Source organism: Mobula birostris, chromosome 22 (genome assembly GCF_030028105.1).
Source record: "Mobula birostris isolate sMobBir1 chromosome 22, sMobBir1.hap1, whole genome shotgun sequence".
Classification (NCBI taxonomy): domain Eukaryota; kingdom Metazoa; phylum Chordata; class Chondrichthyes; order Myliobatiformes; family Myliobatidae; genus Mobula; species Mobula birostris.
Window position 1 is genome coordinate 50,078,510 of NC_092391.1, and position 120,575 is coordinate 50,199,084.

At 42.4% G+C, this 120,575-nt stretch overlaps 1 protein-coding gene and 1 long non-coding RNA gene across 5 annotated transcripts in view; both read right to left on the reverse strand.

Annotated features, from left to right (window-relative positions):
- Positions 1–2,405, reverse strand: part of LOC140186425 (uncharacterized) — a 19,107-nt gene extending 16,702 nt beyond the window's left edge. Inside the window, exons 1-2 of one of the 2 annotated variants that reach the window (XR_011882864.1) lie at positions 2,245–2,402; positions 122–907 (exon numbers count right to left, since the gene is read on the reverse strand). This is a non-coding gene — a long non-coding RNA (uncharacterized lncRNA). Of the gene's footprint in view, positions 1–121; positions 908–2,244 lie in introns of both variants that reach the window. The other variant, XR_011882863.1, reaches the window with a different exon arrangement.
- A 3,368-nt stretch (positions 2,406–5,773) lies between these two features.
- On the reverse strand, positions 5,774–82,596 carry LOC140186426 (arrestin domain-containing protein 1-like). 3 transcript variants are annotated; one of them, XR_011882866.1, is made up of 9 exons: positions 82,435–82,596; positions 56,526–56,636; positions 37,684–37,734; positions 33,788–33,942; positions 22,355–22,537; positions 16,595–16,771; positions 12,715–13,117; positions 12,243–12,473; positions 5,780–6,682 (listed from the first exon to the last, which is right to left on the reverse strand). XR_011882866.1 is itself a non-coding variant. In XM_072240697.1 (8 exons), the coding sequence occupies exons 1-8, from the start codon at positions 82,550–82,552 to the stop codon at positions 12,409–12,411; spliced, it is 1,263 nt and encodes a 420-aa protein (XP_072096798.1). In that variant the 5' UTR covers positions 82,553–82,596; the 3' UTR covers positions 5,774–12,408. The 3 variants fall into 3 exon arrangements, 1 of the variants encoding a protein (XP_072096798.1); XR_011882865.1 differs by having other exon boundaries at positions 5,780–6,685; XM_072240697.1 differs by having other exon boundaries at positions 5,774–12,473.
- Positions 82,597–120,575: the final 37,979 nt, after the last annotated feature.

The window sequence follows — 120,575 nt, forward strand, 5'->3', positions numbered from 1 at the left end:
ACACAGCCTCAGGATACATAGGTACTTTATTAATCGCAAAGGAAATTACAGTCTCACAGTAGCATTACAAGTGCAGATATACAAATATTAGGAGAAGCAAGAAAGAACAAAAAAAAGTTACCTCAAACAGTCTAACAGGAGGGGATCATCACTTCCCCAGCTATAGGTTGACTCATTGTAGAGCCTAACGGCTGAGGATCTCTCATAGTGCTCTTTGGAGCAGCGCAGTTGTCTTAGCCTATGTCTAAAAGTGCTCCTCTGTTCAGCCAAGGCGTCATGCAGGGGGTGCCAGGATTTTCTGTAGGGTCCTTTGTTCCAGTGCGTCCAGTTTCATTCCAATATCAGAGCAAGCCTTTCTAATTGGTTTATTGAGCCCTTTGGCATCACCCATGTTGATGCCATTGCCCCAGCACACCACCGCATAGAAAATTGCACTGGCAACAGCAGGCAGGAAGAACGTGTGAAGGAGAGGCCTGCATACTCCAAAGGACCTCTGTCTCCTCAGGCAGTAGAGGCGACTTGGCCCTTCTCATACACAGCCTCCGTGTTAGTGCTCCACTCAAGTCTGTCATCTGGATGCAACCCGAGGTACTTGTAGGCTGTCAACACATCCATGTCCTCACCTTCAATAGTCATAGGGAGCAGTCAGGCTCAGTCTTCCTAAAGACCATCACCAACTCCTTTGTCTTACTAATCTTGAGCTTCCTTTATACACCCAACAACTGCTGAGTCATCAGAGTGTTTCTGCAGATGACATGACTCAGTTTTGTATCTGAAGTCAGAGGTATACAGGATAAACAAAAATGAAGCCAATACAGTCCCCTGTGGGGTGTTCTTTTAGAATGGAGGCAAGGAGGAATTTCTTTAGCTCGAGTGGTGAATCTTTGTAATATTTTGCCACTGGCAGCTGTGAAATTGAATTGAATTAACTTTATTACTTACATCTTTCATATACATGAGTAAAAATCTTTACGTCTAAACATGCAATGTGCAACTTGTAATAAATAGGATGTACAACAGGACAGTCACTATAACATAGAAACACAACTGTATCAGTGTGAATTAATCAGCCTGATGGCCTGGTGGAAGAAGCTGTCCTGGAGCCTGTTGGTCCTGGCTTTCATGCTGCAGTACTGTTTCCCGGATGGTAGCAGCTGGAGTAGTTTGTGGCTGGGGTGACTCGGGTCCCCAATGATCCTTCAGGCCTATTTTACACACCTGTCTTTGTAAATGTCCTGAATAGTGGGAAGTTCACATCTACAGATGCGCTGGGTTGTCTGCGCCACTCTGTGCAGAGTCCTGCGATAGAGGTAAGTACAGTTCCCATAGCAGGCAGTGTTGCAGCCAGTCAGGATACTCTCAATTGTGCCCCTATATAAAGTTCTTAGGATTTGGGGGCCCATACTAAATTTCAACCCTCTGAGGTGAAAGAGGTGCCGTTGTACTTTTTTCACCACACAACCGGTATGTACAGACCATGTGAGATCCTCAGTGATATGTATGCTGAGGAACTTAAAGCTGTTCACCCTCTCAACCCCAGATCCATTGATTTTAATAGAGGTTATCTTATCTTCATTCCTCCTGTAGTCCACAACCAGCTCCTTTGTTTTGACAACACTGAGGGAGAGGTTGTTTTCTTGACACCACTGTGTTAGGGTGATGACTTCTTCTCTGTAGGCTGCCTTGTTATTATTTGAGATTAGGCCAAATCTTTATGTATTTTTAAGGCAGAAGTAGACTCCTGATTGGCTAGGGCATGAAGGGTTATGGGAAGAAGGCAGGAGACTGGGGCTGAGGGGTAAATTGGATCAGCCATGATGAAATGGCAGAGCAGACTCGACAGGCCAAATGACATAATTCTCCTAATTTTTGGTCTATATTTGATGGAAACTCCCTTTCAGCTGTAATCTGATCCAGCCTTCTGCCAAAACATCCTAACTACAGAGGCCAACCCCCCATCAAGGCTATTATAATGAGACAGTCCAGTTCAGGTACAACTCAACCTACTAGCTCAGGCTCCACCTAGCCAAGAGATGGTCCCAGTGATCCAAAAACTGGAAGCACTTCCCCTGAACACCATCCACCCACCCCACCATGCCATCCCTTTAGCCACACATTCATCTGTCCTTCCTTCCAGTTCCTACACTCAGGTGTATGAAACTGGAAGTAATCCGGGGATTTCAAGCTTAAGACTGCCACCAAACTCCACAAATTTGCATTGCAGCACCTTGGTCCTTTGCCTACCTGGGGTTGCTGGTAGCAAAGTGTTTTCTTCAGAGCAGCACGTTAGGACTTTCTCTAGTGGATTCTCCTATTTTATCTTCTGTTTGCATGCAGGCTGTAAGAGAGAGAGTGAGTGAGTGTGCACGAGAGTATGTGAGAGGGCTGGCTCAGTAAGCACCCCGATGGTTGTGTAACAATGGTTGAGATTGTTTGGGCTCTCACTGGGACAGGAGATGTGGTGGTTGCATTTTACTAACACACTCTTGGAATTGGCCTGGTTATAGTTACAAGCAATGACGAAGAGGACTTCAATATTCAAAGATTCAAAGTACTTTTATTATCAAAGTATGTATGCAGCATACAACCCTGAGACTTGTCTTCCCCACAGACAGCCATGAAACAAAGAAAACCCGGGATCCCGTTCAAAGAAAATTCAAAATCCCCCAACAGGCAGGAAAAAAAATCATGCAAATGGCACCAAAAAAATACAAGCAAAAATCACAATATAAAACACAAAATCAAAAGCATCGAGGCATATTCAATTCAGCGCACTGTTCGTTATCTGCTAGCTGCCCAATTCAAAAATCACCCAAAAAAAATCAGACACATATCATAATGTGAACTAGAGTCTAATCTACAAACTGCATCCATCAAACTTTGCATAAAACTCAGAACTTCTGCACCATCCTCCAACAGCATTGAAAGATATCCCGTTTCATAGCTGTTGACCAGAGTATAGCTTATTGACTAACCAGCTTCACGTGCCTTTGAGGTGAGATGCAGTCTGCCATCAGGGCAGCTGAAGTGACACTTTAACTTTAGATATTCCATACTGGGTGAGCAGGAGCTTGCCAGAACTGTCACATCCAAGCACCACAAGGAGTGACTACCTCTTGCTTTGCCCAAGTATCCAGTGGTGAGAAACCATCAGGTTTAATGGTGTAGGCAGGTGAAGCAGGTGTTAGTCATGCTTCAGTGAGACAGAGCACATAACAATCCCTCAGTTCTCTATGGTACGTCAGCCTCACTCATAGTTCATCAGCATTGTTCTCAGTGGCCTGGAGGTTAGGTAGCAGTATGCTAGGGAGGGAGGGTCATTTGCAGATATTGGACTGACTGCTCTGTAGTTCCCAGGTTTTTCTTTGCCGTCCTTCTTAAATAAGGGTACAACAATACTCATCCTTCAGTCTTCTATCATCTCACCCATGATTAGTGATGATGCATATACAGTATCTCAGCCAGGACTCCTGCAGCTTCTTTGCATACCTTCCACAGTGTCCTTGAACGTACTTACTGAGGCCCCAAAGATTTGTCTACTTTCATTCATTTGAAGGCGTATTGAAAAGATCCTCTATTGAAAAGAGCACTATTCCGAATGCATCCCCATTAACTTTGGTTCCAAGGTCTTCACGTCTTTCTCAATGGTAAAATAAGAGATACATTCATTGAAGACCTTGCCCATCTCCTGCAGTTCCACACAAAGGTTTCCACTTTAGTCTTCATGGGCCCTATTCTTTCCCTTGTTACTCTTCAATATTCTTACATCCCTTTTTATACTCAATCTTCTCCACCATGGATATCTCATGCTCCCTTTTTGCCCTCCTGAATTGGGGGGGAATCTCAATGAAACCTATTAAATACTGAATGGACTAGATCGAGTGGTTATGGAGGTGAGGGTTCCTATACTGGGCCCAGAGGACACAGTCGCAGAATAGAAGGACATCCCTTTCGAACAGAGATGAGGAGGAATTTCTTTAGCTGTAAGATGAATCAGCCGAATTCATTGTCACAGATGGTTGTGGGTGCCAAGATATTGGCTATATTTAAAGTAGAGGTTGACAGGCTCTTGATTTGTAAGGGTGTCAAAGGTAACGGAGAGAAGGTGGGAGAATGAGGTTGAAAGGGGTAAAATATAATGGAATGGCAGAGGAGACTCAATGGGCCGAATAGCCTGTATCTGCTACTCAGTCTTATGGTTTCCCTGCTCTGAAGTCCTGTCAGCCTTGCCCTTCTTTCTAACAGGCATATGTGGCCCCTGAACTCCTCCTATATCACCTTTAATAGCCTCTCAGCTGTCTCTTTGCCCACAAGTAACCCCCTCCAACCAAATTTTGCACTATCTTGTCTCACACTGTCAAAATTCACCTTGTCCCTATTTAGAACTTGAACCAGTGGACTAGCTCTGTCTCTTTCCACAACTGCTTTATAACTAATAGAACAGTGGTCACCGCTCGCATAGTGCTCCCCCACTGACACCCCAGAAACCTGCCCACCCTATTAACCAAGAAAAAGCCAAACTTTGCCTACTATTTAATAGTAGGGCCCTCTAAATATTGCCTGAAGAAACCTTCCTGAAAACACAAAAATTCCATCCCATGTACGCCCTAAATGAAAACTTTGATGATCTCCCTGTTGCTCCAACTCCTGTTGATGACTAGGGGGCCTTTAGTACAATCCCCTTTTTATTGCTCCGTTTCACACACAGCCTCACACAACAACTCATCAGTAATTTCTTCTCAAGACTGCTGTGACATTCCCCTTACTCAGAAATGCAACTCCCTCTCCTCCTTTTCCTTCCCCTCTTTCCAGTCTTTAGTACCTATACGGTGCAACATTTGGCTGTCACTCTCAGGGTGTTGGCCTGGGAAAGAGAATTAATGTTGCTGTGCTGTCTTCCAGTGAATTTTGAACATTCTGATACCTTTTCAGTGCTCTGCGATGCCTGCAGGAGGTAATTCAGGTCATAGAAACATACAGGAAAGCAGGGATCATTGCCATCTGTAAGATAATAAATTTTACTCTATGTCTGAGGCCTTGGTCTTCAGATTCATTCTTCTTCCACCAACTAGGGCTATGCTGGTACATTGAGGAAGACAGGAATTTCATCACCGTCTGCCTTTACTGACAGGTGGATCCTGAAATATGGGAGGGTTTGTTTATGAGAAGACAATGAAAACAAATTGTGTGGCACCTGCAAATGTGCACCTACATGTGAGCATTAATCACCAGGTAGCAGAGCCTGGACCTCCAGTCACCTTGGTTTCCCCAACACTGGATCAAGTTCTCGCTTGGCGAAACCATTTGGTAAATGGTTTACAAAGGTTATCTATGTTGACAGGGACTGTACCTGAGCAACTTCCACTCTTAGCATGAAGATGGACAATGACAGATCTGAACACCACTCACCAGTTCTCACTCAGGACTGACATCACCTCCGGAGGGATGAACTAGAAGGGCACTGTTTTCATGAAGTGAAAGCATTACAGAATGAGTTCATCTCAGTAAGATCAGAGCACACAGAAACCTGGTGTAAGCCACAGAAGAGTGCCAACTTGCAAGCTACCAGATGCTTGCCTCATCGGCAGAAGGGACCCACATTGGCTACTTGGAATCTATCCTCGATCCTGTGGCACTGCTTTTGTTTGAGATAGTGATAAAAAACAGGTAATCTTCAACAAGTTGACTTATTAACCCCTAAACCTCATTCTCTAAAAAGGCATTTTCAGGATTAGATCACTTTCTACATTCAGCTACATTTCATCAAAGAGAGACAGCATAATTACTTTGAAAAAATTTATTAGTATGGTGTTTGATTACTCAATTTACATTTCCAAACAGTTACATGAAATTCTAAAACACTAAAGTGCATCAATATATCAGTTTATTACAAAATCATTGCAGAGGAAAATATGACGTCAATGCATTCTATGAAGAGTTCAAACTGAGAATAATTAACACAGGAGAGGAAGAAAGGCAAGTTCATAAAGCTACGAGCCCAAAGTGTGCTTCAGCACTGATTAAAGCCATTTCCCTTCTCAACATCATATAAAAACTCTGGTACTGGAACGAGTCCTATTCAAATTCAGACCAGTTTCCAAGAAAAATAATATACATGAGTTGGGGCTTTGTGGGAGGGGTGGTTATTGAATACATTTAAACTTCAGAGTTTTGAAACTTTAAGCTACCCAAATTGACATTGCAAGAACTGAACATTCTGGATTCTGCAGGGTGGGAAAGAAGATTAAGAAAAAAATCCAGAGAGTTCATTGGGACAAACAGATGTACTGGAACTTGTGCTGTTATCAATTAGAACAAATAATTCTATTATTGGGAAACAACAAACCATGTCCCAGCATTCTGTGAAAACTGCCTGTGCTTCGGAAAATACAAATTAAAACCAGTTTTTAAAAAAAATTATAACGTTTGATTCTGAAAATAGAAAATACATGCTAAAAGTTTTAAAAAATGTAGTAGTTACTGACAAAAAATTAAGCTAATAACAGAAATAAATTTCACATAAATAATCTGAGGATTTGTACCTGTTAGTAATTTTACAGTTGAGGAATTAGTCTGAACAATTTTTTGCTTTATATTTACCTCGTTCTATTTCCAACACAATTCAGAGTTCTGTGAATTGCATCCGAGTTAAAAATGTGGTTGGCTTGCTTCAGAATCGTATCTACTTTAAGTGAAACAAAATTAAAAAAAAAAAACTTGCATGTTCTTATTAATTATTCCCCTGGATGGATCAAATTACAATATGTTGCTAAGGCAATAATTCACTCCAGTGCACAAGACAAAGTTGATAAAGCATGATTAAGATTCAATAACGTTAATATTATAACAGGAATGAAGATAGGGAGAGAATATCTTTCCCAAGTTGTAACAATGAAAAAAGTACTGTACTTAGATAAAATACACATTTCTAGAATTTTCACTGGATCCTAATGAGGCTATATAAACACAAGAGAAAATACTTCTAATGCCATTCTAAATAGTACAAAAAGGCACACAACACTGAAAAACATATTATAAACTATAATCCCTTTGATAGATGCTGGAGTGCAGTAAACAACGTGGGGGTCGAATTTCTGCTTTGAATGACGAGTGTACTGTATTTTACCAACCCAAGCTTTCTGACTGGAAATCATTGACTTAACTCCCTCTTCTGCCATTTAAATGCTTCAATTTTCAGACATGAAGAGGCGCAACCTCAAGTTATACTGCTCATGGGTTTCTGCCCAAGGGGAAAATATTTGCAGAGAGATTTTCCCTGGTACAGCACACAAAATCTTGACAAGGTGGAACACAAATTATGCACACAGTTTCCTTGTTTTTAACATAATGACTGCAACTGTAGTAAGAAGCTATTAATCAATTGTTTGGCAAACAGGATTCTGCTTGGATTAGAGAACATGCTTTATGAGAAAAGGCTGAGCGAGCTAGGATTTTTCCCTTTGGAGTGACTGAGAATAAGAGATGACTTGATAGAGGTGTATAAGATTATAAGTATAGACAGAGTGGACAGACAGTGCCCTTGAACCAGGGCGGCAACAGCCAATGCCAGAAGACATCTGTTTAAGGTGAGTGGAGAAAGGTTTAGGGGAGATGTTAGAGGTAGTTCTTTTTTTTTAAAAAAAACACAGTTGTAGGTGCTTGGAATGCACTGCAGCGGGTGGTGGTACAGGCTGATATGATAGGGACATTTAAGAGACTCCTAGTGCACGGATGCAAGAAAAATAGAGGATAAAGGGCTCTGTTGGAGGGAAGGGTTAGCTTGACTGTGGAGCCGGTTTAAACAGGCTGGCACAGCTTCATGGGCTGAAGGACCAAACTGTGCTGTACTGATCTGTGCTCCATGTCTCTACCTTGCCAAGTTCTTCCATCTGGCACTGGATGAGGAAAACCTAAAAGTTGCTTATATCCTTGCTAAGTTAACCAAGTATTGAGTAACGCTTTAAATTGCAGCTAGACATACTCTCTTAAATTGGAGAATTTTCAGAAAATGTTATTTTCTGTTCTGTTCTGTGGATCCCGGAGTGGCATAGTCTCAGTGTAGGCTAAAGTGAGTGAGGAGGTTTCAGTAAGCTGAGCAACAGATGGGCAATTCTACTTTTAACTATTTCATTCATTGAAGTAAAAGTGAAGATACTAATTAATGTTATTTCCTCCCTCTCTTTAGGGATTTTCAATTGCAATAGCTCCCACTTAATGTGCCCCACTAGCAAAAACGGTGACCGTATCTTGAAAGGACCCAGTACCAACACCTGTTTGTTATACACATCAATTTATGTGAATGTAGGAGGTATAATTGATAAGTTTGCAGATGACACAACAATTGGTGCTGTTGATTATGAGTGTAGTATTCAAACACAGCAGAACATTGATAAACTGGGCACAGAAATGGCAGATGGAATTTAATCCTGATGAACTTGAGGTGATACAATTCTGGGGGGAGTCTGATAAGGGTAAGACATATAACCAGGACTGTTAGGGCCCCAGAGAGAACTGAGAAATAGACCAACCTTAGTGTGCAAGTTCAAGGCTCTCTGAAGCTCTAGGTGCAATGTTATAAAAGATTGGTTAAGCCACAGCTGGAGTACTGTGCCTGTTCTGCTCGCCACACCATAGGAGGGATGTGGTTGCTCTGGAGAGAATGCAGAGGAGATTCACCAGGATGCTGCTTGAAATGAGATTTTAGAGTTATGGAGGGGTTGGGTTTGTTTTCCCTGGAGCACAGGATGGGGCCAGGGGGAGGAACCGTACAGATATCTTTCCCATAATGTGGCAAGCAGAACCATGCACAGTTCTCCAGCTATGGCTTAGCCAATCTTTTATAACATTGTACCTAGATCTTCAAAGAACCTTGGTCCTGCACACCAAGGTTTCTTAATTCTCTCCAGAGCCCTAACAGAGCTGGTATATGCCTCATCCTTATCACAATTATGTGAGGCACAGATAAGGGAGATGGCAAGAAACTTTTCCTAAAGGAAGAGGTGTCTAAGATAGGAGGGCACTTGAATTATCAAGTCCTGACACAGACATGATGGGCTGAAGGGGGGTTGTTTGAAATGCTGTATGACCTTATGAACAGATTGTTGGGCACATTTCTAGCCACCACACTACAGGATGCGTTTGCATCGGAGCAAGTGTAGAGGAGATTCATCGGGATTTTGCCTGGACTGTAGGACTTTAGTGATGGTAAGAGATTGGATAGGCTAGGCCTGTTTTCCCAAGTAAAGGAGGTTGTAGGGTGACTTGATCAAGGAATATAAAATGATAACAGACATTAATAAGGTAGCTGGTTATTCTTTTCCCATGCTGAGGGTCAACAAAAACACAAGGGGCAGAGGTTGGGAGAAGCAGTTTTAAAGGAGATCTGACAGGAAAGTCTTTCTTTTTAAATAAAGGGGTGGTTGATGCCTGAAGCTCACTGCCAGAAGTGGTTTGTTGGACATAATCACTACATTTAAGAGACATTCAGACAGGCACTTTAATTGGCAAGGTATTGACAGAGACAGTACTAATGGGAATAGAGTAGATGCGCAAAAGAGTGGGCTGCACAACTAGACTGCAGCTATAGATCAGTTCACATCTTCCTCTCATTTGTGGAGGCTAGAGACCGTGAGAGACTTCAATGGTTGACTGTTATAAGCACTTTGGACACCTTTGGTCTTCTTTAAGAAATACATTGTTACAATTTAAAGTAAGAGAGTCTTCCCCAAAGTTATTTACATTTCCATCTATGACCTTTCCTGTCAACCCTTCAGGTCAAGTATTCAAGTCAGGAAAAGTTTACACACAGTTCACAGCAAGCACATGACAGGTCACCTCCTTTGGACGAGAAAGGGCAAGCCACTGGAATTATGCAGTATTTTATTTTCTACAGTATATGACGAGATCTGGATGTCCTGAGTTGTTCCTAATATAATCAGCTTCAAAATGTAAACATTTTCCAGTAATCCTATATCAGATGAGCTAGAAGCAGCTACCAAATGACTTTCAATTTTGCAAAGCGGATTTAACAAAGCTGCTTGGCAACTTGGTGCTGGAAAGAGTACACTCACTCATTACTGTAGCCCTATCCCTCAATCTGCTTTCCTTCCTCATCGACTACACACCAGTGACTTGGTGCCATTTAACAACCTGTGCATCCAGTTACTCCATGGAACACTGCACAGGAACACCCTTCCCTCCTTCCCCAAATTCCCAAAGTACATTTGTTAATCAGGCTGTAGTGCCCACATTAGTGCAATCTGCAAGATAAAAGGGATAATTTAGCAGTAAATCAGATTTGTGAGTGTCCCTTTTCCATAACCTGGACAAATTCCTAAGATATTGCATAAGTATGAGAGCTTTGCTTATTATTATACTAATTAGATATGGTGCTTGTGATTCATAGTGGGATAGGGAAAAAAAAAAATCAGAGGAGCAATGCGTTTGACTGATTTCTATTGTCATCCTTGGAATTCAGCAAAATATTTCACGAATTCTCAGCTGATGCACGTACTGAAACGACTGCAAAATTAGCTAAACTATTTATAATTTGTGCCTATAGATGGGAGAAGACTTGTATACAAAAAAGAAAAGAAACAAGGTCATGAGAATTGGAAATTCCAGGCCAATGGTAACAAATAGTTGATAAAAAGTTATTGTTCCCCTCATCATTTTTTCTTACAAAATGTAAGGAAAGTTAAAAACACTTAATTATAATAGTGAGATTAAAATTAGTTCCAGCCTCATTTTTCAGTCTTGCAAAGGAAAATACTCTTCAGTGAACAAAATTGTGACTAGAATAAATTCAGATCCCATCTGTTACACATGGGTAGCAGCAAAATGAGAGTGATCTTGACCACTACTATCACCAGTTTCAAGACAAAATATTTTACTTCACTCTATAAATCTAGCAATGAGTGCATCTTGAATTGTATTCAATAACAGGACACTTGGTACTAGCAAATGAAAGTAATTACTTTCAGATTCACCAATGTCCCTACGCTACTCATTGTATACTCTTCAAGAGTGATTCCTCTTAATTTCTGCCCAAGTCAAGCTTCCTCCCAATCCATCCCTTTCATAAATCTACATCCTTCTGTAGATGTTCCCTAAGGAACTGATGGAAGTCCCGCCCTACAGGAAAAGCTGGCAGCCAGTACTCATGGTGGTATTGCACCAAACAGCTAATTGAGAGCTTGCATAGGAATTTATTCAAAACAGCAATGTTACGTTAATTCAAACTCTAAGCATCAAAGTGAAAAATTAAATCAACACGCTTCTAGGTTCCTTGCATCTAAATGCACACTCTCAATTTTTTTTAAAGCCATTAATAAAATGGGAACTCCAGATAAACCATTTATCTACAAGTTACTTTCAACAGACTGCAGATTCCTTGGTTCAACCATTAAAATATATTTCAGTACTGCACTTAAGAATTTAAATGTCATATAGTACTTCAAACTGTGCACGTAAAATTCCAAAAGGTTACAAATACAGCAGTTAAAAAGATGCACTAAGTAAACATTCCAGTAAGTGGTTTGGCTTTCAACTGACTTCAGTAAGGCTTAAGTTATAATAATGTGCCGAAGTTTGAACTTGCCTTTTTTTATGTGCTAGTTTAAAGATGATGATATGACTCCGCAAACATACACTATATAAATACAGTATATATGGATCTCTCTTTTGGAAAATATTCTATCAAAAGGTGCAAAATAACACTTCAAGGTGAAAGGATTGTTAATGCATTTTGGCTGGTATTGGTCCTTCCAAAAGGCCAGTATAACATTAGCTCAGTTGTTACAGCATATGGTGTAAATAACCCACTACATTGATAAGTAAAAAAGAAGGCTCAAACTTGATCAGAATTGGAAATTAATTCCTATTGCATACAGTCCACCTATAATCACAGATATTTCTTTGCCCAAACAAGCAAATACAAGGAGCAAGCATCATCACTTATTTATGGTTCTTAAGGCTCAGAGTTGTCTATAATTTTCAGCTTCCTCTACAGAACTAGACTGATTAGTTAAACAGTCTATTATAAGGTGGAGCTATTCAGCAAGAGTAAAATTATATTTATTTATATACATGAAATGAAAGGCTTTAAATATTTATATTATAACCCTTCAGTGCTTTGCATTCCAAAAATACTCAGAAGGAAAGAACTCAGATTAATATACCAAAATAGTTATGCTTCCAGCAGGGAAGCAGAAGGCAGACATTCCACAAAGCTGGAGAAATACCTGTGAGTGTTGATAATGCATCTTGAGAATAAAATATCAACTTCTTCAAACTCAGAATGCATTTGCAGTGGTGAATCATAAAGTCAGGCTGTGCTTTTCAGTAAAATGTCACTAAGAGGCATTTCTGTACACAATCTGCAGTGCACCTTTTGAAGTCTATTGTAGATTAGTTTCCTGCACTCATGCTGGAATTAGCACTGCTGCAACTCTCTTCGTATGTTGGGGGAGGATCTGTTAAAAGACAACAATCAAATTACACATCCTTCAAACCTGCAAGCAGCTTGGCGTTTTCCCTTACTGATGTTTCTAAATATTCAAAGACCTTTAAAACACAAGAATAATCATATCTGAAGCAGGAAATCCTTGGCCAGTATTTATTAAGGCACTATTTATTTAGCAAAATTACATGAAAATAGATAACTATTCATAGTTCTATGCATTTCAGGTTTGTAGTAAGAGGGAGACAACTTACCAAATGGCTGGGCCCACGTACTATATTCAGGAGGTAAGATCAGGGGATTTTCTGTGAAATCTGCAACAACAGGTCCGTCTGCATAGTATGGGACTGTAGCACCAGTTGAAATACAAAGTCTAGGAACAGGAATCTGCGTGCCGGCATCGTTTTCAAAGCCAGATGAGTAGCTGAAAGCTTGAGGTGATGAAGTCTGCTGCTGAGAATGGCTTTTGGTTGGAAGAACGACGCTATCCATGGGCTGGTAACCTATTGCCCCAACCTCCTCAGCTGGAGGAGCTGTAGGTATCACTGCCTCTGGAAGCTGGGACTGCCTAGAAGGTGTCAGTGGTGGACTGTTGATTGCAATATTTCCAATATAAATTGGCAAGCTGACTAAAACCTCTGGTGATCGGACGGAAACCTGCAAAACACAAGATCAGTCCCATTTTATTCCTGTTTCTCCCATAGTTCTTTAAGCAATAATCAATAGAAATCTACAGGAGTAATGATGAGAAATAGTACCTTTATTGCTAGGTTAGTGGTGAACTGATCCTTTTAGCTCACACATCAGATGGGGCTCAGAGGTAATGGGCGGAGGGGCGCAGGGGAAACATGATGACACAAATGTCAGCCATTTCACTTTTGGTCATCAACTATAGTAAAAGGCCAATAATCTGTTCAGAAGTCAGGATATCTCAATCATCTGGCCCTGTCTCTTTTACTCCTTTTAAGCTCACTGGAAAATTTAACGTATGGCAATAGTCTAAAAAGTGAATGAAAAGGGTATTTGGGGTATCAACAACACCCAATAATCTGGAAAATTTGTGATTGGCATCAAAGTTCTGAGTGTGCTGCACGCTTGGGGCTTTACTGGAGTGATTTGTGCCAGAGAGTCAAAGTCGAGTTTATTGTCATAGACACAAGAACATGTGCAATGAAAAACTTACTTGCAGTATCACACATGCACATAGTATTACAGATGCAAGTTTCACATAGAAAACAAGTTATTCAGAGTTATGCCAGAACAATTAGAAACAAAAAATGTCACTTGTAGTGCTAAGTGGTCATAGTGTTGCTACACTGACTAGTGATTAGGGTTGTGCAGATTCAAGAACTGAAAGGTTGAAAGGAAGTAGCTGTTCTTATAACTAGCAGTGTGGGACTTCAGGCTTCTGAACCTCCTGGCCTGATAGCACAGGAACAGGCCATTCGGTCCACAATGTTGTGCTGAACCAGCTAAAAAGCAAAAACACCTGAACACTCATCCCTCCAACCTATACAATGTCCATATCTTTCTATTTTCCTTACACCCATGTGCCTATCCAAACATCTCTGAAAAGTCTCTGAAGTATTTGCCTCCCCCACCATACCAGGCAGCACATTCCAGGTATCCACCACTCTCTGAGTAAAGAACTTACCCCTTACATCCCCTTTGAACCTACCCCTTTTACCTTCAATGCATGCCCTCTGGTATTAGACATTTCAACCCTGGGGAAACAGATACTCTTTGTCTACTCTGTTTTATGCCTCTCAATCTTGTAAATCTCTAACAGATATTCTCTCAGCCTCCAGTGCTCCAGAAATAATCCAAGGTTATCCAGCCTCTCATGATAGCTCTAAGCCAGGCAGCATCCTGGTGAACCTCTTCTGCACTCTCTCCAAAACCTCATCATCCTTCCTGTAGTGGGGCGACCAGATGTGGCCTAACCAGAGTCTTATAAAATTGCAACATAACCTCCTGTCATTTGACTGCACCTACAGCTTACAAAAGATACATATATAGCTAGGGTGTTGAAGACTTTTGCACAGTACTGTAGTAATTTTATCTATTGCACCGTACTGCTACCGTAAAAAGAAAACAAATTTCATGACATGAGTGATGCTAAGCCTGATTCCGATATGGGTCTCTATTGTGGACTGAGTGTGGGAAGGGGGCAGGGAGAAGGGAATCATGGTTGGAAAAGGGGAAGGGAGTGGGAAGCGCCAGAGAAACATTCTGTAATGATCAATAAACCAATTGTTTGGAATCAAATGTCCTTGCCTAGTGTCTCAGGGCTGGGTGTGTCTGCACCCACCCACCAGCACTCCTTTCTCTGCCACCTGTGCTATATCCCTCCAGCGGCACTCCACCCTTGCCACTCCTAGTATCCATTACTCCCATCAGATCAATATCCACTCCACATTGACAAATACAGCATTGTGCAAAAGTCTTAAAAGTCTTAGGTGCCTTGGGGGGGGGGGGTGGGTACATATGCATACATACACATATAACACACACATGTTCAAGCATTTTGCACAGTACTGTACAACCTTCAGTACTTTGTTTCTGTGATCCAGCTCAGTGGAAAGCCCTCAAATGGTTCTTACCTATCTCGTCATTACCAGAGCATTTCAAGCAACAATTCATCTATTGCTATTATTACAAAAAACCCCTGCAATACCTTGCAAAACCATGTCAGATTCCACATTTATGTTAATAGTACCTATCTTATCACCATCTCTCTCTCACTCACTTCACTGACCTGATGTACAACCTTGAATAAGACAATGTTTCTTGTAGTTTAGCACCAAGAACAGCAAAACCACCTCACCTCCCCCTGCAAACTTGTTCCTTACCAACCAACCATATACCCTTCCCAGGTTTGAATGGCAGTTTACAACAATGACTTCCTTTCTAATCCAGAGTTGCGCTGCCAGCACTAATTGTTCAGTAACTGCCTCTGCTGCATTGCCTGTAACTCAGTAAACGAGGTTGATTGAGTCAAAAGTCCATTTTATCATACCACTCAATCGTCTTATAATAGCGAGGTAGAAGTTATCCATGAGCCTGTGACATGCTTTCAAGATTTTGTACCTTCTGTCCAATGGAAGAGGGAACATCTGGGGTAGGTGGGATCTTTGATTACTGCTGGCTGCTTTACTGAGGAAGCTAAAAGTAAAGACAGAGTCCATGGACTCTGGTTTCTGTGATGTGCTGAGCTGCATCCATAACTATGTACAGTTTCTTGTGGTCAATGCCAAGCTATGATGCATCCAGTAGTTGCCGTACCAGGCCATAATACATTCAGATAGGATGCTTCCTATGATGCATCAAAAAAATTGGTAAGGATTGATGGGATAATGCCAAATTTCTTCATCTTCGTGAGGAAGCAATATGAGGCTGTGTCATCAATATAGTTGGGCCAGGAAAGGCTATTGGTGGTGTTCACTCCAAGGAACTTGAAGCTCTCAACCTCAGCACCATTCCACCACTCCCCTTCCTGATGTCAATGACCAGCTCTTTTGTTTTGCTGACACTGAGATAAAGTTTGATGTCTTGGATTATGTTATTAAGCTATCATCTCCTTCCTGCTACAAATCATCATTATTTGAGACATAGCCCACTATGGCAGCATCATCTGCAAACTCGTACAAGATTAACGTTTCATTTAACCCAATTTACTACAAAGCCTCAATGTTAAGATCCCATCACTGTGTTCAGAGCCTGGCTTGCTCATTTCCTCCTCACACTCTATACTCTACCAAAACCTCAACATCTCTCCAACACATCTTCAGCCATTTAAGTCTTGAACATTGGAATTCCGTACAGAAACCATTTGCGTTCACTGCCTTTGTACTCCTCCTTGGCACTTGAAAAGCCTACGTCTTTAATCAAGCACTTATCCTAATATCTTCTATCTGGCTCCTATTTGCTGCTTTATTGACTTAAGTGTATTCTGTAACTCCCAGTCACTCTTGCAAGATGTTAAATGACTGACTATGCTACAAAGTTTTGTATTTGCATAATTAGTACCAAGGTCAGCAAACATTTAATAATTAGTTTTAGTTTCAGTGATGAGGGCCAGAGGTAAAGTGGTCCTTAAGTGGATTAGATTGTAAGCAATAACATTGTCCTCACTTGAATGAAATAATCCACTTGTATTAAATTACAACCATGCAGAGATGACTGAGGTAATGGTGGCACAATGATCTGCTCCCTCCATTCTGCTTGTTTCCAAGACTTTACTCCAGACCCTTCAACTTCTGCAATTGTCCGCAGGTCATAGATTATTCGCTTTGATTTATAGGTAACTTTCTGAAACAAAATGATAAGACATTTAATGAGGAAAACTTCATTAAAATTAAACAGTATAATGCAATGCACTCATCAAAAACTGGTGTGCTATGAGAGAGTCCAATTTAAGCAAAACATTGGTTTTAATCGTGTTCTGCAGTAAAGCTGCCTTAGGCAAAAAAACACTCAGCAACTCTGATCTAGATGAAAAGTGATAAAGACTGGAGTGCAAAATAGTCTGTCTGCTTCTGGTTACGTGTCAAAATTCCGAGAATTCTATCTCTAAGAATACAGAAATCTAAGGAGGCAAAAACAAACCTTTCATATGAAGATTTACAGGGAAATAAATGGCTGAGAGAAAGTAGCAAATATTACAAATGCTTGGTCATATGGAAGAACTTTTAAATAGAATCATTCAATTGATTTATTGATCACTAATTGTTTAAAGTTTAAATGATAAAAAGCTTTCAGTTATTTATACACAGAACAGTATCAGAAAAGGCTGTTTGGTCCAAGACGCCCTTTTCAAAATGATGCTGCATTAAACTAATCTCTCCATTCCCTGCATATTCAGGTGCTTGTCTAAAAGTCTCTTTAATGCCACGATCGTATCTGCTTCCATCACCCCACCAGCAGTATATTCTAGTTCCAACTTTTGTAAAAAAAAACCCTTTACATCTTTAGAATTTCTCCTTTTCACCCTAATTCTATGTCTTAAGGGTATTTGACATCTATACTCTGAGAAACAGATTCTGTCCAACCTATTCATGCCTCTCTTGATTTTATAAACTTCTATCAAGTTACCCCTGTGTTATCATGTATGTACATAATAAAGAACTGCAGTTCCCAGTGGGCAATGTCAGCTGTTTACCCCAGAACTGGAAGTGACATTTGTGAGCTGGTTGCACACGCTCGTGTTAGGCTGAAGCCATTTACTGCAAATAAATATGTGCTAGCATTTCTACCCATGCTGTTTGCCTTTATTAAGAACAAACATAACAACCCTGTCAGTCTATGTTCAACTTTTAAATTTCTGAATTTAAAAAATAAGTTTAAACTCTAAGCATTAAGGCCAAGTCTGAGGTTATAGCCTCTCAGCCCGTTTCTGATTTTGTGGATAGATCTTGACCCAACTGCTCCATATTATAACACTTACAGCAAACATATGCAAAGCTTACGGAAAGATATGCCTGCATTTTGCCCCAAGGTGACACTGGACAACAGTGAAGACATGTCTGCACTTCTTAATTGAAAAAGTGTATGTTGATGACTCACCACTAATCACAAAAAGCCAGTAGATCAAAGATAAAAACTAAAAAAAAAAAATTAATTAAATACTAAGTAATTATATTTAAGCTTGGCAACTTCATTCATCACACATGGTTCATCAGAAGTATTGCAGTCTCATGGATTTAATGTAATTAAATAAAATTTACTTTTCAAAGTTCAAGACGCAAAGCAAATTTATTATCGAAGTACATATATGTCACCATATACAGCCCTGAAAATTCATTTTCTTGCGGGCATACTCAGTAAGTCCAAGAAACATAATGAAAGACGGTACCCAATAGGATGGACAAACGACCAATGTGCAAAAAACAGATTGTGAAAATACAAAAAGAAAAAAATACATAAATAAATATTGTGAACATGTAAAAAGTCCTTTGAAAGTCTATAGGTTATGAGAACAGTTCAGTGGTGGGCTACTGAAGTTAATCCCACTGATTCAAGAGCCTGATGGCTGTGGGGTATTAACTATTCCTGAACCTGGTGGTGTGGGTCCTAAGGCTCCTGTACCTTCTTTCTGATGGCAACAGTGAGAAGAAAGTATGGCCTGGGATGTGGGGATCCTTGATGATGGATACAGCTTTCCTGCAAGAGCACTCCTTGTAGGTGTGTTCAGTCATGAGAAGGCTTTACCCATGATGGACTGGCCATCTTCACTACTTTTTGTAGGATTTTCCATTCAAGGACATTGGAGTTTCCATACCAGGCAGTGATGCAACCAGTCAATATACCCTCTACTACACACCTATAGAAGTTTGCCAGTTTCTATGTCATGCTGAATCTTTGCAAACTTCTAAGGAAGTAAAGGTGCTGCCGTGTATTCTTCCTAGGACAGATTGTCTGAAATGATAACACTGAGGAATTTGAAGCTGTTGACTCTCTCCACCTCTAATCACCCAATGACGACAGGTTCATGTACCACTAGTTTTCTCCTCCTGAATTCAATACTCAGCTCCTTGGTCTTGCTGACATTGAGTGAGTTTGATGTGGTACCAGCCAGCTAAATTTTCAACCTCCCTCCTACATGCTGATTTGTTACCATCTTTGATTTGGCCAACAACAAACTTAAATATGGCATTGGTGCTGTGCCTAGCCTTACATTCATAACTGTATAGCAAGTAGAGCAGTGGGCTAAGCACATAGCCTTGATAGAAATTGTGGAGATGTTTTCAACAGAACTTATGCCACATATCTGAAAACTCTCTTCAAATTGCCTACTCACTCCCTAGACAGAGCTCTTTTCATGAATTAGCATCAAGAGCTAAATCTGCATGTGTTTGCTAGATGATTTATTTCCACTGCTGACAGCTTTTTCATTTTTCAGTTAGTTCCTGCCACTACATATTTATACCTTAAGAGGAAAAGCATTGTTCCTGTACAAAATAAAATAATCAGTCTAAAATTTAACATTGAAATGTAGGTCTCATTTCTACTCTACATTCAAATTTCTCAGCAATATTTAAAAAAACATAGCAGCATTGATTATGCCCACATTCCACCTCACAGTGCACCTCAACTCGCCTCTCTTTTTAATATTGTGAGGCTGTTTGGCTGAAACCCAACATAAAGAGAACACGAAATATCCCCCAGTAAAAATAGTGAAAAATGAGAATTACTGTCAGTATCCACTACAAACTCCATTCTCTTTATAACTCCAGTTAATGAAAGAAAGTCACCCAATGTTTTTGATGTTTTAGCATCAATATGATTTCTACTTTGTTCCTCACACTGTGCTAGTTTCAAGGTCACCCACGATAGCAGCAGACACCGGCTGTCTCAGCTCACTTGCTGCTGGCAGACACATCATCTGCGGACTTAATTACTCCCTGCTGGCCTTCCACATTCTATTCCTTGTAAACATTAATTCACCCAAAGCTCTGCTGAAATACTTGTTCACCTTTGCACCACTGATGTTCGGCCAGCACTTGCTCCAGACTAAATTACAATTCTCATCCCTGCATGGTTCTGCCTTCTCTGCAGTGTTATCTAACCTTGCTTAGCAACTACCAAAGGTTCTAGCTGAGCCGTGCAGTTGGGAAGGACTGAAAGCTACATATTGGCTAAAAGCAGAGAATTAAAGTGATCGGGTTTTCATCATACATGAAGTACAAAGTATGGTAAATAATTGGGGTGGAATATCATCTGATGGCCTTATTCCAAGGGAGTGTGGAAGTTGGACAGACTTTGCTATAACTGTGCTAGATACGGAAGTCACAGAACAGAAACAGGCTCTTTGGCCCATCTAGTCTGCACCAGCCTTAGTGGTTTGGTCCACTTATGTAACAAATGTTACACTTGCCATGGGTGCTGTTCAGAGAAGACTCTTTCAGTTGATTCCTGGGATAAAGGTGCTGTCTCACACAGTTGAACAGGTTGGGACTTTACTCGCTGATGCTTAAGAATGAGAGGTGATCTTATCGGCTGAATCTCCCTATGAATGCATTTGCTGAGCTCACTGGTCACATTGCCATGGTGAGTAGGCAGTTTCCTCCACCAAAGCACTGCTGACGGCAATCTCACAACAGCAGGTAGCAGCCCCTTCCATGATGCACAAGGCCCTTTACTGGATGGATCTCTACAACTACAAATAGTTGAATCAACCAGTTAGTGACTTTCAATAGCCCATGCCATCCTGTCCAATCAGAAAGTTCACAGCATAATTTTATACTGCAAACGTGCTTGATCAATTTTACTGTCAACATTTCAGATTAAGTTCTTAGACAGGGTAGATACTCGTAGGGAAGTTTGAGCTGTGAGCTACAGATTTAGAATAAATGGTAATCTATTTCAAAAGAATGAGGTATTTGTGTTAAAGGTCCTGGAAACAGGACTGTGCTCTGCCCTACTGAGTTGTGGAGGTTCAATCTATAAATAACACTGAAGGCTGACAGACACAATTCTTTGGTCTGTATAGGAGTTATGATTTAAGTGGAGCTGAAGGCAAGATCATGATTCTTTTGAATGAAGAAAAGGCACAAAGGGTTGTACGGTCCACACGTCTGTACAGTGGGGCTGTACGGTCTACACATGTTCCTGGCAGACTATAGTTTGCGCAGCTTCAGAACTGTGCATCAGACATGGCAAAAGCAGCACTGGGGTGCCAGAAGGGACTGTACTGGCTCCCTTCTTGTTTACCCTGTATACCTTGGACTTTGGATATAACGCTGAGTCATGTTATCTGCATAAATTCTCTGATGACCCAGCAATAGTTGGGAGGATGAATATAGGGTCCTGGGTAGAGGACTTTAGGAAGACTAAGCCTGCACTGCTCCCTGTTACTATTGATGGTGAGGATGTGGATATCGTGATGACCTAGAAGTACCTGGGGGTGCATTTGGATGACAGACTTGGGTGCAGCATCAAAAGAGAGGCTGTGTACAAGAAGGGCCAGATTCACCTCTACTTCCCAAGGAGACTGAGATCCTTTGGACTATGCAGGCCTCTCCTTCACATGTTCTACCAGTCCGTTATCACCAGCATAATCTTCTATGTGGTGGTGTGCTGGGCAATGGCATCAACACGAGTGATGCCAACAGGCTCAATAAACCAATTAGAAAGGCTGGCTCTGTTATAGGAGTCAAACTGGACACACTGGAGGCTGTTGTAGAACAAAGGACCCTACAGAAAACCCTGGCAGTTCTGGACAACGTTTCTCACTCTCTGCATGCCACCTTGGCTGAACAGAGGAACACTTTTTAGTACTAGACTAAGACAACTGAGCTGCTCCAGACAGCACTTAGCAATTAGGCTCTATAATGAGTCAACCAATAGCCGGGGAAGCGATGACCACCTCCTGTTGACTGTTTGGAGATAACTTATTTTTTCTTTCTTACTTCTCTTCTAATATTTGTATACCTGTATTTGTATATCTCTGTACTTGTAATGTTACTGTGCCACAGTAATTTTCTGTGGGATCAATAAAATATCTATCTCTCGATTTTATTCTAATATTTTCTCTTTGGAGGTCCTTTAGCCTGAGCCAGCTCTTAGAGCATTCCCATCAGACTGATTACTCACTTTAGTTCCCTATACTCTATTCTTTCTCACAGATCCATCAATGACCCTCTGATGTGCAAAAGGACGTTGGTCTATAACAGGCATGCCTCAGCTTCGAAGGCCTAAAGCTTGAATCCTCTCCCAAAATTTCTCCATCTGACGAAGCATCTCCTGACACAGCTAAATATTCTTTTGTCTGAAAATGCTCCCATAAATGGAAGTTGCTTTTGTTAACATTTTTCAGTAATTATGGAGGCACTGCAATCATGTCAGTAAAGAGTGACTTAAAATTCAAGGGTGTTAGAATTCAATGCAGATTACCTGGATGAGACCGGCGATAATATTACCTATATCCTTCCCAGATTTGTTCTGGATGTCCATTGTAAGATGAATGATTTGACCCGAAGTGTATCCTTTAAGATCAGTGCTCAATGTTAAAGTGATAATCCCACTTTTCACGATCAGGTAGCTAAACTTCTTGGTCACAGTTGCAATATTTGGTTGCTGTGAAGAAATAAATGCTTCAAAAGTTATTTTCAAAAATATGACAATGTGATGATAAATTATTCCACGGCAAAGGGTCTCTTGATTTCCTTTAATGACATAGCATCTGTTCACATACAGATATTTGATTAAGTCTTTCAGGTCACTTGGAAAGAGAACTACCTGCTACACAACCCCGATTGAGGTGAGAACTAAATCTTCCCACCCAAATGCTTCCAGTTTCAAGGACCCCAAGTAAAGCTTCTGCAGTTAGCTTCCAGCTCAAACCAGAAGCTGTCCTCCACTGCAGGCAATAGAGTTAACACATGATTAATTCTTAACATGTCATGGAGAGAACTGAGTTGAAGGTTGGAGGAATAATTGAAGGGAGGGTAAAGAACAAAGATAATTGAAATGCATCAGATGGTGAAAGATCTTAACAGAGTCTATGTGGAGAGGATGTTTCCTATGGTGGGGGAGTCCAAGACCAGTGGACATAGCCTCAGAATAGAGGAGCTTCCTCTTAGAATGGAGATGAGGATCTCTTCAACCAGAGTGATGAATCTGTGGAATTCATTACCACAGGCAGCTGTTGAGGTCAAGTCTTTACAAATATTTAAGGCAGAGATTGATAGATTCTTGAATGGTCAAGGCATGAAGGGTTATGGGGAGAAGGCAGGAAATCGAGGCGGAGAGGAATAATGGATCAGCCATGATGAAATGCCGGAACAGACTCGATGGGCCAAATGGCTTAATTCTGCTCCTATATCTTAGGTCTTATTATAGGCATATTCCTGCTCAGAAATGGAGATGTCAAGAAGGCCCATCAAATATCCCCTCTGTACAGGTCATAAATAAACAGTAAGACAGAATTTCAGTTCATGTTGGGCTCATTACTCAGCCATGTTTATCAAATTGCAATGGCCTAATGGTGTTACCGTTTAATGAATCACAACAGGCTGCACTTGTGGATTACTATGTGCATTTCAGTTGTCACATTATGAAGTTGCACTGAAGGGGAGAGTGCAGAGAAGGTTCACAAGGAGGTTGCCCGATTAGAAGACCTTAGTTATGGGAAGTGCAAGTTACAGGTAAGCAACTGCTCATTTTGGCAGAGTTGATTAATAAGAGGGAAGCACGTTCATTTGGAATGGTCATTTCAGAACAGCATTTTGAGAAGCGCTAGTTTGAGGTTGAAGCGTGGGCTTTGGTGGGGAAGGCAAGATAAAGTTTTATTTCCCTTCTTTGTAGTTCACTGTTTATTAAAGGGGCAGTAACAACATTAAGTAGTGTGCCTGTGAGATTTGTTTGTTCATTGACATAGTGCAGAATAGGCCCTTCTGACCCCTCAAGCTGCGCAGCCCAGCAACCTGAAAATTAACCCTAGCCTAATCAGAGGACCATTTACAATAACAAATTAACCTACTGATCAGTACGTCTTTGGACTGTGGGAGGAAATCAGAGCACCTAGGGGAAACACATGTGGTCACAGGGAGAATATACAAACTCCTTACAGACAGCGGCAGGAAATGAACCCAGGTTGCCAGTACTGTAAAGCGCTGCGCTAAGCTATCTGCTACAGTGCTGCACGAGAGAGATCAGGGAGAAGCCAAGTGCCCCTGATGACTATATCTGCAGAAAGTGTGTCTGGCTGCAGCTCTTTTCAGATCTCGTAGATTGGTTGGTGCAGCAGGAACGTTCACTGAGCTGCATAAATGATGCAGCGCATTAGAGGTAGGAATTCTGAGAGGTGGTCATAGCATAGGTTCAGCTAAACAGATGGGTAACCACCAGGAAGGGCAGGTAGATAGTGCAGGAGTATCTTGTGGCTGCCCCTTCTGAAACACTTTGGACAGGCAAACTAAAGTGAGTTGGGACTCTTTAGTCAAGGCACTGGACCCAAAAAAGCTGGCCAGTACAAAGGATGAGTTTCCCAACATGGGAATGCTTGGCACTGTATGAAGGTCGAATAGCCCTTGGGCTTCAACTCTCTAGATGGTCCTTCAGACTGATGGCGGTTGCCATCCATCCGACGACTACCACCGCCACAGCCCGATCACTACCCCGGTCCCTCATTTTCAAGACTTTTCAGCGCATTTAGTGTCAGAAAGAGTTTTTTTCTACAGTACACTTAGTCAGGGGCTACCAGCAGGTTCTTGTGTGCACTGAGGACGTTCCCAAAACTTCATTTGGCCTATTTGGGTTCCTGTGCACACTGCTGGGGCTGAAAATGCCGCACAGACTTTCTAGTGACTACTAAGACTCTGTGATAAAAGAGCCGGATTTTTTTTTTGTTTACCTGGATGACATACTTGCCGCCAGCATATCTAAAACCGAACACTTATCACATCTCCGCACACTTTTCAAGTGCTTAAGCCAATCTAGGCTGATTATTAACCCCACTGAATGCCAGTTCAGGATCTCTACTATTGACTTTCTGCTGATTCGCACTACAAAGCCCTTGAAGAATTTTTAGGTCTGGTGAATTTTTTATCAGTTTCATTCCATGAGCTGCTAAACTTATACTCTCCTTGTATAGTACCTTTAAAGGCAGTGCCCCTAACTGCATGCTTGAGTGGTCCGCAGACATGACTAGAACATTTGAATGTCCTACTGGCATACCCATTTCCCAATGCACCTACGGTCATCACCAATGACTATCCTGTGGGTGCTGTGCATGAACAGTTGTTTGGAGGCATATGGTAACTGGTTGTCTTCTTCAGCTGGCAGCTCTGTCACCCTCCCCCCAACCCAAAAAAAAAGAGGAAGTATGGCACTTTTGACTGCAAACTTCTTGGTCTCGACCTGGCCGCCTACCATTTTAATTTTCTACTGGAGGGTTGGTATTTCACAACATTCATTGAACCACAAACCCCTCATGTACGCAATAGCAAAAGGGTCAGACCTCTAGTCTGCAGGGCAATGATACTACCTGGTCTACATTTCAGAATTCATGACGATATACAGCACATTGGAAGGAAAAATAATGCTACGGCTGATTGCCTCTCACAGTTCGCATCTGTGCCATACACATCAGGGTTGACTAAGCTACCTAACTACTGATGTAGAGGTCCAGGCTTACAGGACAGCGGTCACAGGCCTGCGCTCGGCTGATGTCAAGTTCAGGGACACAGGAGTTTCCCTCCTGTGTGATGTTACAACTGGTTGCCCTCGCCCCATAGCGCCTGCGAACTGGAGGCGTACCGTTTTTAACTCCACTCATGGCCTTTCACATCTGAGTAGGAAAGCTTCCAAGAAACTAGTTGTTTTAAAGCCTTAAAGGATGTGCAAGACTGGAGTGCAGCGTGTGTTGTGTGTGTCAGCAGGTGAAAATTAACCGTCCCGTTCAGGCACCGTCAGCACCTTCCAATTTCCCTGAGTGACAGTTCGACCATGTCAATGTGGACCTGGTTGGTCTTCTCCCCCACCCCACAGTTTCACACTTCTCCTTACCATTGTGAACCGTACCACCAGGTGGCCTGAGTTTGTCCCTCTAGCATTGACGATAGCTGCGGACATGGCTTGGGCGTTCACCAACACCCAGGTTGCTCACTTCAGTACGCCATCTGATATTTCTTTCAACCGTGGCCCCCAATTCACATCAGACCTCTGGGTCGCAGTAGCTTAAGAGCCTCGGCGTTAAACTGCATCACACCACCGAGTATGACCCGCAGTCCAATGGCCTGTACGAGTAGTTTCACCGTTCCTTAAAGGCTGCTCTGAGAACCTCCCTGGCGGGCAAGTGTTGGTACAATTGTCTCCCGTGGGTCCTGCTGGGGCTCAGAATGACTCAAGACCTACAGTCCTTCGCAGCTGAGTTGGTGTTTGTGAAGCAGCTACTGGGGCCGGGCGATTTTATTTCTGACAGGACAACCGTCTGGTCAACAAGTTAGCAGCGTTCTGCCCTCGTCAGTAAACTCAATTCTTTCACACACATTCCTACACATCATGGCATACAGCACTCGTGTTCTGGTTGACCTATGTTCTAGCCTGCTCATTTTTTGTCAGCTTGATGCACATCAACGCCCTGCTTAAGCCCCTTCACGATGGCCCATTCCGCGTTTTGGAACAGTGTGATAAGATTTTTATTGTAGATAGGAAGGCTAAACCTGAATGTATTTCTGTAGGTCACCTTAAACCAGCCCACAAAGATTGGATCGTTCCACTAGCATATCCCCTGCATCATGACATGACCACGAACGTGTCAGCACACCCCGGTCGAGCCAAGAGCCTGCTGTTACTCCAAACACGCACATGGGACCCCAGCCTGGTGGCTCAAACGAGTTCCAGACAGACTCTCAGTGTCAGTTTTGCTGAATTCTGTGTGGGGGGGGGGGGGTGCTGTGTAGGATATAATAGGTAACAGATGACACCTAAAATGTTCATAATAGAAATTGTTCCATATAATTTATACACACAGTCATTGAGTTGTTGTATTCATTTTAAGAGACGGTGTCTGACATAATGACGTCAGCATAAGGTAACTCCTTTGGGTTTGTTCGTGATGGAAGTAAGGGCTGTGGCTTTTGCTCAGCACATAAAATGACTCTCGCATGTCTTATTCACAAAATCCAATATGATGTTGAGTAGTGATGAGGGTTATGCAAGTTGGTTCAAATAGTTGAAGCAGCTACTCTTGAGATTGATGGTTTGGGACCTCAACCTCCTGTACCTCCTGCCAATGGTAGCTGTGACAGATGGCGTGGTCTGTACGGTGGGGATGTTTGTTGATAGTGCCTTCTTGATACCTCTAGTTTTGGGCAGGGATGTGCCCATAATAAGACTATATGATATAGGAGCAGAATTAAGCCATTTGGCCCATTGAGTCTGTTCTGCCATTTCATCACGGCTGAACCACTATTCCTCTCAGCCTCGATCTCCTGCCTTCTCCCCATAACCCTTCAAGCCTTGACCAATCAAGAATCTATCAATCTCTGCCTTAAATATTCGTAAAGACTTGACCTCCACAGCTGCCTGTGGCAATGAATTCCACAGATTCACCACTCTCTGGATGAAGGAGATTCTCATCTCCATTCTATTTTGAGGCTGTGTCCTCTGGTCTTAACTCCCCCACCATAGGAAACATCCTCTCCACATCCACTCTATCAAGATCTTTCACCATCCGATACATTTCAATTCAGCCCCCCCCACCCATTCTTCTGAATTCCAGTGAATAAAGCCCCAGAGCCATAGAACTCTCTTTATATGACAACCCATTCAATCTGGAATCTTTTTTTTTCAAAACAGCATTCGATGTATTGCACCAAGTCCTCCACACCCTGAAGCTCCTTATGTTCCTGTGCATTTGAAGTGCCATACCAGACCATTATACAACCAGTCAGAATAGTTTAAAAGTATATTTGTGGAGGTTTGTTTGAGCATTCAGTAACACGCCAATTCTCCTTAGCCCTCTAAGAAAGACACTAGCGCACCTTAATCGCGATTGCATCTATGTACTCAGCCAGGAATTTAATGTTGCTGACTCCACCACTGAGCCACCAATATAGACCAGAACATATTGACCCTCCTTCCCCTCCCTGAAGTCAATAATCAGCTCTTTAGTTTTTCTGACATGCAGCACCACTCACCAGGTGACCTCTCTCGCTCGAGTTACCTGACACATCACCTTCCGTAATTCTGCCAACAGCGCCATTGTCAGCAAACTCGTATATGGCATTGGAGCTGGACTTATGTGTGTATAGATTGGAGAGCACGGGACTAAGCATGTAGACTCCAGGTACACCTGTACCGATGGTCTTCAAGGAGATGTTACCATTCATCCATTCCGATTGAGGTCTGCCAATGAGGAAGTTGAGGATCCAGTTACAGAGTTGAGGTACAGAGGCCCAGGTCTTGAAGCATGTTGAGTTTGAATGGGATGACTATGTTGAATGCTCAGCTGCAATTGACGAGTTGTTGTTGCCCAGATGGTCCACAGCAAAGTGAAAAGCCAGAGAAATGATATCTGCTGTTAACCTGTTGTGGCAGGAGGCAAATTGGAACAGATCCAGGTAATCCGAGACAGGAACTGACTCACACCACAACCAACCTCTCGAAGCACTTGATCATTGTTGACATGATAGTTGCCGGATGGTAGTCGATGTTCACCACATTCTTCTTGGGCACTGGTACAAGATACCTTTTTGAAGCAGATGAGAACCGTAGACAGTAAAAGCTAGAGGTCAACTTTATGTACAAATACTGCAGTCAGTTGGTCTGCACAGATCTTTAAGTCGTCAGCCCGGTAAACTGTCTTGTCCAGACGCCTTTCGTGGATTCCCCCTCCTGAAGGATGCTAAACATAAGCCACAAATACTGAGATATAGGGTCATCTGGAGATGTGGGGACTCATGTGTGGGTGTGTCACAGCGCTTATCAAAGGAGGCACTGAGCTCATCCGGGAGAGATGGGTTATCTCCACTTATGCTAACCAATCTCAGAAGTAATATTGGGCAAGCCCTATCAGAGCCGTTGAGTGTCTGAGATTCCAACTTTGTTCGAAATTGCCTCTTTGCATTTGCAATGACCATCCAGAGGTGATACCTGGAGTTCTTATATGACCAGCCCTAAATGCCACATATCCAGCCCTTAGCCAATTATGAATCTCCTCATTCATCCAGAGCTTTTGATTCATGGACTCTAAATTTTTGTGTTGGTACACACTTGTTAATGCATGACCTTACGAAGTCGATGACAAATGTGGATAGTTCATTTAAGTCAGGTGTCAAATCCTTCCTTGAACATGGTCCAGTCCACTGACTTGAAGTCCCAAGTTCACTCTTCCACCTCTGTATCCAACTCTCTGCAGTCCTCCTCATCGGCGCTGTGCTCTTCAGTCTCTGTCTGTATGCAGGCAGGAGGGGCACAGCAAGGTAAGCAAGATAGGCACCACTGATGCAGCGGTCAAGTGTGTTGGATCCTTCAATGTTGTAGGTGTTGTGTTGATAGCAGTTAGGCAGAAACTTCAGGTTAGCCTGATTAAAGTCTCCCACAACAATGTGATAAGCATCAGGGTATGCCGTTTGTTCTTGTTGATAACAGCACTCCATTTTTCACGTGCTGGCTTGAGGTGAGATATAGACTGCAGTCAGGATGATGGTGAGGAATTCTTGCAGAAGGTAGAATGGACAGTATTTCACTGCCAGGTGTTCCTAGTTTGGGATGAGCAAAATGAGACAGGACCACCATGTCCATTCACCATGACAAGTTTATTATAAAGCAGAAACTGCAGCTTTGTCCCTTACATGATGTCACCATCATGTGGAGGTTTTCTAATGACTACACATTAGTCAGGAGGATGCTGGGGGTGGGGGTGGGGGTGGGGAGAGGGTCATAAGACCCTGGGCTTCAGTCTGACCTGAAGCCCTACCTGGCAACCACGTTTTCTGGCACAGTGGAGGTCTCCCCAATGTTTCCAACTTCTGTGCTCACCTTCTAAAAGGTCTGTTCTGCTCAAGTCTGCTGGCTCTGTCCAAAGGTTCACACAATTGCTGAAAAGCGCATTACTTACTGGAAGTTTTCACAGCAATTTTCAGGTTTAAAAGGTCAGATCTCAAGTATGCAATTGCATTGTCGTTAGCTGCCAGCAAAATGTTGCCTCTCTCCTGCCACACCTTGTGATGTTAAGGACAAAGGAGGAGAGATATGCCTGCAGTCAGAGGAAATGCTAGAGCAACAAAACATGCACTTCATATCAATATTCACTAAAGAGAAGGACATGGAGAATAGTGAGGTAGTACAGGGTAGAAGGAGAGAATTGTAATTTAGCAATACAGCATGTTAACAGGCCCTTCTGGCCCAACAAGTCCATGCCACCCAACTGCACCCATGTGACCAATTAACCGACTAACCTATACATCTTCGGAATGTTGGAGGATACCAGAGCACCTGGAATAAACTCAAGTGGTCATGGGCAGAACATACAGACAGCAACGGGAACTGAAAGCAGGTCGCAGGCACCGTAATAGCATTATGCTAATCACTATGCTACTGTACATTGGGTCTCTATGAATATTAAGGTGGCCAAGTTCTCAGAGCCTGATGGCATTTATCCCAGGTTCAGGCAGGCTCTCTGAGGCCTTCTTGCCACAGACACGGTCCCAGAGAGTTGAAGAGAATAACCATCACTGTTTCGTCTAAGAAAGGTAACAGGGACAACACAGGAAATTAGAGATACAAGAGATTTTGCAGATGCAGGAAGTCTTGAGCAACACAAAATGCTTGGAGGAATAAACAGTTGACTGATCCTCTCCATATTCTGCTTGACCTGCTGAGCTCTAGCATTTTGTGTGTTGTCCAGGTATTTATAGGCCAGTATATCTTACATCAGCAGTAGGGAAATTATTTAAGATTTTTAGGGATCGGATTGACAAACTTATTAGGGTTTGTCATCACGCCTTTATTCAGGGTAAATCACGTCTCACAAACTTGACTGAGCCTTTTTTGACAAATGAGCCTTTTTTTAAGGTGACAGATAATTGAATAAGGCAAGGCAGTAGGTGTAGTTTCCATGGTAAATCATGGACTTCAGTAAAGCATTTGAAAAAGTCCTTCATGGTAAGCCGACCTGCAAGATTAAGTTTCATGGTATCTACAGAGACTTGATAGATTGGATTCAAAATTGTCTTGTCATTGTAGAGAGGGTAGTGGTGGGGAGGTGCTATTCTGATTGGAAGTCAGCTACCAGTGGTGTTCTGTAAGGTTCAGTGCTGGGATCTCTGTTGAAACACAGGTAGACTAGTTAGTAAGTTAGCAGATGAAAAATTGGCAGTGCTGTGGAAAGACAGAACAGGATATTGATCAGATGGAGATAGGTGTGCAGAAGTGGCAGACGGAGTTTAATCCAGACAGGTGTGAGGAGTACTTGGTTAGAATGCAACAATCTTCTTACATTTGACTTGGGGAAGTCAAATACAAGAGCAAAGTAAATGGGAAGTCCCTGAAGAGCACTGATATACAGCAGGATCTTGGGGAGTAACTCCCTGAAAGTGTCAACACAAATGGATTGGGTGGTTAAGAAGGCATACGTATACTTGCTTTCATTGGTCCGAACATTTAAACTAAAGGTTGGCAAGTTATGTTGCAGCTCTATAAACCTGGTGAGGACACATATGGAGTATTATGTACAGTTCTGGTCACCGCATTATACAAAGAAACGTGTAGGCATCAATAGGTTGGATAGTTAATCTTTTTTCAATGGTATCAAGAACAAAAGTGTGTAGGTTTAAGGTGTGAGGAAGGAGTTTTAAAGTAAATTTGGAGGCAAAGCTTTCTACACACGGTGTGGTTGCTATCTGGATCTGACTGGCAGAGTTGGTACAGCAGTACAATTCAATCACTTCATAGAATTATAGAAACATACAGTGCAGAAATAAGTCCCTATAGCTCCTCCTACAGTGACCTTGTGCACATCAACTAATATGCCTAGCTATGCTAATCCAATTTGCTCAATTATGCCTGTATCCCTCTACACCTTTCCAATTCAAGTACCTGTCCACTACTACTACGTCGACTCAGGCCAAAGGGGCCGGCGTCAGGTACGCCGACTACCTGTCTAACTGCCTTTTAAATATTGTAGTAGCATTTGCCTCTGCTACCTCTTCAATCTTTTGGTCCAGATAACCATCATCCTCTGTGTCAAAGAACGTTCCCCTCAGATCTCCTTAAAAAAAATTTCCTCTCTTAAACCTGTGCCTTGTATTTCTATCCTCGATTCAGTATCTCCTTGTAACCACAGCCTTCCATTCCAGGCAGATTCTGGTTAACCTCGAATGCTACTACCTCCTGTCATGTGTGATTGGAACCGCTACTACTCCAATTATACTGCTCCAAGTGCAGCCCAAACAGCATTTTGTACAACTGCAACATAGCATCCTGACTCTTACACTCAATGTTTTGGCCTACAGAGGCACACATATAAAAATGTCTTACGCCACTCTAACATCCCCTCAATTTACACCATGTGTCCAACCATAAGTTGACCATCCAAAACGTATTAACTTTACATTTAACTGAATTCAATTGTCACTATTTCATCCAGCTTTCCAGCAGATCTATGTACATCCCACTACATCCTTAGAAAACCTCGTTATTTATGATTCCACCAATTATTAATGTATTTGCATACTTACTAACCATACCCCAGACATTCTCATTCAAGTTCATTGTACATATTATGAGCAGCAACCGCTATAGTAAATATCACTTGCTATGGATTACAGTGCAGAAAAGCATTCATCCACCAGCTCTCTCTATAACCTATCATTTAGACAGGTACAGTACTGGATAGGCAACGGATAGAAGGACATGGATGTACTCCAGGCAAATGGGATTATTCTAGGTGAGCAAAGAAGGTTAACACGGACATAATGGGTCGGAGGACTGGGCAAGTCTCACGTCTGCTACTTATGAAGCTCTACTACTCTATGACTCTCCAACTCTAATAACTGGAGCAATGATTAGCACTTCAAACAGCAATTCTCCGAAGACTACACCAAAAGCTTTGCTTGATTTTACGATACACAATTCCCCAGACCAAATTGAACAAGCCAGTGGTTACAGCTTTCACAGTTTCTACAGAGACTAAAGCCAAACCCTTTAGCTTTAAATCAGGTTGCTGCTCACAGTCAACCTGCTCTAGATTCCTTTTTACAGTAGCAATATTACTTTGCACAATGAAAAACTTGAATCAAATTAACTCCTTACAGGTACATTATAATTGTCATAACAAAGGTTAAAAAAAAAACAGAAAGGCTGGTATTCCATGAGATGTTAAGATACATACTGAGCTCAACCCTTACACACTCCAATAACTGCCCAGCATAATCTTCACCGTCCAGTCATAGACTGATAAGGTAAATAAGATCTAGATGTTGCTGCTGTGATATGTGGCCCAATCAGCTCCATCAAAACATTAAAATATTCCAGGCGTGGGTGGGGCAAAGAGTAGAAAATCAGAGGTGACATTGGGAAAACTTTAAATATGTAATTTTAATCTAACACCCACTAAGCCTTAAGGACATGGTGCAGAATCAATGCCTTTTGTAATTGGAACAATTCTTTCTTATAGTTAGGATGGTTATCAGAGTCTTTGTTTCACTTTAGTTTACATTAAAAAGTTATTATGCCCTGCCCATATGTGTACGGTTTATAGACCTTCCAGGCAGAAAACTTGCACTCCATGGAACAATAATGACTACAGGAATACATTTTCACTTAGCAGTATACAAATTAAATGCAATATATGCAAGTATGTTCAAACCATCAAATTACCTCAATATCATTGATCTCATTCAGATTGAGCAGATTAAGAACGTAAAACACCTTCTCAGTTCTATAATCTTTAGAGAATCGTGCAGTTTCTATTGTAGCCCTGATGCGATAGCTTATCTTCCCAAAGGGACCTTCAAATGAAGTAGGTATCGTAGCTTTGGAAGAAAACATACACAAATTAAGTGGTTGTAATTCCGTCATAGTCAACGACCATAGTTACTACAATCCTTTTTAAATGTATTTTAAGGTCATAAAAAAAAACAAATAAATAATTTTATTAACTTTGCTACACAAACTGCCATGCAAATGCAGTATAGCAAGAATTTATATCCCCTGTTGGAATCCTCAACTGGCTTACTTTCTACTCAGTTGGGTATTTCTGGAAATGTGCTTCAACTAAGGTAGAGCAGAGGTAACTTCACCCAGTGAAGATGTACCTGAAGCTGTATAACATTTGGGTCTTGGTCATCAAGTCTACGCCAGCTCTTGGAGTAATACATCAATTCCAGTCCACACTTATACCATAGTAACCTGTTCCCCTTCAAATGCCATTAAGTCCACAACACATCTGCAATGGAGGTAATTTTCAGTAGTCGATTCACCATCCAATCATCCTGACTTCAGGATGTGGGAGTAAGGGGCAGAGAACCACGAAAAACCCATGCTACCACAGGGAGAATGCACAAACTCCACCCAATAGTTCCAGACGTCAGGACTGAGAGTGGGGCAGTTGGAGATTTGAGGGAGCAGCATTCTCTGCTGTCTAACTTCATTATCTATCCTGGGGTGCAGGATGCACACAGGTCTACAGGAGGCAATTTTTGCCTTTTCCTTCTCTATTCTATGCTTGACTTGGAACATCAATTACAAACCCAGGTTCATTCTTGGTGTATTGCTTTTGAAGAGATTGTGTTTGTAACTGTGGTGTCAGACTTTCATAGAGGGTAGAGTGCTCACTGTTTGATTGGGAATGCCAATCACATTTTACAGAAACCCTAAAATATCCTCTGTGCACCATGTGATTGTAGCAACCAGACACTATTAGACTGCTCGGATACTTTTACAAGACTGTTCAAAACTGTTGGGTTGACCATTAGATTTTAATTCTGGGTAATAATAATTACACACTTTCCTCCAAAATGCTGCAATGTTGCACCCTGCAATGCCTAGAATGAATTCTGGGAGAACAAGGAGTAGGCTGGGAGATTCGTAGTATCTCTGTGGATAGTGAATGCTGAGTGACTACACACATGGACAACCTCTAAGTAGTTCAGTCACATCTGGAACATTAATTGGCCAGAATTTACAGAACACTAATCTTTGGTGAGGGAAAGAAAAACACATGATCCAATCCCAACCTAACTTGGTCTAACTGTCAATCATTCCTTGACATTTTGTGATCATCTTCAAAAAAAAATTAGACTGCTCTGCTAACACAATTTCCAAAGCATGGATGATCAGCAACACTTCCCAAAGCATGCTGTTATTAGAACCCTAAATTCTGCAATTTAATATCATACCTCAAGATCTTAAATGATCTCTGCTTTAATTCTATCTGCCCAACTCGTCCTGTAAACAATGCTGATGTATCTGGACATTTGCATAACAGTGTACTTCATCTCAGCAGTCTTTCAGAATCACCAAGGTTACCACACAAGAGACCATTCAGTCAACTGAATCCATGCTGGCTCTCTGCAAGAATTGCTTTTGGTTCTTTTTCCAATCACCTTCATTCTAGGTTGTCTAGTTTTTGGCTCTTCCATCAATGGAGAAAAATATTTCTTTATCCACTGTCTAGACATTCTATGACTGCAAATACATTTAAACAGATGCCTTTTCATTTGTTCTGAGGAGGACAACAAAACTTCTTTGGTTTATGCAACATAACTTAAACCTTCATCACTGGAATCATTCTCTCTTCATAATTTTGCAAATATTGTTGAGCTTTCAGGCAGATGTTGGATATTGTAACGAACACTAAAATTTCAACAGTGTACGATAATAAAGGTTTTTGATGTGCTGACACTATTAATTTTTGGGAAATGAACAATATTTTGTTAAAAGTTCAAATAGTGAATGCCCAAGTCAATATTTTCAAGGAGATACCACATACTTAAAAATGTGGTAACTATTGCTCTAGATTAGTAATTATCTGCAGAACCTAACTCTAGATTGGAAAGATGAAGGAACAGAAAAAGGAATGAAATAAATTTCCTATTTTAAGACACTTGCAGAGGTCAAAAAACAGCTTTGGTTAATTCACATTTTTGTTAATTGGCTAAATATGGAAGAGCAATGATGGGATGCTTCTATTAGTATTATCAAAATCACATGTATCAGCTACCCATAAATGGTGAGACAGCTGATACCCAACCTTTCCCAATATCAGCTGGGAAGAAAATAAATGAGAATTGCATGCAACTTCAAATTTATAAATCGGCAAAAGGTTAATGATTCTTAAAGACTATTTACAAACTTCATTGCCTTAGTATAAATTATTGTATAATACAAATTATTGTACTACAGCAGGATTTGCAACTTAAAATTATTTCATCAGATTAGTAAATTTTGCCTGACTAACAAGTTTGCAGATTGATGGAGTTGTGGATAGTGACCACAAAAGATGGTTATCGAAAGATACAGCAAGGTAGAGTTCAGTTGGAAATTTGGGTGGAGAAATGGGAGATGAAGTTTAATCTGGATAAACTATGAGGAGCTGCATTTGGAGAGATAAATTGCAAGAGGAGAGTATACAGTAAATGGCAAGATCCTTAACTGCACTGATGTACAGAAGGATCCTGGAGTGCAATTCTACAACTCCCTGAAAGTGCCAACAGAAGTAGATAGAATGGTAAAGGAGGAACACAGCATGCTTGCTTTCATCAGTTGTGGCATTGAGTACAAAAGTACTGCATGAAACTTTTGTTAGGGTACATTTGCCGTATTATGTGCAATTCTAGTCATCACAATACAGGGAGGAAGCGGAGGCTTTGGAGAGCCTCCAAGACACGATCACCAGGATAGTGCCATGATTGGACAGTAACTAGCTACATGGAGAAGTTTGGCAAGCCTGAACAGCCAGAAGCAGTCTGACAGATATATATAAAATTATAACATATGGATGGGGTAGATGGTCAATCCTTTTCCCCAGGGTAGAAAGGTCCAATACAAGGGAGCAGAGATAAAGATATGAGAGGCAAGTTTTGCTTCAAATATGTGCATATTTAAATGTGTAGAACACACACTGCTAGGGGAGGAAGAGACGTTTAGACAGACTCATGAACAGGCAGGGAATAGAGAGGAAAATGGGACATGTGCAGGAAAATGAGATTGCTTAGAGGGGTATCACGGTTGGTGCATGTTCCAGTGCTACATTGTCCTGTTCTATGCAGCTCTCTTTTCTCTCCTTTCAAGGCATTATAAAATAAAATCTGAGTTAGCATATGATTAGATAGTCTTGTTCATAAATGGGATGAGTGCAGATTGAGGTAATCAAGATGGCTGTATGAAGTTAAGACAATCAGCTTTATTTAAGTACAAAGTTATTTTACAGTAAGTTCCCACAAGCAATATCCAAAAGTGGATTCCCAGTATATGAAGTGCATATATAGAAAGACATAGAAAGAAAAAATCCACAGAAAATGCAGCTAGGGTTTTATACAATCAAAATAACAACCTGCATCAAACACAAGAAAAACTACAGAAGCAACAGGGTTGGGAACAAATGCTTATCCCAGGAATAGGACAATAAGATTTAAGCAGTCTCCTCTAAAAACAAATTATGATAAAAGGCAAAGGCTCCGTCATTGACATTCTATGACAAAAATATCACTCCAATCAATAATGTTAATCTATGCAATTTTAACATCTCTTAGAATACACAAATATATGCTTACCTGATAGAAGAAACTGGAATGGGTAAGTATATTCTCCAGCTGACAGTGATCCTGTAGAGATAGGAATTTTATTAATTGACTTCCTCACTGAGAGACCACAGTCTGTGCAGATCAGAAATAACATCTCCTCCTCGCTGACAATCAACACCGATGCACTTCAAGGATACCTGCTTAGCCCACTACTCTACTCTCTCTACACCATCAATTGTGTGTCTAGGCACAGCTCAAACACCATCTATAAATTTGCTGACAACACAACTTTTGTTGGCAGAATTTCAGATGGTGACGAGAGGCGTACAGGAGCAAGACAGATCAGCTGGTTGAGTGGTGTTGCAGCAACAACCCTGTACTCAATGTCAGTAAGACCAAAGAATTGATGTAGACTTTATAAGTGGAAGTTAAAGGAACACATACCAGTCCACATTGAGGGATCAGAAGTGGAAAGGGGGAGCATTTTCAGGATCCTGGATGTCAACATCTCTGAGGATCTATCCTGGGCCCCAATATATTGATGCAATTACAAGCAAGGCACAAAATCAGCTATATTTCATTAGGAGTTTGAGAAGAACTGGTATGTCATCAAAAACACTTGCAAAATTCTACAGATGTACCATGGAGAGCATTCTAACTTGTAGTTCACTGTCTGGTATGGAGGGGCCACTGCATAGGATTGGAAAAAGCTGAAGAAAGTTACAAACTCAGCAATCTCTATCATGGGCACTAGCCTCCACAGCATTCAGAACATCTTCAAAAGGCAGTACCTCAAAAAGGTGGTATCCATCAACCCCCATCACCCAGGACATGCCCTCTTCTCATTGTTACCATCAAGGTGGTGGTACAGGAGACTGTAGACACACACTCAATATTTCAGGAGGACGTCTTCTCCTCCACTATCAGATTTCTGAATGGACAATGAACCCATGAGTCCCACCTCAGTATTTTCCCCTCTTTTTGCAGTACTTACTTTTCTTTTTTATTATATATACTTGCAGTTTATAGTTTTTATTATGTATTACAATATACTGCTGCTGCAAAACAATACATCTTCACAACATATGAAAGTGATATTAAATCTGATTCTGATTCTTTTTTCATGGTAGCTTTTCATATGTCCAAAACACTTGTTTTGTAGTCTACAGTCAATCATCTTGGAGCATTTTGTCATGTTAAAGACATAAAGGCAGGTTTCTGTTGTAATATCTACCCCATCCACCCTACCTTTACGCCGAAACCTCACTCATGCTCTTTTTACCTAGAGTCTCCATTATTCTAATAGTACTCCTGACGAAGGGTCCTGACGAATAGTCCTGACGAAGGGTCTCGGCCTGAAGCGTCGACTGCACCTCTTCCTACAGATGCTGCCTGGCCTGCTGCGTTCACCAGCAACTTTGATGTGTGTTGCTTGAATTTCCAGCATCTGCAGAATTCCTGCTGTTTGCTAATAGTACTCCTAGCGACTTTCCTTGAAATCCCAAATGCCAAATAGTATCAATCAAATCTCAGGTATGATCCTATCTGGGTGACCAACACCAACATCTGGCTTAACTGCTCCACATTTGAAATTCTTTCCTACTTGTAAATTGCCCCCTTTTAAGATCTCAACCCTCTCACTGGTGTAACTGCTTCCTGTACTAAGACTATGCTTTCTTATAACATTTTACAGCCATGTACAATCGATAAAGTTTTAGTAACTTTTTGTATAAAATTTAATCATAGAAGTACAGAAACTTGGAAACACAGGTACAATATACCAGGATACCGAGTTTTAATCATGTTTCTGCTACCAGAACTTAAAAAGGCAGTGTGAGATGTAACCTTGCACCTAACCCCTCTAAGATTTAAATAATTGAAAATGAATCTAAAAACTTTAATACACTGCTAATGAGTAATCAGTTCTTCAAATATAAACAGTTGCAATTTTACAGACAAATACAAGCAGAGCCAATGAAATCAACCTTTGAATAAAACCAACTTTACAGTTTACGCTTTCCACAGATTCCAAGCTTGCAGAGCACACAACAAAATTTATCTCAGTGATTTTCTTGAAACAATTCCGTCATGACAAAGTGCCAAAACTGACAGGAGCTAAATGCATTGACTTGTCATGCGTGACAGAGGAAAATACAAAGGACTTGTGCCCTTTGGATTGTGTGCTTATTTATCAAACTCATATCCTTCAGACAGGAAGTTCATTCTGCTTTTGGGAGATTGTGCACGATTTCAGTATGCAAGGGGCTCCTTCTGTAACCTAGACAGAATCAATTCCCTGAAATGCATCACTAGTTCAGATTATGTAATCAAGACCTTGTCGCTGTTTGTCATATCTTGCTGACCACAAATTAATAGGTTCTTTTAAAGTTTGATAGCTAATTTCAACCAGATGGAGAACAGCATTTTAAAAAATGCAAATCTTCCTAATCTCATGTTGCGTCAGCTTGTAATACTTGATTGGCATTGACTTAACTTTAAAACAATATTTTAAACAAAAAAAATGAAATACTCAGCACCATAATATCAGAACAATGCTGGCCTTCTGCTGGGAAGTTGCAATGAACTTGTTTCAAATGTATAAGGCAATAATGAAAATATTTCTTGGCTAATGTGTAGTTTCAGTCTTGTGTTAGGAGGATATACTTGTATCAGTAAGAGTTTTGAGAAGGGCCACGGATTAATTCCTTGCATGAGATGGTCGGGCTGTGCATATAGTGGAGTTTAGGAGGAGGAGGGGATTTTATTGAATAACTAGCTTCTGAGAGGCAAATGCCAAAATGCTTTCCCTTGGGAACCAAGTACAGGTGAGAGTGTCAGAATGGTGCTTTGCCAAATTAAGCGGCACTGAGGGCTATGAATTTTTGGAATTCTCTCTTTTACAGAGAGCTATGGTGACTGGACAGGTGAATTGATTCAGGAGCATTATCATTTTGACTTTAGGAGAGTCACAGATTATAGGAAACAGACTAAGTGTGGCCAAGATCAGACATGCCATGATATTACAGAACAGCAAAACATGCTGAGGGTCCGTGTAGCTCACTCCTACCCGAATACTCTGACAAATGGCATAGCTTACACACTTACATAAATTCCAATATTGCTCAATTAATGAGAAGCCTTGCACTGGATAGCATTTTCTTTGTGATACCATCAAGAATTAATCCAGAGTAGTCCAATATCATTCTCATTTTCAAAACTCATTAATATTGAAATGAGGTGTTTCAGCCTTTCTGATTCTTCATGTAGTGAGGAGAGTAGTGACAGCATGTACTTCCTACATTAATGGTACTTTGGTGGGGAAGGTTCTTCTCCTACTGGAGAGGGAGGGAGCCCCTCAATTATTGTAGTCATTAGTACACGACCCCAGAATGTCAGAAGTAGCACCAGTGTTATTAATGTGTAGTAGAACAGTATCAAAAGCCTTGGCCATGTAGGTAAAAATGAAAAGACACTGAATGGTTTATTCTTAAAAATTTTTTTTATTATGAATAAAATTTATTTTGTTATAAAAATGAGTACCAAAAGACCATGAGAAAGACAGACACCGGGTGAGCACTGAAAACAGAATCAGTTTAAGACAGGCAGTTGATGGCTGGTACAGATAATGATGGGCTGAAGGGGCTCTTTTCAAGCCCTTTGACACTAATGGAATTGATCCTCCTGAGGATATTTCACATTCATAATTGGTTTATCACCAAAATGTTTACTGTGAGCTGTCTAAACAAAGATGGTGATATCGCTCTATATTCTGCCCACATTCAAGGTGGAATAGTATTTGCAACAGATTTGCCAATATAATTTTGACAAATCTACAAAGTGAGAGTCGAAAGAATTCTTTAAGTATACAGCTCTGTGAAGCTGAGAGGTAAATGTTGTCCAGCTCTGATAATCTGGTTCTATAAGAACAGAGGATCAGATCCTGAGGTTAACTGTTCTTCAGTTTACTATTCAAATCATGCTCCTTCTCCTTGGACAGGAGGATACTTATCTATTCCAGTCCAGATGAAGAGTCTTGACCCAAAACACTGACTATCCATTTTCCTCTACAGATGCTACCTGACCCACCGAGTTCCTCTACCAACTTGTTTTTGTTCCAGGTTCCAACAACTGCTTTCTCTTATGTCTCCAGAAGATTTATCTTGACAATCTGTGAAAATTCCTTGAACTCAGGGAAGCTAGGCACTCACACTCTTAGTTAGGACCAGTACAAAGTTTAATCTTTACACACTGAAGCAGTCTTGAAACTTATCACTTCAATGTCTCTGATGTGGTCTTGTGCCCTTCTCCAGATTTATGCTTCTCTATTACCATTTTCCTGACTTGCATTGATTGCTCTGTTGTCTTAATTTTGGTTTGGTCTTTTGAAAAGCTACCACACTATTGGACCTTATAGAGAGCGGTGGTATTTATTCTTCTGAATTCATTGAGAACAAGTGATGCTCCAATTTTCTACATTAACAAATTGGGTGAGTTGGTAATGTTGTTCATTGCACCTGAGGAAAGTTAGTGTAGTAATTACAAAAGGGATGAATATTTTTTCAGCCTCAATTTTGTTTCTTAATTTTTAGTAATTTGTTGACAGGTTTTGGAATTCTTCTTTTGATTTGACACAATGCATAATGATTTGTAGATTAGCTTCGAAATATCTTACTTTGATATAATATAAATTTAGAAAATGAGATAGCAAAATGTGAAAATAGTTGTGGCAGCTGAATACTCTTTCAAGGCACTGTAAATAAACTACATTTGCTCAACAGCCTCAGTTGTAATGACAAATTGCCAAGACTTAAGCAAATAAACAGCACTAAGACAACACTCAGCATCTTACAGAACTGTGAACCTGAATATCCCAATAAAGCTTTAGCAAAAACTGCCCATTAAAGTTTGCATGGAAACCCATGAAGAAAAATAAGTATTGCTCATTCCACTTTAAACATATGCCAAAAATATCACCTGTTAAAACAGTTCAAGATTCAAGACTGCATAATGTCATTTCCAGTACACAAGTGTAAAGAAGAACAAAATAATTGTTACTCTGGATCCAATGCACCACAATTTGGGTATAATTTAGAACAAGTTCTCCAAATCTCAGACCAATGACCTCAAGGCTATTGCATTTATACCTTTAAAGTGTTTGAGTGGGTTTAAGAGGGTTATAGACTGATACCTTTCTGGCTGGACACAAGGCACTGACAGCAGACTCAATATGCAGTGACGCTCCAATAATCTACTTAGTCTTCACAGGTCTCATTAGTTCAGCATCTGGCTCACATGTAATATTTCCTTCACTCCCTGGAAGCTCGGCTCCCTTACATTCTTTAAACTTCCTGGTTCACTGGAAAAAAGTTACAACGCTGAGTAATATCCAAAAAAGTGACCTTAAAGCACAGTGGGGTTTTAATAATATCCAATATATGGAAAATATGCAAGTCTATAAGACCATAAGACATAGGAGCAGAAGTAGGCCACCTGAACCAGTGTGTGATCTGCCAATCCTTCATGGCTGATTATCCATCTCAACCCCATTCTCCTGTCTTCCCATAACCTCTGACGCCCTGACTAACCAAGAACCTATCAACCTCTGCTTTAAATCTACTCAATGACTTTCCTCCACACCTGTCCATGGCAATGAATTCCACAGATTCACCACCTTTTGGCTAAGAAATTCCTCCTCATCTGTTCTAAGTGGACTTCCCTCTTTTCAGAGGCTGTCTCCTCTGGTCCTAGAATCCCCCAATATCCTCTCCACATCCACTCTGCCTAAACCTTTCAATATTCAATAGGTTTCAATGAGAATAAGTCTAGCCCCAGAGTACTCTGTATGCAGCATTATTGGAGTTTTACTTGTTGCTGTTCCAGATACAAATGGAAAACACAATTATATAGACAGAGGCAATTTACATAGGTGAGCTATAAACCGAGCATCTACTGACAGGTATATAACTTGAGCAAAACTATCAGAATTAGGTTTATTATCACCGGCATGTGTTGCGAAATTTGTTATTAGCAGCAGCTAAGATTTCAAAATAGTTAATTGCTTCAAAAATCTCAGGGGCTATTCTGATGAACTCCCTCAACAAGTGTTATCAGAACCTTTTAGAAGTGTTGTTGCTGAACACAGCTGGTCATTCTATAAACAAAATACAATATGTGGAAAGCAACCCTCTGTTTAACAAATAATTCACAAACTTACTTATGTGGATCATAGTCACAGAACAATAGAGCACAGGCCCATAAACCCACCACCTGCATGCTGAACACTTGTGCTCATGCTCTTTAACATCTCATAATGACTGTGCTGCTTTAAAAATTATTCCAAGGTCATCGGTTTCCATAACGTAAATTTGGTGAATTAAAAGGGAAACAGTAGTTCAAGTTTAATTTGCAAAATACGTAAGGAACTCATTATTTTCAAATACAACGATATTACAATTTTTAAAATATCCAACAAACTGAAGGTGAATCAGTTCTCACTGGAGGATGAAACTGTATTACATTGCTAGCCGTGCAGATTTCAAAAACATCACACAGAAGGTTCACCAGAAAAAAAAATCTGGACAAATTCCAATTTCAGGATAACAATTAATTAGCTTCCTCATTAAAACATTTATTTACAAAACATAAGAGATAATTATCCCCTTGAGATCTGATACTGAAGGTAAACAATTACAATTAAAACAGATTTGCAGACAAGAACACCAGTACTTTCAAATTTGTTTGTCAATCCTAATTGCAGAACATGACACATGGAATTCCTGTTTGTTATTGTGCATCAGTACTCTACAATTAAAATCAGATATTACAAGTGCCAAGTTTGATAAACAGTTTCATTCTCCTGCATTCTAAGTAGAATCAGCGTTAAACAGTACAGAAACATGTCAACCAAGGTGCTGAGCTGGTCCCTTTCCCCTGCATTTGACCCCTCTCTCATAAACCTGTCCAAATGCTTCTTACACATTTTAATTGTATCTGCCGCTACCACCTCATTCCATTAACCAGTACCTCAATGTGGAAAAGCTTACCCCTCGGATCCTATTTGGAGCTTTCCCCTCTCACAAACCTACGTCGTCTAATTTTAGACTCCCCTAACCTGGGAAAAATGTGCGACCATTTTCCTTATTTATGATTTTATAAACCTCCATAACACCATCCCTCACTTCAGCAAAACAGTCCCAGCCTTTATTGTCCCTCCTTATGTGAAACCCTCCAATCCTAGAAACTTCTCTGTGAATCTTCTTTGCACCCTTTCTAACTTAATTAATTCCTAAAGCATGGCAACTGCATGCAATATTCCAAGTGAGATCTCACCAATACCCTGAACAACTGTAACACGATGTCTTAACCCCTGTATTCAATATCCCAATGGGTAGTCAAAACTGCCCAGCACATCACTGGCACCAGTCTACCTGCCATCAAGGATATATATACACACAGAAAGTGCCAGTAACATCATGTAAGATCCACCCACATACCTTGCTCATGGACTGTTTGTCTCACTCCCATCAGGGAGGAGGCTACATACTATTCACACCAAGGCTACCAGACTCAAAAATAGTTACTTTCCCCAAGCAGTAAGATTGATCAACATTTCCACCTATTAACTCCACCGCTACTTTTCTATTTCACATCAGTGACTTTATATACAGCCTAGCATCACTTTAGGGACATACAATAAAAGTATACAAGCTATCTTATGTATTTATATTTATTGCATTTTTTAAAAAATTGTGTTCTTTATCTTTAGTGTTTTTTTTTGGCTGCATCGGATCCGAAGTAACAATTATTTCATTCTCCTTACAATTGTGTACTGGAAATGATATTAAACCACCTTGAATCTTGACCAATAAAAACAAGTTTGTCATACACCTTCAACATCCTTTCTACCTGTGTTGCCACTTTCTGTTATAAATCCCCACAGAACACTGAAATTCAATGCGTATGTATTGCTCTGATTTAATTTCCGAAACATCACTTAGCACAAGTCCAATCTGCCATTCCTTTACCACTTTTCCAGTTAATCTAGACCATTTTCTCAGCAGCCTAATCAAATTTGGAGCGAGAGAGGAGACAACTCACAGGTCTGAGCGAGATTCTAAAAAGGAGTGTTTACAGGCTTTTGCCATTTTTCCGGTGGCCCAATTGGGAGCAAAAGAGGAGACAACTCACAGTTCTGTGAATGAGATTTAAAAAGGAGCATCTGTGGCCTTTTGGCATTTTCTGGCAACCGAATTAAAGAACGATTCATTGGTAAGTGCAAGTAAAAACAAGGTAGGGACAAGCAGAGAGGCTATTGTGAGTGGACCAGTTTTAGAATGGAGAGACTTGGGTTCATCAGGCTTTGGCGAGAACATGCTTGGGCAAGGTATAAATCTGGTAAAGTTCTTCTTTTTCATTCTTTGTCTGTTAGTACATAGTTAGAGCAGTAAGAGTGACTCCAGGGGCTGTGTTGTGTTTTTTGAGCGAGTTGTGGGAGTTCTGGGAGAACTCCAGTCATCCAGATAACAGCATTTATACCAGGTGCACCAAGCTGCAGCTCCTGAGATACCATGTTAAAGAACTGGAGTGCAGGTCAATGACCTTTGGTTCACACAGGAAACCAAGGTGATGGATTGGAGCTACAGGTCACTTCTAAGTTTCAGGAGGAAGGTACCTAGGTGACTGTCAGGAGAGGGAAAGGAAATAGGCAGATAGTGCAGAGTACCCCTGTGGATGTTCCCCTCAATAATAAGTATATAACTTTGGATACTGTTGGAAGGGGGAAAAAACAACCTACCAGGGGGAGGCCACCATGTCTTGGTCGCTGGCACTAGTTTGGCAAAGGGAAGGCAGAGAAGGGAACTGAAGCAGAGATAAGGATGAGACAAGGGATTCCATAGTTAGAGTAGATAGGAGATTCTGTTGACAATATAGAGACATACCAATGTTATGTTGCCTTCCAGGTGCCAGGATCATGGATCTGAGATCGATTCCACTACAGTCTAAAGGGGGAGGGTGAACAGCCAAGAGTCCTGGTACATATTGGCATCAATGACATATTCAGGAAAAAGGAGGAGGTCCTGAAAAAAGAACTTAAGGAGCAAGATATAAAGCTGAAAAGCAGAACCTCTAGTGTAGTAATCTCTGGAATGCTGCCTATGCCACTGAAGGCAAGAATAGGATGATTTGGCAGATGTATGCATGGTGAGGAACTGGTTCAGGGGACAGAACTTTAGATTTATGGATCACTGGGATCTCTTCTGCCAAAGGTATGAGCTGTACAAAAGGGATTGTTTACACCTGAAACTGAGGGGGACCAATATCCCTGTAGGTTTGTTTGCTGAGAATTGTTAGGGAGAGTTTAAGCTAATTTGGCAGGGGGATGGAAACCAGAGTGATAGGGCTGAGTATGGGGCAGCTGGTATACAAACAGAGGCACTGTGTAACAAGACTATCAGGAAGGACTGGCAGATGTTAGGGCAAAACTGCAGTCAGTGGAATGAGTTGCAGTAAAATGGGGACAACATTGAGAGGATGACGAATGCAGGACTGAAGGCGTTGTATTTGAATGCATGCAATATACTGAATAAAGTAGATGAATTTGTAGTGCAGTTAGAGATTGGCAGGTATGACATGGTGGGCATCACTGAGTCACAGCTGAAATACAATTATAGTTGGGAGCTTAACATCAAAGGATACACATTGTATCGAAAGGACAGAGGGGTAGGCAGAGGAAGTGCTGTGGCTCTGTTGGTTAAAAAAATGAAATCAAATCCATAGAAACAGGTGGCACAAGATCAGAAGATTTAGAATAGTTGTGGATAGTTACAGAACTGCAAAAGTAAAAAGACCCCACTGGGAGCTTTTCACAGGACTCCGATCAGTAGCCAGGATGTGGGTTACGAGTTACGAGGGGGGAAGAAAGCGAATGTCAAAATGGCAATGTTACGATAGTCATGGGGTTTGGGGGGTGGGGGTGATCCAATATGCAAGTAGATTGGGAAAATCAGGTTGGTTCTGATTTTGGATCCCAAGAGAGAATTTGATCCCAAAACAGATGGTTTTATGGAGCAGCTTGTGGTCGAGTCCGCTAGGAGGATGGCTGTCAAGGGACGTCAAAACCAACTTAAAAACAAGACAGGGCATTTAAGGGAGCAAAGGTTAGTGGGAAGTTAGAGTAATAGGAACTGTTTAAAAGTAACAGAAGGCAAGCTAGCCAATAAGATCAATGAGGATAGCAAAGGTTTTTTCAGATATATAGAGTAAAAGAGAGGCAAGAGTAGGTATCGGACCACTGGAAAATGATGCCGGAATGCAGTAATGGGGGGGGGACAAGAAATGGTGGATGAACTGAATAAGTATCATGCATTAGTCTTCACTGTGGAAGAAAGTAGAAGTATGCTGGAAATTCAAGAGTGTCAGGGGGCAGAAGTGAGTATAGTTGCTATCACTATGGTGAAGATGCTTGGGAAGCTGAAAGGTCTGATAAGTCACCTGGACAAGACAGACTACGCCTCAGGGTTCTGAAAGGGGTAGCTGAAGAGATTGTGTAAGCATTAGAAATTTTCCAAGAATCACTAGATTCAGACATGGCTCCAGGAGGACAGGAAAATTACTAATGTCACTCCAGTCTTCAAGAAGGGAGAGACTTATAAGAAAGGAAATTATAGGCCAATTAGTTTGAACTCACTGGTTGGGAAGACATTAGAGTCGAATATGAAGCATGAGGTTTCAGGATACTTGGGGAGGCAAATGATAAAGTAGGCCAAAGTCAGCATTGCTTCCCTTAACAGGAAATCTTGCCTGACAAATCCTTCAAACCTGTTGGAATTCTTGGAGGAAATAAGAACCAAGATAGACGAAGGAGAATCGGTGTACGTTATATACTTGCATTTTCAGAAGGCCTATTACAGGACAGATACTAGTACAAAAAGAGCATTGGCTCTTTGGCAGGAGGCAAAGAGAATGAAGGGATCCTTTCCTGGTTGGCTGCCAGTGACTGCTGGTTGGCTGCCAGTGACTGCTGGTGTTCTGCAGGAGTCTGTGTTGGGACCATTTCTTTTTAGATTATATATCAATGATCTGGTTGACGGAATTGATGGCTTTGTGGCCAAGTTTGCAGACAATATGAAGATAGGTGGAGGGGCAGGTAGTGTTGCAAAAGCAGAAAGACTTAGATTAGGAGAATGGACAAAGTAGTAGCAGATAGAATATAGTGTTGGGATTGGTTAGAAACAACCCATCATGCAGAAGTCATGCTGACTACCCCTAATCAGTCCAGGCCTATCCAAATACTCACAGAATAGCTTCTAATAGTTTCCCAATGACCGATAGTTTCTGGTTTATTCTTAGAGCCTTTCTTAAACAGAGAAACATTAGCTATCCTCCAGTTCTCCAGTACCTCATCTGTCACTAAGGATGATTTAAATATCCCTTGCAATTTCTGCACTTTCCTCCCACAGAGCCCAAGGGAACACCTTGTCAAGCCCTGGGATTCATCCACCCTATTTTGCCTCAAGACAGCAAACTCCACCTCCTCTGAAATCTGTACAAGTTCCATGACCTCACTGCTGCTTTGCCTCACTATATACTTTGCCTACTTCTATATAGTCTGTGTCTATCTCCTGCCAAAATACAGATACAAAAAAACCCATTCAAGATCTTGCCCATCTCTTTTGGCACAGATTACCATTCTGATATTCCAGATGAACAATTTTGACTATTGCAATCCTTTTGCTCTTAACATATCTGCAGAATCCCTTAGGAGTCTCCTTCACCTTTTAGCCCTCCTGATTTCTTTCTTGAATGTCCTCTTGCATTTCTTATACTCCATAGCACCTCACTTGTTCCTACCTGCCTATACCTGCTATTTCTTCCTACCTACACCTTTGTCAAAAAACAGCCCGTCCCAATCCACACTTGCCAGATCCATTTTTCTGACAGTATCAAAATTGGCCTTTCTCCAATTTAGAATCTGAACCCGCAGACAAGACCTATCTTTTTCCATAATTACCCTGAAACTAATAGCATTATGATCACTCGATGTAAAGTGTTCCCCTGCACTAATTTCTGTCATCTGCCCTGTTTCATTCCCAAACAGGAGATCAAGTATTGCACACTCTCTCGTTGGGACTTCTATGTACTGATTAAGGAAGCTTTCATGTACACTTTTGACAAACTCTATCCCATCTACTCCTCTTACAGTGTGGAAGTCCTAGTAAATATATGGAAAGTTAAAATCACCTGCTATAACAATCTTGTTTCTTGCAACAGCCAGCAATCTCTCTACTAATTTGTCCGTCTAAATCCAGTGGACCATTGCATGGCCTATAATATAGCCCCTGTTCTATGGTCATGCCTTTCTTAATCTTCAGTTCCACCCATAATGCCTCAGTAGACAAGTTCTCCAGTCTGTCCTTTTTCTCTGACCAGTAACGCCATTCCTTCTGCCCTGTTGCATCGAAAATAGTGAAACCCCAGAATACTGAGCTGCCAGTCCTGCCCTTCCTGCAACCAAATCTCACCAATGGCTACACTATCATAATTCCAAGTTAATCCATATCCTCTTATCTGTCTTTCCTACGATCCTCAGGACATTAGTGGCACCATGCTCAACCATTTGATTCCTGACTCCATCCGAGGTCTTAACTGTTTCCAAACCTCTTCCTTATCTGTTCTGGCACTCTGGTTCGCATCCCTCTAGAACTCTAGTTTAACCCCACACCCCCTCCCCATACAGCACTATCAAAACTTCCTGCTAGGATATTAGTCCCCTTCCAGTTCAGGTTCAAACTGTCTCTTCTGTACAGGTCCCACTTCCGTTGTAAGATGCAATGATCCAAATATCCGATACTCTCCCTCCTACAGCAACTCCTTAGCCATGTGTTAAACTGTATAATCTTCCTATTTCTAACCTCACTAGCACGTGGCATGGGTAGCAATCCTGAGATCACAACCCTGGAGATCCTGTCCTTTAACTTAGCACCTAACTCCCTGAACTCACTTTGCAGAACCTCGTCACACTTCCTACCCATGTCAATGGTACCTACATGGACCACGACCTCTGGCTGTTCACCTTCCTATTTAAGAATACTGCAGTCTCGATCCGAGATATCCCGGACCCTGGCACCCAGGAGGCCACAAATCATCTAGGAATCTTGTTCTTGCCCACAGAACCTCCTGTCCGCTGTCCTAACTAACAAATCACCTATCACCACGGTTCACCTCTTTTCCCCCCACCTTTCCTTCTGAGTCAGAGTCAGACTCAGATGCCTAGCATCTCTACTGTTCTAACTGAGCAAACAAAGAAGGAAGAACAATGAACTGTGGGGGAGAAAAAATAACTACCTACAGCTTTTATTCCTTCGCCCGCTCAAGCCTCCCCGCACTAAAGCCTTGAAGAGCTAAAGCCTCCAAAACCCCACTCTAACTCTCTCCACTCCAAGACTGGCGGCTCTGCTTGCACCCGTCTTACTTTAATTTGTCCTTGCCAATCAACCCCAAGTCACTGATTTTTCTACTCAATCCGTGAACCAGAGTGAGCTACGTCTTCTCAGGCTTCCCATTTCCGATTTGCTGTTGCTCGTGGTGTTTGTTTTTGCCATGTTTACCCCATGAGCTCCATGCCAAAAAGGAATTTCATTCCACCCTGGTGTAAGTGACAAACAGCTCATTTAATCTGAATGGGAAGCTTCAAATCCCATTGCTGTCTGTAAGGAGTTTGTATGTTCTCCCCACAATTGTGTGTTTCTTCCAAGTGATCTGGTTTCCTCCCACATTCCAAAGACATTCAGATTTGTAGGTTAATTGGTCACACGGGTTTAACTGGGCACCATCCAGTACCTTAATTCACTTTCAGTTGACTCTATTGCAGGGGATGAGGCATGCAAATAGTGGATGGATCTCCAATCAAGTTGTAGATGTCTCAGCCAATCATGCCCCACAATGTTGGCCCTCCTTGATTTTACCACAGACAAGCCCAATGTGGGTTAAAGGTGGTTGCATTTTTCACTGTTATCTTTTTCTGCAGGCTTCAATTGATCTTTGAAATCTTTGAAATGCTGTTTTGTGGAATGACTGAAACAGATGAAATTTAACTGATTTGTAATTCACCGCTGGTGTAAGCACAGTGCTCGTCTATTGAGCAACTGAACTCGACTATCTTTCTAATGTAGCCAGCCATTACCGCTCTTTTTTTAAATGATTACTCAGTATTCACTGTTTATAAAGCTGCAAATTCTTTTTTCTGCTTTTTTAAAAAACTTGAATGTCTTCTCCCCTTCCAAAGAACACATACGATTTTTTTTACTCGGCTGTTCCTCGCTGCACTTTTTAAGAAGTCAAATTTCTTGCAATGCTTCAACTGATACCTAGCCATCTTGGGCTCATCTAAAAAATCTCATCATCATTGTTAAGGTTTGTAACTCAAAAGTATAGAACTAATTCAAAGGAAAACAAAGCCAAAAAGGCTAGTCTAGCTTGTTTTTTTTTACTTTAAGCGAGGCATGCACATATCACATGGTAGTATCATGATGTATGCAATGAACATCTTTTCAACATATAACCATAATGAATTACATAAATAATGCTCAATCAATATATTTACAACCTTACTCAAATATGGCTTAAATATTAAATACACAACATCCTTCAGAGGTGGAAGTGTACCATCCTTATGGTCTTGCTTATGTGACTCTAGTCCTCCTAATACAGTTCGTTCTTCAATACGTGATCGTTGAGCTCCCCTCCTCACCTTGTGGTGCATCAGAGGCAACCCTGCTGCTTCTTTAGCATTTGTCTGTTTTCTTACAAGGCCGAGTAGCTAGCTCGACGCTCAACCCAGCATGGATGGAAAGTGTGCAAGAGCCGGCTGGATTTGAACCTGGGACCACTCACTTCAAAGTCTGGTGTGAATGCCACTATACCACCCTTATCAGTAACCCTCAAGTGGCCCAGTAATCAACATTTCAAGAACAAATGCTGGTCTCACCAGCAAAGCCCGGATGAAAAAATATGAACAAATTTAAAAAAAATAGAAAATCCATTTTCATAATCTATTTTTGCAAAAACACCAATTCTAAAACTCAATCCTGAGCAGAAATGAGATATGAAAGCAAAAGAATGGCATCAGTTCAAACATTCCTATATTGAAAATAAATCTTACAAAAGGAATTTCCAGATTTGGAAGAGATTACAGATAATCATTAATAGCAAGCATTCATTGTTTATTTTAATTAATCATTATTCACAGAAATGGGGAAAATAACCTTATCCACATTTCCTTCATATATTTAAAAATACTCTTCTCAAAGTCCAAAGTTGCCTGGAAACAGTATTTTAATTGTAGACATTTAATTCAACGATTAAACTTTAAAAAGGCTATCAACCTCAACCTATACAAAATATTGTCCATTTGAAAACAAATCAAAATTAAGTTCATGATTTATTCCTTATTCTTTCACCTTTAACAAGATTTAACAAGTTTGCTTTTAATTTTACTTCTACTTTCAAAGATACTGCCTGACCTAGAGTTTTCCAACACCTGCAATTAAAAAAAAAAATAATTTATTTTTAATTGCTCAGGGACAGTATACCTGCTTGGGAATAGTTCACCCGAAGAGTGACTCATCTTCACAAAACAATACACTAGTTTGAATACCTTGGCAATTGGTTAGAAATTAACGTAGTCCAAAGAAGAGCAATTGGAAACATACTTTAATGAGGTGTTTCCTGTTAAGCCAAATTAATCATACCTGTTACTGTCAATTAATTCTACAACTTATGTGGGGTACCTCATTATCAGAGTGCTAACATTTTAAGCAATATTCATGATAAAAACTCTTCAAGGAATTCAACCCAAACCTAGGATTATGGATCTAATTTGCACAGTGCATGAAATGCTAGATCTTAATTATTATATCTAACTAAAAAACAATAAATCTGCATACATGAGAAAATCTGCAGATGCTGGAAGTTCAAGCAACACACACAAAATGTTGCTGGAATGCAGCAGGCCAGGCAGCATCTATAGGAAGCAGTACAGTCGACGTTTCAGGCCAAGACCCTTCGTCAGGACTACTGAAAGAAGAGATAGTAAGAGATTTGAAAGTGGGAGGGGGAGATCTGAAATGATAGGAGAAGACAGGAGGGGGCAGGAAGAAGCTAAACGCTGGAAAGTTGATTGGCAAAAGGGATACAGAGTTGGAGAAGGGGGAGGATCATGGGACAGGAAGCCAACGGAGAAAGAAAGGGGGAGGGGAGCCCAGAGGAAGATGGAGAGCAGGCAAGGAATGATTGTGAGAGGGACAGAGAGAGAGGAAAAAATATGGGGGAATAAAAATAAATACGGGATGAGGTAAGAAGGGGAGGAGGGACGTTAACAGAAGTTAGAGAAATCAATGTTCATGCCATCAGGTTGGAGGCGACCCAGACGGAATATAAGGTGTTGTTCCTCCAACCTAAGTGTAGCTTCATCTTGACAGTAGAGGCGGCCATGGATTGACAAATCAGAAATGGAATGGGACGTGGAATTAAAATGGGTGGCACTGGGAGATCCTGCTTTCTCTGGCGGACAGAGCATAGGTGTTCAGCGAAACGGTCTCCCAGTCTGTGTCGGGTCTCGCCGATATATAGAAGGCCACACCGGGAGCACCAGACGCAGTATATCACACCAGTCGACTCACAGGTGAAGTGTTGTCTCACCTGGAAGGACTGTCTGGGGTCCAGAATGGTGGTAAGGGAGGAAGTGTAAGGGCATGTGTAGCACTTGTTCCACTTACAAGGATAAGTGCCGGGAGGGAGATCGGTGGGAAGGGATGGGGGGGAATCTGCATATATTCTTTCATTTACATTAATAGTGCTATTCTTAAGCTTCCCAATGACATTTACAAGTTCCTAAAAGATGTTCCTAGCTTCTCATTTCAAACATTGTGTCCTTTACATAATCCTCATTTGAAGGTCGGGACTCCGTTCATCCCTTCCCCATAAAGCATTATTCACTGGAATGCTGTTGAAGACACTGCAAGAATATGGTCTAGGAGGTTATAAGTAATAGTGGGTTACTAAATTCTTGCTTTATTATAACTACAATGGCGTCTTCAAATACTATTCACATATACAATTCTAAACACCCTCAGTAATCATAATGGAAAACACGTTTCTCAGTTAAAGAATTGGGATCTTGTTTGGGTATTCCAATCACAGATTAAAAAGTGAACCAGGGAGTTCATTGTTTTTATGTTTCAATATTATTCGAGCTTGCACTCGCTCGCTAAACCATGTGATCAAATGGTATTACGAATACAAATATGCAAAACAAAGAACGGTTACTACTATAAGGCTCTAAGGAAATGTAGTATGCTACCATTTTCAAATAATATGTAGCTTTTAGAAAAAACAAGTTTTCAAGGTGTATGCAATTTTGTCATTCCAAAAATGATTTTGGTTTCGTTATCTTAACATTTCAGAATGCACAACTTACAGTAACTTTAAAAAACAAGTTTAACAGGATTTCCTGGATTCCAGTAAAAGGCAGTATATTTTCACAACCCAATTATACACCAAGAACCGATGAATCACTGTTGTATCCTCTCAACGGCAGGGAGCTCACCAGAAGCTAGCGACTATGAATACTACCATTAATGCCATCGACTGGTTAAGCACCAATAATGGTGTTCATCGTGTCTTGGAAATTTAAACCGAAATAATCAGAGTCAAGCAGAACAACAAAAACTACCAAAACTATTCAAGTCAAGCAAATTGTTAGTGTAGCAGGCTGACAACCATGTGACAAACTATTGTAAATCTGACATTTTAACTGTACAGTAACTTTAGTGTATATTACTTATGCATAAATAGGAAAAATAGGGGTCAATCATTTCTTGAAGACATAGGTTTCCTTCCTCCATTGCACATATGGTATTGCATCAGAATATGACTGATTACCTACAGAACAAATGACAATAGCCAGCAAGGTTCAGCTCACATTTTTCAAATGGTCTTGCCTTCATCTTCAAGTGTTATTCTTCAGTTTTGCATCCAATCAGATTGCTTATCTCTTAAGACAGATGTTAAATTACTTGCTCTAAGAAAAATTTGGCATTCGCAACTGAAAAACATTTTAATTTTACTGTTTTGTTTTATTTATCTTGTTTAAATTGGTATCAAAATACATCTGAAAAATACTAAGAATAGATGGCGCTGGTGAATCTCAGCAACTTATGGCTGGTGGCTAATGAAACAAACAATAAATACTTTGTGAATCACTCTTTCTCTGGTAAATGATCATTGCCAACAAGTCCCCTTGGACTTGGAGGCAATTTGATGAAGCAAGGCACCAAGAGCTAGGAAGGCCCAAGGTTCGATCAATTTAAGCACCGAGTGAATTGAAAAGGTCGGGTACATTCTAAATCGAGGCAGCAGGGTCCAGCGCCCAGAGTGTATTGAAGCAACAGAACCCAATGTTCGATGCCAAATTGAAGAGGTCAGGATGTTGGGGACCAAAGTGAGGGATGGGCCGATTCAGCTTGCTGCTCCACATTGTTTACTCGGCTCTGCACACAACTATGGGTCTCAAACTTTTTTTTGTGGATTTTAGCTCAGAACACCATTTGCTTGCATTTATTATTTGCATTTTCTTCCTGTCTGCACATTGGGTGTTCGACGGCGTCTCTTTTAAAATAGGTTCCTTTGCTGTCTTTGTTTTGTGACTGTCTGTTAGGAGACGAATCTCAAGGTTGCATAAACTAGACATACTTCGATAATAATTGCACTTTGAACTTTGAATCTCTGAAACAAAACCATTCGTGAGCAACATCACAAATGTAAAGTACCGAAGTCAAATAAACTATTGACTCAAGCATTTCAAATCAACTCACCTTTTTCAGCAACACTGAGTGTGCTGCTGAAGTACTGCTCCTCCACCTGCCATGTTGTATCATTTGCTTTGTTGGCAACCCCACAGGATCCAATGCAGTTTACTTTCAGAGCTACCAGAAAGGAAAATGGAAACAAGCAAAGAAAAAGTTAGAAGCCTAGTTTATTATTAAACTTAGGAATTAGCATGAGCAGGCATTGTGCACACAATTAAATCATTAGTTACGCTTAGTTTTCTGTAAAGATTACAAGGCTGGGCCAAAAACACTCAGCTATATTTATACCGTACGCCAGCTGGCAAAGTAGGATTTAATAAATACCAGAAAACTGCAGTGGCCCCTTCCACTTTGTATTACACCTGTGCCAAATGTTCTTGGACATTTGATACAATTTTCTCACAGTTCCTTCTCTTCTTTATTTTAAATTAAACTCAAACCTGGGTGTTAGCAAAGAAATTAAGCTCATGCTTTAAGTTGCATAATTACACTGACCTTAAAAGAATAGCTCCCACTTGTCACAAGTAATCGGAGTAAAAACTCATCAGCAACAGAGATTGTGCTTTATTTCTAGTTTTCAAAAATATTTTGCAATATAAAACTAACTAGTGAGCACTGAAAGAATTTAGCAAGCTAAACAGCATCTATGGTGGCAAAAAAGTGCAAGTCAACATTGAGTTGAGACCCTACATTAAATCTGAGAGGGAAGAGGAAAGATAGCAGGTGTACAGCGATAGAGACAGGTAGATCCAAAACATATCAAGCACAAACAAGGGAAAATCTGCAGCTGCTAGAAATCAGAGTGACACACTCAAAATGTTGGAGGAATTCAGCAGACCAGGCAGCATCTACGGAAAAAAGTACTGTCGACGATTCGGGCCAAAAACTTGTCTGTACTTTTCTCCCCCCCATAGATGCCGTCTGGCCTGCTGAGTTCCTCCAGCATTGTGTGTGTGTGTGTGTGTGTGTGTGTGTGTGTGTGTGTGTGTGTTGCACATATATCAAGCAACTCAATAAGACAAGTTTCTGAAATAAGCTCTTAATTTACCATTTTACATATATTCTTCCCTTGTACCCATACCACTATTCAGTTGTGCACTTGAACAGTTAGCTAATATTTAAGGGCTTGCTTAGTTTTTCTTAAGCTACAGGTGCACTGTCAATAGTACATTGGTACAATTCTTATTAATAAAGAACCATTCTCATTAATGAAGAACCAACATGCACACAGTATTACATTTCTACAGTAACACACATCTTGGTAAAATCTTTGAATAAGTTATGTTAGCTTATAATTAAAGCTGCTAAGGTCGGTCGTGGGTCAAGTGGGAGAAGTGTTGTTGCTTGTATATTGGCAAACTGCCTCCATGTACAATTAGCATTGCAATAACTTAACAACTTCTCTGAAACAATGTCCCCATTTTACTTCCTCAAGCAGTCTTGAAAAAAATAGGACTGTACGTGTACATGCATACGATGACAGGTATTACTCATGGAATATGTCATTATTGTAAAGTTTTGTCATGAACTCCCTTGTTTTCAAATTGCTATTTTTTTTACAAGGTATACCAGGTCTGAATCAAAATTCTAGTTTCTAATCCAGCCCCAAATTGGACAGCTATGGTATTGTGCAACTATTTTAGCTGTCAAGGCCATAAACTCTTCACCCCACACAGAGTGCACAGCTACGCAACCGTATTATCAATTTTCACCACTATTACAAGACGATAGGAGACAAACACAAACAATATCTCAGGCCGTCACTCCACAGTTTGTAACAATACTGTAGAGGTCTGGAACAAGTTACTTATCTGGAGCCAAGGTATACGCAGCTTAGGAAGAAAAATAGAAACTAAATTTAACATTTTAGATCTTATCAAGTTACACACCCTAAGAAAACATTTGCCTGCAGGTTTTTGAATATTAACTGCAAGCAACCAAACATTCTGAAATGTGCAGGTATCTGTTTTCAAATAAAATTTGCAGATAGTTGCCCAAAAGTTATTTAATTAAGATTTCACAGACTCAGGATGTTATAAAATACCTTACAACCAACTAAGTACTTCATGAAGAATAACGTGTTGTAATACAGAATGAGATATTCACTAAACCAGCAATATTACAAAGCGCGACATTATTCATTATTTACTGTCTCCAGCACATTATATTTCCTCATAATATTTAACTTGCAGCAACATTCCATCAATAAGTTTTGTTTTACACAAAGCCTAGCCTCTCAGTGTCCTTCAATGAAAGTCATGACCTTTCCCCATAAAGCTTTTGCATTGTTTGAACCAAGTTTCAGTGCATCCCTCAACAGTGCAAGTATACGCCTTGGAAAATCCCAGTCTACAATATCTTGATAAGGAAAACTCCTTGTAATGCAAGAAGCTGTTTCAGGAAGGCCAAACTGAGTCTTTCATAACCCTTCTGCCACAGTCAAGTGTTCATCTCAGTACTCTCCATGTGAACAGCCTTCTCTTTCAAAGTCTACAGACAGCAATTACAATGGGATGAACCTCAGTGAAGACAACTGCATCCTTTTCCAGGCCTTCTTGCAAACAAACACTCCACGAGCAAGACTGGAGGGAATTCTAAAGGACAGGGTCTACCAGCACTTGAAAGGCAGAGTCTGATTAAAAAACAGTGTGGCTTTGTGTGCAGGAAGTCATACTTTTGAAAAAGTGTTTTGAAGAGGTAACCAAAAAGTAGATGGGATAGGAAGGATGTTGTTTACTTGGACTTTATTAAGGCCTTTGACAGGGTCCCACATGAGAGGCTAGTGTGGAAGGATTGGTCCCATGAATAGTAGACTCCTATGGAGTGTAATGGAACAGAGGGACTTAGGAGTACAAACTCTTAATTTGTTTAAAGTGGCATCACAGGTACGCGTGGGGGGGGGGGGGGGTTGCAGACCCCAGTCAGTTCGTATTGGCAACATCTCTTCTCTGACCTTCATCAGCACAAGTGCATCACTAAATTATAGGGAAGTAGAGGCACTGCCGTGCTTTTATCGTAATTGCACTTACGTGGACAGGTCCTCTGAAATGATACCACCGATGAATCTACTTGCTTTACTGTGTGGCTAAACACAGCTCCAACACCATACTTAAGTTTGCTGATGACACCATTATTGTAGGGCAAATGAAAGGTGATGAATCTGCATATAGAAGGGAGATTGAAAATCTCGCCATAACCACCTCTTACTCAATGTCAGCAAGATCAAGGAGCTGATTATTGACTTCAAGAGAAGGAAAACAGAGGTGCATGAGCCAGTCTTCATCAGAGGATAAGAGGTGGAGAGTGTCAGCAATTTTAAATTCCTCGGTGGTATCATTTCGGAGTATCTGTCCTGCGCCCCGCACGTAAGTGCAATTACGAGAAAAGCACGGTTGTGCCTCTACTTCCCTATAATTTTACGAAGATTTGGCATGACATCTCAAACTTTGACAAGCTTCTATAGATGTGTAGTGGAGAGTATATTGTCTGGCTGCACCACAGTCTGGTATTGAAACACCAAAGCCCTTCAACAGAAAATCTTCAAAAAAAAGTAGTGGATACAGCCCAGTCAATCACGGGTAAAGCCTTCCCCACCATTGAGCACACCTACATAAAATGCTGCTGCAGGAAAGTATCATAAAATCATCAGAGACCCAACACCCAGGACATGCTCTCTTCCCACTGCTGCCATCAGGAAGGAGGTACAGGAGCCTCAGGACCCACACCACCAGATTCAAGAACAGTTTTTAACCCCTCAACTATCAGGAAGGAGGTACAGGAGCCTCAGGACCCACACCACCAGATTCAAGGACAGTTTTTACCCCTCAACCATCAGGAAGGAGGTACAGGAGCCTCAGGACCCACACCTCCATGTTCAGGAACAGTTATTACCCCTCAACCATCAGGAAGGAGGTACAGGAGCCTCAGGACCCACACCACCAGGTTCAGGAACAGTTTTTACCCCTCAACCATCAGGCTCATGAACCAAAGGAGACAACTTCATTCACCCCATCTTTGAAATATCCCCACAACCTATGGATTTACTTTAAAGAGTTCTTCATCTCATGTCCTAGGTACTTATTGCTTATTTATTTTTTACTACTATTTCTTTCTCTTTGTATTTGCTCAGTTTGCCGTCTTTTGCATATTGGTTGAATGCCCAAGTTAGTGCGGTCTTCCATTGGTCTGTTATATTGTTCTGTGGATTTATTGAGTATGCCTGCAAGAAAATGAATTGCAGGGTTGTATATGGGTGACATATGTACTTACATTTACTTTGAACTTTGGTGAAAAAGGCACTTAGCATGTCATGACGGTGAGTATAGGAGTTGGGAAATTATGGTGCAATGGGATGCCATTGGTAAGGCCTCACATGGAGTTCTGTGTACAACCATGGTCGCCCTCTTATAGGAAAGATGTGACTGAAGTGGTAACAGTTCAGAAAAGATTTATGAGGACTTTGCCAGGACTAAAGGGAAAGGTTGGTCATACTAGGTTTTTTTCCCCCTTGGAACATAGGAAAATGAGAGGTGATTTATTAGAGGCATCAAAAGGATAGATGATAAGAAACTTTATCCTATGGCAGGGGATACCTGCTAATAGCTAATTGATCTGTACTCAACAGTCAGCACGGACTAAAAGGCATGTCTTGAGTCTAAAACAGCACAAACACCACAGAGGAGAGGTGGCGGACAGCCTACCTGACCCAAATTCAAAGTTGATCAGGGAGCTGGAATATAGAATAGGAACAGATCCTTCAGCCCACAACATCTACATTGAACACTATACCAAATCAAACTAAATTTCTTCTGCCTCTTCCTCCATTCCCTGCATACTGGTGTTTCTATTAAATGGCCTCTTAAACACCATCGTATTTGCTTACACCACTAGCCCTGACAGCTTGTTCGAGTAGCTATTAATTTCTAGGTACAACAAAACTCACCCTGCATGTCTCCTTTAAATTTTGTCCATCACCTTAAGTGCAGATCCTCATCTATTTGACATTTGTACCATGGGAAACAGATTCTGACTATATCCTACCTATGCAGAGGGTTATGGACACAGCTCAGCACGTCACAGCAATCTCCACGGATTCAATGTCTATGCTTCTTGACGCCTCAGAAAAGCTGCCAGCACAATTATAGATCCCAGCCACCCCAGACATTCTCTCTTCTGCCCTCTCCCCATTGGGCAGAAGATACAAAAGACTAAAAGCATGTACCACCAGGCTCAAAGACAACTTCCATCGTAGTGTTAACAGACTCAAGCTTTTAAAAACCAACAGAAGACAACTTAAAAAGCCACAAGGAGAGAAAAGATGAAATACAAAGGTAAACTAGCCAATAATATAAAAGGGGATACTGAAATTTCTTTCCCCCCCAGATATAAAGAAAGTAAACGAACTGAGTGGGCATCAGACTGCTGGAAAATGACTGGAGAGGTAATAATAGGGGACAAACTCAATACGTACGAGGAGTGATTGATAAGTTCATGGCTTAAGGTAGGCGGAGTCGATTTTAGAAAACCTAGTACATTTTTCAACATAGTCCCATCCTACATTTACACACTTAGTCCAACGGCTGTGGAGCATACGGATCTTGGACCTCCAGAAAGTATCCACAGCAGGGGTGATTGATAAGTTCGTGGCCTACAGTAGAAGGAAATGAGTTATTAACTTCAAACTTTCTGCATAATCAAAGAGTTGACCTGCATGTGCACGTAACGAGAGCTGTGTCAATCATCTCCTTCTACTTTAGGCCACAAACTTAAAAATCACCAAACTGTGGACACTTTCTGGAGGTCCAAGATCCGTATGCTCCACGACCACTGGACTCAGTGTGGAAGAGTAGGAGAGGACTATGTTGAAAAATAAATGTGCTAGGTTTTCTAAAATTGACTCCTTCCACCTTAGGCTACAAACATATCAATCACCCCTCGTATTTTGCGGTCAATCTTCACTGTGGAAGACACCAACAACATGCCAGAAACCAGAGCGTCAGAGGGCAGGGGAGAGTGCAACTGGTATAACTAAAGGAGAAGGTGCTTAGGAAGCTGAAAGGTGTGAAGATAAGTCAAGTCACAGGACCAGATGCACTATACCCCAGGGCTCTGAAAGAGATAGCTGAAGAGGTTGTGGAGGTATTAAAAGTGATCTTTCATGAAATAACTAGATTCTGCATGGGTTCTGGAAGAGTAGAAAACTGCACATGTGACTCAAAACATTAAAAGATAGAACCAAAGACAGTAAATTACAGGCCAGTCAGCATGACTCCAGTAGTTGGGAAGATGTTGGGGTCCATATGAAGGATGAGGCTTTGGGGTACTTGGAGGCACATGATAAAATAGGCCTACTTCAGCATAGTTTCCTCAAAGGGACATCTTGCCTGACAAATCTGTTGGAATTCTTTGAGAAAATTACAGACAGGATAGACAAAGGAGAATCAGCAGAGATTGTTTACATTAATTTTCAAACGGCCATTGACAAGGTGTCACATGTGAGGCTCCTAAACAAGCCATGATTCCATGGAAAGATTACAGGAAACATGGACAGAAGATTGGCTAACTTGCAGGAAAAAAAGTGTGAATAAAGGGACCTTTTCAGGTTGGCTGCCGGTGACTAGTGGTGTTTTGTAGGGGTCAGCATTCTGACCACGTCTTTTCACATTATATGTTAATGATTTGAATGACAGAATCAATGGCTTTTGTGGTCAAGTTTGTGGACAACACAGACAGATGGAGGAGCAGGTAGCATTGAGAAAGCAGGAAGTCTGCAGAATGACTTAGATTAGGACAATGGGCAAAGTGACAGATGGCATATAATGTAGGGAAGTAACTGCACGGTCATGCACTTTGCTTGAAGGAATTAAGGCGTAAACTATTTATCTAAACAGAGAACAAATTCAGAAATCTGACGTATAAAGAGACTTGGGAGTCCGCATGCACAATTCCATGCAATGAAGATTTCAAGCTTGCAGGTTGAGTCAGTGGCAAGGAAGGCAAATAAAATATTAGCATTCATTTTGAGAGAACTACAATATAAAAGCAAGGATGTAATGTTGAGGCTTTATAAGGCATTTGGTCAGACCGCACATGGAGTATTGTGAGCAGTTTTGGGCCCCTTATCTAAAAGATGTGCTAGCATTGGAGAGGGTCCAGAGGTGGTTTGTGAAAATGGCCTGAGAATGAAAGGGTTAATGTACGATGAGCATATGATAGCTCTGGGCCTGTACTCACTGGAATTTAGAAGAATGAGGGAGAATCTTGTTGAAACTTATTGTATATTGAAAGACCTAGATAGTGGATGTGGAAGGGTTGTTTCCTATAGAGGAGTCTAGGACCAGAGGGCACAGTCTCAGAATAGAAGGATGTCCATTTAGAACAGAGATGGGGAGCAATTTCTTTAGCCAGAGTGTGGTAAATCTGTGGAATTCAGTGCCACAGATGGCTACAGAGGCCAAGAAAATGGGTATATTAAAAGAGGAAGTTGATAGATTTTTGATTAGTAAGGGCATCAGGGGTTACTAGAAGGCAGGAGAACAGGGCAAAGAGAGATAATAAATCAGCTATGATCAAATGGCTGAGTAGACTCGATGGGACGAATAGCCTAATTCTCCTTCTATGTCTTATGGTCTTATATCCATAATAATTTTGTCTATTTCTATCAAAATGCCCCTTATTCTCCTACGTTCCAGGAAATAAGGTCCTAACTTATTCAACCTTTCCTTCTAATTCAGGTCCTCAAGTCCCGGCAACAGCCTTGTAAATTTTCTCTGTACTCTTTCAATCTTCTTGATTGATATCCTTCCTGTAGACAGATGAGCAGAACTGCACAAAATACTCCAGATTTGGTCTTACAAACATTTTATACAACTTCAACATAACATCTCAAATCTTACACTCAATACTTTGATTTATGAAGGCCAATGTGCCAACAGATCTCTGTATGACTCTGGCTACCTGTGATGCCAGTTTCAAAGAATGGATCTATACACCCAAATCCCTCTGTTCTACCACACTCCTCAGTGCCCTATCATTTGCTGTGTAAATCCTACCTTCGTTTGTTCTCCTAAAGTGCAACACTTGTCTGCGTAAATTCTATCTGCCATTTTGCAGTCCACTTTTCCAGCCTGTCCGGATTCCACAGCAAGGTTAAATAGCCTTTCGCACTGTCAACTATGACTCCCCAATCTTGGCATCTCCCACTAATTTGCTTATCCAGTTTACCACATTATCAACCAGACTGTTGATATACAGTAGATGCCAAACAACAACAAACCCAACATGCACCCGTGGCACACTACTACTCACGGGCCTCCGGTCAGAGGGGCAACCCTTTACTACCACTCTCTGGCTTCTCACAAAGCCAATGTTGAACAAATTTACTCCCTTATCCTGAATGCCAAGCAATTGAATCATTTTGACCAACCTCCCATGCAGGACCTGATCAAAAGCCTTACTAGAGTCCACGTAGACATCAACTGCCTTTCCTTCATCAATTTTCCAGGCAATCTCTTTGAAATGTTAGACATTACTTACCACACAGTCATGTTAACTATCTCTAATCATTCCTGTCTATCCAAACACATACATACAGGCACAACATACATATAATACACACAAATATATGTATTTGGATAGACAGGGATGATTAGGGATAGCCAACATGGCTTTGAGTGCAGCAAGTCATCGCTAACCAAAGAGTATATATGTTTTGTCTTTTCTGAAACATATAGTTTATGATCACAGGATCCTGCTGGACATTAAGAATTTAACGCACTGGAAGTCTACCCCGTCAGTGAGTTACTCATTGGCAGAGGACCTAAAGGAGCTGGACGGGACCAGCTGGAGCTGGTCAATCCATGGCCTCCTCTATTATCGCAATGAGGCCACACTCAGGTTGAAGGAACAACACCTTGTATTCAGTCTGAGTATCCTCCAATCTGACAGCATGAACATCGATTTCTCTAACTTTCAGTACTGTCCCCCCCAATCACCATTTCCCTCTCACCTTATATCCTTACTGGCCCATCACCTACCTCTGAAGCTCCTCCCTCTTTTCTTTCTTCCATGGCTTTCTGTCCTCTCCCATCAGATTCCCCCTTCTCCAGCCCTGCACCTCTTTCACCAATTAACTTTCCAGCTCTTTACTTCACCCCTCCACCTCCCTCCCGGTTCTCCTATCACCTTGTGTTTCTTCCTCCCCTCTGCCCAATTTCTAACTCTGACTCGTCTTTTTTTCCTCCAGTCCTGATGAAGAATCTTGGCCCGAAATGTTGGCAATAGTCTTTTCCATAGATGCTGCCTGGCCTGCTGAGTTCCTCCAGCTTTTTGTGTGTTGCTTGGATTTCCAGCATCTGCAGATTTTCTCTTGTTTGTGAATATACAAGATATGGTAAGTTTGCTGATAATGCAAGATAGGTGGTGTTATTGACATAACTCGACAGAAATTAGTCATATTTTGCTCCTCTTCCTGGAAGGCTTGCAACAGCTTGAAACATGCTCAACACTTTCAAAGAGCACATCAAAATACACATGCCATTCAAAGTTGTGCCAGTAGTAGATGCACCACAGAAACTATTCCATTTCTACATGAAACATTCCCGAAGGGAGAATATTGCTCTGTATTGACAGGACAGCATTTTAAAGTCAAAGCAACGCACATAGTAAGCATGGTTACGATTCAAATCTTACATATTTTGCAAAAGTGCCATACATTTTCTTATCACTCCTGAAAAGCAGGTTCAGATCCCTTTTAGAATGATGAAGCATCCTTTCTTTCTTCTCTCACTGATTTGAATGAAATGAGTTTGGACAAAATGGTCCAAAACTTAGGTTAAGTGCTTAATGAGTAAACTGCCAGCAATACTCAAGGTGAATTCGTTAATTGATATAGAAAATATATCACAAATACAACTGAGCTCTCTATTAATAAAAAAAATTTTTAGAAAGAATTTCAAATGTGTTTATGAAGTAAACTCTCTCTGGGTGCTCCTGGGCAGCATAGTAAGAGTGGTTAGCGCAAAGCTGAACAACACACCAGTGAACTCTGAAGAGAATTCAATTCTCGCCAATGTCTGTAAGGAGTTTGTACGTTATCCCATTGACTACGTGGGTTTCCTCTGGGTGCTCCGGTTTCCTCCCACATTCCAAAGTCATATGGTTAGGGTTGGAGTGATGGGCACGTTATGTTGGAACTAGAAGCATGGCGATACTTGTGGGCTGCCTACAGCATAATCCTTGAACAGTATTGGTCATCTGACACAAAACAATACATTCACTGTATGTCTTGATGTATGTGGCAAAACTATTCTTTAGATCTTTCATCTTCAAAATTTACTAAAATAATTCTGCGAAAGTACAGTACAACAATTTTTTGAACATTCTTCAGTACAATAACATTAGACATTACACCAAAATGTCTATGCCACTGATAAATTCAGCAAAAGCATTAGCATCTGCATTTGAATTTTTCTATCAAAATTTTGGCCCAATTTAGAAGCCTTAACAATGCAGTTTTGTGGACCCAAAACAAAGGATTTCTAGGGATCTACAGAGAGGAAAGTGAGCACCATGGGCAGCAGGAGAATCAGTTTAAACCTGGGAAAGTCTACAAATATAAGTAAATGTAGCACCAATCCTGAAATACCAGAAAATTACTCGAGGAAGAAATAAATAGACATAAACCAGGCATTGGGAGAAAATTTCTCTGTAGAGCTACAAGTGAGAGAAGTTGTTAATTGTACCCTCCAGTCAGAAAGAACATCACACAATGATGTGAGATGTATGAAAATTCAATTTTCTTAACAGCTTGCACTTTTAAAGCAAAGACTAGCTCCCAATGCCCACAGTGATGGATATCTTCCTGTAAAAAGATAGTTCGGGTAATGATTAGTTAACACTGATCCAAAACTTCAAAGTAAAAACAAGTTAGCAGCTCATGGGCGAAACAATGACTTAACTACTGGCTACGTTCTCAGTGGAAAAATGGCTGCAAAGTGCTAAATTGCTATGTACAGCATTTTTAAAGGAATAATATAATATAGACCAACCACCACAGGAAGGATAGGATACAACTGTCTCTGCAGTGATAGCAATTGAAAACTAATCTGCAGTAACACAGGTGGTGTAGTATCTCAGCTAGATGAAGTGTTGCCTCATAGAGGCGAAGATCCAGGCTCAATCCTGACCTCAGCTGTTGGTAGCATGAGACTTTCAGATTCTCCTGCGACTGTGCAGGTTTCCCTTGGCCACTCCAGTTTTCTCCCAGACATGTGTTGGTAGGTTAGTTAGTCACTATCGATACTCTCTAGCCTTGTAGAAGCTGGAGAGAGTTGATGAGAATACAGGGAGAATAAAACAAAGGATTAAAATCAGAAATGGTGGTAATGATTCAGCATATGGGAGGCAGACTGAACTGATGCAACAACAGCCTCTCATTCGACATCAGCAGAACCAAATTGCTGATTATTGACCAAAGGAGTTAAAAGCCAGAGGTCCAAAAGCCAATCTTCAATAGAGGATTGGAGATGGAGAGGGTCAGTAACTTTAAATTCCTTGGTGATATCATATCAGAGGATCTGTCCTAGGACTAGCACACAAGTGCCATCACAAAGGAGGCATGACGGCGCCTCCACTTTCTTGTAAGTTTGACCATAAGGCAGAATTGGGCCATTCAGCCTATCGTGTCTGCACCACCATTCCATCATGGCTGATTTATTTTTCCTCTCAATGCCAGATTGCGTAGATTGGACATTCAACTACTATAGAGACACAGTAGACAGTATCCTAACTGGTTGCATCACAGCCTGGTATGATAACACCAATGCCCAGGAATGGAAAAGTATAAAGGAAGTGATGGATACTTCCCAGTCCATCACAGGCAAAGCCCTCTCCACCACTGAGCACATTTACAAGATGCGCAGCCATAAGAAAGCAGTACCCATCATCAAGGAACCACATCATCCCAGGCCACACTCACTTCTTCTTAACATCACTGGGAAGGAGGTACAGAAGACATAGGTCCCACCCCACCAGGTTCAGGAACAGTTATTACCCTACGACCATCGGGTCATGAACCAGTGAGAATAACTTCACTCTCATCTCAACTTTGGCCTGATTCCACAACTTACAGATTCACTTTCAAGGACTCTAACTCATGTCCTCAATATTTTCTTAATTGCACAATTCATCTTATTTTGCACATTGGTTATTTGTCAGTCTTTATTTATAGTTTTTCATAAATTCTACTTTCCTGTATATGCTTACGAAAATATAGCATATGGAAGTATATAGTAACATATTCCACATTTAATAATAAGTTGACTTTGACTAATGTAGGATTATTGCAGCTGATGGTTGGCATGGACTCAGAGAGCAGATTCTGTACAGTCTCTCTATGACACTTCTATGGAATAGGTTTTGTGGGAGACAATGAAATCAGTGTTAATGCACTTAAATGCGAATTAAATACATTTACTCAAAAAATGTTTTGTAGTTCAAAACAGCAGAACTCCAGTAATTTGCTATCTAACTACTGGGAATTGTTCTTTACGGTATAATTCCTGCAGAGTCCACAAACTGTACAGCAAACAAACTGAAAGATAACAACACACACAACCTTTTTGCCCATCTGCACTCATCCCATTTGCCCACATTAGGTGTGCATCCCTCTATGACTTGCCTATTTGTGTCTGTCTGAATTGCTCTCAAAATTAATTGTATCTGACTCCACCAACTTTCCTGCTAGCACATTTCAGATATGAACAACTCTTAAAATACGTTGCTTAGATTCTTTTTTTTAAAACTTCTTGCCCTCACCTTTAACCTTCACCCTCTAGTTTTTGGTGACCCTCTCCATGGGAAAAGTTTTAATTGTCCATCTTACCTACGACTCTCATAATCTTGCATCAAGATCAACTCTCTCCTTTACTTCAAGGACAACAATCCCTGCCTCGCCTGTTAAGTCATCCAGTCCAAGCAACATCCTGGTGTACCTCCTCTAGCATACAAGGTGCAGTCTGCCATACTCTTCAGTAGCCCAATCCCCATTTCCCACCCTCCCTTTAAATATTCTGGGTTCACTTTAAGGTATCACATTATGTATAATATTTTTTAAAAAGTGAACCAATAAGTGTGCTATGCATTAATAATCAAGAAAATATGCTGGGTTGGAAAGTCTGAGTATGTCAAACAGAAATTTACTATATATGAGTAACGTAAGGTGTGTTAACTTCAGCAAATCTGTGATGAAAAGGTGACTCAAACCGAAGCTTCTAACTAATAGGTTCCCCTGTCTAACTAAATGAGATTTTGACTGTGTTTAATCAATATTTTCACTAGCATCCAACTACCAGACAGGCACAGCAAATATGATGAACCTGGATCTTTATCATCACCAAGAAAGTCCTATCCTTCCGAAGTAGCTCATTAGCAATTCTATTCGCATGGATTTGCTGGTCTTGATTAAGTTTAAACACAAGTTAAGACATGTGATTGCAGTCTTAACTCCAGGATATCTTTCAATTTAACTTCTGCTGATTCTTTAGGCCACTGGGGCCAATCACTGGGTGTAAGGCATTTTCACTCTGTACCATTGTAACCATGCCAAGGAAGACAATAATTGACCTATAAAAGGCCCTTATTGAAAACCTCATGATGAGATCAAGGAAGACATTAAATAAGTGGCTATCTTCTACACCAACACATAACCCTGGCACTTAAAATGGTTCCAGACATGTCCTTTCTGCTATTTAATATTTTCATTGTTGCATACTCAAGGAGCCATCCCTCAAAACTTTAACAGGTATATTCAGGATCAAAGGTTCTGCAGATGTTCAAAATCTGGAGCAACACACTCAAAATACTGGAGCAACTCAGCAGGTCTAAAAAAGTATCTATAGAGTGAAATAAACAGTTGATGTTTCAGGCCAAGACCCTTCATCAGGACTGAAAAGGAGGAGGGTAGAAACTAGAACAAGTAGGTGGGAGAGAGGGAGGAGTACAAGCTAGCAAGTGAGACCAGTTGAGGGGGAAGGTGGCTGGGGGGGGGGTGGATTTCAGTCTGTTTATCAAACCTTGTTTGCTGGCCATGTAAAGAGCAGAGGATGGACAAGTAGTTGAAAACCATTCCCTGTTAACATAATACATTCTGCACCTCATCGTCAGGACTGGACCTTACGGAAGACCTTTCAGCTTGGTACCTTGAGCACCCAGTGACCAAAGAAACAGATTGAAAATAACCTTTTCATGTTTATTCAAGAGTCAGGTGGGGGTTTAGGGTAAGAGTGGAAAATAACAAAGGCAAAGACAATCAATGCTAACAAAATCTGTAATTTCCTCTTAACAAAAATGTATCTCACAAATTATGCAGTCTGATACAGAAGTGTAAAGTTCTTAGAAAACCCTCTGCATTGCAATTTTCTGTAATGGTAATCCTTGATTAAGCAAAATTGGATATGTCTTCCACATTGTGTTTATTTAGTTTTTTTTTCCTTAAATTACCCAGGAAATGAGAGAACTGCTAAAAAGTGCCACAGATATTATAATCCTCTAGAGTGGCATACACAAAAACTTGCTTTCATGTCCGATCAAAAAGACAACTATGCAGTTTGTACAATCACAATCAAGACTAAATCTAGATGCTGAAAATCCAAGCAACACAAAATGCAGCATCTAAGGAAAAGAGTACAGTTGATATTTCGGGCCGAAACGTTGACTGTACTCTTTTCCATAGATGCTGCCTGGCCTTCTGAGTTCCTCTGGCATTTTGTGTGTTACTCAATTTGTACTGCAGGTTCAACACTGATTACATATTCAGTTTCTGGGCACAGCATTCTGAGTCATTAAGTAAAACTACTGTCATGCAAGTCAAGGCTACTGGAATAAATAGTGCAAAGGGAATACTGAGATAATGTTCATAAAATACTGGACTGCACTGAAATCCGATGAGCAGAGGGAATGCAGTTGTTCCTAAAATGCTCATTGTGGGTCTTTGGGCTCTTGTACCTCCTCCCTGACAATAGTAACAAGAGGAGGACATGTCCTCCTCTTGATCCTGTGAATTGGTCCTCAACACAAGGCTGTAATGCAATCAGTCAGAATGCTCTCTACTACACTACTATAGAACTTTATAAGTCTTTGCTGACATAACAAACCTCCTCAAACTCCTAAGTATAACAAAGTAAGGTAAACCTAACAAAGGCTTCATGACAATATATTGGACCCAGGATAGATGTTGACACCCTTAAGCTTAAACCTGCTCACCACTTCCACTGCTAACCCCTTAAAGGCGGCTGGTGCTTCCAACTTCCCCTTAAATCAACAATCATTTCCTTGGGCTTGCGAAGTTGCTGCTACGGCACCATTGAACCAGCAGAACTCAGTCCTGTACACCACCTTGACAACATGAGACTTTGCCAACGATACTGGTGTCATCTCATTAGTTAAAGACAGCATCACAATCATCAATGTAGAGTAGAGCAGTGGGCTAAGCATGCATCTTACAGATACGCCTGTGTTGATTGTCAACAAGGAGGTGATATCGCTTATCCATACTAACAGTGGTCTCCTGGTGAAGATGAGAAGAGGGCATTCTCCCACATTCCCATCAACTCTTTGCAAGATTCATCTACACAACCGAACACTTCGACAATCCACAGCAGATAGTCAACCTACAGGATGTTAGGATATGGGAGGAAAATAGAAGACTTGGAGGAAATCCACACAATCACAAGAAGAATGGAGTTCTCTATTTCTTTTAGATTTCTGGAATGTAGGTCAACAGCTCTTCGGGATTTACCAGCATTTAGTCATTAACTTCTCGTACTTTTTTTTTGCCACTAATACTTTCTACTTTCAGTTCTTCATTTTTGCTAGAACTTTTGTTCCCTGGTTATTTAATTCCGCTGTCATTTCCTCATTCTCCTATATGGATTCTCTTATCTGGAACACTGACTCTTACTGCAAAGAGGCAGGAGTTTAAGAATAAGGAGATTTTGTTACTATGTGCAGTTTTGGCCCCCTTTAAAAAATCCCATATTTTAACATTGGAGACAGTGCTTGGTTAAGGGTGTTGTCCCATCAGGAGAGGCCAGACAGCTTATGATGGTATTCCTTTAGTTAATAAAAATGAGGGGTGACTTTAACTGATCAAACATGCAAGATACCATGGAACTTGACAGGGAAGCAGATGTTTTTACCGGTGAGAAAGTCACAAACAAGGCAACTTAGCTACAAAATAAGGAGCCAATCCTTTAAAACTACGGTACATAAAACTCTCTTCTCTCACAGGTATTGAGTCATTGGAATTTCCTGCCCGAGAGGACAGAGGCCAAATCACCTTGCTACACCTTGCCTGCCACCATAATCAATAATTCTCTGATTTTTGCTGTGCCTATTACAAACTACTATTTGACCTACAAATAACTCATGCTTCCTTTGCTCTTTTTGCAGCTCAATCGTGACAGATTCTAAAATCTGGAAAACAAGCACTATGACTCACATCTATTATAACCACACTTACCAGCACTAGTATACTACAAGCTAGTGATTTTAGTGATCATCCAGATTATTTTACATGTTTTGAGTGTGCCTGTATCACCACCACTTCAAAGATAAATTCCAGATTACACTTTGGAATTCCTCAGATCTTGTCTAAATGTCTTACCCCTCACCAAAAAAAATTACTCAGCATGGTTCCTTTAAGGCTCATGAATACCTGACCTGTACATTTGAGTGTGTCTCCGGGAAACCTGAGGGATGGATTTGCCACTTGCTTTGGGCTGCAGGCATCTTCTTGTTAAAGTCGAATCTGAATAAAACTCCGGAGACCAGCTTCTTATAGTTACAACAGTTTACTGCGCACCCTCCTGCAGGAGTTTGAGACCCAGTTGTCAAAGGGAAGGCACGTAAAAACTGCCACCAGCAAACAAGTGGGCCCACTCTCTCCGGTTACAGCCAGATATTTATACATAGTAAGTCCCATACATTACTGTTGCAAGATGTCATTTGAACTGGTACGCCCACCAAGTCTGTTGGTGCAAAACTTGGTTACAGATAAGAGAGTTCGTGAAATCTGGGAATAATACAGAAGGTGCAGGATCAGTTCATTCCAAAGAGGAAGAAAGATTCTAAGGGGAGTAAGGGGCGACCATGGCTGACAAGGGAAGTCAAGGACAGTATAAAAATAAAAGAGAAGTATAACATAGCAAAGATGAGCGGGAAGCCAGAGGATTGGGAAACTTTTAAAGAACAACAGAGGATAAATAAAAAGGCAATACGGGGAGAAAAGACGAGAGATACGAAGGCAAGCTAGCCAAGAATATAAAGGAGGATAGTAAAAGCTTCTTTAGGTATGTGAAGAGGAAAAAATTAGTTAAGACCAAAGTTGGGCCCTTGAAGACAAAAACGGGTGAATTTATTATGGGGAACAAGGAAACGGCTGCCGAGTTGAACAAGTACTTTGGATCGTCTTCACTAGGGAAGACACAATCACCCAGATGTAATAGTAGCCGGAGGACCTAGGGCAACGGAAGAACGGCAGGAGATTCACATTAGGCAGAAAATGGTGTTGGATAGACTGATGGGACTGAAGGCTGATAAATCCCCAGGGCCTGATGGTCTGCACTCCAGGGTACTTAAGGAAGTGGCTCTAGAAATCGTGGACACATTGGTAATCATCTTCCAATGTTCTATAGATTCAGGATCAGTTCCTGAGGTCTGGAGAGCAGTTAATGTTAATCCCACTTCTTAAGAAAGGAGGGAGAGAGAAAACAGGGAATTATAGACCAGTTAGCCTGACATCAATGGTGGGGAAGATGCCGGAGTCAATTATAAAGGATGAAAAAGCGGCACATTTGGATAGCAGTAACAGGATCGGTCCAAGTCAGCATGGATTTACGAAGCGGAAATCACGCTTGACTAATCTTCTGGAATTTTTTGAGGATGTAACTATGAAAATGGACATGGGAAAGCCAGTGGATGTAGTGTACCTGGACTTACAGAAATCCTTTGATAAGGTCCCACATAGGAGATTAGTGGGCAAAATTAGAGCACATGGTATTGGGGGTAGGGTACTGACATGGATAGAAAATTCATTGGCAGACAGGAAACAAAGAGTAGGGATTAACGGGTCCCTTTCAGAATGGCAGGTGGTGACTAGTGGGGTACCACAAGGCTCAGTTCTGGGACCGCAGCTATTTACAATATACATTAATGATTTAGATGAAAGGATTAAAAGTAACATTAGCAAATTTGCAGATGACACAAAGCTGGGTGGCAGTGTGAAATGTGCAGAGGATGTCGTGATAATACAGGATGACTTGGACAGGTTGGGTGAGTGGGCAGATGCAGTTTAATGTGGATAAGTGTGAGGTTATCCACTTTGGTGGCAAGAACAGGAAGGCAGATTACTATTTGAATGGTGTCAAGTTAGGAAAAGGGGAAGTACAATGATATCTAGGTGTCCTTGTTCATCAGTCACTGACGGTAAGCATACAGGTACAGCAGGCAATGAAGAAAGCTAATGGCATGTTGGCCTTCATAACAAGGGGAGTTGAGTATAGGAGCAAAGAGGTCCTTCTGCAGTTGTACAGGACCCTGGTAAGACCACACCTGCAGTATTGTGTACAGTTTTGGTCTCCAAATTTGAGGAAGGATTCTAGCTATTGAGGGAGTGCAGCATTGGTTCACAAGGTTAATTCCCTGGATGGCTGGACTGTCATATGTTGAAAGATTGGAGCGACTAGGCTTGTATACACCAGAATTTAGAAGGATGAGAGGGAATCTGATTGTAACATATAAGATTATTAAGGAAAAGGTTCACGCTAGAGGCAAGAAACATGTTCCCGATGTTGGGGGAGTACAGAACCAGAGGCCACAATTTGAGAATAAGGGGTAGGCCATTTAGAAAGGAGTTGAGGAAAAACTTTTTCACCCAGAGAGTTGTGGATCTGTGGAATGCTCTGCCTCAGAAGGCAGTGGAGGCCAATTCTCTGGATGCTTTCAAGAAAGAGTTAGATAGAGCTCTTAATGATAGTGGAGTCAAGGGATATGGGGAGAAGGCAGGAACGGGGTACTGACTGCGGATGATCAGAAATGATCACGGTGAATGGTGGTGCTGGCTCGAAGGGGCAAATGGCCTACTCCTGCACCTAATGTCTATTGTTGAAATCAAGGTTTTAATTACAGATGGATGTACTGTCCAGTCCTTATCAGTTATTCTCTTTACAAGGCCCTGACTTAATTACAGACAGATGTTCATTCCTGTCCTTATCGGTGAGTCCTCCTCCCCTTACTCAAACGAGGGTACAATGTATAATGTTATCAACCCTCAACTTGTCTCTCTGCACACCAAGGGAGAACCAGTATAAGGTTTTTTTAAGCTAACTGCTGAAGACAGAGCTTACATCAGTTCAAGAATTCCTATTCAGTCCCAATTACTCTTTTCACCAGAGGTTACAAAGTTTCAAAATGATTTTTTTTTATATATATCCTTAGTTCCTCATTCTGCCATGTGGGAACTGCTTTGCCCTAGATATATCTGAGTTGCAAACTGTTCTTGTGCCTGTCTAAATTCCTCTTAAACATCACCATCTGTACCCACCCTTCAAAATTGTATCTCACAAAACAATGCAGCCAAGCTGTTCTCTCTTCGTTACTGAAACATTCCATCCAGGCAACATCCCTGTGAACCTCTGATATAACCCTCCCTAGAGCAAATGAAGTCTTTACAGTTTTGCAACCAGAAATACACACAATATTCCAGCTGTGACCTAACCAGCATTATACTAAACTCCCTTTAACTTTGTTCTATGCCCCATCTGGTTAAAGCAAGTATCCCATGTACCTTCTTAATCAGCCCTTTTTCCTCCGTTCTCCCTGGCTTGCCTTCATTGCCATCAAAATGCATCATTCCACACTTAGAGAGATTAAATTATATCTGCCCAATCGATTATTACCACTCTGTAGTCTAAAACCACCACTAATTTACTAATCACACATTGTCTTCTAAATTGTTAATGTAGACAAGCAACAGCAGTGGTCCTAGCACTTACTTCCATTATACTATACTGCTGATAGACTTCCAACCACTTAAAACAACCCACTACTACCACTTTCACACATTAACAAGCCAGCGTTAGATCCAAAGGCTTTAAACTTTAGACCAATTCTAATTCTACATCTTATGCCCAGCTAAGATTTTTCTCACATACATGGCAATTTCATCCATTATTAATATCTTTATGCAACCTCCTTTTCATTCTCCGCCTATGCTTTCTGACTGAATCTCCTTATTCAGTTCCACGCAGTCATGCTACCATAATATAATTAGATCTCCCTATTTAATTCTATTCATATCATTAATTCATTTAAATTGTTGTAAATGCTGCAAGCATTTAGACAAAGCACTTTAAATTTTATAATGTTCCTGTACTCTGACAACATTTATTGTTGGTTTTTATTTCTATTTATTTTATCTTTCTAACTTCCACTTCCTGTTTTCTGAAATAAAAACAAAAGTGCTAGGAGCAATTAAAAGATCACCTGACATCACTTGGGAAAAGAGTGAGAGATAATCTCTCAGATTTGGGAGCCCTCATCATAATTGAGAGAAAGAAATACAAGTTAATTTTAAGTTAGAGAGAGGATGGGTGTTCAAAAAGATTCATGGGGCAATTTCTAGCACATTAAGCTTCTTTGACATTGCAATGCATTGTAAATGGCAAGAGTATTGTAAAGGGCAGAACATATGATGATTAAGAAAAACTAAACCAAAATAATGACCATTTTGCTTCTCTCCTTCCCGAATTCGCCACTTGATCTCCCTGCCTAACAAGGTTGTCAGGTTATCTACTACTGATTGATTGATTGATTACTGCTCTGCATTCATACCATTCCCTCAGTACTAATAATCAAGCTTTACAACTTAGTCCTCCCTCTGAATTGGATACTGGACTTCCTTATTGGAAGACCAGTCAGTGCAGATTGGTAATAACATCTTCTCTTTGCTCAGGCACACTACAAAGATGTGTCTTAGCCTACTACTCTACTCACTTTACACTCATGATTGTGAGGCTAAATACTGCGTAAAAAAATCCATAAATTTGCCGATTACACGATTGTTGGTAGAATCACAGATATGATGAAGATGAATACAGGAATGTTTGATTGAGTGATGTCACAACAAACCCTTGCACTCAACATCAACAAGACCAGGTAACACCCTCTGGTATTTTACATCTATATCCTAAGAGAGAAGATTCTTTCTGTCTATCCTATCTATGCTTCTCATAATTCAAGAAACCTCCCATCAAATCTCAAAGTTCAAAGTAAATTTATTATCAAAGTACATATATCACCTTATACAGCCCTGAGATTCATATTCTTGCAGGCATACTCAATAAATCCATAATAGAATATTAACCCTTGCTTAAAGGTATTGGCCTGTGGCATAAAACAGGTTGGGAACTCCTGATCAAGAGAGAATATATCCAGTTTGGCTAACCTTTCCTTATAATTCATACTATCCAATCCAGGCAGCATCTTGGTAAACCTCTTCTGCACCCCTTCCATGTTCTCCATCTACTTCCTAAAGTGGTGACCAGAACTACAGCCAATACTCTAAAAGAAATCTGTCTCAAATTTTATATAGCTAAAGCATGACTTCCTTACTCTTCCACTCAACATCCAACTTTTGAAGGCCTTCTTAACCACCTTATCCACTTTAGGGGAATAATGAACGTAGCCCCACAAATTTTGCTGTATATCAATGCTATAAGGGGCCTACTGTTAAATATATGGAAGTAGGTACAGAGATGATGTCAGGGATAAGTTTTTTTTATGCAGAGAGTGGTGAGTGCGTGGAATGGACTGCTGGCAACTGTGGTGGAGGCGAATATGATAGGGTTTTTTAAGTGCTTCCTGGATAGGCACATGGAGCTTAGAAAAACAGAGCACTATGGGTAACCCTAGATAATTTCTAAAGTACATGTTCGGCACAGCATTGTAGGCCAAAGGGCCTATATTGTGCTATATGTTTTCTATGTTTCTACAAAATTTCACTTCTCATTTGACTCCCAAAGTACAAAACTTCAGTCTTGCCAGGATTAAATCCATTTGCCACTTTTCTCCCGTATCCATAGCTGATCAATATCACGTTGCATTATTTGATAGTCCTTTATACTGTCCACAACTCCATCAGTATTGTTACCCTCAGACTTGCTAATCCACCCATCTACATTCCTATTCAGATCATTGATATACATGACATACAAGAGGTCCCAGCACTAATTCTTGCCATGGACCTCCAGCCAGAATAACAGCCTTCCACTCCTGTCTTTCATGGGCAGACCAGTTCCAAATCCAAATTTAAGCTGGATCCATGCATCTTCATCTTCTGAATCATCTTGCCATGAAGAGACCTTATCAAATGCCTTACTGAAGTCTATGCAGATAAGGTCCAGTTTTACACCTCATCGAGCACCTTTGTAACCTCAAAAAACATTCAAGTTTGTATGGCATGACCTGTTTATACAAGCCTTGATGACTTTCCCCAAGCAGGCCACACCTTTCTAATGCACAGAAATCCTATCCAGTGTCCTCTCCAATAGATTGCTACCACTGAAGTACGGCTCACTGGCCTACAACTGACTGATTATCTTGAACAAAAGCAGAATATTTTCTACTCTCCAGTCCTTCAGGACCTCATCTGTTGCCAGTGAAGACAAAGATCTTAGGCAATGTCCAAACAATTCCATCACTTATTTCAATATTCTGGAAAATAAGCCATCAGACCCTAGGGACCTATCCAGCTTAATGCTTTTCAGAAGACCCAAAACCACCACCTCCTCCTTAATCTCAACATTCAAGCATATTAGCATGCCCCACTCTTTCACTATCCTCCAAATCATGATACAAAATACCACTTGCTCTGCTTCAAACACAAATGAACTCCACTGTACATGTACTCTCTCCTTAGTTATCTTTCTTAGTGGAAGTATGAAATGCCCTGATATTCTCCTTGATCCTGCTTGTCAAGGATATTTCATGGCCTGTTCTGGCCTTCCTAATATACTTGAGCATTTTCCTCTATATTCCACAAGGGCCCAGTCTGACTTTAGCTTCCTAAACCTTACAATTACTTCCTTTTTCTTCTATACTATATTTAGGACCTCTCAGATCATCTAAGGCTCCCTTACTATTCTTGTCCTTATTGGAACATGACAATTCTGAACTCTAATCAGCTGACCTTTAAACAACTCCCACACGCATTAGGTTGAGAGTATTCGGGCAGTGGGCGAATCAGCCCTCTTGCGCTTTTTGATCTCGTCACTTGAGATTCAGTATCACGCAACCCTGCCACTTTGATCTGGCCCACGCCTTCATTAACCAGGTCCAACACTTGCCTTTCTTGGATCTTGCCCCTCCTGACACAGGTCATCAGGTTTGTGGGGGTGTGGCCAGGGTTAACCTGGGTGTTAGGGTTCAGGATCAGACATGGGCGTGCCCAAAAACAGCTGCTCCTAATCAATGTCTCTTAGCTCTTGCCTTATCCTCCTGTAATTTACCTTCCCCTAATATCCAATTTTCTCCTTATTACTAACTACCCTAAAACATAATGAGTTGTAATCCTTGCTCTCTAAATGTTCACCAATCAGGTCAGTGACCTAGTCTGGTTCGTTTTCCAAAAGTAGGTCCAGTATGCTCTTTAAAAACGCAAACAGGAATTCTGCAGATGCTGGAAATTCGAGTCTCGGCCTGAAACGTCGACTGTACCTCTTCCTAGAGATGCTGCCTGGCCTGCTGCGTTCACCAGCAACTTTGATGTGTGTTCCAGTATGTTCTCTCTAGTTGGACTCTCCACAGATTGTTTCAAGAAGCCCTCTTGAAGGATGCTAGAGCATAATCCTATCAACATAGCTGCACGTCACATTTCTGAGCTCTACCCAAATTGCCTCTATGGATGAGCCCTCCAGTATATCCTACCTGAGTAGTGCAGTGACCATCTCCCTTATCAGGAGGAATAATGGAGAATGTCACAACAACAGTACAGCCCTGCCTTCTCTTTTACCCACCCCCATTACATCTAAAGCAACAAAACCCAAGAATGTCAGAACTGTCAGTCCTGTCCCTCAAACAACCAGGTCTCTGAAATGGCAACATTGCAATATTTTGCACTGAATCTAGGCCCCAAGTTCAAGATTGCTTAATGCTATTTCCAATACAGGTATAAAGGAGAACCAAATAATTGTTACTCTGGATCAGATGCAGCACAAAAAAACAAAATATAAATAACACATTAATAAAAAAGCCATAAATGTGAATACATAAGATAGCATACATAAAGTGACGCTAGGTAAGGTGGCAGACAGGAAATGGTAAAGCAGTGGTTGGTGGGTGTGTAGAAGGGTGGGTTAGTGGGTGGAGCTGTTGATCAGCCTTACAGCTTGGGGGAAGTAACTTTTTCAGGGTGGTAGTCCTGGCATTGATACTACATAACCTCCTCCCTGATGGGAGTGAGATCAACAGTCCATGAACAGAGTGGGAGGGATCCTTTATGATGTTACTGGCCTTTTTCTGGCACCATTCGGTTTATATGTCCTTGGCAGTGGGTAGGCTGATGTCTATGATGTGTTCATCTTTCTTTCTCATCATACTCCTAGCATTGAAATAAACATAGTTCAGCCCTTCTGTCCACCATGTTCATTAGCCTGAACTTACTTTCAGTCCTGGTTGTCAGATCATCTTTCTTGCTCTCAACCCTACCACCTGTTGCTCAGCTGCTGTGGTTCCCATTCCCAACCATTCTAGTTTAAACCCTCCCAACCTTCCATTTTATACCATACAAAATGTTTAAATTATCATTTAGAAAAATCTCTATTACTGTGTGTTGATTCAGCAAGATCTGTTATTGAGACTATAAAGAAACCTAATGCTAGCTTTCATTCTCATGTCAGCTGTTTAAGTTTTCTCTAATACGCTTCGCCCCTTCTAAAATCCTTTGCTTTAGGAGTCAGAATATGGTTGTCCTTCATTCTTAAACACTCCCAAATATCAGTCAATGAAAATTTCACTGAATGAGTTATGTTATAGGTAAAGGACAAAAGCTCTTCACGTGAGATGCCCATTTGCTCAGCATCCATTACTGAAGCCCTTGTGGTGTTTCTGGATACAGCTCACAGATTAGAAAATATTGATTACTCAAATATCCATTTATGAATACTGGTTCAGTACTGTAGGTAAAAAGCAACCATGAATTAAGCACCAGTTAATGAAAATTAATGTCAGTTTTCCAACTGCCTGTCCCCTGTTTCTTCAGGTCTAACTCCACACCTTAATGTCTGATTCTATTTCTCGCAAGTATCCCCAAATAGGATGATACTCAGCAGAATTTGTGATTACCCTTCCAAAAGCATAAACCATAGCTTTGTTCACTCAGGGCATGTTATCTCAAATCATTTAGTCGCTGAAAGTCAATGTTCTGACTCATTCTACAGGAGCTTCTCGCTGCAGCTTCTGTGCAGTAGCCCCTTCTCTCGGCTCACCCAGAAAGACCCCAGGTTACGTTCTCTCCAGCAATCAGCGCCCCACCAACACCCCTAGAACCACCAACCCACCGCCCCGGACCCCAGGTCCCGGTAGTTTCATTACTGACAGTGATACCACACAACGGTCCCCATCTTCAGGACCCATCAGCACCCCTCCCGGCCCCACCCCCGACCCAGGCAGCTTCACCAAACAACGGTGCCCGACCCAGACAGTCTCACCAAACAACGATCCCCGCTCCACCCTCGCCCGCCAACTCCCCGGACCCCGTCCGCTTCAACAGCCCCCGCCACCGCCACCACCCCACAGCCCCAACTTGCGCCGGGAGCGGGCGGCGAGAGCTGAGACTGGCAAAGGGGGAAAGGACACTGACCTTTGAAGTTGAAGTGCGCGGACACTCGGAGCCTCACTTCCCCGGCCACCAACTCCCCGGGGCCGTACACCACTTTGTTGTTCCTCAGCGTCACGGACAACTCCTGAACTTTCCCCATGGCCGCGGCCCCGCTCCCCGCAAACCACTGCACAGGCGCACCGATGGCTGCCAGACGTCAGCGCAGCGCTCCGCCCCTCCCGGCGGCGCATGCGCCAGGACAGCCCGGAGGCCGGAGCGCGGAGCCGCTGCTGGCAGCTGGGGTGAGTGAGGGTGGGAACGACGTGTTTAATTGCTGGGGCGAGGAGTGAGGTGACAAGGAGTGGTGTTGTGGGGATTTGAATGGGTAGTGGAGCAGAGATTGCGGGTGGGGGTGTGAGCCATACATGCAGTGAGGGACTTGGAGTCTTTCAATGTTGCCCGTTGGAGATGCGGCACTGCTTGTTTTTTCTCGATGTAGATGCTGCCTTGCCTAATGAATACTTCTGGCACTTTATGTTTAATTTCAGATTTCCAACACCCTCAAAGTTCAAAGTATATCGAAGTGTATATATGTCACCATATACGACCCTGAGATTCATTTTCGTGTGGGCATATCATTAAATACATAATAGAATCGATGAAAGACTGCGCCAATTTGGGTGTTCAACCAGTGTGCAAAAGACAACAAACTGGGCAAATACAAAAATAAAGAAAGAATAACAATAAATAAATTATTAATAAATATCATGAACATGTGGTGAGTCCTTGAAACTGAGTCCATAGGTTGTGGGAACATGTTGGGGTGTGCCCTTGAGTGAAGTTAACCCCTTCTGTTCAAACAGCCTGTTGGTTGAGGGGTGGTAACCAGACCATAAGATAAAGAAGCAGAAGTCGGCCATTCGGCCCATCGAGTCTGCTCCGCCATTTTATCATGAGTTGATCCATTCTCCCATTCAGTCCCACTCCCCCGCCTTCTCACCATAACCTTTGATGCCCCGGCTACTCAGATCCCTATCAATCTCTGCCTTAAAAACACCCAATGACTTGGCCTCCACTGCCGCCCGTGGCAACAAATTCCACAGATTCACCACCCTCTGGCTAAAAAAATTTCTTCACATCTCTGTTCTGAATGGGTACCCTTCAATCCTTAAGTCATGTCCTCTCTTACTAGACTCCCCCACCATGGGAAATAATTTTGCCGCATCCACTCTGTCCATGCCTTTCAACATTCAAAATGTTTCTACAAGGTCCCCCCTCATTCTTCTAAACTCCAAGGAGTACAGTCCAAGAGCAGACAAATGTTCCTCATATGTTAACCCTCTCATTCCTGGAATCATTCCAGTGAATCTTCTCTGAACCCTTTCCAACGTCAGCACATCCTTTCTTAAATAAGGAGCCCAAAACTGCCCACAGTACTCCAAGTGAGGTCTTAGCAGTGCCTTATAGAGTCTCAACATCACATCCCTGCTCCTATACTCTATTCCTCTATAAATGAATGCCAACATTGCATTCACCTTCTTCACCACCGACTCAACCTGGAGGTTAACTTTAAGGTTGTCCTGCACGAGGACTCCCAAGTCCCGTTGCATCTCAGAACTTTGAATTCTCTTCCCATTTAAATAATAGTCTGCCTGTTTATTTCTTCTACCAAAGTTCATGACCATACACTTTCCAGCATTGTATTTCATTTGCCACTTCTTTGCCCATTCTCCCAATCTATCCAAGTCTCTCTGCAGACTCTCTGTTTCCTCAGCACTACCGGCCCCTCCACCTATCTTTGTATCATCAGCAAACTTAACCACAAAGCCATCTATTCCATAATCCAAATCGTTGATGTACAACATAAAAAGAAGCAGCCCCAACACGGACCCCTGTGGAACACCACTGGTAACCGTCAGCCAACCAGAATAGGATCCCTTTATTCCCACTCTCAGTTTCCTGCTAATCAGCCAATGTTCTATCCACGTAAGTAACTTTCCCATAATTCCACGGACTCTTATCTTGTTTAGCAGCCTCATGTGTGGCACTTTGTCAAAGGCCTTCTGAAAATCCAAATATACAACATCCACTGCATCTCCCTTGTCTAGCCTACTTGTAATTTCCTCAAAAAATTGCAATAGGTTTGTCAGGCAGGATTTTCTTTAAGGAAACCATGCTGAGTTCTGCCTATCTTATCATATGCTTCCAGGTACTCCATAACCTCATCCTTGACAATCGACTCCAACAACTTCCCAACCACCGATGTCAAGCTAACAGGTCTAAAATTTCCTTTTTGCTTCCTTGCCCGCTTCTTAAATGGTAGAGTGACATTTGCAATCTTCCAGTCCTCTGAAACCATGCCAGAATCTATTGACTTTTGAAAGATCATTGCTAATGCCTCTGCAATCTCCACAGCTACTTCCTTCAGAACACGAGGGTGCATTCCAACTGTTCCTGAACCTGGCGGTGTGAGTCTTCTGGTCAATATGTATCCCTCAAGCAATGTTACCGAAACAGATTTGGTTGGTATAACATTGTGTGGCATTGCTAAGTATCAATTAGTTGTTGGCTTTCTGATTTAATAACTGCCAGTAATTCAGAAGTACCTCATCTGGGAGATCCTGAAAGAGATATGAAAGTAGAAACTTCAAGCTTTTATTTTTTTCCTCGCATTGCAAAATATTGTGGTGTTTCCCTGATCAAATGCAGCTCAGACCGCAGTTGATTTGCAGCTGTTGGTCAAAGGCAATTGTGTTTCAGGATTTTTTTTTTGCACACAACACTACCGTTCTCTGTCACCACTTTTCTTTCTTCCACTTTGCATCTGGCTGTCTATCAAATTCAAGAAAAATGATGTGTCATTATAATTTGGCTAGTTACCAAGTACTTTTGAGAGTGTGCAATGTTTGATTCAATGTCAATTGTAAAACATTCATACAGTGAATGAATAGAATATTGACCTTGAGCAACTAAGTAATCTGAAATAACATGTTCCGAGTGTAAAAAAATGTGATTTATGATTTTGGGAGAGCAATTACAAATTCTGCTTTATACCATATTATATAGGGAAAAGATTAATGAAAAGCAGATACTTTTATCACAGACTTGTTCACAAATAGCATCTAAATTATCAGTGTCAGATGTAGCTCGAAGAACATTAGTGGTTTGACATGATGACAGGAAACCTGTAGGAGAGTTTTTAAAGTGTTGCATTGGGGTAGCTCCATTCTCTCAACCTCAGAAGTCCAGATCCATTGGTATGAACAAGTGTCACAACTGGGGTCTTCTCTGGTTGCAGTGGATGACCATGATGTCTTCAGTGCCTTGTCATGCCTTTTGCTCTCCACGGAGCATTGCAGTATTGTCTTCCTATCCATTAGATCTCACTGTAGATCTCATCCGCCAGAGTCGACTTCACATGTTCCTATCTCACTGGCATGAGGCCACCGGTTACCCTCACCTGCTGAGACGATGCACCGGGGTGTGGCCACTGTCAAATGTAAACAGCTACTTGGAGCCACGGGTGAGAGCTGAATGTCCAGTGGGAACCAAAGGTGAGTGACCTGCCTGTGAATAAGGACCACAAGCCCCTTCACCAGAGGTGCTATCCCTCCCTGGACATCCCACACACGCCACAAAGAACAATACATAAATAGTTAAACAGCCAAAACTAATTGGTTGAGTCCTTTTGAGTATCCTTGCTGAAGTTTCAGTAATATCACTCCTGGGTTGACAAAACAATAACCTGTATCCTTCCCGTTTCATGTTAACAAACTATCCACAAACCTATCTCATCAGCCATTGGCTGACCCATTTGTGGAATAACACAGAAAATGATGGAGGAAATCAGCAGGAGTCAAATGGACTGAAATGAGCAGGCAACATTTCAGGCCAAGAATCTTCAACAGCGGTTGATAAACAGGTTTAATATTTCAGAAATATTGATGTTGATTAGAATCATTTAGTTGATGGTAGAAGTTAAGCTTAAGAGGTTAGAGCCAAAGGTATAACAAGTGTAGGCAGGATGGTTGTTAAAGCAGTGGACTGCTCCTCCTGTGAGGTGTGGGATTTCTGGGATAACAATCTCACTGATGACTATATCTGCAGGAAGTGCACCCAACTTCAGCTCCCAACTGACATGGTCAGGAACTGTTGGACCTGGATGTACTCAGGACCATTCAGGAGGCTGAGAAACCTCACAGATGAGATTTTTACTGAGGTGGTTACACCCAGCGTGCAGGACTCAGAAAGTAGTGGGGGACTGCCAGGAGAACTAAGCAGTTAGTGCAGGGTTCCCTGTGGCCATTCCCCTCAGCTACAAGTACAACGCTTTGGATACTGCGGGGGGGAGGGTGTTGGTGGGGAGGGGAGACGATTGGTGATTGACCTATCAGGGCACAGCAGCAGCAGCCAGGCCAGTGGCACTGTGGCTGGCTGTGAGGCTCAGTGGAGAAGGTAAAGCCAGGCAGAGCGATAGCTATAGGATACTTGATAGTTGGGATGGACCGGCAGTTCTGTAGCCACAGAAGAGAACCCAGTTCTCGCCTCCCAGGTACTAGGGTTAAAAATGTCTCGGAGCAGCTGCAGAATATTCCCAAGAGGGAGGGTGAGCAGCCAAACGTTGTGGTGCACATTAGCATAATTGACATTGTTTATAGGGAGTTAAGGAAGAGGCTGAAGAGCAGGACCTCCAAGGTAGTAATCTCTAGATTATCCCAGTGCCACGTTCTAAACAGGGCAGGAATAGGATAGTATCGAGGGGGCAACGTTTCAAGTTCTTGGATAATTGGAATCTTTCTGGGGCAGGGGTGACTTGAATAAGGGGGACGGGTCGCACCTCAACTGGAGGGGAACCAATGTCCTGGCCAGTACATTTGCTAGCGCTACTCAGGAGGATTTAAACTAGTATGGCGGGGAAAGGAACCGGAGCACCAGGTTAGAAAGGTGAGGGATGGACAAGAAGGTAGATGTCAGGGCCACTAAGAACAGACGGGAGCAAAAGAGGGGATGGGATGGACAGTTTGAAGTGTGTGTATTTTAATGTTAGAAAGTATTATGGGTAAAGGTGACGAACTTAGAGCATAGATCAGTACATGGAACTATGATGGTTTGGCCATTACAGAGACTTTGTTGAGACAAGGACAGGAATGGGTGCTTAACGTCCCAGGGTTTTGATGTTTTAAAAAAGATAGAGAAGGAGGTAGATGATGTGTGGAGTTGCTCTGCTAATCAGAGACGATATCACAGCTGCATTCAGGGGACATAATGGAGGGCTCATCCACTGAGTCTGTATGAGTAGAATTCAAAAATAGGAAGGGTGCGGTCACTCTGATGGGATTGTACTACAGACCTCCCAATAGCCACCGGGACATTGAGGAACAGATATTCAGCCAGGTTAAGAAAAGGTTAAAAAAAAACAATAGGGTTGTTGTCATGGGGAACTTCAACTTCCCTAATATAAACTGGAACTTTCTCAGTGCAAGTGGTTTAGTTGTGGCAGAATGGTGCTTCCAGGAAGGTTTCTTAAATTAATATGTAGATAGTCCAAGAAGAAGAGGAGCAGTACTGGACCTGATGTTGAGTAATGAGCCTGGCCAGGTGACCAACACTTCAGTGGGTGAAGAGATAGGGAACAATGATCACAACTCCTTACATTTTAAGATAGCTATAGATAAGGATAAGTACGAGCTTGCAGGAGAGTATTAAACTGGATTGGGCCAAATTATGAGAGCTTTAGACACTAGACAGAGTTAATTGGGAACAGCTGTTTTTGGGCAAGTCCACATCTGACATGTGGAGGGTGTTTAAAGACCAACTGCATGGAGTACAGGATGGGTGAGTTCCAGGCAGGAGGAAGGACAAGATGGCAAGGTAAGAGGTGATGATTTTAGTCAAGAAGAGAAAGGAAAAGTATGAAAAGTTTAAGAAGCTAGAATCAAACAGAGACCTTGAGGATTATAAAAAAGCCAGAAAAGAACTCAAGGAAGGAATTAGGAAAGCCAGGAGGGGTCATGAAAAGTCCTGACAAGTAGGATTGAAGGGAATCCCAAGGCAGTCTATACGTACATCAAGAGCAAGAGGACAATGGGGGAGAGGGTAGGACCACTCAAGGATAAATGGGGAACATTTCCTTAGATGTAGAGGTTATGGGTGAAGTCCTTAATGAGTACTTTACATCAGTATTTACCAAGGAAAGGGATACGGAGGATTAGAAGATCAGTGCCGAGTGTATAAATACTTTAGGATGTTTAGAGGTCAAGGAAGAGGAAGTGTTGGGTCTCCTAACGAATATTAAGGTGGATGTCACCAGGGCCTGATGGGATTTCCCCAGGTTATTGAAGGAGGCTAGAGATGAAATTGCTGGGGCCTTGACCAATATCTTTCTATCCTCTGTAGCCACAAGAGAAGTACTAGAGGAATAATGAGTAGCTATTGTTCTTCCATTATTTAAGAAGGGAACAAGAGATAATCCTGAAAGCTAGACCAGTGAGTCTCATGTAAGTGGTAGGGATGTTACTGGAGAAAATTCTTAGAGATATAATTTATGAGCATTTGGAAAACCATGCACTAATTAAGGAGAGCCAGCATGGCTTTGTGTGTGGTAGGCCGTGCCTTACCAACATGATTGAGTTTTTTGACAAGGAGACAAGAGAGATTGGTGAGGATAGGGCAAGGGATGCTGTCTGCATGGATTTTAGTAAGGCATTTGACAAGGTCTATCATAGAAACTAATCCAGTAGATTAAAATGCATGGATATCCTTGCGAATTGGCTGTTTGAATTCAGAAATGGCTTGCGCATAGAAAACAAAGTAGAGGTCAAAGGGACTTATTCGAGCTGGAGGTGTGTCATTAGTGGAAATTTGTAGGGATCTGTGCTGGGACCTCGACTGTTTGTGATGTATATAAATGACTTTTATGAAAATGTAGATGGGTGGGTTAGTAAATTTGCAGATAATACCTAGATTGGTGGAGTTGTGAATGGTGTAGAAGTTGACAAAGAATACAGTACCATATAGATCAGTTGCAGATATGGGCTGAGAAATGGCAGATGGAGTTTAACGCAGACAAATGTGAGATGTTGCACATCAGTTGGGCAAATGCGAGGAGACAGTACATTAAGGGCAAAATCCTTAATAGTGTTGTTGAGCAGAGAGATCCTGGGATCCAAGTTCATAGCTCCTTGAAACTGGCGACACAGGTCAATAAGGTGGTTAAGAAGGCTTATGGAATGTTTGCTTTTATTAGTTGAGGCACTATGTTCAAAGGTCAAGAGGTTACGTTGCAACTTTATAAAACTCTGGTGAGGCCACATCTGGAATACTGCTTACATTTCTGGTTGCCCCACTCTAGGAAGGATGTTGAGGCTTTGGAGAGAGTGCAGAAGAGGTTTACCAGGATGCTGCCTGGTTTAGAGGGCATGTGCTATCACAAGAGGCTGGATAAACTTGGGTTGTTTTCTCTGAAGCATTGGAGGCTGAGGGGAGATCTGATAGAGGTTTACAAGATTATGGGAGGCACAGGTAGAGTGGACAGAGAGTATCTCTTTCCCAGGGTTGAAATGTCTAATACTAAGGGCATGCATTGATGGTGAGAAGGGGGTAGATTCAAGGGGAATGTAAGGAGCAAGTTTGTAACTCAGTGGATGTCTGTAATGCGCTGCCTGGTATGGTGCCTGCCTGCCTAGCCAGTACCTCAGAGGCTTTTAAGAAATTTTTGGATAGATACGTGGATGTACGAAAAATAGAGGGATACGGACATGGTGTAGGTAGGAGGGATTAGTGTTTGGGTGTTTTTGATCTGTTTTTAGCTAGATCAGCACAAGATTGTGGACCGTATAGCCTTTTCCTGTGCTGTACTCTTCCGTGTTCTATGATACAAAGATTGGTGATGTTGTGGATAGCATAGAAGACCATCAAAAAAAAAACAATGGGATATAGACCAGTTGCAGATTGGGGCAGGAAAATAGCAGATGGAGCTTAACCCGGTCAAATGTGAAGTGTTGTGCCTTGGTAGGTCAAATGCAAAGAGACAGTACACTGTTCAGGGTTAATAAGGGCAGAGAGATCTTGGGGTCCAAGTTCAAAACTCCCTGAAAGTAGCTGCACAGGTTGATATATGGGAGTACACAGAATAAGGGATGATGTTGTAGTGCAGTTAGAGACCGGCAGGTATGACATTGTGGGCATCTCTTGAGTCATGACTGAAAGAAGATCACAGTTGGAAGCTGAACATCCAAGGGTATACCTCTTTTTTGAAAGGACGGGCAGGTAGACAGAGGGGAGGGGTGGCTCTGTTGGTATAAAATGAAATCATATCTTTTGAAAGAGATGAAATAAGATTGGAAGATGTAGAATTCTTGTGTGTCTAACATAAGAAACTGCAAGGATAAAAATACCCTGATGGGAATTATATACAGGCCCCCAAACAGTAACCAGAATGTGGGATATAAATTTCAATGGGAAGTAGAAAAGGCATGTAATAAGGGCAATGTTGCAATAGACATAGAGGATTTCAATTTGCTGGTAATTTGGGAAAATCAGGTTGAGTGCTGGATCCCAAGAGTGGAAATTTGTGGAATGCCAAGGAGATGGATTTTTAGAGCAGCTTGTGGTTGACCCCACTAGGGAAAATGCAATTCTGGATTGCTTGTTGTGTAATGAGCCAGATTTGATTTGGGAGAGGTAGTAATGGTGGGCAAACTTAATAAGGATTTTGTGTCAGTCTTCACTGTAGAAGATCTAGCAGTACATCAGAAGTCTAAGTGTCAGGGGTCAGAAATGAGTGTAGTTGCTCTTACTAAGGAGAAGGTGCTTGGGAAGTTGAAAGGCCTGAAGGTAGACAAGTCATTTGGACTAGATTTGCCCCCTGAATACTCAATTCCCTCTAAAATGCGGGCATCACATATCTGGAATAAAGTTGCCCAAATTTCTACCCCATTAACTCAAATTTCACATGGCCAGTATGAAATCAGTGATCCAATTGCATGGGGAAACAAGTAACAAAGCAACTGACCAAACCAACACAAAATGCTGGAGGAATTCAGCAGGCTAGGCACCATCTATGGAAAAGAGTGAACAATCAATGTTTTAGGCTGAGACCCTTCATCAGGACTGGAGAAAAAAAGATGAGAAGTTAGAGTAAGAAGCTGGGGGGAGAGGCAGAAGAAATACAACGTAGTAGGTGATAGGTGAAACAACACATGTAAAATGCTGGAGGAACACAAAAGGCCAGTAAGCATCTATGGAAAATAGTATAGTCAATGTTTCGGGCCGAGACCCTTCATCAGAACTGGAGAATAAAAGATGAGGAGTTAGACTTAGAAGATAGGGGTGGGGGGAAGAGGAAGAAACATGAGGTGATAGGTGAAACTAAGAGGGTGGGAAGGGTGAAGTAAAGAGTGGGAAGTTGATTAGTGAAAGAGATACAGGACTGGGGAAGGGCAAATCTGATAGGAGAGGATAGAAGGCCATGGGAGAAAGAAGGGGTGGGAGAACTAGAGGGAGGTGATGGACAGGTAAGGTGAGAGAGGGCAATGGGAATGAGGAATGGTGAAGAGAAGCATTTCCTGAAGGTCAAGTAATCAATGTTCATGCTACCAGGTTGGAGGCTACCCAGATGGAATACAAAGTGTTGCTCCTCCAACTGAATGTGGCCTCATCAGGACAGTAGAGGAGGCCATGGACTGACATGTTGGAATGGGAATGGGAAGTGGAATTGAAATGGGTGGCTATGTTCCAAGCCTACTCTGGTATCACTCCCCAACTTTTCCTGCACTACATAAGTGACTGCATGTGGGGCTCATCAACTTCATCAACTTTACCTCTAGCTTCCACCCTGCTCTTAAATTTACCTGGTCCATTTCTGACACTTCCCTCTCCTTTCTTGATTCTCTATCTCTGGAGACAACTTACCTGATATCTTTTATCTGATACCTGGAGACTTAACTGATATATTTTATAAACCCACAGACTCTCACAGCTACCTTCCCACCCTGTTACTTGTGAAAATGCCATCCCTTCTCTCAATTCCTCCCCGTCTACCGCATCTGCTCTCAGGATGGGGCTTTTCATTCCAGGACTAATGAGATGTCCTCCTTCTTCAAAGAAAAGAGCTTCCCTTCCTCCACCATCAATGCTGCCCTCAACCAAATCTCTTCCATTTCATGCACGTCTGCCCTCATCCATCCACCCGCCACTCCACCAGGGATAGGGTTCCTCTTGTCCTCACCTACCACCCCACCAGCCTCTGCACCCAACACATAGTTCTCTGTAACTTCCACCATCTCCAACGGGATCCCAGCACCAAACACATCTTTCATTTCCTCCACGCCACTGTCTGCAGGGATTGCTTCCTCCATGACTCCCTTGTCCACTCATCCCTCCCCACTGATCTCCGTCCTGGCAATTATACTTTGCAAGCAGAACAAGTGCTACACATGCCCCTACACCTCCTCCCTCAATACCATTCAGGGCCCCAAACAAACAGTCCTTCCAGGTGAGGCGACACTTCACCTGAGAGTCTGTTAGGCTCATATACTGCATCCGGTGCTCCCCGTGTGGCCTATATATCGGTGAGACCTGACATAGATTGGGAGATAGCTTCGCTGAGCACCTACTGACATCGACCGCCAGAGAGAGTGGGATCTCCAGCATCTGCAGATTTTCTTGTTTGTGATAGATTAGAACACAAAACCCAGGCTATACTCTTCTTTAAAACTTTGTATGAAATGGTAAGGACCTAAAATAGACAGTTAATTTCTCATAGAGAAACAGTACACTTATCAGCGAACAGCTGAGAAGGAAATAGCAACTAGGTGGGGCCCAACATATTCACGTAATCTCTTAAAGGCAAAGTCCATGCGTACGCACACATGCACACACACATGCAAATGTGTGGCCACACCCAACATCTCTCTGCATTCAGATTATTAACACTATTTCCAGGAAAGAGGAACGCAGGTCAAATGACCTTCTCCCTACAACAATGAGGAGCTAACCACCTCCCTGATCCCCACTGGTGAATATTAGCCACGCCCTTTGGAGGGAATACTCAATGAACGCAAGGAATCTGACAGGACAAAAGAAGCCCTCATCTACAGAGGGCTTGAATATTAACCCTCCCCCCTCAGACAACAGTCTCCCTCTCTTGCTTACTTTGCATAGAGGGTGAGGGTGGGAACCCTGTTTACCTGCACCCCGGGATCCTGGCATTAATCAACGCTAAAAGCATTCATTTACGAGATATGTGGGATCCCCACTCCCCATCTGCTTCTCCAACTTCCGTACCTGGCTACGTGCACCCTCTTCTACACACTCTTAAACCTTACAATAATTGAATCGCTGTACTTATGGGATGGCCAACAGCTGGTGCTATTAAAGGCAGCACTACCCCTTTTATTGGAAAAACTGCCATGTCCTCTCATCTCATTCCAGAAGTTAATTCAATATCCTTTGGCGGGTTGCCACTATTGCGTAGAATTCTGTAATAAGAGCCTACTAATGTAGAACTTTAGTGCCCCCCCCCCCCCGCCCCACCGTACTGTGCTCCATTCTGCTTGGTGATTTAAATTCCATTCAGTAAGAGTGGGATACCCAAGTTTAACTTACAGGCATTCCATAGCCCATTAGTAGGTTCCAAAGCCTGTGTCATTATCTGCCCACCCTGGGACTCTGCATCTCTCATACAGCGGGTGTGGGGGGGGGGGTGGAATCAACTCTTTTAAATAACCTTTTAAAAATGTATTTCTGCTCAAAAAGCCGTATGCAGCTCACAGCACCAGAATGTAATATTGAATCAGGTTCCTGGGTCTCGCAAGTGAGACAGAAAACACCGACTGAAAATTAGTATATTAACCATTTACTTGGAAACAGTAAAAATTCAGCCAAACATTCATGTTTCCCAGGTTACAGAAACTACAAAGCTGAATATTCAACAAACATACTTAATTAAAAGCACACAGAGCATATCTTCCCAATGGTCATGTACACGAACTTGCCTTAAGCAAAGAGAGATAGGTAAAAAACACCCACATGTGCTCTTTGTATATCCAGGATATTTGAAACTGGACACCAAGCAGCTAACCAATGGGAAAAGCAGCTCACATGAGGAAATCTGCTGATGCTGGAAATTCAAGTAACACACACAAAAAATGCTGGTGAACGCAGCAGGCCAGGCAACATCTATAGGAAGAGGTATAGTCAACGTTTTGGGCCGAGACTCTTCGTCAGGACTAACTGAAAGAGATAGTAAGAGATTTGAAAGTGGGAAGGGGAGGGAGAGATCTGAAATGATAGGAGAAGACAGGAGGGGAAGTGATGAAACTAAGAGCTGTAAAGTTGATTGGCAAAAGGGATACAAGGCTGGAGAAGGGAGAGGGTCATGGGATGGGAAGCCTAGGAAGAAAGAAAGGGGGAGGGGAGACCAGAGGATGGAGAGCAGGCAAGGAGTTATAGTGAGAGGGACAGAGGGAGAAAAAAGAGAAAGAGAAAAAAAGGGGAAAAAATAATAAATAAATAAATAGGTGCAGGAGTAGGCCATTCAGCCCTTCGAGCCAGCATCGCCATTCACTGTGATCATGGCTGATCATCCACAATCAGTACCCTTTTCCTGCCTTCTCCCCATATCCCTTGACTCCGCTATCTTTAAGAGCTCTATCTAACTCTTTCGTGAAAGAATCCAGAGAATTGGCCTCCACTGCCTTCTGAGGCAGAGCATTCCACAAAACCACAACCCTCTGTGTGAAAAAGTTTTTCCTCAACTCCATCCTAAATGGTCTACCCCTTATTCTAAAACTGTGGCCATAGGTTCTGGACTCGCCCGACATCAGGAACATGTTTCCTGCCTCTAGTGTGTCAGGAAGAGGAAGGGAGGAGGGGCATTAGCGGAAGTTAGAGAAGTCAATGTTCATGCCATCAGGTTGAAGGCTACCCAGATGGAATATAAAGTGTTGTTCCTCCAACCTGAGTGTGGCTTCATCTCGACAGTAGAGGAGGCCGTGGATAGACATGTCCGAATGGGAATGGGACATGGAATTAAAATGTGTGGCCACTGGGAGATCCTGCTTTCTCTGGCGGACAGAGTGTAGGTCTTCAGCAAAAAACAGCTGCAGTTTCTAAACTAACCAATCATGATGGAAGGGACTTTCCTCAATCAGAATAAGCCACCCCCCCCCCCCACACACACAGGAGAAATAGCTGATCCCCTAGTAGACTTAACCACATGCTGCTCTAAAAAGCCATCTTGTTAGCGTTCTGGAAATTCCCCGTCTTGGAATCCAGCACCAACCTTTATTTCCCAATCTACCTGCATATTGAAATTCCCCCATGACTATTGTAATATTGCCCTTTTGGCATACATTTTCTATCTCCCATTGTAATTTGTAGACCACATCCTTATTGCTGTTTGGGGTCTGCATACAACCCCCATCAGAGTCTTTTTACCCTTCCAGTTCCTTCACTCTATCCACCCTGATTCAACGTCTTCTGACCCTTTGTCACCTCTTTCTGATGACTTGATTTCATTTTTTGCCAACAGAGCAACGCCCCCTCTCTGCCTTCCTGCCTGTTCTGTTATGAGATGCTCTCAACCACACCACATTCTGAGATTTAAACACTCTAACTCTCCAATGTACAGATAACTTTAAGGGCTTAGGATGTTCCTACAATTGATAATCATGTTTTAGGTGCCAAGAATTGAGTACTTAATGAACGCTTGAACATTGGTTCAGTGCTCAGTTGTAAACCTTCCTGTGATTTTGTCTAGCGTTTCTTTTGTGCTCATTTTCTGGATCCCATTTGAGACCATGTCTCGATCCTAGCCTCGGATACTCTAGTGTCTGGGTCCAAGCCATCCTGGTCAAGGACCCTCGTTACAGTATGATTGAGTCAACATAGACCCAGAAAGCAGTCAGAGTCTATTGCCCGCTGTGAGCAGCCACAGCGAAGATATTTCCAGACAGAACCTGGAGATTCATGACCTCCAGGTAGCCATTGGTCAACTTTTGCAAGGAGGAAGCCAGAGTCGCTTGGGAGGACAGGTCGGTCCACCTCCAGGGCCGATATATCTTTAACCCCAGAGAGAGTCGCTGGTAATCCGGACTCTTGCCGCAGCTTCCTCATTCAATGCTCATTAATATTTGAACTTCAGCCATCCAGGTCTCCTTTGGAGCGCGGAAAGGTGGCCTTCATTATCTCCCTCCTGACTGGAAGAGCCCTGGCCTGGGCTACCACGCATTGGGAATGTAGGTGAGAATTCTGCGCGGGTTCGGAGGAGTTCATGGCCACCATGAGGAAGTTGTTTCATCACCCTGCTGGAGCAAGCCGAGCCTCAGACCGCCTGATGAAGGTTTGATGGGGTGATGGAGAGTGGCCGATTATGTAATCAAATTTTGGACCTAGGAGAGTGGTTGGAATGGGGAGGTCTTGGTCACACTGTATTGACACAGGCTCCAAGACGAACTAAAGAATGCCCTTGCCGTGGGAGAGCCAGCAGAGAAGGGTTCTCATCAACCAGTCCATCCGTCTTGATAATCGTCTGGCAGAGCGAAAGTGGGACTGATTCAGGAGGTCGAAGGGAGCCGGTCCGAGCCCGGACCCAACACATCGCCGTTCCACTCCACAGCCTTGGGTCATAACCGGCCCGTCGCCTGCTCAATATTCATGCAGGTTGGTTGCACTAGACTCTCCACCGATGAGAGGTCCCGGTGCTGGAGCCAATGTTGCTGCTTTTACTGTGGGGAAGCAGGTCACCTGCAGGCCAAACATCCAAAGCTGCAGCCACCAGGGGAACTGCTAAGTCTGTCCAGTGTCAGGAGGACTGTGACAGTAGCAGCCAATATGCCCAGTCCCACAGACTCTGGTTTTGTGCTGAAGGTGGAGTTCACCTGGGGTAAGAACTTGAGACAGGTAAGGTCTTTTGTGGACTCGGGGGAGTGAGTACTTCTTCTGGATTTGGAAACGTCCGTCAGTTCGACATACCACTGCGAGAGTTGAGCCAGTCCTTGTCTGCAGCTGTCTTGGGTGGCTGACTTCTAGGTTCCAGCTGGTCCAGCATCAGACCGTGGAATTGCAAATAAGGATAGGAGATCAAGTGGAGGACATCTGTTTCTATTTTACTGACTCTCCACTCATACTCCTGATCCTTGGGTACCCTTGGCTGTTCCAGCATAACCCATGGGTAGAACGGAGAGAGGGGAGAATCATTGGTTGGTCCAATCATTGTAAGAGGCTTTGTTTACAGCATGGTGTTCCGACACCCAGACTTTCTAATGACCAACGACCTATAAGGGGGCAGGATTCAGTGCCAGCGAACCCGAGACCTGGTCCATTCCCCAAGAGCAGACAAGCCGGTTCTGGCCAATGGGACAGTGCGAGTCCAGGCACAGTCTAGTTAGAGCCCCACAGGAACTAGAGAGAGGTAATTTCTAGGTTAGGAGGAGAGCAAGAAGATGCCCAAGCTGCCTGGGAGACTTGCCGTTAAGATGAAGGGACCTAGCCACGAGGTCTCAAGGATGTGAAAGATTCCTTTGTGCTGATCCATTGCCTGTGGATACAGAGGGGTAGTCAGACTCTGATTTGGCCACTGCTTCCACAGATGAACTTTGTGAGCTCAGAGAAGGGACTCTGAAGTCTGTTGAATTACTCCTGTCACCAAAGAAGTCTCAGGAGTCATCCTCGAAGGAAGGTACAGAGAAAATGGCAACACCCAAACCGGTCAAAGTCCCCTCCGTTTACAAGGACTTACAGGAGGCCTTTAGCTAGGAAAAGACCTCAATTCTTTCACCACACCGATCCTACAACTGTGCCATAGACCTGGTGCCCTGTAATTGTCCTCAGCGGGGTTGTTTGTCCGTGCTCTCAGGCCCAGAGAGAAGCACCAGGGAGGAGTATATAAAAGGAGATCTTGCCACAGGCTTCATTTGGCCCCCCACCTCACCTGCCAGTACAAAAGAAAAATGTGAGCCCACAGCCGCGCATTGATTACATGGGATTAAACTACATAACGACCAAGAATTGCTATCCCCTTCTTATGAATACAGCTTTCAAGATGCTCTAAGGACAAGGGTATTCACAAAATTAGACCTACAGAGTGTCAATTTGGTCCGTATCAGGGAGAGTGATGAGTGGAAGAGAGCATTCAATACACCAACAGTACCAGGTTATGCCCTTTGGCCTTGCAAATGCCCCAGCTTGCAAAGCCTTTATAAACGACACGCTCCAGGATACTCTCCATAAGTATGCCTTTGACTACTTGGATGATATCCTAAACTTCTCAAAGTCCATGGAGAAGCACATTGCTCACATCAGAGATATTTTAAAGAGGCTAGTAGACCATAAACTTCACAACAAGTTGAAGAATTGAAGTTTTATGTGACGGCTGTTTCCTTTTTGGGTTTCATCACTAATGGGATTCTCGAGATGGACTCTCACAACCCAGGCAGTCACCACCAGCCAATACCAAACAGGTCTAACAATTCCTAGGGTTTACTAACTTCTATCAGAAGTTCATCAGGAACTTCAGGTTGGTGCCAGCTTCCCTGATGGCCCCAATTAAAAAATCCATGGGCCCTTTTGTCTGGACTACTGAAGCAGAGGCTGCTTTTGCAGAGCTTATACAGCAGTTTACTACAACTCCCATCTTGGTTCCTCCAAACCTGGACCTTCCCTTCGTTGTGGAGCTGGATGCCTCAGATATCAGAATAGGTGCCATCTTGTCTCAACGATCACCTTCAGACAGTAAACTACACCCGTGTACATTCTTCTCCAGGCGCCCTGGAATGGCGTCGCAGAAGGAGGCCAAGAACCCATTTATCATCTGGACTGACCATAAAAACCTGGCCTATATTCAGAAGGCCAAGAAACTAAATTCCAGCCAGGCCAAGTGGTCTTTGGTTTTTAACGGGTTTAATTTCATCCAAACCTATCAACTGGGATCTAGGAATCAGAAGCTGGATGCCCTGTCCCGGCAGTTTGACGAACCGGAATGAGAGGAGCAGCCTACCACCATTTTGCCCCAAGCCAGGGTGATAGCACCAATTCGTAGGGGAATCGACGCTCTTGTTCACAAGGCCCAGGTGTAAGGGGGGGATTCCTGAGAACGGTCCTCCGGGTCGGCTGTTTGTCCCAGGTCCCATCCGGTCCCAGGTACTGCCAATGGTGACATTAGTCACGAATGGCTGCCCGTCCAGGGATTGGCAGGAACCTCAAGTTTATCAAAAGGAGGTATTGGTGGCCCAGAATGATGAGAGAAGTTCAGCAGTATGTGCAGGCATGAAAGGTGTGCACCCAAAACAAACCTCAAAGGCTCCTCCACCCCTTACCCGAAGAGATCTTGGGCACGCATCTCCATGGAGCTTGTCATGGGTCTTCCACCATTTAAGGGGAAGTTGGTTATCATGGCAGTTGTCAATTGGTTTTCGAAAGCCTGCAAGTTCATTGCCTTGGGGAAGCTACCTTCTATGCCAGAAATCGCTGAGATTGTCCTGGACCAGATCTTCAGGGTCCACGGATTCCTGGTGGACATTGTCTCAGATTGTGGTCCACAACTCTCATCACATTTCTGGAGGGCTTTCTGTTAACTGACAGAGGTAACAGCAAGCCTTTCCTCTGGGTTTCACCCACAATCCAATGGTCAAATGGGGCAGACCAACCACGATTTAGAACATACCCTCAGATGTCTGGTCTCGGAAAGAGCTGTTGAGTGGTGTGACCAGCTGAAGTGGGCAGAGGTCACCCATAACACCTTACAACACTGGGCATATGGGATGTCACTGTTTGAGTGCCAGCTTGGTTATTCTCTGCCTCTCTTTCTTCCAGAACAAGAAGCCAAGGTTGGGGTCCTTGTAGCAAAAGATCTTTTCTAATGCTGAAAGGAGAAATTGATGAGGGCAAGAGAGATTTTGCTGGCCTTTACCCAGAGAGCAGAGTCCAAGGCAAACCAAAGGAGAGGTCTGAGACCCCCATTATAGCCTGGGCAACAGGCCTGGCTGTCCGCTCATGATTTGCTTCTCGAGTGGAACCTAGAAAGTTGATGCCCAAGTTCATTGGTCCCTTTAAGGTCTTGAGGAAAGTAAACGCAGTGGCCTACACCTTGCAGCTCTCCAAGATCCTAAAGGTCAGCCTCACTTTCCATATCTCTAAAGTACAATCTGTCTCTACCAGCCCCTTAGCCCCAGCACTGCTGGCCCTGCCATGCAGGTATACCAAGGGGGAACAGGTCTTTACGGTGAGAAGACTTTTGGACCCGCATACTGTTTGAGGTGTTCGGCAATACCTAGTGGACTGGGAGGCGTTCGGACCAGAAGAAAGGTGCTGGGTGCCAGAATGGGATATCCTGGATCCGACTCTCATCCACAATTACCATCACTGCCTATCCGAGCAACCAGGGCCATCAGAAATCGGCTGTAGGGGAGGAGGTCCTATTATGAGACACTCCCAACAATGCCCCCTTCCGAGATTTAAATGCTCTAACTCTACAAAGTCACAGATAGCTCCTCTTTAAGGGTTTAGGACATTCCCGTTAATTGATAATCATGTTTTGGGAGCCAATAATTGAGTATTTAAGGAACACATGAACATAGGTTCAGTGCTCAATTGTAAGCCTGGCAGTGATTTCATCTAGCGTTCATTCTGTGCTCAGTTTCTTGATCCTGTTTGTGTCCATGTCTTGATCCCAGCCTCGGAGTCTCCAGCATTTGGATCCAAACCATCCTCATCAAGGACTCTCATCGCATATCCTTTCAACACAATGTGTATGTATGTGTATACAAGGCGGGAGGAGAAGATGGCGGCGCGATGCAGCGCGCGCAGCTCTCCGGTAAAATGATATCGTATTTGTAAGTAGGATGCCGTGGACAATTCTGATTTGATGGAGACAGACGTGAGAAGCACAGAGGAACATCTGGAGAAATTTCTGAAATGCCTGGTTCGCTGCCGCTGCTACTGTGCAATCGAGAATCTCCGGAGGGTGGGCCCCAAAATCCCCAGCTTTGCCTGCCACTGGCGACCGAGGCTGGGGTCGAAGCGTTTGGCAGAGGTGGTGCTTGGTACTCGGTGTCGGAGAGCTGATCGGAGCTTGAAGTTTTCAAACGACTCAGACTCGGACTGTGGTCGGGCATGGCAGGGAGAGTTTTCTTCCTTCTCCCATTTGCGTGAGATGTGGGACATTCAAGAAACTTTGAACTTTTTACTGTGCTCATGGCCTATACTTCATCAAGTTATGGTATTGTTGCACTGTTGGAACTATATGTTATAATTATGTGGTTTTGTTAGTTTTTCAGTCTTGGTCTGTCCTGTGTTTCTGTGATATCACACCGAAGGAATATTGTATCATTTCTTAATGCGTGCATTACTAAATGACAATAAAAGAGGACTGTGTGTCCTCATAATCTAATCTAATCCTTGGACATTAAATTCCCAGCGATAATCTTCTTCCAGCCAGGATTCAGTGATGCCTACAACATCGTACATGCCAATCTGTAACTGTGCTACAAGTTCATCTACTTTATTCTGTGAACTGCGTGCACTCAAGTATAACACCTTTAGTCCTGTATTCACCCTTTTCGATTTTGTCCGCCTTTTATGTTGCAGCTCATCCTGTTGCCTGCAATTTTGCCCTATCAACAGCCACTCCTCACTGCACATCACCTCTGTTTGTAAACCAGCTACCTCACCTTCAGCACCATCACTCTGGTTCCCATTCCCCAGCCAAATTAGTTTCAACCCTTGACAGTTTGACAGTGTCTTTCCTATAACAAGGGTGACCATAATGCCTCTACTCCTAAACTCGATGCCCTGATTAATGAAGCATGGTAGAGACCTTCTTAACATCCTGTCGACTTGTGTGGATGTGCAATGAGGTAGCAGCACCAATTGCAACACTCTGCTGCTCTTCATTCTAAGCCCATGGTAGCAGATACCAAAGGACATAAGTGAATATCCCAGCTTTCATTTGCTGAAGCCAGTTCGAAGATGATGTTCCTTCTATGTTTTAAGTAATGTAACAAAATGCAAGTGAAAGACAGTAAACTCTGGACAAAGCTACTCCGCAACTGTCATTATTCCTGCCAAGAGAAAATTGCAACTTATTTAAATGTAACATTTGAATGTAACTGAATATTAGTTAAAATAGGCAATCCGGATTGTAATCTTGAGTCACTAGTAAGAGCAGGGTAAAAAAAAAAGATACTTTTGGAAGAGGTGGAGACAAAATTTATTGCTGCAAAACGATATCCTGTAGACTGTTGCTTGGGAAAGAAAAGTGTAGTTGAAGATATGATTTCATTTTGCACATTGAGTTGTTTTCTGGGATTCAGTGGATATTGGTTTATGTGGTGATGCACACACCAATTTCAGAAAATAAATAGGATCAGTTAAATTTGGAATCTGAGCCCACATTTTATTTGATATGCTCGCACAAATGAGACAAAGAAAATAAAATGTAAAGAGCATTGGTGGGTATTGTTGGTACCTACCTAGAGCCACAAAGTCTTGTCAGGAGCCAAAATTACATGACTATGGAGGAGAGGAGATATCAGTTGATTAAGCTGTGCTGCAATTATTAGAGTTGGCACGTGGCCAAGTGGTTAAGGCGTTGGCTCGGCTCGAGCCCCAGCCGAGGGAACATGTTGTCCTTGAGCAAGGCACTTAACGACGCAGTGCTCTGTGACGACACCGGTGCCAAGCTATATTGGCCCTAGTGCCCTTCCCTTGGACAACATCGGCGTCGTGGAGAGGGGAGACTTGCCGCATGGGCAACTGCTGGTCTTCCATATAACCTTGCCCAGGCCTGTACCCTGGAGAGTGAAGAATTTCCAGGTGCAGATCCATGGTCTCGTAAGATTAACAGATACCTTTATTTATTTAATTATTAGAGTTTTATTTCCATTTGATTCTAGACCAAGGATTGAAATTACTCTGTAGTGAAAACAATGCCAGTCTGAACACTCATTCTCTGTATTATCCCTACTTAAAATACGTTGATCAATTTTTCTATTAAAAAGTCAATGATTTACTACTGCAGTTGTTTTTCTGACAAACAAAATGGATAGTACGAGGGCAAACCTGTGGATTTCGTGGTCAGAATCAATCTACTTCAAAATAAGTGTTTTTAAAGAGCAGGTAGAATAGAAATTGCAACAACATCTTCGAGCTGATTCCCCTCAAAGATTGGAGGATAGTCTGCACCAATTATGTCTATAAAATCAGTTGCAGCTGTTTATTGACAATGTAGACAACAGTGTGACAGGTAGGTGATTAAATCTTTTTCCATGTCGCATTGTCATTGTATCCTGTCTATTAAGGTAAGGCAAGTTTATTTGCATAACACTTTTCAATCACAAGACAGTTCAAAGCGCTTTACATAGAACAAGATATAAAAATCAAACATCAAATTTCGGACAATACATAAGAGAATAAAATAGATACGATAAATAGAAGTTACAGTGCCGGAAATTCTAATTAAAAGCTACAACGAAAAGAAAAGTTTGAAGGCTCGATTTAAAAGAGCTTAAAGTTGGGACAGACTTCAGCTCCTCTGGAAGGTTATTCCGGATATGTGGACCAGAGTCACTAAAAACTGCTTCACCATGTTTGGTTTTGACCCCGGGAACAGTAAGCAGACCCACCCTAGATGACCTGAGAGCTCAGGAAGTTTCACGATGCAGCAAGAGATTGGAGATGTACTTTGGCCCTAGACCATTCAGTGCTTTATAAACCAGTAGTAATATATTAAAGCCAATCCTCTGATGGCCAGGAAGCAGTGTAGTGATCTGAGAACTGGGGTGATATGTTCTACTTTCTTGGTCTCAGTGAGGACTTAGCAGCAGCATTCTGAGTGAGCTGCAGCTGTCCAAGCGATTTTTTTTAAAGAGACCTGTGAAAACACCATTACAGTTGTCAAGCCTACTAAAAATAAATGCATAGAGGAGTTTTTCTAGATCTTGCTGAGACACAAGCCATTTAACTCTCGCTAAATTTTTAAGATGGTAGTAGACTGTCTTTTTAATTACCTTAATGTGGCAGTTAAAATTTAAGTTGAAGTCCATCACAACACCAAGGTTTCTGGCTTGGTTTGTGGACTGTAACAACAGGAATTCTAAGTAAGCACTGACTTTTAATCATTCCTTATTGAAATAGTAAATTTAATACAACATAAAAACAGGTCATTTAGCCCTCTGTGTCTTCATCAAATGTCTGTACTTATTTCACTACCTGAATTAATTTTATATCTTTCTACGCCTTACTCATTCTAGTACCTGTACGGATGCCTCTCAAATCTTGTGGCTGTTCCCATCTTCACCACCTCCTCTGGCAGCACCTTCCAGGTAGCAATGATTTGTCATGGAGTTATAGAGCGATACAGCACCAAAAAAGGCCCTTCACCCATGCCAACCAAAATGTCTGTCTGAGCTAGTCCCATTGCCCTGCCTGTATTTGGCCTATTTCCCTGTAAATCTTCTCTATCCATGTTCAAAGTTCAAAGAAAATTGATTAGAAGAGTATACATATATATATATGTGTGTGTGTGTGTCTGTGTGTCTGGTGTATGTGTATATAGACACCATACACAACCCCCCTGTGGGCACTCACAATAAAACAAATAAACACAACAGAATCAATGACAGGCCACACCCAACAAGACAAACACCAATGTGCAAAAGACAACAAATTGCACAAATAGAAAAAGAGAGAAAAGAACAAAATAATAACAAAAATAAATAAGCAATAAATAGCAAGAGCAGCATTGAAAATGGGCCTATGCAGTCCGGTGATTGTGCGAGTGAAGTTGTCTTCTCTGGTTCAAGGGCCTTATGGTTGAGGGGTAATAACTGTTCCTGGTGGTGTGGTTCCTGAGGCTACCTCCCTTCCTTATGGCAGCAGTGAGAGGAGAACATATCCTGGTAGTGGAGGTCACTGATGATGGATGCTGCCTTACTGAACATCGCTCCATGTAGGTATATTCAATGGTGGGGAGAGTTTTACCCATAATGGACTGTGTCATATCCACCAGTTTTTTTGGTATTTTCCATTCAAAGGCATTGGTGTCGCCGTCCTACACAGTGATGCAACCAATTAATATACTCTCCACCACACATCTATAGAAGTCTGTCAAAGTTTTAGATGACGAGCTGAATCTTCGCAAGCTTCTAAGAAAGTGGAGTTACTGTTGTGTTTCCTTTATAATGGCACGTGTGTGTGGAATCCAGGGCAAACCCTCTGAAATGATAACACCGAGGAATTTCAAGTTTTTCACTCTCTCCACCTCTGACCCCCTGGCTCATGGATGTCCAGATTCCTCCTCCTGAAGTCAATAATCAGCTCCTTGGTCTTGCTGACATTGAGTGGGAGGTTATTGTTGCGGCACAACTCAGCTAGATTTTCATTCTCCCTCCTATCTGCTGATTCATCACCATCTTTGGTTCGGCCCACGACAGTGATGTTGTCAGCAAACATGAATAAGGCATTGGAGCTGTGTATAGCCACACAGTCGTAAACGTGAAGTGAGTAGAGCAGGGGGCTGAGCACACAGCCTTGTGGAGGAGATGCTGCCAATCTGAACTGACTGACGTCTGCAAGTGAGGAAATCGAGGATCCAATTTCACGAGGAGATATTGAAGCCGAGGTCGTGAAGCTTATTGATTAGTTTTGAGGGGATGATATACACCACCTTTGTTTTGGCCCTGTAGAAATATCTTTTAATCATTGTAACAGTAGCTGCTTCTACCACTTCCTCTGGCATTCATTCCTCTGTGTGTTGTGTGTGACTGTGTTTTGCACCTTGGCCACAGAGAAACACTGGTTCATTTGGCTGAATTCCTATGTATGGTTGAATGGCAATTAAACGTGAACTTAGAAAAAAAAATTATTCCTCTCAGCACAAGTCTTTTTCCTCTTGTTGTAGAATCCCATCTCGGGGATAAAGACTGCTATCATTCACTTTGTTTCCTCCTCGCATGATTTCATACACGTCTATGAGGTCATTCCCCCAAACCCCCAAAAAAATCACAACCTATCTTATGAATCTTTTATACATCCTTTTTCCGCTTTATGACGTCTTTCCTATAGCTGAGCGAGAGCTGCATACTGCAGTTGCAATTTCACCAAGTACTTGTACAGCGGCAACATGATCCAAGTGCAGTCTCACACAGCCGTGGTGTGGCGTGGTAATAGCGCAGCGTTTAACATAGCACTATCACAGCACCAGTGAACCGAGTTTAATTCTTTTACTGTCTGAAAGGAGATTTTCCTTTCCCATGACTGTTTAAGTTTCCTCCGGGTACTATGGTTTCCTACCAGATTCCAACGATGTTCCTGTTACTAGTACTAGGTTAATTGGTCACAATTGGACAGCGTGGTCTCATAGTTCAAAGTAAAATTTATTATCGGAGTACATACCGGATACACCCAGAGATTCTTCGTCTGTGGGCATGCTTAGCAAATCTACAGAACATTGGGCCAGAAGGGCATGCTACCATGCTGTTTCTCTATATAAAGAAAGTGCTGTCCAAATGTCCTGTACTTGGTGCCCTGACCAATGATGATAAGCATGCTGAACGCTTTCTTCAGCACCCTGTTTAGCACTGAACTCCTGAACTCAATGCTGTGAGTAAAGAAGGCACACATGCCGTAGGCCTTCCTAACCACCCTATCAACCTGTGCAGCCACTTTCTGTGAGCTCCAGACTTGAACCCCAAGATCCCTCTGTTTACAGGCATGTTTGAAGAGTATTTGATGGCCTGGCCTATTAATAGACATCTGTTAGTCTCGTGAGACCGTGGATTTGCGCCTTGGAAGGTTTCCAGGGCGCAGGCCTGAGCAAGGTTGTAGGGAAGACCAGCAGTTGCCCATGCTGCATGTCTCCTCTCTCCACGCCACTGATGTTGTCCAAGGGAAGGGCATTGGAACCCATACAGCTTGGCACCGGTGTTGTCGCAGGGCAATGTGTGGTTATGTGCCTTGCTCAAGGACACACATGCTGCCTCAGCTGAGGCTTGAACTAGCGACCTTCAAATCACTAGACCGACGCCTTAACCACTTGGCCACGCGCCAACACACCTGGCCTATATTCACGAGAATTCGGAAGAATCAGGGGTGACCTCATTGATACCTATCAAATGGTGAAAGGTCTTGAAAGAGTGGATATGGAAAGAATGCTTCCTATGGTGAAAGAGTATAAGACAAGAGAACACACCCTCAGGAAAGAGGAGCATCCTTTTAGAAATGGAGATGAGGAGGAATCTCTTAAGACAGAGAGTGGTGAATCTGTGGAATATGTTGCCACAGGCAGCTGTGGAGGCTGTCTTTATGTATATTTAAGGCAGAGGTTGATAGATTCTTGATTGGTCAGGGCAGGAAGGGATATGGGTGGGGGGAGTGGGGAAGGCCGAAGATTGGGGGTGAGAGGAAAAATGCATCAGCCATGATGAAATGGTGGAACAGACTTGATGGGCCAAATGGCCTAATTCTATTTCTATACCTCATGGTCTCATGGCCTTATGTTGCCACTGCCAAGGAATTATATATCTGTATCCTTAAGGTTGTTTGTTCCGCAACACTTGCCACGGCCATATTATTTATTGTGCAAGTTATGCCCTGGTTTAACTGATCAAAATGAAACAGTTAGGAAAATTTGGAGTTGGAGGCAGAGTAAAGATGGTGCTAAATGGCAACTCCTTTGCTTGCAACTTTGGAAACAGTTCTATTTCTGTTGTAATGTGAGCATTACTAAAAGTAAGTTAATACTAATTAGGATAATGGGGGGTTTCTACTTCCGCTCTTTTTTACTTCCGGTGGGCTTTGTATATAGTGTTCCTGCCATGCCATACGGGTTGTGAAAGCCTCTGTATATACATAATGGTTTTGAAGTTCGACATAAAGTTGTTTCTTGGGTATGAAGTTGTCGAGTGTGCCTTTTTCCAAGTAGAAGTTACCACATGTTTTTGGCGATGAGGTGAACAGGTTTTGTGGACGTGTTGGCACATTTTGAACAGGAGCAGCAGCGCCGATAAGGGGCCTCACGTTCAGATGGCTACATTTGGGACTATCGTTGAATTTGTGGAAGTAATGGAGGACTGGCTGGAGTATGAGGTAAGGTTGGGTCACTTTTTCTGTGCTAATGGAATTACTGAGGAGGCGAAGAAGCGCTCTATTCTCCTGAGTGCGTGTAGGGCAAAGATTTACAGGCTAATAAGGAATTTAGCCGCACCACGGAAACCGGGGGACATTCCATATGATGAACTGGTCAAGCTCGTGGGGAACCCCTACAATCCGAAACCTTCTGTGATAGTCCAATGGTGTAAGTTTCACAGCTGTCTCAGGAAGCCAGGTCAGTCCGTGGCCAATTTTGTGGCCGAGCTTTGGCAGCTGTCGGAGCATTGTGATTTTGGAGCGATGTTGGAAGACATGCTTTGTGATAGATTGGTATGCGGCATTAATACTGACGACATACAACGCCGCCTGTTAGGGGAAACCCCACCACTGACTTTCAAGAAAGCCTTGGAGATTGCCCAAGGCATGGAGATGGCTGCTAATAATGTCAAGGATATGCAGAAAGGACATGGAGGTTGCAGTCGGTGACAGTGCACCAAGTCAGGAGGGAGACTGGTCAACAGGCAAAGCGGGTGGAATGTTTCCAGTGTGGAGGGATGCACTATGCAAATGATTGCAAATTCAAAGACATTGTCTGCCATGCTTGTAGCAAAAAGGGGCATTTAGCTAAAAAGTGGAGAAGTTCAAAGGGTAAGGTTAAGCCTGGGCAGGGGAAAGCTCAACAGGCCCAGGCAGCCACACACCATCTAGAAGAAGCAGATGAAGAAGCAACGTGTGCCTACAACATGTTTGCAGTGGAAACGGATGAGGAACCACCTGAACCATATTATGCCACAGTCACTGTCAGCGGAAAGGACATTAAGTTTGAGGTTGATTCAGGGGCTACTGCATCGGTCATTAGCGAGGAGACCTACAGGAGGACATGGGGGTCCAACCTGCCTCCCATTACACCATCAAAGATCAAACTTAGGACTTATACAGGGCAGCCCATACCTCATTTAGGGGTGTTATATGTGGCCATTTCAGCCGGGGATCAGAAGGCTGAAGCCAGGCTAGTGACAGCTAAGGGCAGGGGGCCCAGTCTTTTGGATCGCAATTGGCTTCACAAAATCCTGCTAACCTGGCATGAAATTAAGTATGCACACACGACGGAGGACATTCTGCAGCGGTACAGTGACGTTTTCAGGGACGAGCTAGGAACACTGAAGGGTGTGACAGTGAAACTCCATGTCGACCCTGAGGCTACACCACGTTTTTTTAAGCCCGGGTTGGTGCCCTATGCCTTGAAAGGCAAAGTCAAGGAGGAGCTGGAACGTTTACAGAGGTTGGGCATTATTGAGCCCATCCAGTTTTCAAGGTGGGCGGCTCCCATTGTTCCAGTTTTGAAGGCAGACAAAACAGTGAGGATATGTGGGGATTATAAACTTACGGTGAATCAGGTCTCTAAACTGGAGGAGTAGCCATTGCCACGGGTGGATGACCTGTTTGCGACCCTGTCAGGGGGTAAGCTGTTCACAAAGCTGGATATGAGCCACGCCTACCAACAGCTGCCGCTCGACGAGGATTCAAAGGAGTACGTCACAATTAATACGCACAAGGGATTATTCAAGTACAATCGCCTGGTGTTTGGAGTGGCGTCCAGCCCTGCCATTTTCCAAATGACAATGGACACTTTGCTGCAGGGGATTCCGCACGTAGCAGTGTACCTTGATGATATTTTGATCATGGGGGCTACGGAGGTGGAGCAACTTAGAATGGGTGCTGAAGAGGCTCCCAGACGCAGGGCTGCGGTTGAAACGCGGAAAATTTGTGTTCCTAGCATCGAGTGTGACTTACCTGGGACACAAGATCACAGCTGAGGGGGTTTGCCCTGTGGAGGACAAAGTGAGAGCTATTAAGCAGGCCCCAAGACCCAAGAGCGTCACTAAATTCAGGTCATTTTTGGGCATGGTGAATTATTATGGCAAGTTTCTTCCTGACCTCTCAAGGATTTTGACCCCACTGTATAAGCTGCTTCACAATGACTCTAAGTGGCAGTGGGGTGAAGAGCAAGAGAAAGCTTTCAAGAAAGTGAAAGAACTCCTCCACTCAGCGAAGCTGCTTATTCACTATGACTCAGACAAAGAGATCACTCTTGCATATGGTGCCTCGCCCTATGGAGTCAGAGCAGTTCTTTCACATGTAATGGAGGACTGTTAGAGAAGCCTATTGGTTTTGCTTCACGTACCCTGACAGCTGCAGAGAAGGGATGTTCACAGCTAGACAAAGAAGTTCTGACCATTGTTTTTGCGGTCAAACGTTTTCATCAGCACCTTTATGGACGCGTATTTACAATTTATACAGACCATAAACCACTGATGGGCCTGTTCAGTGAGACTAGATACATCCCACTGCTAGCCTCAGCCAGGATACAGTGTTGAGCTCTTACATTGTGAGCCTACCAGTACACGATAGTGTACACAGTGGGTGGGAATAATGCAAATGCTGATGCACTGAGTCGACTACCTTTACCTGAGATACCTGTTACTACATATGTGCCTCCAGAGACTGTGTTTTCATTGGAGAGGCTGTCAGAGACACCTGTAAAGGTGACCCAGATCAGGCAGTGGACAGAGAGGGACCCAGTCCTGTCCCAAGTGAAGACTTTTCTTTTACAAGGTTGGCCCAGAGTCATGGAAGGAGAGGAACTGAGGTCTTATGCCAAACGCAAGACAGAACTCAGTCTGCAGGATGGCTGCATTTTCTGGGGGGTGAGGGTCATCGTGCCTCCCCCTGGCCGTTCACAGATCATGGAGGAAATTCATGAGACTCACCCAGGAGTGTCTTGAATGAAAAGCCTTGCAAGATCCTATGTTTGCTGGCCAAGAATGAATCAGGATCTGGAGAACAAGGTAAAATCATGCACACAATGTCAGGCTAATCAGAATATGCCACCACCAGCTCCTTTGCACCCATGGGAATGGCCAGACCACCCCTGGTCTAGGCTACATTTGGACTTTGCTGGCCCTTTTATGGGGCAGATGTTTCTTGTCATGGTAGATGCGCATTCTAAATGGATCGAAGCTCACATCATGAGCAACATCACAGCCCGCTCAACCATAGACAAACTCAGGCAAGTGTTTGCCGTCCACGGGTTGCCTGACACTCTGGTCACTGATAATGACCCGACGTTCACCAGTGAGCTGTTCAGTGAGTTCATGCAGCAGAATGGCACTCATCACATTCGGACAGCCCCTTTGCACCCAGCCTCAAACGGTTTGGCTGAGCGGGCTGTTCAGACAGTGAAGGAAGGCCTGAAGTGGATGACAGGGGACTCTCTTAGCATTCGGCTTTCACATTTCCTGTTTAAATACTGCCTCACGCTACAGGCTACAACTGCCCGCACTCCAGCAGAGATGCTGATGGAGCGTAGGCCCAAGTCAAGATTGGGCCTGCTGTGCCTGGACATGAAGGCGAAAGTGGAGAGAAAGCAAGAAAAGCAGAAGGAGGGACATGATCAACATGAGCGAGAGAGATAGTTAAAACCGGATGACAATGTCTATGTCAGAAACAATCAGCAATGGCTGCCTGGGGTTATTCTTAAGCAGAGTGGTCCCGTCCCCTGTGTTGTTAAGCTGACTGATGGGTGTGTTTTCTGCAGACATCAGGACCATGTGCGCCTGCGTCATGATACCGGCTCAGAGGCAGACAGTTCCATGGAGTTTCCATTTGTGAGACAGACCACAGTGGAAGCATGTCCACCAGTGACTTTGCCAGAGGGTGAGATGCTGGCAGAGGAGTCGGGGTCCCCTGAGGAGGATGGACATTCTCACGCAGACACTCAGGCCCCTCTCATGTCCCCAAAACCAGATCCACCCAAAACACTCTCATCAGCGGTGCCTGCTGGGTCACTGGGCGTAGTGTGCAGATCACAGTGCACTCGTAAACCTCCTGACAGACTGAATCTTTGACGGGACAGTTTTTTTTGTTGTTGTTGTTAGATTGAATGTTGAATCTGTCACATTTCCCAAATGTTTTGTACTGATAAACTGTTGTGAGATAGTAGTATTATGTACGCAAGTTAATAACACCACTGTTTTCACTGTTTTTACATTTGGGGATGTTGGATTTTAAAGCGGGAGAAGTGTTGTAATGTGAGCATTATTAAAAGTAAGTTAATACTAATTAGGATAGTGGGGGGTTTCTACTTCCGCTCTTTTTCACTTCCGGTGGGCTTTGTATATAGTGTGCCTGCCTTGCTGTATGGGTTGTAAAAGCCTCTGTATATACATAATGGTTTTGAAGTTCAACATAAAGTTGTTTCTTGGGCCTGAAGTTGTCGAGTGTGCCTTTTTCAAAGTAGAAGTTACTACAATTTCCATCTTTAATATCTTTATTTTTCCCTTTCAGGTTTCGTTTGAAGACCCTGACCTGAAGTTACATGCAGACTTTGGTTCTTTACGGGAACGGGACCCATTCTCGGGGTTTCAGGACTGGCCGTTGTGGTTCGGCATGCCAAGGGTTTGGCCTGAGAATCCAGCTCGAATTCAAAAGCCTAAGAACTCAGGGCTCTGGAGACAGGCGGATCGAGGATCAGTGTCATGGCAGGAGACTCATGTGTCATCGGGGAGGCCAGAAAATCTTTCGTTGTGGGCCCAAAGAACTGAGATCTTTACAATCTTCAGGCACAGAGCTGGTAAAAAGCAATGAAACAGACTTTTTAACATCGTAAGCCAGTGAATTGTTGTTAATATTTCCCAGCTCGCTGTGAAAATGGGGGACACCTCCCTCTCCCTTATCAGAGAGAGAGAGAGGACCTGTGGTTTGTCGAATGCCAAATGAACTGCAAAAGTCTTTGGGGTAACTGCAAGGTCTGTGTCTGCTATCACTTAGCTCACACTTGTGCTCGGTAGTAAGTATGCTTTTTTTTGCTGGAGGGGTGGGGGAATCATTGCTTGCTACCCCTTATGTGTTGGGGGGGAGGTTGGGGAGGACTTTGGGGTTTTCATGCTTAACTGTTGTTCATTCTTTGGGGCACTTCTCTGTTTTTGTGGATGTCTGCGAAGATAAAGCATTTTAGGATGTACATTGTATACATTTCTTTGACATTAAATTATACTTTTGAATTTTTGAAGAGTACAGTAGACGTTTCAGCCTGAAACTTTGACTGTACTCTTCTCCTAAATGCTGCCTGGCCTCCTGAGTTCCTCCAGCATTTTTTGAATGTTGCTCGGATTTCCAGCATTTTCTCTTGTTTGAAAATGAAACCACTGAGTTAATTTCTTTCTGTCACCCCTTGGCCTGCCTCCTCAACTTATTGAGATTCTGCTGTATTCTTAGATGAGCTTCACCATCCATTAATCATGTTAATACCATTGTTATCCAAATCGCTAATATAAATGACGGCAGTGGACACAGCACCAATCCCTGTGGCACACCAGATTGGTGGAATTGTTCCCAGGTTGGAGGTGTCGTTCCTCTATCCAGAGGAAGGCCTCATCTTCACACAAGAGGAGGCCATGAACCGACATGTTAGAACAGGAATGGGAGCCTGAATTAAAATGTTTGGCCACCAGGAAGTTCCACTTTAGGTGGATGGAGTGGAGGTGCTCAACCCAATTTATGACCGGTCTTACCAAAGTAGAGGAGACTGCATCAGGAGCACTGGACACAATAGATGACCTAAGCAGATTAGCATGTGAAATGCTGCCTTACCTTTAAGGACTACTTGGAGCCCTGAATGGAGGCGAGGGAGGAGGTGAATGGGCAGGTGTAGCACTTTGGCCGCTTGGAGGGATAGGTGCTGAGAGGAAGATTAGTGGGGAGGGCAGAATGGACAAGGGAATTATGGAGGGAGCAATCCCTACAGAGAGAAGAGAGAGTGGTGGAGGTAAAGATATATTTGGTGGTAGGAGATGCTACTATACCTTGTTTAGTGGCCTCATGTGTGGTAGCTATCAAAGGTCTTCTGAAAATCTAAGTAAGCAACATCTACTGACTCTCCTTTGTCTATCCTGCTTGTAATTTCCTCAAAGAATTCCAACAGATTTGTCAGGTAGGATTCCCCCTTAAGGAAACCATGGTGACCTTGGCCTACTTTATCATGTGCCTCCAAGTACCCCAAAACCTCTTCCTTAATAATGGATTACAACATCTTCCCAACCACTGAAGTCTGGCTAATTGACATAATTTCCTTTCTTCTGCCTTCTTTTTGAGAGTGAGTGACACTTGCAATTTTCCAGTCTCTGGAACTATTCCAGAATTTAGTGATTCTTTAAAGATCTTTACTAATGCCTCCACAACCTCTTCAGCTATGTCTTTCAGAACCCTGGGGTGTAGTCCACCTCGTCCAAGTGACTTCTGTACCTTCAGACCTTTCAACTTCCCAAGTACATTCTCCTTAGTAATAGTAATTATACTCACTTTTTGCCTGCTGACACCCTTGAATTGTGGGCATGCTGCTAGTGTCTCCCACATTGAAGACTGACGTAAAATACTAGTCAGCCTGTTCACATTGTTTGCTGTGTACCTTAACCTTCTGGATTAATTTACCACCCAGGACCTTTTCAAATACCTTACTGAAGTCCACATAAACAGGCCTACCTCCCCACCTCTTGCAATCTCTTCTTTTACTGCTCCCCAAAAAAAGCTCGGTCAAATTAGTGACACTAAAAGCTGTGTTTAAAACTCTAGTAAGTAGATGTGAAGAGCATAGTTAAGATGGATGACACAAGTCTTTTCCCCAGGATAGGGGAGTGCAAAAATAGTGGCGTAGGTTTTGGGTGAGAAGGAAAAGATTTAAAAGGACCTGAGAGCCACTTTTTTCCCTGCAGAGTGCGGAGAGTACATGGAATGAGTTACCAGAGAGAATGATTAAGGCTAGTTAAATAGTTTAATTTAGAAGCACTTAGATAGATGCATAGAGGAGTGGGGCTTAGAGGGCTATGGATCAAATGCAGGAAAGTGGGACTGGCTAGCTGAACACCATAGTTGGCATTGTATGGCATCTGCTCTGCCCATGATCGAAGAAATTGCTTAGGCTGAAGAGCCCCTAGCTGTGCCGTAATGCTCTATGATTATAACGTTTCCCCTACACAAAACCACGTGCCTGTTCCTGAACAGTCTCTGCCTTCCCAAATGATTATAAATCCTATCCCTTAGAGTTTTCTCCAATAATTTCCCTACCAGTGACTCAAGGCTCACTGGCCTTTCATTACCTGGCTTATCCCTGCTTCCTTCCTGAAAAAATGGACAACATTAACTATTCTCCAGTCTTCTGCAAAAATCTCCTTCAGAGCCCAAGATATCTTCTCTCTTGCTTCCCAGAGTAACTTGGAATAGATCTCATCCGGCCCACTTATGTGTCTCATGTCATTGGAATTGGTTCATTATTGTCACATATACTGAGGAACAGTGAGAACTTGCCTTGGATATTATCCATACAGATCAATTCATCACAACGGTGTGTTGAGGTAGTACAAGATAAATCAACAACACATACTAGAATGAAGTGTAACAGCTACAGAGAAAGTGCAGTGCAGATAAACAATAAGGTACAAGATAATAATGACACACATCAAAGTTGCTGGTGAACACAGCAGGCCAGGCAGCATCTCTAGGAAGAGGTACAGTCGACGTTTCGGGCCAAGACCCTTCGTCAGGACTAACTGAAGGAAGAGTTAGTAACAGATTTGAAAGTGGGAGGGGGAGGGGGAGATCCAAAATGATAGGAGAAGACAGGAGGGGGAGGGATGGAGCCAAGAGCTGGACAGGTGATTGGCAAAGGGGATATGAGAGGATCATGGGACAGGAGGCCCAGGGAGAAGGAAAAGGGAGGGGGGAACCCAGAGGATGGGCAAGGAGTATAGTCAGAGGGACAGGGGGAAAAAAGGAGAGAGAGAGAGAGGGGTATGAGGGGAAGGTGGGGCATTAGCAGAAGTTTGAGAAGTCAATGTTCATGCTGACAGGTTGGAGGGTACCCAGACAGAATATAAGGTGTTGTTCCTCCAACCTGAGTGTGGCTTCATCTTTACAGTAGAGGAGGCCATGGATAGACATGTCAGAATGGGAATGGGACGTGGAATTAAAATGTGTGGCCACTGGGAGATCCTGCTTTCTCTGGCAGACAGAGTGTAGGTGTTCAGCAAAACGATCTCCCAGTCTGCGTCGGGTCTCACCAATATATAGAAGGCCACATCGGGAGCACCGGACGCAGTATATCACCCCAGCCGACTCACAGGTGAAGAGTTGCCTCACCTGGAAGGACTGCCTGGGGCCCTGAATAGTGGTAAGGGAGGAAGTGTAAGGGCATGTGTAGCACTTGTTCCGCTTACAAGGATAAGTGCCAGGAGGGAGATCGGTAGGGAGGGATGGAGGGGACGAATGGACAAGGGAGTTGCGTAGGGAGCATTCTTTGTGGAAAGTGGAGTGGGGGGAGGGAAAGATGTGCTTAGTGGTGGGATCCCGTTGGAGGTGGCGGAAGTTACGGAGAATAATATGTGATAAGATAAGATCGTTTCGCTGAACACCTACACTCTGTCTGCCAGAGAAAGCAGGATCTCCCAGTGGCCACACATTTTAATTCCACGTCCCATTCCCATTCTGACATGTCTATCCACGGCCTCCTCTACTGTAAGGATGAAGCCACACTCAGGTTGGAGAAACAACACCTTATATTCCGTCTGGGTAGCCTCCAACCTGATGGCATGAACATTAACTTCTCAAACTTCCGCTAATGCCCCACCTCCCCCTTGTACCCCATCAGTTATTTATTTATATACACACATTCTTTCTCTCTCTCTCCTTTTTCCTCCCTCTATCCCTCTGACTATACCCCTTGCCCATCCTCTGGGTTCCCCCCCACTTTCCTTCTCCCTGGGCCTCCTGTCCCATGATCCTCTCATATCCCTTTTGCCAATCACCTGTCCAGCTCTTGGCTCCATCCCTCCCCCTCCTGTCTTCTCCTATCATTTTGGATCTCCCCCTCTCCCTCCCACTTTCAAATCTCTTACTAGCTCTTCCTTCAGTTAGTCCTGACGAAGGGTCTCGGCCCGAAACGTTGACTGTACCTCTTCCTAGAGATGCTGCCTGGCCTGCTGCGTTCACCAGCGACTTTGATGTGTGTTGCTCGAATTTCCAGCATCTGCAAAATTCCTCGTGCTTGCAAGATAATTATGAACCATATTGTGAGGTCAAGAGTCTATCTTATCGTCCGAGGGAACAATTCGATACTCTTATAACGGCAATGTGGAAGTCATCCCTGCATTTGGTGGTTTGTGTTTTCAGGCTTTTGTATTTCTGTCTGGTGGAAGAGGTTCCAGAGTGGGTGGGGTGTTTGATTATGCTGGCTACTTTGCTGAGGCAGTGAGAAGTGTAGACTGTCCATTGAGAAGAGGCTGGTTTTGGTGGTGTGCTGAGCTGTGTCCACAACCCTCTGGAGTTTGTTGCGATCATGGGCAGAGCAGATGCCATACTAACCTGTAATGCATCCAGGTAGACGCTATCTAAGGAGCATCAATAAAAATTGGTAAGTGTTCATAGGGACATGCCAAATTTCTTTATCCCCCTGAGGAAGCAGAGATGTTGGTGAGCTAGACTATGGCATCTATGTGACTGGACCAGCACGGTCTGCTTGCGATACTCATTCCAAGGAATTTAAAGTTCTCAAACCTCTCGACCTCTCCACCATTGATGTAAACAGGAGCATGCACACTACCTCCCTCGCTGAAGTTCGTTTATTTTCTTGACATTCAGGGAAAGATTGTTGTAATGATAACTGGTTACTACTAAGCACCTATTCTCTTTCCTGTACTCCAACTCTTCATTATCTGAGATACAGCCCACTATGGTGGTGTCATCTGCAAACTTTAGATGGAGTTACAGCAGAATCCGGCCACAGTCATGAGTGTACAGGGGGTAGTATTGGAGGTGGAGGATCCAGTTTTGTGGAGTACCCGTGTTCAAAATATTCATGATAGAGGTGTTGTTGCCTGTCCTTACTGATTGCAGTCTATTGGTCAGTGTATAACATCTCCTTCTTCTTAATATGACCTGCTCCAGATACCTGTACCTGCATGTAGCCTCCCTGAATTCACACCTTCAATGTTCGTCTTGGGGAGTACAAGTGAAAAGTATTCACTTACAACCTTAACCACATCGGCTGGAAACACACAAAGATTATCCCTTAACCTTTGTCTAACCTATTGCTCCAGAGTTAAACCATATGACACAGGAACAGAATTAGGCCACTCAGCCTATCATGGCTGATTTATTATCCTTCTGAATCCCGTTCTCCTGCCTTCTCCCTGTAACCTTTGGTGCTCTGACTAATCAAGGAACTATCATATTCTGCTTTACATACACTCAATGACTTGGCCTCCACACCTGTCCAAGGTAATGAATTCCACAGATTCACCACCCTTTGGCTAAAGAAATTCTTCTTCATCTCTGTTCTAAATGGACGTACCTCTACTCTGAGGCAGTCTTTACCCTGGGTCATGGACCTCCAATTTCCTCCTCCTGAAGTTAATAATCGTTTCCTTGATCTTGCTGACATTCAGTGCGAGATTCTTGTTGTGGCATCAGGGAGCCAGATTTTCATCTACAGAGATGGAGATTCATCACCAACTTTGATTCTACCATCAGTGGTGTCATCAGCAAAATTAAATATGGTATTGGAGCTATGCTTAGCCTCACAGTGAGTAGAGCAGGGGGCTAAGCACACAGCCTTGCGGTGCTCCTGTGCAGAGGGAGATTGTGGAGGAGATGTTGCCAGTCTGAATTGACTAGGAAGTGATCAAAACTGATCTGCAAGTGGGGAAATAGAGGATCCAGTTGCACAAGGAGGTATTGAGGCCTTGGACTTGGAGCTTATTGATTAGTTTTGAGGGACTGCCAAGCTGTAGTCAATGAAGAGCATCCTAATATTTGCATTTTCACTGTCCAGATGTTCCCGGACTCAGTGAAGATCCAATGAAATGGCACCTTCTGTTGACCTGTTGTGACAGTAGGCAAATTGTAACTCTGAATATTTTCTATGTCTTGCACTATACTGCTGCCACAATCCAACGAATTTCATGACATACAGTATGTTGGTGATAATAATGCTGACTCTAATACTATTCCTGATTCTGATATGTCCTCATTGGATATTCCTCCAGGATATTCTCCCGTAAAACAACCGTTACATTCTCCCTAATCAGTAATCTGTCTTCCCCACCGCTTCTTCATCCTTCTCCAAGACATCTGAAGCTTCTATCCTCCAGAGTAATGCTCAGAAAGTGTTAAGGTTGAGATGCACCAGGGAGACACGCAGCACTTACAAGATCGTTGACAGCAAGTGAGTAAGGCTTGGATGACCAGTGAGATTGGCAGCACCTTGGGATCAGTGATGGTGTGTTATAAAATGAGGGGCTGTGGAAGCAGCACCTATTTTGAGAGCAGCTGTTGAGGTCAAAGTGTAGGACCTGGTGAGCATAGGGCAAGGAGGGTAAGTAGCGATAAGGTGAGGTTTTGTCTGTTTTGCAGTGAAAGGGACTTTGAATAAAGGTCATGGGGGTTAGGGCAGTGGCATTCTCATCCTGCAGGAAGTGGGAGATCAGGGACATATCTAGTGACTACACTGTGGGAAGTGTTGTGCATTTAATATTTCAATAATATCTGAGTAATCTTGTATATATATTTTAATTAAGCATTCTTGTTTGTTTAAATAATTAATTACGGGATATGTGTAAAAATACATTATTGCATATGTTTTCACATTACCACATAATATGTATACGCCTCGCTTAAAGTAAACCCGAAGTTAGGCTCATATTTTGGACTCTAGTGTCTTCCTTTGAATGAATTCAATGTTTTGAAGTTACAAAACATAGCACTGGTGACGAGGTATTTTTAAAATGAATCCAAGACGGCTATTGATCCGTTCATGCTCAGTGAGGCATTCAGACTGAAAAAAACAGTGAGAGATGGTTGAGTTACAAAAAGCACATGTTCTTCACAAAGAAATAACATTCTTCAATTGAGTTTTTAAAAAAGGCCACAATCAGAAGAATTCAGTGTTTATAAAAAGTGATAATAATCATTAAAAAAAAGACAGAAGTGGCTGGCTACATCGGAAAGATTGACGAGTTTGATTACACAATGGGTGATTGGTTCAT

Coding starts and splice junctions, on each gene's coding strand:
- LOC140186426 (XM_072240697.1), bottom strand. CDS start 82,552: ATGGGGAAAGTTCAGGAGTTGTCCGTGACGCTGAGGAACAACAAAGTG. Junction 22,538..33,787: donor ATGAGATCAATGATATTGAG/GTAATTTGATGG, acceptor ATTTCTTCACAG/CAACCAAATATTGCAACTGT. Junction 16,772..22,354: donor TTATCGCCGGTCTCATCCAG/GTAATCTGCATT, acceptor ATTTTGTTTCAG/AAAGTTACCTATAAATCAAA.